Source organism: Hyperolius riggenbachi, chromosome 12 (genome assembly GCF_040937935.1).
Source record: "Hyperolius riggenbachi isolate aHypRig1 chromosome 12, aHypRig1.pri, whole genome shotgun sequence".
NCBI lineage: Eukaryota > Metazoa > Chordata > Amphibia > Anura > Hyperoliidae > Hyperolius > Hyperolius riggenbachi.
In genome coordinates, this window is record NC_090657.1 from 206921328 (window position 1) to 207044326 (window position 122999).

General features: G+C 44.2%; 1 protein-coding gene across 1 annotated transcript; it reads right to left on the reverse strand.

Moving 5' to 3' along the window:
* Nucleotides 1–24738: 24738 nt before the first annotated feature.
* LOC137541037 (myosin-3) lies at nucleotides 24739–121544 on the reverse strand (the record flags this gene model as incomplete). Its single annotated transcript, XM_068262180.1, has 37 exons — nucleotides 24739–27434; nucleotides 30066–30203; nucleotides 33871–33966; nucleotides 34044–34148; nucleotides 34897–35067; nucleotides 35395–35520; nucleotides 35652–35855; nucleotides 36582–36890; nucleotides 37948–38072; nucleotides 38360–38525; nucleotides 39699–39882; nucleotides 44134–44330; nucleotides 44411–44529; nucleotides 46331–46457; nucleotides 48391–48780; nucleotides 50063–50153; nucleotides 53241–53386; nucleotides 56502–56678; nucleotides 60978–61220; nucleotides 63795–64050; nucleotides 71088–71224; nucleotides 74070–74193; nucleotides 76345–76462; nucleotides 76550–76637; nucleotides 78243–78313; nucleotides 81267–81576; nucleotides 82617–82787; nucleotides 83556–83705; nucleotides 83791–83909; nucleotides 84173–84311; nucleotides 84904–85007; nucleotides 87253–87351; nucleotides 90177–90240; nucleotides 99762–99854; nucleotides 113356–113470; nucleotides 116953–116980; nucleotides 121382–121544. Coding segments are annotated over 37 exons (5487 nt in total), but the record flags the coding sequence as incomplete, so codon positions are not given.
* Nucleotides 121545–122999: the final 1455 nt, after the last annotated feature.

Here is a 122999-nt window from a genome sequence, read left to right on the forward strand (position 1 = left end):
TGAAAGTCTATGGGGGATTTTACCAATTTTGGACCCCTGTAACTCTGGTTTGCAGAGATGTAGGGACCCCATCTTTGGAATCCAAGTCTAACAATATGTCTTCTACCTGCATGAGACATTTCGTGAAATTCAGACGTTGCTAACGGCCATGGCTGAGATTTATGTACGTCACCATCACTACCATTAAAATAGCCCAAATAAACAGGTTTTTGTGACCCTAGGCTATGACCTCTTTGGCTTAGGGGCCCGAAACTCACCAGTCATGTTCCTCCTAAGGGTCCCTACAATGCTAGAAAATTTGGTACTGCTGAGCCATTGCCCTTTGAAAAGATGTGAGATTTTGGAAAGTGAAATAGGGAGGCAATGAAAGCCTATGGGGGATTTTACCAATTTTGGACCCCTGTAACTCTGGTTTGCAGAGATGTAGGGACCCCATCTTTGGAAACCAAGTCTAACAATATGTCTTCTACCTGCATGAGACATTTCGTGAAATTCAGACGTTGCTAACGGCCATGGCTGAGATTTATGTACGTCACCATCACTACCATTGAAATAACCCAAATAAACAGGTTTTTGTGACCCTAGGCTATGACCTCTTCGGCCTAGGGGCCCGAAACTCACCAGTCATGTTCCCCCTAAGGGTCCCTACAATGCTAGAAAATTTGCCACTGCTGATCAATTGCCCTTTGAAAAGATGTGAGATTTTGGAACTGTAAATAGGAGGCCCAATGAAAGCCTATGGGGGATTTTACCAATTTTGGACCCCTGTAACTCTGGTTTGCAGAGATGTAGGGACCCCATCTTTGGAATCCAAGTCTAACAATATGTCTTCTACCTGCATGAGACATTTCGTGAAATTCAGACGTTGCTAACGGCCATGGCTGAGATTTATGTACGTCACCATCACTACCATTGAAATAGCCCAAATAAACAGGTTTTTGTGACCCTAGGCTATGACCTCTTCGGCCTAGGACTGCATTGAACGCGACCCACGCTTTGTGCGCATTCTGGACAACACCAATTACTGGGTTTATACCCTTCTGGATCCACGGTACAAACACAATGTTCCAAAACTGCTTGAAGAAAGAGTCCGACAGGTCAAAATGGAAGAATACCAGCAGGCCCTTGTGGAGACTTTAAAGAGGAGATTGACATCCTCCCCCTCCTCTAGCCAGTTGTTCGCCGACAGACTGACTTCCGCAAACCCAGGACGACCAGGAGGGCAGCAAACAACACAAGCCGCAGCTAGTGCCCAAAAGGGAATGGTATCGGCAGTGTCCTTGGAGTGGGAAAATTTTCTGACACCCATGCAGCAGCACACAGAACAGCAAGCGTGCAGATCCACCTCCAACACCGATCGCCTGGAGAAGATGGTCAAGGACTACATGTCAGATGGCATAGCTGTGTTGAACAATCCATCTGCACCCTTTAACTATTGGGTATCGAAGCTAGACACCTGGCACAAACTGGCAATGTACGCAATAGAGGTGCTGGCTTGCCCGGCAGCCAGCGTTATGTCGGAACGCTGTTTCAGTGCTGCCGGAGGCATTGTCACAGATCGGCGTATCCGCCTCTCCACAGAAAATGCAGACCGTCTGACTCAAATTAAAATGAATCAATCCTGGATTGGAAACGACTACGCAACACTCCCGGACCCCAACCAAGTAACATGAACAATGAACATCTGTGATGGGTTAGCGTTTCCGGTCCCTGTTTATTGAACCTCTCATCTGTATTACATTTATGACTGCATGGCGACAAAACGCAAATTGCTATCCGTACACTTCTTGTCCTCATGCAAGGCCTGGGTTGTTGTGTCTCAAAGCGTGGCCTTCTCCTCCTGCGCCACCCTCCTCCTGTTCCATCACGTGTGCTGCTGCTGGGTTAGCGTTACCGGTCCCTTTTCCTGGAACCTCTTATATGTATTACATTTATGACTGCATGCCAACAAAAAGCATGTTACCTGTGCAAAGAAAACAGACATTTCCCGCATTTAAAAGACAGTTTTCCCTTTGAAACTTTAAAATCGATTTTCTCAAAAACTATAAGCTCTTTTTGCTAAAATTTTTTCCCTCTTGTACCCACTCCCAAGGTGCATATACCCTGTAAATTTGGGGTATGTAGCATATAAGGAGGCTTTACAAAGCACGAAAGTTCGGGTCCCCATTGACTTCCATTATGTTCGGAGTTCGGCTCGAACACCCGAACATCGCGGCCATGTTCGGCCCGAACCCGAACATCTAGATGTTCGCCCAACACTACACGTGACCCGTTCGGCCAATCACAGCGCTAGCCGAACGTTCGGGTAACGTTCGGCCATGCGCTCTTAGTTCGGCCATATGGCCGAACAGTTTGGCCGAACACCATCAGGTGTTCGGCCGAACTCGAACATCACCCGAACAGGGTGATGTTCTGCAGAACCCGAACAGTGGCGAACACTGTTCGCCCAACACTACCTGCAACCATGTATTGATCTGACACATATCTATGTGCTTTGCATACTATGGGAGAAAAGCACTTTGCAAATGTTATTGTATTATTTTATTGTAGTGTAGTGGCCGGTGTGACAGTACTGCGCATGCGCGATTAAATTGCACGAGGTGGCCGGTGTGGTGACGACAGACAAGACGTTTCAGGAAGAAGGAGCCCGACACTCGCGCCCAGTGTCTCCGGGAGCTGCCGGGGAGCCATTTCTGGCAAGGCCCTGGGAGAAGAGCCAGATGGGCGCCGTGGGACCTCCTGACCTACACTGGGCTGCAGAAAGCCCCAGGTGAGTACCGATTTCATTTTTATTTTGAGCTCGGAGTCCCTTTAACGTCTAAACTGCCGGCACCCCTAAGTGAAGAGTGTCAATATTCTGCCCAATAAGGCATTTTCCCTCCCCGGTGTCATGTGACCCAGAAGTGTTACAAGGTCTCAGGTGTGAATGAGGAACAGGTGTGCTAAATGTATTATTATTGCTCTCACACTCTCTTATACTGGACACTGGAAGTTCAACATGCCACCTCATGGCAGAGAACTCTCTGAGGATCTTAAAGTGACACCAAAGCACAAAAAAAAACAAAAAACAAAACCTTATGGTATAAAAATTGTATGTGTAGTGCGGATAAGGAATAGACCATTACTAGCAAAGAAAAGAGTTTCATATTTTTATTTTCAGTAATATAGCTTGTTTTCTATAACATTGCATCATTCTGTCATTTTTACAATTACAAACCACACTCTGTATTTTAAACTATGAAACAGAGCAGAGCTAATGACCCTTTGAACTCCCCTGCAGCAAAACCTTATCTGAAGCTGTCTCGCTGTTTCTTTAAAGTATAAGTGCTTCCGAAAATAGGACTGTCTCTGACCCAGTGGGTTAAAGAGCTCAGAGAAGCTCTTTTGCATAGATAACTGAAGTTTCTTAACTCTTCCTGTACTGGAAACAATAGGCGACTCCTACCTTTGCTACTAATCTGCTATTTCTTAGCTGTACTACACATACAATTCATTATATCATAAGTTTATTCTCACTTCAGATCCCCTTTAAAGCAATTATTGTTGCTCTATATAAAATGGCCTATAGGCTATAAGGCAATTGCCAGCCCCCTGAAACTGAGCTGCAGCAATGGTGGCCAAGGGATTTAACAGGACAGGTGCCATTCAGATCAGGCCTCACCACGATCGACCACAGAAGCTGAGCGCACGTGCTTTGCGTCATATCCAGAGGTTGTCGTTTGGAAATAGATGTACGAGTGCTGCCAGCATTGCTGCAGAGGATGCTGTGCATTTTTTGACCACTTTAAAAAACTTTGCTTCAATAAATATATTGAATTTCTGCTACCACCACACACCGAGGCCTTCTGAGTAATATCTTCCCATGCCGGATCGATTGTTTCAATTGATTTTGGTCAGCTCAGTGGCATAGTGGTCAGAACTCTTGCATTGCAGCGCTGGGTCCCCGGTTCCAATTCCAGCCAGGGCACTATGTGTACAGAGTTTGTATGTTCTCCTTGTGTCTGTGTGGGTATCCTCCGGGCACTCCAGTTTCCTCCCACATCCCAAAAACATACAGATAAGTTAATTGGCTTCCCCTTAAAATAGGCCCTAGACTACGATACATACACCTTGCATACATATCATAGGGATTAGATTGTGAGCTCCTCTGAGGGACAGTTAAGTGACAAGACTATATACTCTGTACAGTGCTGCAGAAGATGTTTGCGCTAATAAAAATACCAAATAATAATTGATTTTTGCCAGAAAACGATGAAAACTATGATTAGGTGGTCTCATTGTGGCATAGATCTCTTGCAGATTTGATCATCATGCTGTCATCAATAATATTCTGTTGTTTTGCTAGCTGTGCGATTACACTATTAGACTTATTTTATGTGTCACATGTCTGATGTGTTTGCTGCTTATATTATAATTAGCACTGTAAGGCGGGGGAGGCGGTTTATGGCTCTTGTAGAGGGGACAATCTTTCAGCACACAGCGACTGTTCTGTTCCACATGTGTAAATCGTGTATAAACAAAATAATCCAGATACAAAGTGTGACATTAATGGAGACTCATTGGCCCGGGGCAGACACGAGAATCGCACCAGTGTCCCTTATTAGAATTCCCTCCAATTAACCCTGTAACACTTATTTTACTGAGCTGCAGTGCTGAAATTACATTCTCAGGAATTTGATTACATTCCGTGACCATCTGAACTGATGAGCTGAAGCAAAAGTGAAATCCCCTGATGCTGAAATGTGTGAGATATGCTGGGAATGGGTCTCACAGGGAACACACAGAAGACTTTAATAGCAGCTACAATTTCACACCTTTAAAGAGCCTATTTATAAAGAAGGTGAAGGTGCTGTTTGTCACAAAAGTGCTTTTACTTTTCCAAAGTTACAGCATTTTTATGATCCCAAGAAAATTGGTGATCGCCTTAAAGCAGATCCGAGATGAAAAACTAATTATAACAAGTTACTTGTCTATATAACTTATCTAAAGTTTAGTTTACACAGCAAATCTAGTTGCAAACAGCTTCAACAAAATATGATTATTTATTCCTGTGATACAATGAGAGCGGCCATGTTCTGTTTGTCCCATTACACACAGGCAAGCTGATAGCATCTCCAGCCCTCAGCCTGTGAAAACTTCACTCCCCACTCCTCCTCCCCTCTGCCTCTGAAATCTCTGGCTAGTAACACCTCCTCCTCCTCCTGCCCAGACTGAGCTCCCATAAGCCCTTGCTACTAAGGCTCAGAGTACCAAGGCTCTCTGGAGAATCTGTGGGCGAGGCTTATTAAGTTTATAGGGAATTTGAGTATTAAAACAAAAAAAAAAGTATTTGGCCTGAGGAATGCCCAATAGACTATATGAAAGGAACACACTTATGCAATGAGTAAAAGTTTATCTCGGATCTTAAACCAAGGATTGAACTTCACCCCATTCAGTAGCTGATACCCCTTTTCCTATGAGAAATCTTTACCTTTTCTCAAAGAGATCATTAAAGGAGTCTGTGTAGCCAATATTGCGGTGAAACCCCTCCCACAGTGTGATGTCATGATCATGGTCCTGACAGTTTATGTCTGTGAACCTCGCTGCATTGTGGGAAATAACAGCTTTTTCCAATTGCCAAGCAACCAGTATCTCCTGTACTGATCTGTAGAATTCTCAGTACAGATCCCAGGCAGAACCAAAGATGTCACCACCTATGTTAAATTCCAAAGTGTAAATCGGAGAGGAAAGATTTTACAATGGGAAAGCGCTGACTAAATCATTTATAAATGAATATTGTAAAAAAAAAAAAGCAATTTTATTCATTGGTATTTTCACCACAGTTCCTCAGAGCTTATTTTTTAATAAATTATTTTAGTCAGTGTTTGCCGGTTGTAATATCTTTCCTTTCCCTGATTTATTTTCTAAAATGTATCACAGGCAGCCACATCTTTAGTACTGGCTGGTGATTTCTGTGGAATGTTTGTTTCTGAGAATTGTGAATCCAGTGCAACATACCATATACATGGTCTTCCAGAATGCTCTAGGATGAGAATTCTGCATAACTAATCAGCCTAGGCTAAGTTTCACTGGAAGGGCGGAGTTACATACCAATATACCGCAGTATGTAGATATAGGAAGTGTTTCTGATGCTCAAACCGGAATAATTATCGTAAAAGTGGGTATCATGAATAAAGTACTGCATTCTATTATATGTCACTACAGTGCCTCTTTATTATTATTTAGTATTTATGTATTACCGACATCTTCCCCAGCACTGTATAGAGTACATAGTTTTGTCACTTAACTGTCCCTCAGAGGGGCTCTCAATGTAAGGCCCCGTTCAGACTGCAGAACGCAGACCGCAACGCATGCGGACCGCAACGCGTACGAACGCACGCCATCCGCGTTCGTATGCGTTGCGTGGCTGATCCCATCACTGAAAAGTGAATGGGACAGCCATGCGTTTTTACAAAAAATGCGTGCAGCATGCGTTCCCGGACCGCACAGGTCCGGAACGCATGCAGTGTGAACATCAGACATTGCACTCTATGCAATGTCTGATGTCGTGCGTGTCGGCCACCTGCACGCGTTTCCAAAACGCGGCTGGAAACGCGTGCAGTGTGAACGGGGCCTAATAGGCTAACTACACACATTGCATTCAAAACAGGTGCAATTCAAATGCATTAATGACCTTATTTCTAATTTAACCGAAAATGAATATGCAAGCTTGAATACAGGTTGGGAGCAAGGTGTGTATTTAGCCTGTTAGAGGTGTGGATTTGGCCTTAGAGGTGCTGCAGATATGAGCTGATAGTCATTCAGATGTGACCTGTTGTAGAATGCACTGGCTTTTCTCCTTGCTGTCTACAAAAATGTAAGTTACACATTTATGCCCAGCTGCTCCCTGGTTCATACATATGTTTCCAGGGAATTTTAAATAGGAGTTAGGGTCTCTTCCAAGAAAATGGCCTCACCATGGTGGAAGAGTCCAGTACTGAATATTTTGCATGCAAACTGTTTATGGAAGCTAACATCCTCCACAGGATGAGGCATGTCCGTTTTCGGGACGGGCAGTCTTCCCTTCCTTTTTGTTTCTGCTATATACAATGTAAGTACAAGGCTAGCTGCTCCCAGTCTGTATTCAAGCTTGCACAGGACAGAAGGAAAACATAGAGAAATGCACCCTGTATGTACTTAGAGATTAGCCTGCCTAATTCCTCCTTATTTGTGACTAATCACAAGTTGTAATTTGATCCCTCAGCTGTGTCAGCTGACTGCAACGGCGGAGAGCTCATTTGTAAACACAGGATGTTAACAATATGTCTGCTTCCATTAAAGCAGGAAGTAGACAAACTGCTGATTTATTGCAGGATTTGTATCAGCTGCGACAAAGAAATGTTTTTCTTTAAAGGTTATTATGCTGTTTCTTATCTTTTAGAGCAGAGAGGAAGTTCTAAGTTCAGGTCCACTTTAATGCCTATGAATTGCGCCTGTTTGAAATGCAATGTATTTTCCGTCTTTCCCCGAATATAAGACACTGTCTTATATTCTTTTGGGGGAAGAAATATGCGCTAGGGCTTATTTTCAGGGGGGGAGGGGCTGACTCTCCGGAGAGGGGTAGATGCTTTGTGTATGGGGCTAGGTCTTATTTTCAGGGGGGGAGGGGCTGACTCTCCGGAGAGGGGTAGATGCTTTGTGTATGGGGCTAGGTCTTATTTTCAGGGGGGGAGGGGCTGACTCTCCGGAGAGGGGTAGATGCTTTGTGTATGGGGCTAGGGCTTATTTTCAGGGGGGGAGGGGCTGACTCTCCGGAGAGGGGTAGATGCTTTGTGTATGGGGCTAGAGCTTATTTTCAGGGGGGGAGGGGCTGACTCTCCGGAGAGGGGTAGATGCTTTGTGTATGGGGCTAGGGCTTATTTTCAGGGGGGAGGGGCTGACTCTCCGGAGAGGGGTAGATGCTTTGTGTATGGGGCTAGGGCTTATTTTCAGGGGGGGAGGGGCTGACTCTCCGGAGAGGGGTAGATGCTTTGTGTATGGGGCTAGGTCTTATTTTCGGGGGGGGAGGGGCTGACTCTCCGGAGAGGGGTAGATGCTTTGTGTATGGGGCTAGGGCTTATTTTCGGGGTAGGTCTTATTATAGGGAAAACTCGGTAGTTTGCCTATTAGAGGTGCTGCAGATATGAGCTGATAGTCATTCAGATGTGACCTGCTATAGGATGCGTTGGCTTCTCTCCTAGTTATATTAGCTATACTCCATTGCATATATTCAGCAGTGGTGCATTGTGGGAGACATCTCAAGCTCACTCCAACCTGAATTATCGCAAATTCTTTCCGTTTTAAGAAAGCAAACTTTTGTTTTCCTTAGTATTTTAGTGAGGGGGCTTTTAGGACCATTGTAGCCCCTCACACACTCCAATGAGTTCTGGTTCACCATGAGCTTGCTGGTTAGTCTGTACTCTATTCTGTCACAATTCAAAAACTAAATTGCAGGAAGCTGGCGCAGATAATATGCCATGTTTCATACCATGGGAGTGATGAGAAGGGAGTTATCAACAAAGCATCTTCCCCATAACAATGGCTCTACAGGAAATATGTAAACTGACTGAGCCGCTGACAGCCCACCAACCAGCTTAATTGCCTCCCAAGAGAGCTCTTGACCCAGCTGACAACAAAGGCCGGAAGCTGCTCTATTCCAGCAATGTGGAAAGTGCAAATTGCTCCATAATGATGTGTCTGATGTGAATGACCCCGACCTCTCCCGTTATTACTATCATCTTAGTTTACATCCAGACCAGACTGACCCCAGTCCCCATAATTGGACCACTGAGGCCTCTTTATAAAGGTCAGATCCATATTCCACCACTATTTCAGAGACCAAGACATCAATTCCACCAGTCCAGCCTTGTTTTCTTCTGATGATTGAAGGAAATAAGTGGTTCTGAAAACATAACATTTGATTGAATACGGCATTATTTTAATTGATTGCGCATAAAAAAAGTTGTGTAAAACAAACAAGCAAAAAATCATGGAGTTTTTGGAAATAAACCGTGGAAGGGATTTATGGCAATTCTCATCAGGAACCTCTCACTTTCTGCTCACTCGCCGATTCACTGGGATTGATAAAATGTTGATTACCAGAAATGTGCATTTCTCACCGGGGTCATAACAGACTACAGGGAGGTTTGCTTATCGTTCATATTGTACTGGCCATATTACAAAAAGTCAGCACAGAACCTGCACACGGGACTACAAATACAGTAACAGCTCCCTGTTAGGAGGGGCATAAGGATAGAGGGGGTGGCACCAGCAACCGCAGTGTTTCCCAGAACTGCGGGGGACCCCATTTTCTTACCCTCCCTCCAATAGATGGGTTATATCCTCCAAATCAGGAGTTGTTGTGGTTTCAGTTGTTCTATGACCACTGGCAGATAGACCCCTGGCTGTCAGATCACCAACAGATCACAGGAAAAGGGATGGGAACAATAGGGTTGGGGGGAGGGGGGCATGATTTTTAGTGATACCCCTGCCTGTTAGCAGTGCTCACTATCTTATATACTAATCAAAGGTTGGAGGTATGCATGGGACCTGTGGGCAGCGGCTTAGTGTGGGCGGCGGCTCATTTTGGGCAGCAGATTAGTGGGGGCGGTTGTGTGTGTGCAAGTGGAGATGCAGGTGCATACTTAAAGAGGAACTATCGCGAAAATCTTAAAATTTAAAACACATACAAATAAGAAGTACATTTATTCCAGAGTAAAATGAGCCATAAATTACTTTTCTCCTTATTTGTATGTGTTTTAAAATTAAAGATTTTCACGACAGTTCCTCTTTAAGTATGCACAAACACACCTGTGGGCAGCAGCTATGTGTGGGAGGTGGCATAGTGTGGGTGGCGGCTTGGACTTTTACCACTAGGCGCAATTCAATTTGAAAATTGGATCATGGCCATTTTGTCGCTCGCAACAGCACACACTGATTTACATGTTAATCACGGTGCTGTTGCGATCGGCAAAACAAATGTTTTCCCCCAAATCGCAATCACCAGTCTGCACGATGTTTGGTGCATTTGCGCTCATACCTGACAAGTTTGCGGCGCAATCGCAAACAAATCACAGTAATGGATATAGAAAGAAGCAGGAATGCGTTGTAGCACGGTTTTGCATGAGATCGCATTACCTAGTGGAAAAAAACGTATTGTGTCGGGTGTGGTGTGCATGCACAGCTGGAGGGGTGACCATGCATACTTACGCATGCTTGGATGCATTTGTGCGCAGCAGCTTAGTGTGATGCGCAATTCTTTTGGGAATCTGGAGTTTCCAGGGCCAGGCGTAATGCTTCACTCGGACCTCCAGCCTAGTGAAGCACCGAGGTCTCCTCCCTGGATACAGTATTATTAAATATTCTACAGCGCTGTACAGAGTATATTGTATTGTCACTTAACTGTCCCTACCTGAGTCATATATCTATGTATGTATCATGTACTAGTCTAGGGCAAAGTTTTTTTTTTCTAAGGGGAAAGCCACTTATCTGTATGTTTTTGGGATGCGAGAGGAAACCAGAATGCCTGGAGGAAACCCACATAGAAACAGGGAGAACATACAAACTCTGTACAGATGCCCTGGCTGGGTTTTGAACTGGCGACCCAGCGCTGCAACACGAGAGAGCTACCTACTACACCACTGTGCTGACTGTCTTCTTTGCATAATGCACCTTGATTAATTACTTATTTTACACTAGCTGAGGACCCGGCGTTGCTGGGGTATGTATTTGGTTGTTTTTTACCTTGACACAGTCAGCCAATGACCAAATTTGTGAGCTTTGGGGTCCTTGGAATGAATAATGTGAGAATGGAAGCAGTTTATCAAGCAAACAAATCTGATTGGCTGTTTGTGGCCCCGCCCCCTTTCTGAATGTGAACCCCAGTCACCCAATGACTGACTGTAGCAGGTTTGCACCTCTGCCATTAACAGTGTAAGAATTGCAGAAATTTAAATATTCCCCTTCAAAATTAATAGGTGAATTTTGATTGGCTGTTGTAGGTTCCACCCACTTTCCTGCATAGTAATGCCAGTCACCCAGTGACCAACTGTGCAAAGTTTGAGAACCCTGCCATTAACAGTCTACGGATGGCTGCAGTTTACATTTTCCCAATTAAAATGAATAACTGAAATCTGATTGGCTGTTTTATGCTCTGCCCACTTTCCCTGAATTTATAACCTCAGTCACCAAGTATGCATCTGTGCCAAGTTTGGTGACTCTGGCTTTATTACTGTGAGAATAGCAGCCTTTTAAATGTTCTCATTGATGTGAATGAGTGAAATCTGATTGGCTGTTTGTGGTTCGACCCAGGTGTGTGGGGGGAGGGAGGGATGGGGGCATGAGACCTACAGAACATCTCTACCCAGGTAGTAAAGGATCTGTATACCAAATTTAGTTGAAATCGGTCAAGGCGTTTTCGAGTGATGCCTGCACATACACACACATCCGAAGATATACAGTATATTCAGTAACAGGAGGAGGTAAATTATTTTAAGGTTGACAGAAACACCCATAAAAATCAAGCGGGGTGGCCACTGACCCCAGCAAAACAAGCATACTTCCATACATACTGTACATACATGTACACAGAGACATAGATGAAGGATGAGGTGTTGATAGAAACGTTAACACAGCGCTGCGTTCTGTGACAGGCTGTGGACAGCTGCGCAGGTCGGATGTCGGGGCCAATAGGAAGGTTAACTGAGGGAATGTACAGAGACCCAAGACGCTAGTGACAGATTAGTCTATAGCTGTTTTAGTCCAGAATGTTTCTATGTCAGGAGGAGAAAATAGTGTTTGTTTGCTTCAAGTGAGTGTTTTTTGTATGCATTCACTAGAAGCTCTTAAAATGAAACTTAATTGAAAATAAACTGATGGGACATACAATTGTATACATCCTCCTATCCCTAAAGATATCCCAAAGTGTTATGCTTTAAAACTTTTTTAAAAATTGATTTATTGTTTTGTCTCAGATCAATGACAGAGTATGTCCTGTGTCTCAGAGAGCTAAAATACAGAATATGAACTATTGACCTTTTCTTGTCTATCCCCTGCTCCTAGAAACCCAGTTCTCTGCCAGGAAACTGTTTTATGGCTGTAATTCCTTATCAGTGAGGGATGCTACAGTATAGTCTGACTGGGTCCCACTGGAGAGAAACTGTCAGTTGCGTAGCTGAATATTAACTCTTTCAGGCAGACTTAGAAGAAAAGGACCACAGCATAGGTATTTGTTTGCATGCCACTATACATACAGAGGTCTGTCTCATCAGGTCACTTTAAAGGATCATTCCACCGAAAAGTGATATGACCGGAGAGAGGTGTCACGACCAAAATCTTCCCCTGACACCTTATATCTCTTGAGGTATCTATCCCGCAGTGAGGTCTCTTTGAAATATATGCTTTTCTGTTCCCACCCATCTTGGAGTTTTAAATGTTTTCGCCTACCTTGATTCACTCCCTCTCTCACCTTTCTTACAATATAAAATCAATGATAAATCTAACAGTAGAAGGAGAGTGCCCACTAATGCATAAGAATGGTCAATGGATCTGGAAACACAAGAATACAGAGCTTTCAGCTAAAAGGCAGTGTAAGGTACCACTCCAGCCCCCACCAATCACTGAAACATCAGTGCTATGTGGATTAAACAATTAAAGCTCAAACAAATAGTATATTGCCACGTTTCAATCAGGGGCGTAACTAGAAGTCCCCGGGCCCTACTGCAAGAATTTGAGCGGGCCCCACCCTTGGGCCCGCTCATGGTCGTTTTGGGGGGGCAGGAGGGGTCGCAGCATGAGGGGAGAGCTTGGTAGCACGTAGGTGGGGAGGGGGGACGGTCCCCCCCTCCCTCACCTCGGGCTCTCCCCTCTGCGCTCCCCTCCTGCCTCTATGTAAGCAGCAGCTATAATTACCTCCATTCACCACCGGAGGTCACCGATCTGCAAGGGCTTCACATTACTTCCTGGTGCAGATCGGCAACCTCTGTGGTGGATGGAGGTAATTATAGCTGCTGCTGCTGACGCTTACATAGAGGCAGGAGGGGAGCGCAGAGGGGAGAGCCCGAGGTGAGGGAGGGGGGGACCGTCCCCCCCTCCCCACCGACGTGCTGCCAAGCTCTCCCCTAATGCTGCTACACCCCCTGCCCCCCCAAAACGACCATGAGCAAGCCCAAAGCTTCCCCTATTGTTACGCCAGTGGTTTCAATGGATGCAAACGAATGTGTCAGAGATGCAGGCATAAAAATGTGTTTATAAGTGTAAATGTAGCCTTAGAGGGTACCCGAGATGAACAAATAGGGTTTTTTTTTTTAATACTTGCCTGAGGCTTCCTTCTGCCCCATGAGGTGTGTGGGCTCCCTCACTGTCTTCCAATCAGCCCCGGTAATCTGGCCAATCACGGGTTTCTGTGCATGCGCCAGAGCTAATTAGAAGATAATATAGCGGTTGAACAGGGCGGCTAGGGAGCCCACACACTTCATGGGATGGAGGAAGGCCCAGGTAAGTATAAATACAATGATATTTGAGGTCTCAGGTTCACTTTAAGGTGGCCATTAACAATAAAATTTGGCAAACGATTGTTTACTAACGATTACCTGTATGAACGATCAGAAGTGAACGTTTAGGACCACTAATGGATGAAAATCTCCTAACCAATCCGTGCAGATTAATGAAATCTATCCGATTTTCGGATTGATCCTGTAAAATTGATGGGATTGGTTAGGAGATTTTTATCCGTTAGTGGTCCTTAACGATCCTCTCTGATCATTCATACGAATAATTGCTCACAAGCGATCGTTCGTCAAATTGTATTGTTAGTGGCCACCTTTAGGCTTCTGTTGAAGAAGATTTATGCTAGGTTCACTGGAAGGAAAAATAGTAATAGGAATTGGAGAAGGATTTGTTGGGTTTAGATGAAAAGAAATAGTGTTTGACTCTAGCAGAGGTGGGGTGGGTGATGTTTGTACACTTTTACCACTTCTATGTAAGCAGTAAAGCCCCGCCCTCAAAATATTGCGGCCAAAAGTACCACAACTGCGGCCTACAATCTAAACACTTGCACACCAAGGCCCACCAAGGTGGGCTGTGGCTTAGTGTGGATGGTTGGTGGCTTAGTGCAGGCTTGTGGGGGGGCTTCTGTGTATTTATGGGCAGCGGATTTGTGAGGGCGGAGGTCCAGTGCGGGCTTCTGCATACCTCCCAACTTTTTGAGATGAGAAAGAGGGACACTTAAGCCACACCCCTGCCACACCCATGATCACACACCCCCGTGACACCCCCAGTCACACATTCCATAAAGATTACATAAGAAAAATATGTTGTTTTAGAATTCAAACAACACTGGTCCTCTCTATCCTGGTATTTTAAAATTAGTAATATATCAATTTAAGGGATGGGAATAAAGTTTAGAGTCAAACACACACATTTTTCAGTAGCTAAATATATATATTTACATAGAAAGTAGGACAAAGTCCTGAAAGAGGGACAAATGAGGATGAAAGAGGGACAGTTGGGAGCTATGCTTCTGGGCGTTGGTTTAGTGCAGATGGGCTGTTAACTGCAGGCTTGTGGGGGCTTCTGGGCCTGATTCACAAAGCGGTGATAACTCAGTTATCACGCCTAAAAGACTTTAGGCGTGATAACCTTTGCACTAGCAAAGTTATCACCGCTTTGTGCTCTAACTCGCGCGAAGCTCCCGCGCGCAAAGTCCCATAGGGCTTAATGGGCACTTCGCGCGAAGCACGGTGCGCTACGTGCGCAAAACTTTGCGCACGGGAGTTCGCGCGAATTCCTTCAGATCACACCTAAACTAAGTTTAGGCGTGATAAAGGGCTTTTCACTGGCGTGCAAACACTTTGCACCGCTTTGTGAATCAGGCCCTCTGTGTGTAATTGTGGGAGGTAGTTTAGTGTAGTGATGGGTGGTGCCTTAGTGCAGGCTTGTGCGGGGCGGCTGCTTCCATGCATAATTCTAACCAAAGCTGGCACAGCACAGGCTTGTGGGTGGCCGTTCGTGGGGATAACGTTTCTTGTGGGCAGGTACTTGGCTAGAGCATCCTTGCACACTTACAATAACAACAATAATATTTATATAGCGCTTTTCTCCCTGGGGACTCAAAGCGCTGTGACCCTGCATTATACTTACAGCCTTCGGTTAGTATATAGGATATGAGAAACTACCTAATGTATGCATTCAAAGTATACTCACTGAGTTTCCCCTTCCACTATAGATTTGGTTAGATTGTACAACCAAGCGTGTATCCTTAGTGGGCACTCTAAGGTGGGAGGATATTAGTGGCTGGATAGTGTACTGGTTAAGGGCTCTGCCTCTGACACAGGAGACCAGGGTTCGATTCTCGGCTCTGCCTGTTCAGTAAGCCAGCACCTATTCAGTAGGAGACCTTAGGCAAGTCTCCCTAACACTGCTACTGCCTATGCAGTGTGTCCTAGTGGCTGCAGCTCTGGCGCTTTGAGTCCGCCAGGAGAAAAGCGCAATATAAGTGTTTGTCTTTTAGCGGCAGGAACCAAAAAGGGTTAGGTTTGGTTTGGAGAAAGAATAATACTAAGTTCTAGTGGAGTAGGATTAGAAGATGCTTGGTTCTGCGGTTGGTGGGAGAGAGCAGTAATAATAGCAGCCAGAGAGGTTATGCTATGATTAGACAATTATTGGTACCAGGCACCAAGTAGGATTCATTTTATGTCTAATGGCCCGTACTCACGGGCTGCAGAAGTGGCCTGTCGCCAGCACACGTGAGCGTGCTAGCGACAGGCCGGCGAAAGCTTCTCGCCAGGTCCCTCCGCGTACACACGCGGAAGAGGGACCAGCGGCGAGACGGAAGCTGTCGCCGACGTTCCTCCTCCCCCCGCCGGAAGCTTCATTCACCTCTATGGAGGTTGCTGTCGCTAGTCCGCGTACTCACGCGGACTAGCGACAGTTGCGGGGGAGGTGCGGCGGCGACTGTTGCCATGCGATTGAAACTTTCAATCGCATGGCGACATGAGCGGCGGGCGACAGTTCGGGGTGCGCGCGCGTGCGGCGGCCCATACTCACGAGCGACCTGTCGCCGCAACATGCGCGCGCCGTGTGTTGAGGCGACAAAAGTCCCTCGTGAGTATGGGCCATAAGGGAAATAAAACAAGTCGATCATCTGCCTTTGCAGACAATTTAGCTGTAGGCAGCTAGGCTGACACTTCCGGACTGAAAATACAAAGCCAGAAAGATCAGGGCTCAAATTACATGGTTATCAGACTGCCAGCTCTTTGAATGGGAGGTTATACGTTTGGGATGAAAAGTGCATTTTACAGCCCAGAGGTCCACATGCCTCCCTGTTGTCAGTAAAGGAGGGAGGCCGAGGCAGATTCCTTTTCGGCTGCATACCCCTTAAATCTCAGCTCTTATTTTTAGACTTGGCTTTCCTGCGCAGTTGTTGGGACTTAAGTTACATGCCAAGGCTGGGACAAGAACCCTGGCATGATTCTTAAGAGATGATCCCTGATATATTTTTAATAAAGCGTCTTATATTTCCTCCTTGTGAGTCATGGCATTCCGAGAGAGACAGAAGGGGGGGACGCTAAATGCAGCCGCATGGCTATATATGAAGGGGACCCAGAATAGATCCACTTTATAATGACGCCCCTTCTGGATGGATAAACAGGGTGAGGACCAGACAGTGCAGTGTATGGTGGTCTCATTTACTTAGAATACACTCAGATGCAGGACGGAGCCATTACTCAAGTCTCTCCCTCCTCCTCGCTTGGGACAGAAAAAGCTACTTTAAAATTAAACTTGAGGTATTCAGATCGGACAATTTCTGGTAAAACGGTCTTTAAATACGTAACGTTCCAGGATGTAGATACTTCGCCCCCCCAGAAAAATACCCTTGTAGGTTCTTGAACGTAAAATCTACAACTTGCATTGAAACCCCCCACCAGTAAGATAATAACAAAAAAAAGTTGTACCCACCATACGCACCCCCACAATCACATGACTCATTCAGAAGTTAGGGAAAAAAAGTTTTAAAAAGTTATAAAAAATGGCAAATAGTTTCTCAGTTTTTGGGTTTTTTTGCAGTCAAGTGTTAAAGGTAACCAGAAACGAAGGATGTAAGATAAGTGAGAGCTTCCTCCAGCCCAATGACCTCCATTGCCTCCCTCGCTGTCCTCCTGGGAGGCTCCGTTCGCCCACTATCAACCCCAGTAATCTTCTTTCAGTCGTGTCAGTCAGGTTCTTCTGTGCATGCGCGGCCCAGAAACACAAGTGCCCAACACGTGTGTGTCGCCGCGAGCGTCCAGCATACTACTAACTGAGCAGGTGCAGGGTGCTCCCAGCGACGTGAACGCAACAGGAGCAAGAGCCCGACTGACGCAAATGAAAGAAGATTAGCGAACTGAGCCACCCGGGAGGACTGCGAAGGAGGCAACAGTGGGCATGGGGCTGGAGGAAGCCCCAGGTAATTATCAATTATTTTACATCCTTCGTCTCAGTTTCTCTTTAACCCCTACCTCGCCTATTAACACCTTGTGTCACCTGTTCTTGGCCTTAAAGAGTATCTGTTAAAAAAAAAAAAACAGTCCAGAGGCTTCCCCATCCTCCTTGACCCCACCGATCCAACACTGGCAATCTCTGAACATATTCGGCAAGAAATTCTAGAATATGTTCCTGTGGTCATTCTCTGGGCCATTTACGTGCATGGCTGCACTGCACAAGCGCCCAGCTCTTTCCTTTGTGCACAAGCGGCTCTGTGTTACTGTGCAGGCCTTCCTTGCATCTGCGCAGTGCGGCCATGCCCGTACATGGACGGAGTACGGCCGCATGAACATGGTCAACAAGCTATTGTCGAATATGTTCAGAGATTCCTAGCGCTGATCGGTTAGTCCCAGGAAAGAACAGTAGCCGTGAAGAAGAAGAGGATCCCTGCAAGCAGTAGTGAAGTGAAAGATGCTGGGGAAGCATCCAGATCATGCAGAGGCTGTCCACTACTGAGGTATCTATCTCTTGTAATTTTCTTTCTCACAGATTTGCTTTAAGATGTTTATACACCTTCAATGACTGCTGCCTGTACCGATCCCTAGAGTGACAGTTTGGGGCCCCAATGTGGTGCAGATGTATCACTTTGCTGTTGCATCTGCACCTCAACAGAAGATTACTAAGAAGTGTTGTCAGAAGTGAACAGACACATGTAGGGATCATACTGACAACAGCAAATCAGAGTCAGAGATGTCAGCAGCTAACAGAGACATGTAGGGATCATACTGACAGCAGCCAATCAAAGTCAGAGATGTCAGCAGCTAAAAGAGACATGTAGGGATCATACTGGCAACAGCCAATCAGAGTCAGAGATGTCAGCAGCTAACAGAGACATGTAGGGATCATACTGACAACAGCCAATCGGAGTCAGAGATGTCAGCAGCTAAAAGAGACATGTAGGGATCATACTGACAACAGCCAATCAGAGTCAGAGATGTCAGCAGCTAACAGAGACATGTAGGGATCATACTGACAGCAGCCAATCAGAGTCAGAGATGTCAGCAGCTAAAAGAGACATGTAGGGATCATACTGACAACAGCCAATCAGAGTCAGAGATGTCAGCAGCTAACAGAGACATGTAGGGATCATACTGACAGCAGCCAATCAGAGACAGAGATGTCAGCAGCTTACAGAGACATGTAGGGATCATACTGACAACAGCCAATCAGAGTGAGAGACGTCAGCAGCTAAAAGAGACATGTAGGGATCATACTGACAACAGCCAATCAGAGTGAGAGATGTCAGCAGCTAACAGAGACATGTAGGGATCATACTGACAGCAGCCAGAGTCAGAGATGTCAGCAGCTAACAGAGACATGTAGGGATCATACTGACAGCAGCCAGAGTCAGAGATGTCAGCAACTAAAAGAGACATGTAAGGATCATCAACAGCCAATCGGAGTCAGAGATGTCAGCAGCTAACAGAGACATGTAGGGATCATACTGACAACAGCCAATCAGAGACAGAGATGTCAGCAGCTTACAGAGACATGTAGGGATCATACTGACAACAGCCAATCAGAGCGAGAGATGTCAGCAGCTTACAGAGACATGTAGGGATCATACTGACAGCAGCCAATCAGAGTGAGAGATGTCAGCAGCTAACAGAGACATGTAGGGATCATACTGACAGCAGCCAATCGGAGTCAGAGATGTCAGCAGCTAACAGAGACATGTAGGGATCATACTGACAGCAGCCAATCAGAGTGAGAGATGTCAGCAGTTAACAGAGACATGTAGGGATCATACTGACAACAGCCAATCAGAGTCAGAGATGTCAGCAGCTAAAAGAGACATGTAGGGATCATACTGACAACAGCCAATCGGAGTCAGAGATGTCAGCAGCTAACAAAAACATGTAGTGATCATGAAAAGTGTAGTTCTGTGTCCAACAGGCAGCTTCAGAGGAAGGCTAGAAATGTGTATAGGGGACTTTAGGTGCCCCCGGGTAACCCTTTAGTTCTGCCTTATATAGCACAGGGTTTAAAGGCCCATCTTACTCAGCTTGCTTATCTGTGAGTATGTAAAGCACTTTTACTCCTCAGCGTTCTTCAGCCTGTCATATAGAAATGTCTAAGTCTGCTAACAAATAAATAATAAGGGCCACTGGTAATGGGGGGGGGGGGGGGGGGGGGCTGGTAATAGGAGGTTTAGGTGTTTAGAGCTGGGACCTCAGAAGCACAGATATCTCACTGCCAGAGTTCCTGCTACATAGGGGGAAAAAACAGCAGTTGTAGGTACTGGTATGGTGGGTGTGTAGAGCTGGGGATTTAGGAATGCAGAGATCATACCACCCGAAACCTCAATCCTCAATGGGTGACTGTAAAGGGTTAAATTACCCTTCTGCCACCCTGACTGAACTAGCCACACAATAGGATGTCACGCCATACCAGACAAGTACAGTTCTACCGCTTAGGTGAGACTACAGATCTCAGCAATGCAAGGGAGGATCTTGTTATTCCCTCTGAAAAGCGTGGGGGTCGTCTATAATAACACCTCTGCCAGTACAGATCACTGGCGATGACACAACACAGTGCTGGATAATGAATCTCCATATACTCCTCATGTGCACTGCTTGTAAGATGAGAAATCCACACACGGCTCTGTTACTCCCTCCTGTGGCTAGAACTGAGCACTGCAATCCAAGTCTCATCCCAGAGAAAGGATAACAGAGGTACTGAATGTGGACAGTAATATGGAGGCTGCCGTTACAGACACCCTTCAGAAAATACACCAGGGATAACTAAGTGGAATGTTGATCCTTTGGGTGTAATATTTTCTAAAAATCAGGAAAACACAAGAAAAGTTTGGATCAGCACCCATCAAAAATAGGGAGAAACGTGTGCCCAAGCTTATAGCATTCCACACCACTGGAGCCGTTAATTCAGTAAATCCACACGGAGCAGGCACCAGCGATGAAAGTAATTGTCTCTTTATTGATCACATCAGTTTTAAAAGCGGCAGTATAACAACGACAGTGACAGACCGCTGTTTCGAGCCACCATGCTCTTTATCAAGTTACCAAGACTGCAGTCTTGGCAACTTGATAAAGAGCATGGTGGCTCGAAACAGCGGTCTGTCGTCGTTATACTGCTGCTTTTAAAACTGATGTGATCAATAAAGAGACGATTACTTTCATCGCTGGTGCCTGCTCCGTGTGGATTTACTAAAAATAAGGAAGAAACATGCAGTTGAGAAGAAAGTCTAAGGTTCCTTTTCCATTTGCACAGTGATGCGAGCGTGGCTACCTAGCCGCATTGCATCACTTCCGCTCTCATTCCTGTCACTTATGCATCTCCTGATGCAGAAGTGAATGGAGGAGACGGGACATGGATTTGGGCAGATGCGCCTGTGCCAGAATCTGCAGCATGCTGCACATTCTAATGGTGGCCACTAATGATCCAATCTTTTTCATCCAATCTTACCAAATCTATGTAGTATAAGGGTAAATTGAGTGAATATACTAAATGGATACTTCAGGCAGTTACCTTATATTACATAGAAATGGTAAGATTGGATGAAAAAGATTGGATCATTAGTGGCCACCTTAAAGCTGGCCACTAACGGTCCAATTTCTAGCGAAAAATCGTTCGAGCGATCAGAAATTCTGATCGGATTGGTTGTAAATAATCTCCATTGGTGGACACAATCGATTACGAACGAGTGAAAAAAATGTCGCCCGAATGAATTTTCGTCGAACGAAAATTTGGATTTTCTTGGTGGTCGTGATAGATAGGAAGCAAAGATTGGTTAGTTGATGGTGTAGTGAACGATTTTTCGTCCGATCAGAATTTCTGATCGCTCGAACGATTTTTCGCTAGAAATTGGGACCGTTAGTGGCCAGCTTCAGATCGCTCCACATAACCAGCACATAACGGAAATACTTCCATTGCCGCGCATTGGTTTCATTTTGGCCGCGGTGCGATGCGGCTATATAGCGGCAGTGTGCAGTGGAAACGGTCCCATGCCCCAGTTCTGCATGCTGCTTCCAGAGAAAAAAAGTATTAATACCAGCGAATAAGCACATTTCCATGGCAACCAGAATTTCCTAAACCATCAGCAAAAGCAATATTGCACTTATGGGTAGTGTATTAAAGCAAACCAGTATAGGAAGCTTCTCTGAGTTATTCAACCCAGTGGGTCGAACGCAGTCCTGTTTTCTGTAGCACTTAAATGGCCAAGAAAAATGAGAGACAGTTTGAGATAAAGTTTTACTGAAGGAAAGTTCAAAGGGTCGTTATTTCTGCTTTGTTTTATAGCTGTAAAAAGAGTGTGATTTCTAAAACTGTAAATGTGACAGAATGATGCAATGTTATAAAAAAAAACAAGCTTTATAAATTGAAAATACAAATAAGAGACTCTTTTTTTTGCTGCTAATGTTCTATTTGTTATCCATACTACACATACAATTCATTATATCGTACATGTTTTTTCGCTTCAGGTATGTTTTAAGGGGCTTGAACTTTGTTATGGTTTGTAGTATTGTCTTATGGTAAAAATGACCTCCCTTATTATTTTGAGAGGAATTGTGTGAATTTCCAATAGGAGCAGAGACAGAAGAAAACAGCAACACATCTCCACTAGCAAAGCACAGTAGGAAAGAGTTGGTACCCCCATATAGTTGTAATTGCTGGTCCTTATTTCCTGTTTGGTTTATATTAACAAGATAAAGGTTAACAAGATAAAGGTTTATAGGGGTTCCTTAAACAGGAAATAAGCAAAAATAGATCATTCGAGACACAGACAGCAACAAAATCAATGTTTTAAAATGTTAGTGTGTGAAATCCAACTAAACATGTCTCAAAATGTCACCCTGATGAAAAATACAAGGTGCCTGCTTTATTAGTTTTGGCCACATTTCATGCTGCAGGCACCTTGCTTAGCAGTGTGTGTAGTAAAGGCTCTGGATCTATAGTGATAGTAAACTAGCGGCAGTATTTTCTGAACCTATTGAACGCTCCGTTTCTAACGTGTTACCCAGGCTCCTCCATGTTTGTGAATGCCACACAGAGCAGTATAAGCTGTAATAGGGAGAAGGGGCTGCATTGTGAGACCTGCAGCAGCAACAATTATAGGACTGGCTGAAAGCACTACTCATACCTTATGAGGGGATATAAAACCACCAATCCTAAACCATATCGAATAGAACAAAAGCAAGTACATGAGAAATACTAGTTCTTATATCTGATGGGAAAATCGCTAGGGTATTATTAAAGGGATACTGTAGGGGGGTCAGGGGAAAATTAGTTGAACTTACCCGAGGCTTCTAATGGTCCCCCGCAGACATCCTGTGCCAGCGCAGCCACTCACTGATGCTCCGGCCCTGCCTCTGGTTCACTTCTGGAATTTCAGACTTTAAAGTCTGAAAACCACTGCGCCTGCGTTGCCGTGTCATCACTCCCGCTGATGGCATCAGGAGCGTACTGCGCAGGCCCAGTATAGTCTGTGCCTGCGCCGTGCGCTCCTGGTGACATCAGGGGAAGCGAGGACACGGCAACGCAGGCGCAGTGGTTTTCAGACTTTAAAGAGAATCTGTATTGTTAAAATCGCTCAAAAGTAAACATACCAGTGCGTTAGGGGATATCTCCTATTACCCTCTGTCACAATTTCGCCGCTCCTCGCCGCATTAAAAGTGGTTAAAAACAGTTTTAAAAAGTTTGTTTGTAAACAAACAAAATGGCCACCAAAACAGGAAGTAGGTTGATGTACAGCATGTCCACACATAGAAAATACATCCATACACAAGCAGGCTGTATAAAGCCTTCCTTTTGAATCTCAAGAGATCATTTGTGTGTTTCTTTCCCCCATGCACTGAATTTTCAGGCTGCTCGTTTCTTCCTGCAAACAGCTTTGCCCTTGTCTGTAATTCTTCAGTATGTGAAAGCCCAGCCAGCTCAGAGGACGATTTATCCAGCTTGTAAAAGATAAGAGAGAAGAGAGAAGCTGCTCTAATCTAAATAACACACAGGCAGTGTGCATAGAGGGGCCTGGAAGGGGGAGTTCATAGCAAAACCACAACACTGAAGAACTTGGCAGCCTTCCAGACACAGGCTGACAAGTCTGACAGGGGAAAGATACATTGATTTATTACAGAGACAGTGATAGTATAAAGTGCTGCAGTAAGCCAGAACACATTAGAATAGCTTTTGGAGCTTGTAGGATGATAAAAAACAGGATGCAATTTTTGTTACGGAGTCTCTTTAAAGTCTGAAATTCCAGAAGTGAACCGGAGGCGGGGCCGGAGCATCGGTGAGTGGCTGCGCGAGCACAGGATGTCTGCGGGGGACCATTAGAAGCCTCAGGTAACTTCAACTCATTTTCTCCCGACCCCCCTACAGTATCCCTTTAAGCAATGGGAAGAAAGCAGAAAATGAAGACCTCACCAACCCAGACACTCGCACACACAGCACACACACACAGCAGAACACACGCACACAGCAGAACACATACACACGCACGCACACACACACACACACACACACACACACACACACACACACACACACACACACACAGCAGAACACACGCACACACACACAGCAGAACACATGCACACACACACAGCAGAACACACACACACACAGCAGAACACACGCACACACACACAGCAGGACACACACACACAGCAGAACACACACACACAGCAGAACATACACACACACAGCAGAACACACACACAGCAGAACACGCACACACAAACACACACACACAGCAGAACACACACACACAGCAGAACACACGCACACACACACAGCAGAACATACACACACAGCAGAACACACACACACACACAGCAGAACACACACACACACAGCAGAACTCACGCGCGCACACACACACACACACACACACACACACACACACACACACACACACACACACACACACAGCAGAACACACAGCAGAACACACACACGCACACGCACACACACACACACGCACGCACGCACCACACACACACACACACACACACACACACACACACACACACACAGCAGAACACACGCACACACACACACACACACACACACAGCAGAACACACGCACACAGCAGAACACACGCACACACACACAGCAGAACACACGCACACACACACACAGCAGAACACACGCACACACACACACACAGCAGAACACACGCACACACACACATAGCAGAACACACACACAGCAGAGACAGAAGAGGCAAGAGAAGAATGATAGGTGTGCATTTCACATTTATTTCCATTAGGAAATAGTATATATTTTTTACAGGCAAACACGGCTTGAAGGTGACGTCCAAGATGGAATCAAACAAATAAAAGGCGGAGATTATGGTTTTCCTAAAGACTGAAAAAGTGGTGTGTCTTCATCTTCAGCCCTGTCTCCAGACTGGAGCATGGCTGTCTCTTCTGTGTGCCCTGGTACAGCCTGTGGCGTAGGTAAGGAGTTATGGGCCCCAGTGCAAGATTGGGCAGTACATTCGGCACCCCCTAAAGTAATCTATATATAACAATTGATACGGAGCACCAAAACCTGCCGAGGACAATGGCAGGGACACAGAGAGGCAAAAGAGGGGGAAAGCTTGTTAATGATTACCACTATTCACAGCAGACATAGAGGGTATCAGTACCAGCATAGCACTAATGAAAAGCTAATACAGCAGCCAAAGGAGGGCTTCTATTGGGCCCCTCAGGTCTAGGGCCCCAGCTTAGCTGCAACCTCTGCATCCCCTATTCCTACGCCGCTGAGAGGGGACAGCTTAGCTCCAGTGAAGGGGAAGGGACATTGCTTCACCAGCAATGCTACAGCTGTATGACACTGAATCCCTCCGCCCCCTTCTTCAGTTTTAAAATGTTCATACAGTAAATGTAAGGCACTTCCCCACTAGAGCAATTATCTCCTGAGTATTTCATAAAAGGGCTCAAATAATTTCATTAACTTGCAAAAACAATCCTGGAAAATCACTTGCTAGACTCTAAAAATCATGTAATTTCTCTGTATTTAAAGTGTACCTGAGATAAATGAAGTATAAGGATTTATATGTATCTGGGGCTTCCTCCAGCCCCCTGCATTCTGTCTGCTCAATTGCCGTCCTCCCGATCCCCTCCGTCCTCCCGTAGTGGAGCCAGTAATCCAGCCTAGTCACACTTCACTGCGCATGCATGGTCCCAACCATGCGCAATCCCCGATCTCGGGATCCTGGCCGGGAGCATTCTGCACAAGTGCAGATACATTCTTACCGAGCTGTGCATGTGCAGTGCGCTACCGGCCATGGGAGTGCAATCAGGGAGTGTGTGCGGCCAGGACTGTGCATGGGCAGTGGAGCATGACTGGGCCTGTTGGGGAATTTACTAGGCCACACTGCGGGAAAACAGAAGGGAGCTGGAGGAGGACGACAGAGCAAATGGATTACAAGGTGCTTTAAAGCCAATGGGAACCGCTTAAAAAAAAAAAGGCAGATACTTACCTAAGGTGAGAGAAGGCTCTGGGTCCTGTAGCGCCTTCCCGCTCATCTCCTGGTGCTCTGGTTCAGGCAGCAGCTCCTCCGTTCAAATCCCCTGCTGCGGGGGACTTCGGAAGTCTTCGGGAGTCCGAGTCCTCCTGCAGATAGGCGGCTCCATACTGCGCAGAGGGTGCTCGCGCTTGCGCAGTATGGAGCTGCCCGTCTTCAGGAGGACTTGGGCTCCCGAAGACATTCAAAGTCTTCCTCTCAGTGGCAGAGATAGCAACATTTGGCCAAATTGGTCGAATGCTGCTAAGGGAGAGCCAGCGCTGGAACGGGCAATGGGAGAGGAGAGAGAAGCCTTATTAGGACCCCGAACATTCCCTCTCCTTAGGTAAGTATCTGCCTTTTGTTTTTTTCAAGTGGTTCCCATTGACTTTAACTGCACTCAAGTTTCATCTATGATCTAAAGCATTAAACACAGAATAAAATTAACTGCTACAACCATTTGAGTGATTTCCAAGATACGGAAAGGGTTAACACTCAAACTTTCCAGGGCAGAAGCCCTTTGTCTTCTTTATTTGCTCTCTAATTACTTCTATCTGATCATTTGTCCTGCAGCAGGAAATTATATCAGTTAGTTATGATATCACTTAGTAAGTGTAGTAAGGGAGGTATAAATATTCATTCAAATGACATCAGCGGAGTCTTATGCCTGGTACACACCACGCTACTTCCCGTCCGATAGATGAGTCAAAACCATTATTTTTTATAAAAGTGATCAGAAAATCAATCAATCAGAAATCAGATCGGAATAGTCAGAAACAATCGATTTAACCTGCCTATCTGACAAGAAATTGCGTTGTGTGTACCAGGCATTATACTGTTCAATATTCGTTGGTTTTTTTACTGTGTTTAATGTTTTAAAACTTTACTGTAATTTTGAGAATAATCCCTCTTTAAAAATATGTCTCAACCCTTTTAGCCCGGCATTTAGAGGATAGTTACCAGCACCAGTCAATGAGCAGCAGACATAGCTGTTTGTTGAGGACTATGATTGGGCACAATATATAGAACTGGTCTACTCAGCATTTACATCTTATAGATACACCTATGCTTTAAACCTCACAAAATAATCAAAAGTAGCTACTATTTCCTCAATATTACTTCAGTAATAAGCTAATAAATCCCCCTTTATCCATTAGTTCTCTCTACGATGGTCCCCTGTAGCCATTGCATATCCCTTGAGAAGCCTCATTTACCAATCTCGGCATGCAATGTGGGCTGGAACAGAAGTTACAGCTACAGCTAAGCATGCTGGGAGTAGCAGGATGTAGACCTCGCCCACTAAGCCTGTACTATATGCTGGTCCAGAGGAGGACGACACCTTACAAGGAGAATACACATTATGTGTATCTCATTACCGTGTTCTGTACAGCGGCTGGACTATTCCTGGCTGGTCAAAGTGACCTGAAAGACAAAACAAAAAGCATTATCAGTGTCATACAATTATTTTATTTATTTATTGTATATATAAAGCGCCAACATATTACGCGGCGCTGGACATTAGTTTAGGTTGCAGACCATATTTAGGGGTGACATACAGCAATATGACAATACAGGAATACAAGAAAAACCAGATCACACAGCACAGTATGAGTACAAGGTAATGCTTAGTCACTGGATGGGAGCATGGAGATTAGACAAGTCGAGCTCACTCAAGAGTTCACACAGATCCATAGGATGGGTGTACGGTAATGGAGGTGCTCAAACAGGTAAGAGACACAAGGAGAAGGACCCTCCCTGAAGGCTTACAATCTAGAGGGAGAGGTAGGGACATGAAAGGTAGGGGACCAGAGTTCAGCTGCGGGTTCAGAGCACTAGTGAAAGGGGGGGGGGGGGGGGAGGGTAGGCCAGAGTGAAAAGGTGCATTTTGAGGGCCTTCTTGAAGATGATGGAGGGGGAAACCCTGATGGGGGGAGGTAGGGAGTTCCATAGTGTTGGAGCAGCTCTTGCATAACAGTAAGAGATCACTTATAAGTGTAAATAGATTATCAATGAATCTGTGATATAATTCAGTCTTAATCAAACCTCAATCAGTAATGGATGACTTCCACAATTGCCCTTTCTTTGATTATCACTTGAAATTTGTGGTGGAAGTAAAGGTGGCTACATGTGCTCCGGCAACCACGTGGGGGCACATGTATATGGCTGGAGCCCCCTTACATTAGGAGGGACAGTGCCAGGGGTTTCATCGTGTTCTTCCCAATATAGTTCGCCTTTACCACCACACACCCGATCGACCACAACGGCCCAACATCTTGCAGCATTTTTGATGGATACATGCGTCCAATTCAGCTCAAAACTGGCAACATCTTCAAATAGGCATGCTCTTGGCGGCAGCGATTTTCATTCAATCCGATAATTATTACCAAATTGTATCGTCAAGTCGATTGATGTATGGCCACAATTAGTTATTTCTTTAGGAATAGGCAAGCTAGTGCCCAGGGCATAACGTGTTGGAGAGAGCTACAGTGAAACATACCAAGCACACTGCTCTTCATGGAAATACTATAAAAAGCTTCTGGTTACACAACGGAAGGGATGGGATGAAACAGGTACGAGCAGGTATAGAGCGATAAGGTTTACAGGGTTTGCTAGAACACGCCTGAGATTTATCAACTAAATGGGCACCCTAAATCAGCATAACTATTAATGTACTAATTAAGGATGGCCCATTGGGGTGCTGTCCGCAGATTCCATGTGTGACCACCTGTGTGGTATTGGCGACACATATATGTTGCAGACTAATCTGTAGCCTATTCCTCAAATCAGTTCTTCAATTCTACCAAACCGTTTTATGTTACTCTGTCCCCTCTGTGATATCCAACATATAATCAAGCCTCGTCTTCCTGACAATAACCGCTTCAACTCACACAAACTGACAGGATTCAAATGGCCACAGTCCCTCTAGTGCCTGGAAGGTGTCACTACAAGGGGATACTATCCTCCCACAGATATAGCTGGTGAACACTAGATAGACCCTGATACTTCAGCCCACATACAGTAATGATCTGATGCTTTCAGCAACACTAAAGGTGCCTATACATCTAGAGAACTCCCTCTCACTGAATAAGACCAGAAATAGTCATACACCACAGACCGATTCCCAATAGAATCCAGCATGACATTGCCTCCTCCCCCACCCAATTCTTAAATCCCTCAACCCCCCCAACCCCCCATTGTCACCTACATGTCTGCTGTTACCCCAGTGTTATACCACAAGGCGCACATACCACGTGGTTCGTCTGTGACATGCGGCTGTGCCATGTAGGGTAATGGCTGACACAGGGGAGACAGCAGAGGAGTGGCCAGGAGTCGTGCCAGTGGACAGCTGAGAATTTTCAAAGCACATTCGGGATGGGGGGCTACATTTAACACTTGGGTGGGGACAACGGCCAGAGGTATGTCGCGTGCGCTGGTTGTTGTGATATTGCATTCAGAACTGAGATTTTTTTCCAGCAATGAATTTGACTGATTTCGGCCAGAAATCTGTTGAACCGTCGATTGATACATTTATAGAATTAGATGGTCAATTGGGCAGCAAAATCACTTTAGTCCTGACTTTAAGAGGTTGGTTAATCCTCCCTGCTTAGGCAGGGATGGTTTTAGATAAAATGGGGCCCTGGGCAAAAATGAATGTGGGGCCCCAATACATTTTCATAATCTACTGACGGTAAACTTATGGCCACTACGGTTCCTGACTTGTGGAGCTCTTAATTATCTTGGGGCACAGAACAAGAGCCCGGTTTGACCCTATGGAAGCATTGGTCCTGGGCTTGGAGCTTGCTGGGTTATCCCACTGAATTCATGGGAATCAGTGCAAACCTCACAGCGTTTCAGGCACAACAAGACCTTTTATCAGCACAACCAATTCAGTTTCCCATTAGCTATACAGGTTACTTCTACCTCACTTCATTTTGGTGACTGATACACAATGTTGATTCATTGTAGTCTCAGTCATTTCATCCAAAACTATCATTTAACATTGCATGATCACATTTAAAGGCAGCAGAAGTGTTTTCCCCAAAGGAGACTTACTTTAGAGGTGATGGTGTCCCGAGTCTTCAGCCGCAGCTTGTTAACCTGAGACTCGGCGATGTCCGCACGCTCTTCCGCTTCCTCCAGCTCATGCTGCACCCGGCGGCACTTGGACATGTGGGTGTTAGAATGCTCTTCCTGCACAAGGGGTAAAGATGATATTCAGTATAAGGAATGCTCCAATAGTGATAGATCAAAAGATACTTCACGGTTGGACATTGCTGAAAGGCTTGAGGTTAGGTTTAGTTCAAATACCAAATGAGGTTAGACATCTATGCAGGAAAGGTTGAAGTAAACCTGAAGGTGGCCACACACCATACAATTTTTTAAATATCTGTTCAATTTAAGAATTGCAATCAATTTTTCTGACTGATTGTAACATTTCAAAAATATGACCAATGTACCCCACACCTATGTTCAATTTTTCCCCCAATTATGATAAAAATGATTGGAAACTCTAACAAAATTGCTAGGGTGTGTATATTAATAAATTGACAACCCAACACACACCATACAATCTTTAGAAAGATTGCAGAAAAATATCTGGCAGTCCGGATCGATTAAAATCGAAGAAAATGGGAAATCCGGTCGGATTTTTCAGTCGAATGAAAAAAAAGCTTTCGATTTTTTCGGGCGATACGATCGTTTTTATCGAATTACTGTAAAATCGGATCATTTTATTGTATCGTGTGTGGCCACCTTAAGACATAGAAAGCAAGAGGATTTATAGTTTTCAGGGCTTCCAACAGCCCCCTGTAGTCCGTTAGCTGGCTCTGTGTTCGTCCAGACCGCTATGTTCTGCCACTGTGGAGTCTGCGGTTCTGGCTGTGCACACCCCCGATCGTGCTCCCATAGCAAGGAGCATTATGCACAAATGCAGTTACTGTGCATGTTAGAGAACTGCTTAGAGAACTGCGCATGTGCAGAGCACTCCCGATCACTGGAGCGTGATTAGGGGGTGCGAGCAGCCCTGATCATGCATGTACAGTAGTCCTTGACCTTCTCAGGGGACCGACAGCGGCGCAACAAAGGGGACCAAAATACAGTGAGGCAGCAGACAAGCTACGGGGGGCTGCAGGAAGCCCCAGGTAAGGTCCTTTTGCTTTCAATTTTCCAGGTACAGTCGCTAGGTTGTGTGTATAGGCTAAGTTAAAAAGTTAAACCTAGGTTATTTAGTGGATTTTGAGGGAGTTCACAGGATGCTTTAAAACAGGTATTAAAAGTAGTTTACACCATCAGTACCTGGCACTTGGTTACAATAATAGTAATAATGTTTATTATAATTAGGAATAGCTATTCTGTGCATATTATTAGTGATTTACAAGTGCACATTAGTCCACTTAGACTGCTGCTTGAAACCTGAACTTTCATGGGATCAGTAGACTATAGGATCTTAAAAGCACTGGCCATATGCCAATATCTTTCTTTGGAATGGGCAGCAGGTTGGCAAAGTGTCTCACATTCTCACCCAGCAGCGCTAGAGTCCAAAATCCCCAAACCATGCCGATAAGGTAAGTGGAACCTACTCATAAAATAGCCTTAGAGGATGGTAGGAACATCATATTATGACTATGGTAGGAATTAGATTGTGGGGGACAGTTAGTGATATTAGTCGGAAAAGCTTGATAAGAGAGGGAAGGGCGAGCACAATTTACTGAGTCTCCCACCATAAACAGTTAAACGCGGGTTCACTTCAAAGCTGGCCATACACCAAACATTTGTGTCCAATCTTTCCACGTCCATGCAGTATGAGAGATAGCCCAATACTACATGTATGTGGTAACATCCTAGAAGATTGTGTGCTATATGGCCACTATAAAGCCTAACTCTAGGATTACATAACATAAGACAAGGTTACGCCTCACCTCAATTCCCTTAAAGTGAACCTGAACTAGAGTGATATGGAGGTTGCCATATTTATTTCCTTTTAAACAATACCAGTTGCCTGACAGTCTTGCTGATCTCTTTTGGCTGCAGTAGTGTTTGAATAACACACCTGAAACAGGCATGCGGCTAATCCAGTCAGACTTCAGTCAGAGCACCTGATCTGCATGCTTGTTAAGAGTCTTTGGATTTACCAGTTCAGGGCCACAGGCGTGCACCACCCTAGTGACCATACTATTTTTTACGATTCAGCACATGCCATACAACTTAGCAGCCAAATGACTCCCCCCCCCCTTTTTCTGCCCACCAACAGAGCTTTCTGTTGGTGGGCTCTGATCGCTGCTGTAGGCTGTATTTTTTTTTTTAAATAAAATTGTCAATTTTTTTTATTTCCAACCTCCCTCCCCCCCCCCCAAAGAGCCAATCAGCATGATCGTCATCAGCATCAGCCTATAAGAGACAATCGTTTGTGAGCCTCTCCTGGGGACAGCTCAGTGACAGTGCTGTCCCCATACAGGGCTGCACTAGATCGCAGCACTGTACAACCATTTTTATGTTCTAACAGCCTGCTAGCCGCAATTGCAGGCTTGCAGGCTGATGTCGGAGCTCTGCTCTGTCATTCAGCGGTGATGCGCGTGCAATCCCTGCTAATCTCCACCCACTGCTCTTATCTACGATCGGCGGTCCTGGGGATGCCACCTTCCCGATGCCTATTGGCGTTAGGCATTCGGGAAGGGTTAAAAATTAGTGGCAGATGATCAGCAGGACATCCAAGCAATTTACATTGTTTAAAAGGAAGCAGCTGCTCTGACTTAAATCTGACATGCATGCTTGACATGCTTGTTTCAGGTGTGTGATTCAGATACTACTGCAGCCAGAGATCAGCAGGACTGCCTGTTAACTGGTAACATTAAGCCACTTGAGGACCACAGTGGTAAACCCCTCTAAAGACCAGGCTGTATTCTTCATAATTGGCCACTGCAGCTTTATGGCCAAGCTGCAGGGCCGCACAACACAGCACACGAGTGATCCCCCCCCCCTTTCTCCCCACCAACAAAGCTCTCTGTTGGTGGGGTATGATCGCCCCCCTTGTGTTTATTTATTTTTTAATAAATATTTTTGTTCATATTTTCGTGTTTTTTTGTTGGTTTTTTTTACACATTTTTTTCTTTTTTTTTCTTTTTAGAAATTCCCTCTTTCCCTCCCCCCAGCCGGCCAATCACACGATCGCCTGTCATAGGCTTCTGCCTATGAGAGCCGATCGCTCTCTTGTCCCCCAGGGGGACAGCCGTGTCACACGGCTGTCCCCAGTGCAGCGCTGCTGCTGATCGCAGTACTGCACTATGTAAACAGACGGCGATCAAGCCATCTTACAGTCTCCCGAGCGGTACTAGCCGCTCGGAGACTGAAGAGGGGGCGGAGCTCCGCCCCCCGAGAAGGAGATGCGCACACACCCTGCGCGCGATCTCCTTCAGTAGCCGTCTCCAGGACCTGACGCCAATTGGCGTTAGGCGGTCCTGGGGCTGTCGGCGTGGAGCGGTCATCAGGTAGTTAAAAGGAAATAAAAATATGGCAGGCTATATACTTTTCTCACTTCAGGAGGCATTACTCATCTTTAAAGTATACCTGACCCAAGGCAGAGGTACCTAAGGTAAATACTGAGGCATGTCCATGGTGGATCCACATACTTCTATGTGTTGTCAGCTCCTCTCCCTGTTCAATCGGTCTCTGTAATCAGTCCTTAAACAAAAGTACTTTCAGATAAAGTGACATTTTCAGACAGGAAGAGGCGGGCTTGCTGTGATGTTTCCTCCTATCACCCTCCCGTTCCCTCCTCTTCCCCAAGAAGTGAAAATGATGCGATTCTCATATCAATGCTCCAAAATACAATTTCCACTTTGGCCCCTTCCTATTGACTTACAGCCTCCTCGGTCTGCCTCTTATAGGACTTCACTTTCAGCTGTAGTTTGTCCACCAGATCTTGGAGTCTCATATTGTTCTTCCTCTCTTCTTCAGTCTGTGGGGAATGATGGAAAGGTTAACAGGTGCAGTCACAAGGAAAGGTGGTCTAATGTGTGCATTACAGCTCCATACCTGAAACGTGAGTTCCTTCACGCGCCTCTCATACTTCCGGATACCTTTGATAACGTCAGCATTCCTCTTCTGCTCCAAATCCAGCTCTGTCTCCAGTTCCCTTACCTGAGGCCAGCCAGAAGAAGGGAATCATTATGATACCAACACTCCTCTTATTCTGTTACACTTGAAACATTTTCAACAATATGTTCATAGATAAAACTCCAAACAAACGTTACATTGCAAACTGAAGTGCAAATTACAGCTACTTTGCAAAACCTGTGTGCAGGGGCATAATTACCATGCATAGGATCCCCTGTAAAAAAAAAAAAAAGATTGCATGGGACCCCCTAGGTCCATAGAAACCCCACCTCTCCTAAGGGACCAGGCAGGCAGCAAACACAGCAATCAATGTGCAGTGAATTTAGCACCTCTGTCAATGGTGCTAAATTTACTGCACATTGATTGCTGTGTTTGTTGTCCCCGTTTTATTGCCTGAAGAAGTGGGTCTGTTCCCACGAAACGCGTTGCAGATTTTGGGGTACTATTGAATAAATGCATTCGTTTGATTTGATGACAGACCTTGGTGTCTAATTATTGAGGGGAAGTCCACCACTTTCCCTCTCGGCAATTTTTAACAATTTTATATCAATTTTATTCTGCTGGCGCCTCTGATCACCTACCAGTATAAATGAATTGATGGGTCTGAATCAGGAAAGGTGTGGTCCATCAGGTAGAACACATTCCTCTCTTACTCAGTCCATCCTAAACACTGGCATGGATCTGGCCCTCCAGGCCTGGAGTTCCACACCTGAGCTGTAGGTCAACACAGCACGAAACTGGCGTAGACTGGCGATATAAGTGAAATACTTACCCTGGCCTCCAGTTTCTGGAGCTGTTTCCTTCCTCCTTTCAGAGCCAGCTGCTCAGCTTCTTCCAGACGAAGCTGAAGGTCCTTCACAGTCTGGTCCAAATTTTTCTTCATCCTCTCCAGGTGAGCACTAGTATCTTGTTCCTTTTTCAGTTCCTCGGCCATCATGGCAGCCTGGAAATCAGATGGCCCCAACATCATAATTAAATTGAACACAGTTCTTTTTTTAACCATTTTTTTTTGCATGCCTGTTAATTTTACAGAACTAATGGTAACATAATTTAGCTTTCTAAAGCCTGCAGTAGTTGTATAGTTGTATTAAAGAAATAGGAAGTCTCCTGGAAAGATCTTATCAATGGCAGGAGGAGTAAAAATTTGAGTTTCGAGTGGACCCATCCTTTAAGTCTAGTGTAATAAAACAATTACTCTGTTTTTCAAGATACTTTTTTTGATGTTGAGCCTTAAAAGCATTTATTGGACAGGATAAACCAAAAGACTTACATCAGTGATGGCCTTCTTGGCTTTCTCCTCTGCGTTACGTGCTTCTTTGGTGGTGTCCTCGATTTCTCCTTGAAGCTGAACCAAGTCACTCTCCAGCTTCTTCTTGGTATTAATAAGACTTGTGTTCTGTGGATGGAAAAATAGGTGAACTGAAACCATTCATCCACCAGTTAAACCAGCATTTACCATTTAAATGATTCTCTTAGATACTAAGCAGTTACAATTACGGTAATATACAACAGGTTCTTAGCTCCTACCTGTGAGTGCAGCAACTGGACACGCTCTGTAGCATCTATAAGTTCTTGCTCTGCCACCTTTCTGGATCGTTCGGTTTGCTCTAGGGAAGCCCTCAGCTCCTCAATCTCTGAAAGCATCAAGTTGTTTCTCCGTTCAACTATAGCAAGCTGCTCCTTCAAGTCTTCTTGTCCTCGGAGTGCATCGTCAAGGTGAATCTGAGTGTCCTACAGAGGTAAAGCTAACCCAGTTATGCTTATTTGCGTTGTAGGCCCCAAACTGTGTTTCATTTGGGTATATGAGCACATGGTAGGCTGGAAACTCTAGCTGCCATAGTGACTTTTACAAAATGTATTAACTTGCATGGGTCTAATGTCCTGGAATGTGTCACTACAGGGAACTGATTATATTGTCCTCAGTCAAGAATAAGATAAAGCCTTCAGTATCAAACCACCATTTTCCACAGCATGCTTGATCCAAACTAGTGGCCAGGGAGGAACCAAGTATTTCAAAAACAAAATACCAGTACAAGAGGCCCAAGATGAAAACACCTAAACTTCTGTTAGTGATCTGCTCTGATATGAACTATGGTAATAAACTGAAACTAGTTTTCAAATCAGTTTGTCAGTACGAATCAGATTTGAGTACAATCTGTCATTTTGACTGAATCTGCCCAGAATTTGTGTTCTTTTCTGCAGAAAAAAATTGAAAAAATCTGCTCAAAATTGGGGGCACATCAGTTAACACTCAGCAGCTGAGCTTCTACTGAGAAGTTTGATTGTTGCTTTAATAAGGCTAATGTCATTTCTGAAAACAGCAAGCTTGATTAAAGAAAGAATGAACCAATCACCTTCACACTGAAGTTAGTGGACACAAAAGAGCATCAGTGTTGCTCTACTTGTTAAGTGTGGCCATATTTATCCAAAACATGTTAGTATGGAAGAATCCCATACCTTTAGCTGCCCTTGGACATTTCGCAAGTATTTCTGGGCTTCTGCAGCAATGCGGTTGGAGTGGCTGAGTTGTATCTCCATTTCATTCAGGTCACCTTCCATCTTCTTCTTGATTCTGATGGCCTCGTTCCTGCTCCTTATTTCGGCATCCAGGGCAGTCTGAAGCGTTTCCATAGACCTTTGGTAGTTCCTCTTCATTTGGTCAATCTCTTCATCTTTCTCCGCTATCTTTCTGTCGATGTCAGCTTTCACTTGGGTGAGCTCCAGCTGGATACGGAGGATTTTCGCTTCCTCGTGCTCCAGAGTGGCCTGCACAAAGTTATAATGTCAGACATCTTTCCTACTGTGAGAACCAATATAATGTCAAAGATCATGGTCTGGAAAAACCTCACAAGGTCAATTAAAGAGGCATTGGAAGAAGTTGACAGTTAAACATAGAAGGCTTTTTGAACAAGATATGGCTACAATGTTTAAAATATGCCTATATACAGTACATACACTTCTGGTGTGAATGATTCCTTAGAGTTGTGGAGGTTCAAATTTCCAAATATGCAGGCAACTAATTAATTGACAGAACCACTGTGGATTTGTTTTTAAAACTGGACCTTCAAGGCCATGTCACATGGATGACTCAGTCACCATGACCAGTAACTGCAAGTCAACTTAAATGTTTTTCAAAGAAGTCCCCAGAAATAGCAACTAGTTCCTACATTCTGTTGTTTGTAATAAATGTGATACAAATGCAGAAAGTATTGCACCATACTCCACTGCCTGGACATAACACTCAATATAAATTCAGTTTTTATACTGCATTAACCACCTGAAAACCAGCCACTTAAAGCAGATCCGAGATGAAAAACTAACTATAACAAGTAACTTGTCTATATATCTTATCTAAAGTTTAGATAGTTTAAACAGCAAATCTAGCTGAAAACAGCTTTAATAGAAAATGATTATTTCTTCCTGTGATACAATGACAGCAGCCATGTTGTTTGTAAACATTACACAGAGGCAGGCTTATCTGTATCTTGAGCACTCAGCCTGTGAAAAAAACTTTATCCCCCCTCCTCCCTCCTCCCCTCTGCCTCTGAAATCAATGGCTAGTAACACATCCTCCTCCTCCTGCCCTGACTGAGCTCCCATGAGCCCTTGCTACTGCCAATGCTCTCTGAAAATCTGTGGGCGTGGTTTATTTAGTTTATAGGGAATTAGAGTATTAAAACAAAAACAAAAAAGTATTTGGCTTGAGGAATGCTCTATAAACAATAGGAAAGGAACACAATTATGCAATGAGTAAAAGTTCACCTCGGATCCACTTTAAAGTTTTTTTTTTGAATTTAGGTCTGCCTTAATTAGGAAACAATACCTCAGCTTCTTCAAGAGAGGCCTGCATCTCACTCTTCTCCATCTCAACTTGCTTCTTGGCTTTCTCCAGCTCATGGATGGTTTTACCACTTACAGCCACCTGTTCCGTCAAGTCAGTGATCTCCTCTGCAATAAAACATACAATTGTTAAATATGGCAAAAAGAGGGTAGATAAAGACTATACAAGTAGGATAAAGAGCATTGGCAAAGTGCAGAAGCTCACAGTCCAGACATTAGTTTGCTGCAGTCAGTCAGTCACTTTATATGACTACCTTTTGGTGCTACCTGAAAATATTTTGCTTTAAGAGTAATGAGTGGAGGAGTTATGGCTCAGGTACAGAATTGGTCAGGATAGTCTGCTACTTCATGTAGCTCTTTACAGTTCAGCTCCTCCATTCCCAGCCACCACTCACGTTGTAGGTTCTTGTTCTCCCTCTTAATGGTTTCGAGTTGGTCTAAGGTCTCCTCATAGGAATTCTTCATCTTGAAGAGCTCGGTGCTCAGAGACCTCGATTCCTTCAGTGCAGATTCAAGCTCAGCCTGAGACTCTTCATACTTCTGCCGCCACTCCGCCAAAATCTAGAAGAGGTTGAAACACAATACAGGCGTTTTCAGATCTGATCATTTATGTGTCAGCTACTTTTTCCTCAATTTTCCACAAGACACCTTCTAGTCATATTTTGGGACCGTTTATGCTCCTACTTCATGTTCTTCATTTATCACCAAACAACTTTTAGGTATCTATCTATGAAGATTTTCATATTTATAAAAGTGGCAATCAAACTAATTATAAGAACTTGCCACCTTAATATGAATATTTGTGGGAACAGTCAGCCTAATCTCCAACTTGTAGCTTATAAAATGGCATTAGCCTTAATGAAAGTTGAGAACATCAAAGGCTACAATGAACAGCAGTGGTGTTTGCCTCCAACTCACTGTGTGCCAGTTTGCAGGAAACAGCCATGCTAAAAAGTAGATTTATTAACACTCCGGTTCACCATACTTTGTCCCTACTTTTCAAAACTTTAGAGCCAGTACTGCCTGACCAGAAACAAAAGTTTCTACAGCTCTGGGAAACTTCTAATCGTGCATCTGATCGACTTTGAGAATATTTCCCCCTTGACTCATAAGTGCTTGGTTTATATCTCAATCCGGGTGACAGGATACAAGATTGTCACCAGCTGGTACAGAACACCTGAAAAGCTACATAAGCTTTTTCCTTCTTGGTCTGATCTTTGTTGCAAATGCCACCATTATATTGGATCTTTTGATCACTGGTGGACATGCCCCCCAAAAAAGAACTTTTCTGGAAAACCATTTATTATTGTTTGGGAAAGATCTCATGGTTATCTGTTAACTTTTGGAAGGAAAAGTCCCCCTTCCATCACAAATATGTATCTATAAAATCATATAAAAACTTGCTGTTGATACATCTTATAAATGCTGCAATATCCCTGGTGCTGAGATACTTGAAAGCTTAGTCCCCTCCTAAAATTGGATATTGGATTACATGCATAAACTCTGTTTCCTGTAATAGGAATATTGTAAAGAAACCAGTACTGGAAACCATGAAGGACCAGCAGTTTCTACAGAATAGTGATGAAACATCATTTTAGCAGCTCTGTACAAAGACTTTGCATGACCAGTTCATAACTTCACCAGTGAAGGAGACCTCTCTCAGAAGTGAACAGTGGCATCCTTCATGCATTAGAACTGCTGGAGCAGTTTATTCTAAGGTTATTAGGTAGTTACCTTGTCAAAGTTCTTCTGTTTCTTGTCTAGGGCTGCTGCCACAGAGTTGGCTCTCTCCACATCAATCATCAGGTCCTCCACCTCTGCCTGCAGTCTCCCTTTGGTCTTCTCCAGAGATGAGCACTTTGAATTGACTGCCTCAATGTGCTCCTCAGCCTCTTGGAGGCGCTGGGCCAGCTTTTTCCTATAGCACAATGAATGTCAGTCATAATTGCTGCTGTTTAGAGTAATGTATCATGTTAGCCATCAGTAAAAGCAAGAAGATTTTAATCAGGATGATACCATTTATCGACTAAATTACAGATAATTAAGAGTAAGCTTTCAGCTTTTGAGACTTCATCAGACTGAATCCTGTATGCTTACAAGACAGCTGTATACATGCAACATCAAAGGGAATACATGGATTTTTTTAGGAAACATAAATACAAGTCATTATAATACATTAATTGAAACATAACATCCAAACAGGGTATTGAGAGGAAGTTGGGTGATAAATCTGATCATGGTATGGTTAGGTAGAATATCTGATCATGTGTGCAAAATGCCCCAAAGGAACTTACTGTACATGTAAGAAACTGGACAAACTCTGCGTAAACGTAAGAACGGACACAGGTACATTATTAACGAATCTAAACTCCGAGTCCCCACACACTTTCATTTCCATAGACACAGCTTAAATGATCTTTGGGTTACTGCCCTAGAGTGTGGATTTATATCACAAAATGAGAGACTGATAGCAGAGATAAAATGTATATGTTGGTAAATCTGTAGATGAAATACTGAACGAGGATACCAGTTTCTTAGATTGGTATGAGGTCGATAATGATATTTAACCTCCTGAGCGTTACGCCGCTCAGGAGGTTTTGTTACTTTTTGCCCGATTTTTAAATAAAAGTGCTAAATGGCTAAAAACCCTCTAGCTAGCACTAGGCTAGCTAGAAGAAGTCTCCGGCACCCTCCGATCCCCCATTTATACATTACCCAGCCTGGATCCAGCGATTGGCGCAGCCTCCCCGAACCGCTCCGGTCTTCACTATGGGGAGGATCGCAGATGATGCCATGACGTTGCCGACATCATGCGCAAACCCAATCCTCCCCATAGAGAGACCAGAGCTGTGCCAGGAGGCTGCGCAATCGCTGGATCCAGGGGGGAAGTAATGTGTAAATGGGGGGATCGCGGGGGATCCAGGGGTGCCGGACATTTTTATTAGCTAGACTAGTGCTAGCTGGAGGATTTACAGCCATTTGGCACAATTATTTATTTATGGGGGACTCCTGGGGCCACAGAGCGATATGACCAACACAGTGTCGGGCATACCGCTAGGGAGGTTAATGTCATCATTCTTTTTCCGCCCAGACTAACTGCATCCATTTTGATTCCAGCTAACTCTTGAACTAAGGAGTAAAGTGAAGCAGGCACTCCATCAAGTGCTGGGTGCTTGATGAAATGACATAGGCAATGTCAAACCACTTGCAATACGCGAACAATGTCCATCAGCACACCAAATTGGATGTAACACACTTTATTGTGCAGTATCCCTCATCACAAAAACCGACAATTGTTTATGGGTCTCGCAGGGTCCCCCTTTATGAAGATGTGTGGTGCCACATGTCTTCATAAAGGGGGACCCTGCGAGGCCCCAAAACAATTGTCGGTTTATCTGATGTAGGATACTGCACAATAAAGTGCGTTACATCTCATCTGGCGTGCTGATGGACATTGTTTGTGTATAACTCTTGAACTAGGCATTTAGTCTCAGTTGTGTGAGCGCTGAGTAAACAAGGAGTCTTATCTGTTTGTAAGATATCACCTAACAACCTCTCGAAAGCCTGTTTGGATGTTTTGTGTTTTGTTTCAATTAACATATCATAATGCCATATATTTATGTTTCCTAAAACATCCATGTATCCCCTTTGATGTTGCATGCATATAGCTGTTGTGTAAGCATACAGGATTCAGTTTGACAAAGGCTCAAAAGCCGAAAGCTTACTCTTATTTATCTCTTGCTGTTTAGAGATTAGACATACTGTACATCACAGCTTCTTCCTCAACTATTATGTTTAGAGCATCGTATCAGCCAAGTTTCAGGTAGATGCTGATGAGTGTCACACCGGCTTCTAGCAGTGAAAGTGTCTGCACCACAGTGATCTAGGGACTAAAGCTTGGGTGACAAACTTCTCCCAAACTATGTATTTAGTTTACTCCCGTTACCCCTAAATCTTTTTGAACTCTCTTACCATGTCTGTTAACTTATCCTTTGACCCATCACTAACCTCCTGTACAGGGAGTGCAGAATTATTAGGCAAATTAGTATTTTGACCACATCATCCTCTTTATGCATGTTGTCTTACTCCAAGCTGTATAGGCTCGAAAGCCTACTACCAATTAAGCATATTAGGTGATGTGCATCTCTGTAATGAGAAGGGGTGTGGTCTAATGACATCAACACCCTATATCAGGTGTGCATAATTATTAGGCAACTTCCTTTCCTTTGGCAAAATGGGTCAAAAGAAGGACTTGACAGGCCCAAAAAAGTCAAAAATAGTGAGATATCTTGCAGAGGGATGCAGCACTCTTAAAATTGCAAAGCTTCTGAAGCGTGATCATCGAACAATCAAGCGTTTCATTAAAAATAGTCAACAGGGTCGCAAGAAGCGTGTGGAAAAACCAAGGCGCAAAATAACTGCCCATGAACTGAGAAAAGTCAAGCGTGCAGCTGCCAAGATGCCACTTGCCACCAGTTTGGCTATATTTCAGAGCTGCAACATCACAGGAGTGCCCAAAAGCACAAGGTGTGCAATACATGCAAGACATGGCCAAGTAAGAAAGGCTGAAAGATGACCACCAATGAACAAGACACACAAGCTGAAATGTCAAGACTGGGCCAAGAAATATCTCAAGACTGATTTTTCTAAGGTTTTATGGACTGATGAAATGAGAGTGAGTCTTGATGGGCCAGATGGATGGATTGGTAAAGGGCAGAGAGCTCCAGTCCGACTCAGACGCCAGCAAGGTGGAGGTGGAGTACTGGTTTGGGCTGGTATCATCAAAGATGAGCTTGTGGGGCCTTTTTTCGGGTTGAGGATGGAGTCAAGCTCAACTCCCAGTCCTACTGCCAGTTTCTGGAAGACACCTTCTTCAAGCAGTGGTACAGGAAGAAGTCTGCATCCTTCAAGAAAAACATGATTTTCATGCAGGACAATGCTCCATCACACGCATCCAAGTACTCCACAGCGTGGCTGGCAAGAAAGGGTATAAAAGAAGAAAAACTAATGACATGGCCTCCTTGTTCACCAGATTTGAACCCCATTGAGAACTTGTGGTCCATCATAAAATGTGAGATTTACAAGGAGGGAAAACAGTACACCTCTCTGAACAGTGTCTGGGAGGCTGTGGTTGCTGCTGCACGCAATGTTGATGGTGAACAGATCAAAACACTGAAAGAATCCCTGGATGGCAGGCTTTTGAGTGTCCTTGCAAAGAAAGGTGGCTATATTGGTCACTGATTTGTTTTTGTTTTGTTTTTGAATGTCAGAAATGTATATTTGTGAATGTTGAGATGTTATATTGGTTTCACTGGTAAAAATAAATAATTGAAATGGGTATATATTTGTTTTTTGTTAAGTTGCCTAATAATTATGCACAGTAATAGTCACCTACAAACACAAATATCCCCCTAAAATAGCTAAAACTAAAAACAAACTAAAAACTACTTTCAAAAATATTCAGCTTTGATATTAATGAGTTTTTGGGGTTCATTGAGAACATGGTTGTTGTTCAATAATAAAATTATTCCTCAAAAATACAACTTGCCTAATAATTCTGCACTCCCTGTATAAGCCTAATCATAACTTCACCAATGCCTGTGAAAGACACTGAACCTTACCCATGCCTATGTCTTACCTCACTTTTTTTACTCATCCCCTTCCCCAGAGGTACTCCAACCTTAATCCTTTGAATATTACTACCTACATATGGCTAACCTTAAAGTGAAACTCCAGAGTCTCTGTGTCTGCCGACTTCTGGTGCAAAGCCCCACCCCTCACTGAAAAACACCATCTTTTTTCTCTATCTGACATATAGTTCCACTTTAAAGGGACTCCAAGCAGTGCAGAAACTATGGAAAGATGCATACCATTTTGAAGCTCTCTTTCTCCTCTTTCCAACGATATATAAACCGCTGCCCTACGCCTTTTAGTTTTCGCTATTTTCGCGATCGAATTTGCGGCCGCCACGATTTCGATCGCGAAAATATCGAAAATTAAAAGGCGCAGGGCGGCAGTTTATATATTGTTGGAAAGAGGAGAAAGAGAGCTTCAAAATGGTATGCATCTTTCTATAGTTTCTGCACTGCTCAGAGTCCCTTTAATCCTTTCATCTTATTTTAACCTTTTCAATGCTAAATAACTAACTTTAATGTGAAACACTACTTACTTGGCGTCCTCCAGCTCTTCTGTGCGCTGGATGGCGTCTGTCTCGTACTTCGTCCTCCATTGAGCTACTTCAGCATTAGCCTTGGACAAAGCTCTTTGTAGCTCTGACTTGGCCTCCTGCTCCTCCTCGTATTGCTCCCTGAGGAGGTCACAGTCATGGCGGGAGGACTGCAGGCCGTGGGCCAGAGCGTTCTTAGCCTGAGAGAGAGAGAAGACCCCATCAAAGGACCAGTCAATAGCTCCAGTAAGAGGAAAGTGGATATCTGGCCATATCTTACCTTCACCTCCTCTTCCATCAGCCTCTTCAGCTCCTCGATCTGCTGGGTGAAGGCCTGCTTGGACCTGGAAAGCTGCGACACCAGAGCTTCTCTCTCCTCCAGCTGACGGGCATATTCCCCTGTATTAAGAATTACACTCCTCAATATTAATACTTTACAAAATTGCCACAGAGATCAGTTTAGCAAAATTCTTTTTGTGATTTAAAGGGAACCTGTAGTGAAAAAAACTGAAATAAATTACATCCATAATTCTGGTGGATAACTATTGTGAAAAATAATAAAATTGTAAATGCATGCATGTACGTTTCTCCCAGTGTAAAATGCTCAATAGAACTATTTTCCTATGTCGCTGTCACTTACAGCAGTAGGAAAAAGCTGACATATCTGATTTTGGATTAGTCCATCCCCTTATTGGGGATTCTCAGTATACCTTTATTTTTTACAAAAATGGAAAGGATCTCGATAAACATGCAGGCCAGCTTCCCTTTGCATTTGCACACTATTTTGGAAGTTTAAGGAGCAACTGCTCTTCAAAAAGTGCTTTTGTAAATAAAGAAATGGCTGAGAATCCCCCATGAGGAGATGAACTGGTCCAAAACCTGTAAGATTTTCACTACCTACTTGTAAGTGATGGTGATATAAGAAAATAAGTAATTTATAGTGCATTTTAATCTGACAGAACTTTACATTTTATATGTATGCACCGGTATTTCAAATTTTACAATTATTCATGACAGTTGTCCTTAAATTCTCGGGTTCTATGCTTACTGGGGGCTTCCTTACGCCCCCTTGAGGCCGCTCAGTCCTTCACCGTTCCCCCCTGGTAGCTCCTGTCCCCCATAGTATGGCCTGGTAGCCTGGCCGAGTCATTTTGTTGCACATGCGCGGCCTGGACGCATGCACTCCCCAGTTCTGCGCCGCCTGCGCAGTAGTACTGCACAAGCACAGAACGCTCCCAGCCACAGCACGATGGGGGAACGCGTGCAAAGCGCGACTATTGCAGGGAACAGAAGCCACTCGGGGAGACGGCTAAGGACTGAGCGACCTCAAGGGGGCGTAAGGAAGCCCCAGGTAAGTATGTTACTGGAAATGTCTTTCATATCAGTTACACTCTAAAGCCTCATGCACACTGTAGATGGTTCTCGGCCATTCGGGTCCACCTCTGCCGAGAATCTAGTGTGTGTACAGTGGCTTCTGATGCATCGGTAAGATCGGATCCGGATTGCTGAATCATCTTGTTTAAGCCCTAGCCAATTCCTTACCCATCAAGCTTGGTGTCATCCCTCCTCTTTCTCCCCATAGCAACAGAACGTGGTGCTAGCCTGGAGGCTAGAAACATGTCTGTACAGCATCAGGCCCTGAGGAATTGAATCCTGATCCCTGCGGGTAACGGTAATTGAAGATGTGTGCCCAGCTTTCATCAGAAAGTGCTGCATTGTTTTTAGCAGCAGTCTGGCCCTTGTGCAGCTTTCCCAGCAGCTCAGTATTGAATCTCATTTGAACCTGGCACATCCATAGTAGGTCATCCTGAGGCTGAACACCTTTTATTCAGCGCAGGAGATTTGGGCACAGCTGCTGCCATATTAGACGGTAATAGGAATTACGGCTATATCGGCGCACAGTGAGTAAATTTGGTGCTGTCAGAAGACGGAGCTGAAGTTACTTTTAAAACACTGTAATTCGGCCGCAACCAATAGCTGGAAGCCGAATTACATAATACCTCACCATCCATGTGGACATGGAGTCGGAATAGTAATTAACGCCGCCGGGGCTTGTGCAGCAGCAGGATAAGCCATATATAGGCTGTATCCTGCGCCCAAGTCATACGTACTCCATCCTGAGGCCAGCCATCCAGAGGCTAGCTAGGAATGTATCTAATTAAATGCACTCCAGGCCAGCAGGGGTCAGCACTGAGCATACCAGATTCAGTCTGTAGTCGTGCCCTCTGCATGGTCAATTCAGCCACATGTCTCTGATTCTCCTCCGCCTTGGACTTGAACTCGCTGAGCTGGTCTTCCAGAGTGCGAGAGATCTTCTCCAGGTTGGCCTGTAAATTTCAATAAAAATGCTTTATAATCAGACACTTAAAGAGACACTGAAGCGAAAAAAAATATATGATATAATGAATTGGTTGTGTAGTATGAATAATTACTAGAAGATTAGTAGCAAAGAAAATATTCTAAAAATTTTCATTTTCAGTTGTATAGTTTTTCTTCTAACATTGCATCATTCTCTAATATGTGCATTTTACACAGCACTCAGGATTCTAAATGTTTTTTTACAGAGCAGGCTGTGAACTATTGACCTGTCCTTTGGCAGAGAAAAAGAAAATCCTTGACTTACAGATCAGATAACAACCTTCAGAACTCAGAGCACTCAGAGCTCTCTGTAACTTTTAAAGTGGTAGAGCTCAATGGCTTTTTTGCATAGATAACTGGAGTCTCTTAAAGGGACTCCAAGCTCTAACTAAAATCAAAATCTGAACTTACCTTGGGCTTTCTCCAGCCCACCATAGGTCGGGAGGTCCCTCGGCGTCCATCTGGCTTTTCTCCCAGGCCTTGGTCAAAAAATGGCTCCCGGCGACACTGAGCCTGAGTGTCGGGCTCCTTCTACCTGAAAGCTGACGTCAGTCGTCATCACGGCGGCCGGCGTGACAGTACTGCGCATGCGCGTTTTAATCGTGCATGTGCAGTACTGTCACGCGAGGCGGCCGGCGTGGTGACGACTGACGTCAGCTTTCAGGAAGAAGGAGCCAGACACTCAGGCCCAGTGTCGCCGGGAGCCGCCGGGGAGCCATTTCTAAACAGGGCCTGGGAGAATAGCCAGATGGACGCCGAGGGACCTGCCGAGACTGTACCAGAGGATTCAGGAGGCGGATGGCGAGGGAACGATCAGGCCAACCTGCGGTGTCCCCAGACAAACCCCATACAGGCAAGGAATATAAATTACCTGCCCCCACTCGGGTGTACCCGGATCCTTTCATTCCAGAAATGAGTATTTGTGACATAAAACTAACACTGATTATGTTAAATTTTAGACTCAGTGGATGGAGCACAGGCAGGAAAAAAAGAAAATCGGCTTAAAATTGGACAGTGAGGGATACCCGACAATACAGTGACCATGGAACGCTAATAGTTCATACAAAGCTGCCAGGGAGAAGCAGGTAGCTGTCATCTCCAGTAAGCTCTCAATGTACGTCCTGTGCAAATATTATATCACCTGTGGATAAGCCGCCACCCCCACCCCAACTTGTATCCCAAAAACCTGCTCACCATTTTCATTTTTTGTGATAGTGGTCCTTTCGGCCCCTTTTACACTTGCATTGCAAATGCACATTGTGTTACCATCTTTTATCGCAGGGTGACACAATGGCAATGTAAGTGAATGGGGTCATTCACACTTACGGCGTTGCGTCGCAATGCGCCGGAAGTTTCCAATCTACCTTAATCCCAAAGCACATCCTTCCTGCATGCACTGTGGTTATGGGCGACGCAAATGTTGTAGACGATGGAGCGCAGTGAATCACAGTGCGTATGCGCAGACCAATGGGATTCCCAGTGACGTACTTCCTGCCCAGCAGGGTCTTACTTCCTGTGCACTCTGGCCCAGGCTCATATGATTGTAGTTTTTTGCATGGCGGTGGCATGCGGCAGGTGAATCGAACTGCACTGCATCGCAAAAACAAGTGTATACCCAGACTTAATCTACCACAAGGCACTTGGAAGTGAGTGGGTAAAGCGATGCACTTGCAAATGGCAACAGTCCCTCTTTCAGAGATTTTGATAATTAAACTCTATTCTCTAGTATAGGCCAACAGCAACTGCCTGTCCACCAATTACACGCTCAGCATCCAACAGAGCAACTGTTAGGACTACTGTTATCAGGCATGTGCCATGAAAGCCTCCAGCGTGGAATGGAAGCCTCTGCTACACAACAGTTTTGCTGAAGCATGGACTTCAGACTTGAGGTAATTCACTAACCTTGGACTTGGTTATGTTCTCCAGGTTGCTGTTGATATCGTCAATCTCCATCCTCATCTCGCTCTTCTCCTTCTCAAGCTTCTGCTTCACTCTCTGTAGATTGTCTATCTGCTCTCCGTATTCAGCAGAGCTGTCTGCATGCTTCTTACGCAGGGTGGCCACTGTGGCTTCATGCTGAAGAGATATCTCCTCCAAGTCGCGGCGCATCTTCTGGAACTCCGCCTCCCTCTTCTTGTTGAGCTCCACCTGAGTGGAGGTGGCACCTCCGGCCTCCTCCAGCCTCTCGCTGATCTCCTCCAGTTCTCTGGCCAGCTCACCCCTCTGTTTCTCTGCTTTGGCGCGTGTGGCCCTTTCTGATTCTATCTCCTCTTCCAGTTCCTCAATGCGAGCCTGTCAATTTAACTCCCAGTTAGTACTAGATGTAGGACTTGTACATAACATAGATGTAAGCTGATGTAACAAAGGATGTAAGCTGATGTAACAAAGTTCCTTAAAATGAATTTCCCTTGCTGTTTTGTGCTGGCTCCAAGACTTCTCTAGATATGCTCCTCCTCTTTGGTACTCCCTCCTTCATATTATTTTGCTTACACCTACATTACCTCTATCTTTTGCAACCTATAGCCCTCTTTTTATACTGTAATTTCTATTACTGCCAGTTGTATCCTACATCCTTCATCTTATGCTGCAAATTCCATTATCTCTGCCTGCTGTATCTTAAACCCCCCCCCCCCCCCTTTATACTGTAAGTCGTATTACTGCCAGTTATAACCTAATGTATATCCTACCTCTTATACTGTAATTCTCATTACCTCTGCCTGCTATATCTTATATCCACCCTCTTATACTGTAAGTCCTGTTGCTGTATCCTATAGCCCACCCCACCCCTTTACACTGTAACTCCCATGGCTGCCAGTTGTATCCGATATCCCCCCCCATACTGTTAGTCCCATTAATGCCAGATGTATCCAATATCCCCCCTCTTATACTGTAAGTCCTATTACTGTATCCTATAGCCCCCACCCCTTACACTGTAACTCCCATGGCTGCCAGTTGTACCCTATATCTCCCCCGGCCCCCCGGACTGTTAGTCCTATTAGTGCCAGATGTATCATATATCCCCCCTCTTATACGGTAAGCCCTATTACTGTATGCTGTATCCTATAGCCCCCCCCCTTACATTGTAACTTCCATGGCTGCCAGTTGTATCCTATATCACCCCCTGCCCCCTTATACTGTTAGTCCCATTGGTGCCAGTTGTATCCTATAATCCCCCTCCTATTCTGTAAGTCCTATTACTGCATATTGTATCCCTTATTCTCCCTATTCTACTATACTGTAAGTCCTATTACTGCCATTTGTATCCTATATCTCCCCTCTTATACTGTAAGTCCCAATACTGCCAGTTGTATCCAATACCCCCCTCTCTTACACTGTCCCTTTACCTCTGCCAGTTTTATCCTACATCCCACTTTTTATACCATAACCTTTATTTCCTCTACCTACTGTATCCTATATCTCCCTCCTCTTACACTGCAAGTCCCATTTCCTGCTTAGCCCTTTGTCACTGCAAGCTGCATGGAAATGTTATGTTTTTCACCCTGCTTACTTCTTCTTCAGTAAGTTCATTTACTGCCTTTTCATTTTGAAAAGTTCAACAGGCGTCTTCAATTACCTGAAGCTCCTTGGTCTTCTTCTGCGATTGGTTGCCCTGAACTTGCTCATCTTCTATTCTGCTCAGCAGCTGACTGATCTCAAAGTCCTTCCTGAAATCATAAGAATATCATCAGTGTAAGATTTATACTTCGTAAAGGGTAATTGAGGCGTAAATAACTACAAAAATCACATTCTTAGCCAAGGAGAGGGTAGCCTATGGATCCTAATAAGGCTTCCCTCACTGTCCTGCGGTCCCCCGTTGCCATTTGTGGACCCCCTAGGGAATACAGACAAGGGCTTGTCAGTAATCTAATCGGGGCCACACTGTCTCCAGACACGAGCGTGGCCATGCTGGGTCTGCGCAAGTGCATAAGCGGCTCTGTGCTACTGCGTAGTTGCTGCCATGCCATGTCAGAAGAGGAGTGCAACCACAATCAGCTGGAAGGTCGTGAGCAGCAACAGGGGACCAGAGGAAAGTGAGGGTAGCCTCATTACAACCCAGACGCTTCCCTCTCCTCAGATAAGTACTTGATTTTTGTAGTTATTTATGCCTTGGGTTTTCTTAAAAGGTTTTCAGAGTCCAGTTAAACTCTGGCAGCACAACTGCTATCAGGATTTGTCTCCTTTTAGCATCTAAGCCTGACCTGCTAGAAGACCATTGGTTTGCACTTGTGGTGGGGAAGCTTCTGGTCCAAAAATTAGGATCACTCCAGTAAAAGTTATTTCTATCTCAATTTGTGGAGGCCTAATGGTCCGGGATCAGGTGCCACTGTACACACGCTGGCTTTCCTGGCTGGCCACCTAGGCCAAGAACCATCTAGTGTGACTACAAGGGTTATGTCCCAATTCTCTATTTTCAGGTAAGTACACAGGCTGAAGAGGAAACTAGGAATCAGCCTGAAACATTTAGATTTTTTTTTTCTCGCTGTGAGAATATAACTTCACTAGAGGAAAAATCTTCTCAAAATTTCAATTAATTTTTCTAAACAACAAACTTTCATGAAATTTTAATTTCTACAAACCAAAAATTTCTTACTATGAAAAAGAACATTTTTGCATTCCTCAATGGCAGGTGAGCGGCCATCATGCCACTGATTCTTTGCCTTTCTGCTCCAGCATGGGTGTAACAATAGTGGGGGCCTAGGGGACGGCTAGTTCTGTAAACATTATAACCTGCTCCCGGCTACAGGACAGGACCTTTTCACTCCATCTCATCACCAGCCAGCCAATCATCTTGTGGATTCAGTCTCTGCATGTCATGTGACATGCATTGAGAGCCACATGGTAGACAGCTGCACGCTGTGGAGATAAGCTGGAGTTAAGTGGACCTGTCTTACCGCCAGGTGCAGGTAATGCCGCTCTGTACTAATTACGTACAGGACCGGGTCACCGTGGTGGGGGTTAGCTAAATACTGTGTAGGGTAGACCCGGCCAACAGATCTCTGGGAAGGGGCAGCACTCTGTAGTTATGCCCCTAACCTCCATAGTTGTGTTTCTTAACTAACCTGGAGTTTCGGAGACGTCAACCTATTTTAAGTGGTTTCTCTTTCTCTTGCAGTCTTCAAAATGTAAAATAAACCAATAAAAAAAAAAAAACAGCTGGAGAAAAGTGGCACCTCATAATGTGCAAACCTGTGACCTCAAGTTAAGATTTCACAACCAGAGCTCTCCGAGATATAGATGATGATTTATCTCCTTACCCTACATTAAAAATTGCAGTAACAGAACTTGTTTAGCCACTTCCTTCAAAATAGACGTTTATAAAAATCCTATTTCTGCACCTTTAGTCCAAATAGGATCTTTATAAAAAATCCTGCTATTCTGCCAAAGCGCATCTGTAGTAAGACAACTTAGTGATGAACCATACCAGATACACTTTAAAGAGAACCCGAGGTGGGTTTGACGAATATTATCTGCATACAGAGGCTGGATCTGCCTATACAGCCCAGCCTCTGTTGCTATCCCAAACCCCCCTAAGGTCCCCCTGCACTCTGCAATCCCTGCATAAATCACAGCCACGCTGCTGACAAACAGCTTGTCAGAGCTGGCTGTGTTTATGTCTATAGTGTCAGTCTGCTGCTCTCCCCGCCTCCTGCAGAACTCCGGTCCCCGCCTGTGTCCCTTCCCTCCCTGCTGATTAGAGGGAAGGGACGGGGGCAGGGACCAGAGCTATGCAGGAGGCGGAGGAGCAGCTGAGACTGACACTACAGATGTAAACACAGCCTCACGGCACGGCTGTGATTTATGAGGGATTGCAGAGTGCAGGGGGACCTTAGTGGGGTTTGGGATAGCAACAGAGGATGGGCTGTATAGGCAGATCCAGCCTCTGTATGCAGATAACATTCTTTAAACACACCTCGGGTTCTCTTTAAAGAGACCAAAAAGCCCTCTATTAACATTGGCCAATTAAGTTTATGAATTTGACTTAGCAATTACTTAGTGAATGTTTAACAGTTTGTACAGCTTTAATTTAACAAGTTTCTGGGATGTTCTGCACTGTATTCCAGCAGTTGCAGTATAACTGTTATACTGCAACTGCTGGAATACAGTGCAGAACTTCCAGGTGGTTCTGGGTAACCATGAGCTGTCTGGGAATTCCCTATTACTTGGCCAATAAAATCTAATTTTGTTATGAGAAGAACTGGTAGGTAAGTCTGACTGTAAAGTCAAGTGGCGGGTTGAGAGAGTGAAGCAAATACTCTTAAAGTGAATGGGAAGCCATATTAAAAAAAAAAGTCAGATACTCACCTAAGGAGAGGGAGGCTCTGGGTCCCATAGAGCATTCCCTCTCCTCTCTCGGTCCCCACTGTTGTCCTGGCTCCCCCGTAGCGGTATCCGACCGTTTCGGTCGAATACCGCTGTCTCCCGGCTGAAGGGAGGCTTCGGAAATGCTTTGGGAGCCCGAGTGCTTCCGAAGACGGGCCGCTCTACACTGCGCAAGGGCGAGCGCCCTCTATGATGCACTCGCGCATACGCAGTGCGGAGCCGTCTGTCTTCGGGAGGACTCGGCTCCCGAAGACTTCCGAAGTCCCCTCGGCAGGGGATGTGAACGGAGGAGCCAGTGCAACACCGGGAGAGGAGAGGGAAGGCTCATTAGGACCGAGCCTTCCCTCTCCTTAGGTGAGTATCTGAATTTTTTTTATTTAAATAAGGGTTCCCATTAGCTTTAAGGTGTGGTTGCTGTATAATAGCCGTACTTTTTAAGTTTCTCGTCCATCTGTACTTTGTCATTTTCCAAATCCATGATGGAGTCAAGTGCAAGCTTCAGATCCCCCTCCAGTTTCCTCTTGGCTCGCTCGTAATCCAAGCGGATTTTCTTCTCTTGTTCCAGAGAGCCTTGTAGCTAGGTATAGATAATATACTTCTGATTAATGACAAGGTATGACATCGATACCGTGATATCTTAAAGTTTTCCATGAGAGGATAAAATATAAACAGTTTTAATTACCTGGGGCTTCCTCTAGCCCCCTGTAGGCCGCGGGATAATTTACTGTCTTCCTGGGCCACTCTGTTCTCCTGCAATCTTCTCCGCTAAATTCTCCAGTTGCACACAGTCACACTCCACTGCACATACACAGTCCTGCAGGCGCACGCTCCCCGATCATTCTGCACATGCGCAGTTTGCTAAGAATGTAAGCGCACAGGCACAGAACGCTCCTGGCCAAGGGAGCATGAACAAGGACGTGTGCAGGGAGCACCGCACATGCACGGTAGTCAGCATGTACCAGGCCACACTGCAGGAGAGCAGAGCAGCCCAGGAGGACAGCGAGGAAGCCCACAGCCTACAGTGGCCTGAAGGATACCCCAGGTGCAGTGCCAGTCCTGGACTTTCTGCTGCCTGAGGCAAAGATTGTGAAGGCGCCCCCCCTATTCTCCTGTGCATCTCTCCCTTTCTCCTGTACCCCTCTGATGCCACCTATCTCTTGTGCCCCCTTTTCAGTGCTTTTCTCATTTGCCCCCTTTCTCCTGTGCCCCTCTCTCCTGCCTCCCTTCTGTTCCCTTTCTCCCCCCCTCTCCTGTGCCTCCCTTATGTGACCCCTCTCCTGTGCCTCCTTTTTGTGCTGCCTCTCATGTGCCTCCTTCCTGTGACCCCTCTCCTGTGCATCCTGTCCTTCCCTTCTATGTCCATTCCCTCATGTGCCTCCCTTCTGTGGCCTCTCTTGTGCCACCTTCTTTGCCCCTCTCTCTTGTGCCTCCTTCAGAAGGAGTCCGTCTTTGCCACTCTCTCCTGTGCCTTTCTTCTGTGCCCCTCTCCTGTGCATCCTGTCCTTCCCTTCTGTGTCTTTTCCCCATGTGCCTCCCTTCTGTGGGCTCTCTTGTGCCTCCTTCTTTGCCCCTCTCTCTTGTGCCTCCTTTGCAACTCTCTCCTGTGTCTCCCTTCTGTGTTCTCTCCCCTGTGCCTCCTTATTTGCCACTCTCTCCTGAGTCTCTCTGTCTTATGCCCCTCCTTGCAGTCACTGCCCTCCTTCCTCTCCATGTTTTGATCCCCACTCCCATGTCACCATCTTCCTGCTCCCACTTAGCCCCTTTCTTGTGCTCCCCCCCCCCTTTATCTTCCTTTCGACTTTGTCATCCAATTCATTGATTCCTGTTCCCCTTGCCAAGCCCCTTCCCCCCGCCCCCCCAATATGTCTTCAATACTGATTACATCCCCACAGTACGCCCACCATTACTAACTCCCTACTGTCTGTACGTCCATTACTGGTGCCCTGTATACCCCCATTTGCTGTACATCCCCCACACGGCCGACCAACCGACCGTGAAAGAAAGCCTGAGGCAGCAAAGTGACTGACTCACCGGGAATGGGGTCTGGGTCTGGTGGCGGCGAAGGGCGGGCGTCGGGCATTCAGCATGATCCACATCCTGTTCTGGCAGGCAGGGGAGAGACGGCTGCGATGGCGGGCATGCTCCATCTCGCGCTGGTGGACAAGGCCGGTGAACAGCAGCGGCAGGCTCATCATCATCGTCACAGTTACGGCGGCGCTGTGTGACCGTGACTAACACAATCAGGGGCAGCAGGGCAGGCGGCAGCCGCCGCCATTATCTTCTAGCAGGCTTACTCAGCGTGCAGCCTTGGAGGGGCTGCAGAGCTCGGAGCCATCGGACTCGGAGGCCGGCGGCATCATGTGGGTGGCACAGGGCAGCAGAACTGGCGGGCGGTGCACACCCTAATGGGGGCCGGGTCCCAGCCAGAACACAGTCGAGGCGGACTCGGCGGATGGTCACTCACGGTGTGTGGAGGCACCACAGGAGCAGGACTTCACTGCAGAGTCTGCTCTCCAGTCAGGTTTGAAGGTGGCAAGAACCAGGCGCAGTCACTTCCTCTTTATGCCTGGTGCTGCCCCTCCACTTCCTGCCGCCTGAGGAACCCGCCTCACCCCGCCACATGGGCGGGCCGGCCCTGCCCAGGTGAGTATACATGCTTGTGCTTCAGTCATCTCAGGATTATTTTAAAGTAGGATAAAGCTCTCATATAACATTCAATAAAAGTGTGTTTTCCTACGTTTATTACCCATACACTTATGATTTGCTTTTGTGCACAAGTAATATTGTTTGTTTACAAATCACAAGTTCTCAAAGTACAGTTTATATGCCCTGCCTAGTGATAATTTCTTGCTGCTTTCTTCTTCTGCCATGTGCACAGCTGGGTTTCAGCACTGCTATGAATGCTTACTAATTGTGGCTGATAAGAAAATGTAAACAAAGGACAATGTAAAGCTCCATGCATAGGCTCAACAGTGGTCTTTTATGCTTTCACAACTTTTGTTGTGAAACAAGTTGAAACACCTAAAACAAGTCTTTTGCTATTGTTCAAAGAGCTGTTGGATTGACTTCTTATCAGTCTTATCAGCTCTTTGAACAATGGCAAAATACTTTTTTTTAGGTGTTTCAACAAAAGTTGTGAAAGCATAAAAGACCGCTGTCTTTTAAATGCTCAATTATCAAACAACTTGAAGAACTTGGACAACTTTTGTCAAGTAAAGTTGGACAACTTTTGTCAAGACGACAAAGCGTTATCACTGATAGGAGGCGACCAACAACTGATAAGACACAGCGCAAGTCAGTCCAACAGTTGGATTGACTTGAGCTGCGTTTTATCAGTCATTGGTCGCCTCTTATCAGTGATAACGCCTTGTCGTCTTGACAACAGTTGTTCAACTTCTTCAAGTTGTTTGATAATTGTGCATTTAAAAGACTTTTGTAGAGCGTGTGAATGTGGCTTACCTGTCTAAATGCTGTTCTGCTACCATTTTTTTACTGGTAGTATGTGTTATGCTGTAAATAATCTTTTAGAACAAAGAAGAAATACTGAGTTTGATACCACTTTAACCCTGTCTAATAATGAGTGATAGTAAATTGCCATAAAACCACTGACTGTTCTGCATCAAATGTGGACTGTATTTCATCAATAAATTCACAAGCATAACAACTGAAATAGAAAGTATAAATGTATTCACATCATCAAGTTGTTGCTCTAACTTGACCTTGAGTTTGGTGAGTGAATTGACTTTGTCTTCCTCAGCCTGAAGATCATCCAAGGCCTGCTGGTGGGCCTCTTGGAGAGCCTTCTTCTCTTTGGTCAGTTTGACGATAATTTCATCCAGGCCAGCCATTTCTTCTGTGAGGTTTTTTACCTATCCATAAAATTAAGACAAATTAAAGTTTTTAATAAATACGCAGAGAAACATAACAATCCCTAAATTATTAATTTTTCCTCAGCCAGAAAGTCTACTGGTTGTCCCAAAACTCAGCATACACGGTTGATTTTTTTTTTCTCACAAGACCCTTGATGTGGCTAAATCAAGATGTTGTCACAGTGAAGTAATGGAATTTAAGTAACGGTAAAACATCACCCACAACACGTTTCCCAAACTTACTAAGAAATTCGAGAGATGTTGGAAGCCAATCAGCAGCTGGACACCGACACATCAGTACTGATGGAGGTACAACCAGCTTGGTGCTGGAAGTGTTTGTAATAAGATGCCAAGAAACCGGAATATGGCTGGTGGCAGAAACTGGTATCAGCAGGTTAAAAAGACTCTGAAGCCTACAAAATTACCTCTGTTTTTAGGCAGTCCTCTTTAGCATTAATGGCATAGCTGAAACGCCGCTAACCTGTGGCAAAACGAGGCCTTAATCACCCCCAAAAACCAGTACAAATATCCACGACTTTCAAAGTCGTGGATTTTGCTGCCCGGGGAGGCAGAGCCTAGCTCTGCCTCCATTCACGTCAATCTCCGCGAATCTCTGCTTCTCCCTGCCCCTCTCAGTGAAAGAAGACTGAGGGGGGCGGAGGGAGGCGGCAATCAGCGGGGACCGATGTGAGTAGAGGCAGAGCTACTGCTCATAGCTCTGCCTCTAACAGGAAGGAGCCCCGCAATTTGTCCCAGGGATTTCAGGGAGATTAAGGCCATCGGTTTGCCACGGGATAGCGGTGTTTCAGCGATGCCATGAATGCTTAAGAGGACTGCCTAAAAAAAAAAAAGAGAAGTAATTTTGTAGGCTTCAGACTCTCTTGAAGTACTCAGTGCATAAACCAAAGACATAACAACAAAAGTTGTTTAGGTAATACCTTAAAGAGACTCAGAGAGGACATACACTACAGCTCTGATACTTACCCGGGCCTCCTCCCGCCCCATAAACACGTTTAAGTCCCACACCGTCCTCCCGCGGTCTGCCGTTCAGCCTCAGCCGCGGTGAGCTCCATTACGAGCCTCAGTCAATGCAAATCAGGGTCTACTGCGCATGCGCAGACATCCCGCGCATGCGCAGTAGACCCGGAATTACGTCACTGAGCCTTATAATGTAGCTCACCGAGGCTGAATGGTAGACCGCGGGAGGACGGTGTGGGACTTAAACGTGTTTATGGGGAGGGAGGAAGCTCTGGTAAGTATCAGAGCTGTAGTGTATGTCGTCTCTGAGTCTCTTTAAAGAATACCAGAACCGAAAGGTTCTGGTAAAAATGATAGATGCAGTGTGTGGGTGTAAAAAGCACATACCGGCCGCTCCTCCTGGCCTCCTCCGTCTGCTGCAGTTATTGTAATATCCAAGCCGGTGTCCGGTGACTTTGGTGACATGGACATACTGCGCCCTGTGTGTGCAGTACGTCATTCCATCTTCGCCTCTGGCCGGCGCACAGTTAGTGGCTTAGAAGCACGCTGACACCTCCGTCTTCTGTGTGCATCATGTGACACTTGGTTTAGTGGAGCGCACATGCAGCACACAGAAGACGGAGGTGTTAGCGTGCTTCTAAGCCACTAACTGTGCGCCAGCCAGAAGCTAAGAGGGAAGGATATACTGCGCACACAGGGCGCAGTATGTCCAGGTCAAAGGTCACCAAAGTCGCCGGACACCGGCTTGGATATTACAATAATGGCGGCAGATGGAGGGGGCCAGGAGGAGCTGCCGGTATGTGCTTTTTACCCCCTACACGCTGCATCTATCATTTTTACCAGAACCTTTCGGTTCTGGTATCCTTTAACAGTACATCATTTCAAAGCATTTATGCTGACACTGTTATCACTGGTACCAGCCCTAAGAAATAAACAGTACCTTTTTTCCTCTTTTTGTTCTTCAATATAGATACAACATACAGTGGTTTGCAAAAGTATTCGGCCCCCTTGAAGTTTTCCACATTTTGTCACATTACTGCCACAAACAATCAATTTTATTGGAATTCCATGTAAAAGACCAATACCAAAGTGGTGTACATGTGAGAAGTGCAACAAAAATCATACATGATTGCAAACATTTTTTACATATCAATAACTGCAAAATCGGGTGTGCGTAATTATTCAGCCCTCTTTGGTCTCAGTGCATTCAGTTGCCCATAGGTATTGCATGATGAGTGCTAATGACTATATAGAGTGCACCTGTGTGTAATCTAATGTCAGTACAAATACAGCTGCTCTGTGAGGGCCTCAGAGGTTGTCTAAGAGAATATTGGGAGCAACAACACCATAAAGTCCAAAGAACACACCAGACAGGTCAGGGATAAAGTTATTGAGAAATTTAAAGCAGGCTTAGGCTACAAAAAGATTTCCAAAGCCTTGAACATCCCACGGAGCACTGTTCAATCGCTCATTCAGAAATGGAAGGAGTATGGCACAACTGTAAACCTACCAAGACAAGGCCATCCACCTAAACTCACAGGCCGAAGAAGGAGAGCGCTGATCAGAAATGCAGTCAAGAGGCCCATGGTGACTCTGGACGAGCTGCAGAGATCTACAGCTCAGGTGGGGGAATCTGTCCATAGAACAACTAGTCGTGCACTGCACAAAGTTGGCCTTTATGGAAGAGTGGCAAGAAGAAAGCCATTGTTAACAGAAAAGCATAAAAAGTCCCGTTTGCAGTTTGCCACAAGCCATGTGGGGGACACAGCAACCATGTGGAAGAAGGTGCTCTGGTCAGATGAAACCAAAATGGAACTTTTTGGCCAAAATGCAAAACGCTTTGTGTGGTGGAAAACTAACACTGCACATCACTCTGAACACACCATCCTCACTGTCAAATATGGTGGTGGCAGCATCATGCTCGGGGGGTGTATCTCTTCAGCAGGGACAGGGAAGCTGGTCAGAGTTGATGGGTAGATGGATGGAGACAAATACAGGGCAATCTTGGAAGAAAACCTCTTGGAGACTGCAAAAGACTTGAGACTGGGGCGGAGGTTCACCTTCCAGCAGGACAATGACCCTAAACATAAAGCCGGGGCAACAATGCATTGCTTTAAAACAAAACATATCCATGTACTGCCTCATTCTAGTTTATGGCCCAGTCAAAGTCCAGATCTAATCTGACTGAGCTGGAGCTGTTTTGCAAAGAAGAATGGGCAAGGATTTCAGTCTCTAGATGTGCAAAGCTGGTAGAGACATACCCTAAAAGACTGGCAGCTGTAATTGCAGCAAAAGGTGGTTCTACAAAGTATTGACTCAGGGGGCTGAATAATTACGCACACCCCACTTTGCACTTATTGATTTGTAAAAAATGTTTGGAACCATGTATGATTTTTGTTCCATTTCTCACATGTACACCACTTTGTATTAGTCTTTCACATGGAATTCCAATAAAATTGATTCATGTTTGTGGCAGTAATGTGACAAAATGTGAAAAACTTCAAGGGGGCCGAATACTTTTGCAAACCACTGTATATATTTCATCAGTGGTGACTCTTCAGGGAAGCCCCTAATGAGTCATCACTGGTGAAGCCTGTTGGGCGGAGCTTAGGCATAGCGGTAGAAGACGCTGGCTGCATGAAGATGTCCATAGGATTTTACATATGCATGACTTTTTACTGAAATGTGAGTGCATGTCTGATGTTTTTAACCTTTCGATTAAACGGTATTACGCTATATGAGGCCTTTCTGAGTTTAAATTAATTTGCATGACGGTGAAGGCACTAAGGTGTTGTGTGAAGCACTGGAGCACGTGTGCATATGTGATCTTGCATCTGAAGACTGATGGAGTTATGCTATATTTGTTTTTCATTCCCTACACTTCCCTGAGTACACAGCAGATGAAGGAGGGATCAACTTTGCTACACTTTGAGATGATCTTGCTGGTCCATCAGCCTGGAACGTCAGTGAGCGCATTCTATGATCTGAGCTTGCATGGTAAGAGTGATCACCCTATTTATATGCTGATGGAAAATTCAAGAGACCCATCTGTATGTATTCAGGAGGAAATAACCATATGGACAAAATATTTTTGTAAATAATAATACAATCTACTTAGCAGTGTTCCATTTCCTTATGTCTGGAGATCTCTGAGACACAAAAAGTCATTGACCACAAATCACTAAGATCGTGCTGGTGATAATAAGGCAAGTGAAAACTTTCCACCACACATCAATCGGTATTTTCAGTGTTAATTTACCAAAGAAGCTTTCTATATTAACCTTTTAAGAGCCTAATAAAGTAAAATAATATATGGCATACCTTGTTTTCTGTGGCATGCTTCTCCTTCTCCACCTTGGCCAAAGTTAGCTCCAAGTCATCAATGTCTTTCTTTAACTCGGAGCACTCGTCCTCCAGTTTCCTCTTCTTAGCGGTCAGCTCGGCATTTGACTCCTCCTCATCCTCAAGCCTCTCATTAAGCTCCTTGATCTTGGCCTCCAACTGAATTTTGGACTTGATCAGCTGATCACATCTTTCCTCAGCATCTGTCAAGTTCTCTGTTTCCTGTTAATGTGAAAATGAACATTATCATTGAGAAGGTGGAGTGATCTTTGCAGGATACATGGTGCCACAGGATAAATGTAGGTGCGGGATGAAAATAAAAACCATGGCAGGCATAACAGCACAGGGACACTGACAGGAGCAAAGCTGAAAGAAGTGGTATGAAGAAGGTGGCAGCACCCTGACAGATGTAGGGTGGAAGGAGGAGGCATCTCAGCACAAGGACACTGATCGGTGCAGGCTACAAGGAAGGAGGCCGCATAGCAGCACAGGGACAATGAAAGGCACAGACTGACATAGCAGAATAGAGATAGTGATAATTGAAGGTTGGTAGACCGTGTGGTAGCCCAGGGGAAGAGATAGGTGTAAACTAGAATGAGGCAGTACAGGGATAATAATAAGTACAGGCTGTAAGGAGGCAGCATAGCAGGACAAGACCCCTGATATCGGTAGGCTGGAAGAAGGCCGCATAGCAACACATGGATAATGAAACGTCTACACTGGAAAGAAGCAGCATGGAACCACAGGGGCACTGATAGGTGCAGGCTGGAAGGAGGAGGCATGGCAGCATGAGGTCTCTGATAGATGCAGGTTGGAAGGAGGAGGCATGACAGCACAAGGTCTCTGATAGGTGCAGGTTGGAAGGAGGAGGCATAGCAGCACAAGGTCTGATAGATGCAGGCTGGAGGGAGGAGGCATGGCAGCACATGGTCTCTGATAGGAGCAGGCAGTAGAGAAATGGGGTGGCATCACAGGGGCTCTGAGAGGGGCAGGCTAGAAGGAGGAGGCATGGCAGCACAGTGACACTGATAGGTGCAGGCTGGAGAGAAGCAGTGCGACATCACTGGGGGACTGATAGGTGCAGGCTGGAAGGAGGCATGGCAGCACATGGTCTCTGAAAGGTGCAGGCAGGAAAGAAGCGTGGTGGCATTACAGGGGCACTGATAGGTGCAGGCTAGAAGGAGGAGGCATGGCAGCACATGGTCTCTGATAGGTGCAGGCTGGTAAGAGGTGGGGTGGCATCACAGAGGCACTTATAGGTGCAGGCTGAGAGGAGGAGGCATGGCAGCACATGGTCTCTGAAAGGTGCAGGCTGGAAGGAGGAGACATGACAGCACAGGACACTGATAGGTGCAGGCTGGAAGGAGGAGACATGACAGCACAGGACACTGACAGGTGCAGGCTAGAAGGAGGAGGCATGGCAGCACAGGACACTGACAGGTGCAGGCTGGAAGGAGGAGACATGGCAGCACAGGACACTGATAGGTGCAGGCTAGAAGGAGGAGGCATGGCAGCACAGGACACTGACAGGTGCAGGCTAGAAGGAGGAGACATGGCAGCACAGGACACTGATAGGTGCAGGCTAGAAGGAGGAGGCATGGCAGCACAGGACACTGACAGGTGCAGGCTGGAAGGAGGAGACATGGCAGCACAGGACACTGATAGGTGCAGGCTAGAAGGAGGAGGCATGGCAGCACAGGACACTGATAGGTGCAGGCTGGAAGGAGGAGACATGACAGCACAGGACACTGACAGGTGCAGGCTGGAAGGAGGAGGCATGACAGCACAGGACACTGATAGGTGCAGGCTGGAAGGAGGAGGCATGACAGCACAGGACACTGATAGGTGCAGGCTAGAAGGAGGCGGCATGGCAGCACATGGTCTCTGAAAGGTGCAGGCTGGAAGGAGGAGGCATGACAGCACAGGACACTGATAGGTGCAGGATGGAAAGAGGAGGCATGACAGCACAGGACACTGATAGGTGCAGGCTGGAGGGAGGAGGCATGGCAGCACAGGACACTGATAGGTGCAGGCTGGAAGGAGGAGGCATGACAGCACAGGACACTGATAGGTGCAGGCTGGAAGGAGGAGGCATGACAGCACAGGACACTGATAGGTGCAGGCTGGAAGGAGAAGACATGGCAGCACAGGACACTGATAGGTGCAGGCTGGAAGGAGGAGGCATGACAGCACAGGACACTGATAGGTGCAGGCTGGAAGGAGAAGACATGGCAACACAGGACACTGATAGGTGCAGACTGGAAGGAGGAGACATGGCAGCACAGGACACTGACAGGTGCAGGCTAGAAGGAGGAGACATGGCAGCACAGGACACTGATAGGTGCAGGCTAGAAGGAGGAGGCATGGCAGCACAGGACACTGACAGGTGCAGGCTGGAAGGAGGAGACATGGCAGCACAGGACACTGATAGGTGCAGGCTAGAAGGAGGAGACATGGCAGCACAGGACACTGACAGGTGCAGGCTGGAAGGAGGAGACATGGCAACACAGGACACTGATAGGTGCAGGCTGGAGAGATGTAGCGTGGCATCTCAGGGGCACTGATAGGTGCAGGCTACAAGGAGGAGGCATGGCAGCACATGGCCTCTAATAGGCGCGGGTAGGAGAGAGGCAGCGTGGCTTTACGGGGCACTGATAGGTTCAGGCTGAGGTAGTGTGACAACACAAGGACACTGGGCTGGAGGAATATAAGAGATAACAAAAGAAGGGAACATTTGCCGCTAGCTGAAGACCATGCCTCCACCAAAAAGCACATTGAAAGTCTGTCATGACTTACAGACTGAACTTGCAGTTGCAGGTCATTCTTCTCCTGCAGAAGTTTAACCATCCTTTCTTCCAACTCCTTCCTCTTTGCTTCTGACTTGGCCAGATTCTCTTTGGTCTTGGCAAACTCTTCCTTCATGGCCGCCATTTCCTTTTCTGTCTCAGCACTTCGGAGCAGCGGCTTGATCTTGAAGTAGAGCTTCATCCAGGGCCAGTGTTTAACATTCATGAAGGCTCGAATGTTGTACTGAATCATGAAAATGGCTTCCCTGAGGGAAACATGTTATTTATTGTTAGTAAATACGTTACAGTACACTCTGCATGAGAAACTTGGTTCTAGCTGAATAACCTGCAAAACTCAATTGGATTTGTAGACAAACTAACATCTACAAAATATACAGTCAGAATTTTGTTGAAGAAATCTGGTTACATTTACTTAAAGGGCTGCATGATACCCACTTCCAAAGCTATCACATAAAGTTAATAAGCTTACAGCTATTATCCTAAAAGAGAATCTGTATTGTTAAAATCGCACAAAAGTAAACATACCAGTGCGTTAGGGGACATCTCCTATTCCCCTCTGTCACAATTTTGCTGCTCCCCGCCGCATTAAAAGTAGTCATAAACAGTTTTAACCACCCTGGCGTTCTGATTAAATCGCCAGGGTGGCTGCGGGAGGGTTTTTTTTAAATTAAAAAAAAACTATTTCATGCAGCCAACTGAAAGTTGGCTGCATGAAAGCCCACTAGAGGGCGCTCCGGAGGCGTTCTTCCGATCGCCTCCGGCGCCCAGAATAAACAAGGAAGGCCGCAATGAGCGGCCTTCCTTGTTTTGCTTACATCGTCGCCATAGCGACGAGCGGAGTGACGTCATGGACGTCAGCCGACGTCCTGACGTCAGCCGCCTCCGATCCAGCCCTTAGCGCTGGCTGGAACTTTTTGTTCCGGCTACGCTGGGCTCAGGCGGCTGGGGGGACCCTCTTTCGCCGCTGCTCGCGGCGGATCGCCGCAGAGCGGCGGCCATCAGGCAGCACACGCGGCTGGCAAAGTGCCGGCTGCGTGTGCTGCTTTTTATTTGACGAAAATCGGCCCAGCAGGGCCTGAGCAGCAGCCTCTGGCGGTGTTGGACGAGCTGAGCTCGTCCAGACCGCTCAGCAGGTTAAAAAGTTTGTTTATAAACAGACAAAATGGCCACCAAAACCGGAAGTAGGTTGATGTACAGTATGTCCACACATAGAAAATACATCCATACACAAGCAGGCTGTATAAAGCTTTCCTTTTGAATCTCAAGAGATCATTTGTGTGTTTACCTTCCCCCTGCAGCTTTCATCCACTGAAGAGTGACAGGCTGATTGTTTTTTCCTGCAGACAGCTCTGCAGTGTCTGCAATTCCTCAGTGACAGCCCAGCCAGCTCGGAGGACGATTTATCCAGCTTGTAAAAGGCAGGCAGCTCTCTTCTCTCACTGACAAGAGAGAAGAGAGGCTGCCTTATCTAAATAACACACACGGGAGTGTGCATAGAGGGGGCCTGGAGGGGGGCGTGCATAACAGATTAACAACACTGAAGAGTTGGCAGCCTTCCAGACACAGGGCGACAAATCCGACAGGAGTGAGATAAGTTGATTTATTACAGAGATGGTGATAGTAGAAAGTGGTGCAGTAAGCCAGATCACATTAGAATAGGTTTAGGAACTTGTAGGACAGTAGAAAAAAGGATGAACTTTTTGTTACAGAGTCTCTTTAATGCTGCTAAGTGATCTATTGCAGCTTTATGCTTTTTCCAGTCTCCACCGACAAGAGATATGCTAATTGAAAAAGTTTTAGATGTGAAACTGATGGGACAGTTGATGGCTAGTCTGAATAATGCAGTTGATAGGTTTGATGACATTAATTATTCCCGGGTGCGATGGAAAACTGTGGAGGAGTATGGGCCCCTTACATAACATTACGTAAATTCTGTAGATACTCAGTCAGATCTCTTCACAGTCATTGGTTTTTACTCCTTGGTTATACTTAACCACTTCCCAACTGAGGGGTTTTACCCCCTGACCACCAGAGCAATTTTCACCTTTCAGCGCTCCTTCCATTCATTCGTCTATAATTTTATCATTACTTATCGCAATGAAATGAACTATATCTTGTTTTTTTCGCCACCAATTAGGCTTTCTTTAGGTGGGACATTATGCCAAGAATAATTTTATTCTAAATGTGTTTTAATGGGAAAATAGGAAAAAATGTGGGAAAAAAATTATTATTTTTCAGTTTTCAGCCTTTATAGTTTTTAAATAATGCATGCTACTGTAATTAAAACCCATTAAATGTATATGCCTATTTATCCCGGTTATAAAACCGTTTAAATTATGTCCCTATCACAATGTTTGCCGCCAATATTTTAGTTGGAAATAAAGGTGCATTTTTTTCAGTTTTGCGTCCATCCCTAATTACAAGCCCATAGTTTATAAAGTAACAGTGTTATACCCTCTTGACATAAATATTTAAAAAGTTCAGTCCCTAAGGTAACTATTTATGTATTTTTTTTAAATTGTAAATTTTTTTTTTTTTTTTTAATTACAAAAAAAAAATAATTGGGGAGTGTGGGAGGTAAGGAGTTAATTTTTTGTGTAAAACAAGTTTATTTGTGTGTAAAAAATGGTTAGGGTGTAGTTTTACTATTTGGCCACAAGATGGCAACATTACCAATTTGTTTCATGCGACCTGCAAGCGTCCTTCCGGACGCTTGCAGGAAGTAGAAAGAGGCTGGGACTTTGTTATTCCTCACAATGATCGCGCTGCTCAGCCGAGCGGCAGCAGATCATTGCGGGGCTTAGATCAACGAACGGGAATGGATTTTCCCGTTCGTTGATCTCTGGGCGAGCGGGCGGCGGCGTGTTTACTAGCGGCGGGCGGCGTGTTTACAAGCGGGAGCGCGGACAGCGGCGGGAGTGCGCAGAGTACGGATTTCTCCGTCCCTGGGGGTGAAAGGATGGAAAAAGGGGCGGAGAAATCCGTACGCGCGGGGGTAAAGTGGTTAATATACGTTCCTGATAATACTTGGACATGATGGGTTGACCTGTTTTCGTATCGTTATCACATTATTGTTGGCTATTTGTTATTTACCTAATCCATACTATTATATACTGAGATTTAGGCATATGTGAATTTCATGTTATTGGTTATTTTCTGTGCATTATCTTATATCACGCTTTCTCCTCATTCACTGGGCTTGATTCACTAAACCATGATAAGTCATAGCACGGCCGTTTTCGCGCGCATTTTCGTGTTAGCGCATGATCGCGAATTTGCACGTGCAATCTCGAATTATCTCGCCCAAACACACATTTTCACGCAAAACGATATTGATTTCGTGCAAAAATTTGTGTTTGCGCACAATAATTTATGCAAATGCAGAAATGTGCGCGAAAACGGCCGTGACATGACTTATCACGGTTTAGTGAATCAAGCCTATTATGGTTATACTTGTAATTGTAATAAAAAATAATATAAAAAAAAAGAACAGCATGGATTTTGGCAGTCGGAGAGAGAGCTCCATCGTGCAGCCTGGACTGCAGTTCCTTTGTTCTAGAATGAAGACAGCCTCTCACTCAGGGCCAGTTTCCACATAGCCTGCGTGAATCTTACAGGATGCAGGCCGGCACTTCTAGTGATGCAAGTACGTATGCGGATATGATATGCGGTACTGCACAGCATGCCTCGCGTAATTCTAGTGGATTCTGTCGCAACACAGCTAATGCGCCAATGTGAACATAGCATTACAATACAATTGCATCGCCAATGCTATCTAATTGTATTATCTGGCGCAATGCCCCCCAACACCCCCGTGTGACCGTAGCCTTACAGGTTATTATTATTATTTAGTACTTATATAGTGCTGATTTCTTCCGCAGCGCTGTACAGAGTATATTGTCTCGTTACTTAACTTTCCCTCAAAGGGGCTCACAATCTAGTCCCTACCATAGTCATATATCTATGTATGTATCATGCAGTGTATGTATCGTAGTCTAGGGCCATTTTAGGGGGCAGCCAATCAAATTATCAGTGTTTTTGGGATGTGGGGGGAAAGCGGAGGAAACCCACGCAGACACGGGGAGAACATACAAACTCCTTGCAGATAGTGCTCTGGCTGGGATTCGAACCGGGGACCCAGCGCTGCAAGGCGAGAGCGCTAACCACTACACCACCATGCTGATTATAAAAGTCCATTTATAAAAAGCTCAAACAGCAATCCCTGCATGTTTAATTCACTAGAATACAAAATCTGATAGCTTTTAACCACTTAAAGGGACTCCGAGCAGTGCAGAAACTATGGAAAGATGCATATCATTTTAAAGCTCTCTTTCTCCTCTTTCCAATGATATATAAATCGCCGCCCTACGCTTTTTAGTTTTTGCTATTTTTGCGATTGGAATTGCCGCGTCTGCGAAAATAGAGAAAACTAAAAGGCGTAGGGCGACGATTTAGGGGTCGTCAGAAAGAGGAGAAAGAGAGCTTTAAAATGATATCCATCTTTCCTTAGTTACATTCAGTGGCGGCTCCAGGAATTTTTTTTAGGGGGTGCTGGACCCATTTCCGGGATAGCTGACAAAAAATGTGTGTGGCTTCGCGCGCCGCGGGGGGGGGGGGGGGGGGGGGGGGGGGGGGGGTGGGGAGGGGGGGGGGAATGGGCGTGGTCATGACCGGATGAGGGCTGGGCTAACTGTAATTTAAAGTGAACCCAGGGTGAGAGTGATATGGAGGCTGCCATATTTATTTCCTTTTAAGCAATTCTAGTTGCCTGGCAGCCCTGCTGATCTATTTGGCTGCAGTAGTGAACTGAATTACACCAGAAACAAGCATGCAGCTAATCTTGTCAGTTCTGACAATATTGTCAGAAACCCCTGACCTGCTGCATGCTTGTTCAGGGTCTATGGTTGAAAGAATTAGAGGCAGAGGACCAACACGGCAGCCAGGCAGCTGGTATTGCTTAAAAGGAGATAAATATGGCAGCCTCAATATTATTCTCACCTCGAGTTCCCTTTAAAAGTGCAACGCAAAAACAGAGGGCCCAAGTTTTGGTGACCCTTTCCCCAGAAAATTCACATAATTGTGCAAGTTTTCTCAAGAAAATACACGTGTGAGCAGATTTGAACAAAAAACACGTTCAATAACCCCAATATGCACAATTCTTATCAGATCTGACCCCAATATGCACAATGCTCAGCAGTTCTGACCCCAATCAGCAGGACCACCTGAAAAAGAAAAGAAAAACCCATTTACTCACCTACAGTCAGAAGACCTCCTGTCCCGACCTCCTCCTGTCCTGACCTCCTTGTGGCATGCAGCTCCCACGATCCTCTTCCTTCACGTGACTTCCTGCCTGCAGCCTGCATTACCCGGCGAGCAGGGCTACAGGAAAATGGCCGCCCGAAGCCCTGCACTGCAGACTCCAAGTCTGCAGAGCAGGGCTTCCTGCGGCCATCTTACCGTAGCCCTGCTCTGCTGCTTTGGGCTGCCTCTGTTAACTGACTCGGCGTCTCTTAGACGCCTGAAGTCAGTTCACGCCGGGGGTGCTTGGACAAATTTAGGGGGTGCTTGAGCACCCCCAAGCACCCCCCTGGCGCTGCCACTGGTTACATTGTATTACACAGGGCGACTTTTTCCTAAAGTCAGCAGCTCCATTCAAAGTCGACCTGTGTAATACAATGTAACTATGGAAAGATGGATATCATTTTAAAGCTCTCTTTCTGACGACCCCTAAATCGTCTCCCTACGCCTTTTAGTTTTCTCTATTTTCGCGATCGAAATCGCGGCCGCGGCAATTTCAATCGTGAAAATAGCTAAAACTAAAAGGCGTAGGGCGGTGGTTTATATATCATTAGAAAGAGGAGAAAGAGAGCTTTAAAATGATATGTATCTTTCCATAGTTTCTGCACTGCTCGGTGTCCCTTTTAAGCCCACAGGGTTGAGATTTTTTTTGCATCTGAGCAACTTTCACCTACCATTCATTTGGCAATAACTTTATCACTACTCATATCTTGTTTTTTCCGCCACCAATTAGGTTTTCTGTGGGTGGTACATTTTGTTGAGAATTAATTTATTCTAAATCCATTTTAACAGGAATATTAAGAAAGAAATGGAAAAAAATCATTATTGCTCAGTTTTTGGCTATTATAGTTTGAAATTAATACATGCTACCATAATTAAAACCCATGTACTTTATTTGCCCATATGTCCCGGGTATTACACCATTTAAATTATGTCCCTATCACAATTTATGGCGCCGATATTTTATTTGGAAATAAAGGTGCATTTTTTCAATTTGCGTCCATCACTATTTAAAACCCCATAATTTAATAAATTTAATAAATTATATTGATATACTCCTTTGACATGTATATATTAAAAAGTTAAGACCCTTAGGTAACTATTTATGTGTTTTTTTTATTATTATTATTGCAATTTTTTATTTTTATCTTTTATTAAAAATTTGATTTGGGTATTTTTTGATGTGGGAGGTAAACAGGGGATTTTAAATGTTTAAAAATGTATTTATTGTAAACTGGTTTTGTGTGTAGTTTTACTATTTGGCCACAAGATGGCCACAGTCAAAAAGTCCTGGGAGCAATCGATCTCGCTCCCAGGAAGAAGAAAGAAGACCTGGAACTCTTTCAACTCTGAGGAGACGCTGTCAGCTTTTCTCCGGGGGGCGGGGGGGGTCCGATCAATGAAAGGGATGTGCACGCGGACTAACTGGACGAGAATTTTCGTCCAGTTAGGCTTAAGTGGTTAAAGTAATATCATGAGGAAATCAAATATCCACAACAAAAATGTCACATGGTGAATATGCAAAGTATTTTTTTTTTTTTTTTAAATAGAAGGTATTTGTAAGTACTCAACATCACATGAGCAACAAATTAGCCACATAATGCATGACTCATTGGATTATATATATACCTTTGTAAGGTTAAAAAGCTAATGATGTGCTATGATCCAGTTCAGAACAGTGAGTGAATATGTAAGTCTTCCCTTTATACTCTTGTAAATCAGGTCTACATCCACAAGTAATGCATTGTCGGTATTACTTCTTGCTTACATGAAGACGAGTTCCTACAAAGAAGTCAAATTTGTACCTGACATAGGTTTTTTAGTGATTGGGGGAGAGGCGGTGGGGATGGACTTTTGGTCCTCTACAAAGTCTCCTGGAGTTTCTGGTTCTCCATGACTTAGCCAGGTCCCTGTAGCATTGGGGAATATCCTGGTCTACTTTGCTATCATAAAAAAACATCCTGCAGCTCAGCCTGATCCCTACCTCCTATCCAGTATCTTCTTGTACTCCAGCCTCATCAGGAAGCCCCGGCACAAGGCCTGTGTGCGAGTGATGAGGAGGGCCAGGCGGTCATCGCGCATCTCTTCCAGAGTACCCAGGAGACCGGCTTTGAAAAACACCTAAAAAAAAAACAGAATAAAAACAAAGTATGGAAATGCCCCAAACCAACAGGCATTGTCAGTGATATGCTGGTCTTTAGAGAATGCTACAGTTGTCAATGAGTTTGGGAATGGGCACAGAAATTGACATCTATCATATTGGTGTCCATAAAACTAGTGAAAAAGGTTTTAAACTGTCAACCTGAACAGGCAACGTCTTCCCATAAAGCCCAACTTCAGAACACAAGATGATAAAATAAATGTCTGAGGGAGGGTTCCCACTCATCATGGGATTCATGACTCCTTATGCAACATGATTTACTTGGATTCATGATCTCCAGAAACCTGCTAGATTTCATGTTTGCTTGCATGAGCTCATGGGCTCCAGCCTGCTGATCACCTGACATCTAACTGCTAAACAGTAACCAGCACAACTGCCATCTTTGTGTTTACTATTTACATGCATCAGTGTTTTACTACAGCTAACATCTGGAAATATGCCTGAAGACGGGGACTAGATCCCAGAAAGCTTGCACTATTTAACTTTATCAGTTAGCCATTAAAAGGTATTACTTTTACAAGACTTTGTTTTTTTCTACCTACATAATTTGTTTGGCTAACACGGTACAGAAACATTTTTACTACTATCACTCATCATGGAAAACTGAACTTTTTTTGCATTAAAATGTGTTTCTTTCAGAACGGTTAATGGAAGTCAATGTGAATTCATATGCGATGTGCATACCTATGGTGCGAGAAGTTTTCTACATGCATGCTATTGAGGATGGCACTCCGATGGCTCTAGCCACACACTACATTTTTAGTGTGTTGCCCTAATTCTCCAACAGAAGCTTATTGCTAGAGCCATTGGTGTGACATCTCCTTTTTTGCAAACTTATTGTTATGCTGCAAGGTCAACTTCCAGCTGAGTTTGAATGTTATTGAGATAATCCAAGAAGTGGTGAACTTTGTGGATGATAGGCACTAGCTGACTGGATCTGTGACCACTGTGACCAAAAGATGAGAAACTTCCTATATTTCTCAGCATAACAATAACCCTAATGATTCTTTAAAGAGGAGCTGTTAGGTATAGGAGTCTCAGAGAAAAAAAAACCACATATATCAGTAGCTAAATATTGGCTGTACTTACATTACATATGCATTTCACTGTCCACGTTTGGATTTCACAGAATTTTTATATAGTATTTGCAGAGAATGATGGTCCTAACAGCTCATGGCAGGTTCCATGTTTGGCTGTCTACTATGAAGCCAATTGTGATGTAATATCCTCCCTCCTTCATGATGATTCGATCAGGATCAAAGATCCTAATGGTTCATGATCCGGACAACACTACTGTGCAGTGAATATTAATTAGCCATGTGGCTAGGAACAATAGCGACTCATTCAGTATACTCTAACGGAACATGTGCCCTGTGCTTTGTCAATGCTGCTGTGATGTTACAAGCTGCTGTAACATGGAGCCTGTAACTTCCCACTGTGAAAGCAGCCTTAGGGCGTGATAGGGAAATGAAGGGGGAGGACCCAAGGTAGTGCAGAGTGGGGAGAAGAAGCAGCCCCAGAATGCTTTGCAGTATGTTATGCGGCCTGGCGGCCTCCTTAGTAGCTTGGGAATAACCAGCCTTGCTGTTCAGCAAGCGTCAAAGTAAGAGAGATTTTTAACTTCAGTATTGCCTTTTTGGCTTCCTTCTAAACTGTTTAACACAGGAGAATAGAGGTTTAAATTAGCTTTTGCAGCCTGACAGTTACTCTTTAAACCCACTGAGAAATTGCTAAAAAAAATTAAAAAGGAAGGATTTCAGAGCACAGATCAGAGCACAGATCTAAATTCCATAGAGATACTGTGGTGTAACTGGGAGCATCTTACATCTGAATAAACTCTGCATAGAGACATGGAAATACTATACATTTTTCGCAGTTGATGTCAGAGCCATCTTGAAGTTGCTCCTACCAGAGGGGGCAACACCAGATGTTACAGGCAAACATGTAAACACAGTACTTACAATTTTTACTGAATTAAATGAAAGATCCATTATTTTTCATTCAAAGCATAGCAATGGAATAACATCAACAGCCTGGAGGCTAGAGACATGTCTTTAAAGAGAACCAGAGACGAACGACCTGGAAAATGAAAAAAGATTTTATACATACCTGGGGCTTCCTCCAGCCCCATCTGCATGGATCCCTCCCACGCCGTCGTCCTACGCTGCCTCTAACGCCGGTACCGGGTCCCGTCACTTTCGCGGGACGTTTTGCCATAGACTCTAAACAAGCATGCAGATCAGGTGTTTGACTCAAGTCTGACTGGTTTAGCCACATGCTTGTTTCAGGGTTGTGACTCAGACACTACTGATGATCAACAGGACTGCCAGACAACTGGTATTGTTTAAAAAGAAATAAAAATGGCAGCCTCCATATCACCCTCACCGCGGGTTCGCTTTCACCAGGAGCATGCACTACATAGTTTTAGCCAGCAGATTGCATAAGAGCACGTCTAGGAAAGTTGTATGGAAGGAGCAGGAATCGAAAGCTAGGATCACAGTGGGGAATAACATTTCCCAGACCTAGACGAAAGTCCAGCAGCTTTCATCATTCCAACCAATAAACTGAACATCTGGCATCAATGTAAGACACCAGTAAAGGTTCTGAACAACTAGCAGGTGCCTCTATTGCGTAATTGAGGGAGGGCCCCTAGCGTAACCCTTTGGCCCGAGGGGCCCTAATGTAGTCGTAACCTCTGCATCTCCTATTGCTACGCCATTGGGTACAGCCCTGTTCCGCGCATTCAAAGTAATTGCTAAAACTTCACTGCATCCACAATAACTGCTACAAATCCAGAGGCATTACCTTAGTGTGTCCAAATTTATACTGGTTGTGATCGATATCGATGGAGCCTAAGAGCTTCTCACAGGCCTTCTTGCTGTCTATGAACTGTCCCTCAGGGATAGCGCTGGCATTCAATATACGGTACCTGTTAAATCATAGAAAAGTGATGAAAATGAAGGATAATTTGAACTGATTTCCAGATCAGGTCAGATTTAACAACTATTTAAATGAGACAATGCTCCTGTTTAAAGCCATTGTTACCGATCTAAAAAAACAAAAGTCAGATACTCACCTAAGGAGAGAGAAGGCTCTGGTCCTAATGAGCCCTCCCTCTCCTCTCCCGGTGCCCTCCGTGCTGCGCTGGCTCCCCCGTTCCAATCCCCCGCCGTGGGGGACTTCGTAAGTCTTCGGGAGCACTAAGACTCCCGAAGACAGACGGCTCCATACTGTGCACGCGCGAGTGCGTCATAGAGGGCGCTCGCGCATGCGCAGTATGGAGCGGCCCGTCTTCGGGAGCCCGAGCGCTCCCGAAGACTTCTGAAACCTCCCTTCGGCGGCGGAAGTGGCAGTATTTGACCGAACTGGTTGAATACTGCTACGGGGGATTCTGAGCGGGACCGGGCACCGGGAGAGGAGAGGGAAGTCTCATTAGGACTCAGAGCCTTCCCTCTCCTTAGGTGAGTATCTGACTTTTGTTTTTTTAGATCGGGTAACATTGACTTTAAAGTGTTTCTCAGATGGACAACACCTAAGGATTTAGACTTACCCGAGTCTTCCTCAAACCCCCTGTAGTCCATCTAGCCCAGTGTTTCTGAAACCTGTCCTCATGAATCCCCAACAGTGCATGCTTTCAAAGCAGCCTCACCTATGTACAGGTTGATTTAATATGTGTCTCAGCTACATGGAATCCACCTGGCTGAGACACTAATAACCCCACCTTTGCATAGGTGAGGTTGTCTGCAATACAAGCAGCGTTGGGGAGTCACGAGGACAGGTTTGAGAAACACTGATCTAGCCATTCTCCATTTCTTGAGAAATTCCCTGACTGGCTTTTAGTCACTGGCTGTGCGCTCCCCCTGATTGTGCGCCCGTAGGCAGGAGCATTCTGCGCATGCACTACTCATGGAGCAACTGTGGGGGCCGGATAGAATCCGAGGGACCATATGCAGTACAGGGGGCTGGTGGAAGCACCGATAAATAAAAACCCTCACGTGTTATTCACCTCAGGTTTCCTTTAAAAATGTGTTTCCCCACCTAAATTTTAACCACTTCGCATCCAGACCTTTTTTTTCCCACTTATGGACCAGAGCAGTTTTGACAGTTTAGCTATGTCCTTATTTAATCAGAAATAACTTTATCCCTACTTAGGACACAGAAATGAAATATATATTGTTTTGTTCAAAACTAGGCTTTCATTGGATGCCATTTTTTCCCCCTCGAACAATTTTGTTTTCTGTGAATTTTAATGGGAAAACAAAGAAAAAAATAGAAAAACGTTTATTTCTCAGTTTTACCAATTCCAGTTTTAAAATAAAAAGTGCTACTGTAGATAAAAACACAAATTTTGTTTGGATATTCTTACCGCTTATCACAAAACTTAGATTATGTTCCGGTCACAATTTATGGTGAAGATATTTGATTCTGAAATAATGCTACAGAGTGTATTGTTCACTATGAAATGAGAAAATAAAAGTATTTTTAATAGTAAAAATCAATCTCATTAGCTCGGGAAACATATATTCCCGTTCACCAATTAGTGCTGCATCAGATAGTGCCAGAAATGTGCACAGGAGCAAGCCCAATCCTGCACAGCACTGCTTCTGCTACAAGACTTATATCTACTGATTTGTGGCTTAGATGAAGTCACAGAGGACGTAGATCTACTGACTTGTGGCTTAGATGAAGTCACAGAGGACGTAAGATCTACTGACTTGTGGCTTAGATGAAGTCACAGAGGACGTAGATCTACTGACTTGTGGCTTAGATGAAGTCACAGAGGACGTAGATCTACTGACTTGTGGATAAAGTGGTTAAAGTAGATTTTCTCCAAAAATGCAAGAGCTTTTTTGAAAGTTTTTTTGACATGTTCTCACTATTGATATACGTAGCAAATTTGGTGATGATAGCAATTTACACTGTCAATGTGAAATTCACAAATGAATTGTGAATGCACAGTAGGTTCACAAAACCAAAATGGGCAAATCTGATTTGTAAAGATTTGCTCATCCCAAGTGACTGCTACATTTTAGTCAGGATAAATGTAGAGATATCAGGCTTCACAGAACATCAGGCTTACCTTTGCTTGAAGTCCCCATAGAGGATTCGGTTGGGAAATCCCTTCCTGCAAATTCGGATCCCCTCTAGCACTCCGTTACACCTCAGCTGGTGCAGGACAAGGTGGTGGTCCATTTCACCTGGAAGCAGAAAGCCACTGTCATCCCTATGGACACATGGAATTCTGGGTAATCATCCTACCTCTCTAGCACGCCTAAAAACATTACCTGGAGTTTTGGTCTCATTGGGGATAAGGCACCGCACAAAATGAGGGTGTGTGGTCCTCAGATTAGACATCAGTTTGTTGAGGTTCTCCTGTAGGGAGCAATATTGATATTGATCACAATTGTGAGTTAAAGTGTACCCGAGGGGACATGTGACATGATGAGATAAAAAGTGTATGTAGAGGGCAAAACATATTAATAACCAGGCGGTTTTACTTGTTTTATTTTGCTGACTGAAAGAGTTAATTTTCGGGCATGGAAGTGACAGCTTCTGTCTAGTAGGTACCTTGTCGGGAATATAGTAAACATCACTGAGCAAATTACAGCCATAAAAGTTTTCCTGGTAGAATTCAACTTCTGAGTACAGGCGAGAGATAGAAAAAATTTCAATAGTCCATGTATTTTCACTCCGGGCCACTTAATAGGCTGTTTAATAGGCCACTGAGCAGAGACAACAAAACATTAAATCTACTTTGTAAATGTTTGACCCTTTGCGTACCAATAGTCTCTAGCTCCTTAAGCACCACAGATTGTTGGTAACACAAAACGGCGTTCCTGACAAATCGCCACGCACACCCGCTGTTGCCGCCGATCTCACCACTCTCTCCCTGAGGCAGGCCCCTCTCTCTGCTGTCGCTGACAGCAGAGCTCTGTGTGCCGGTCAGGATCTGCCTTCATTGGCTCCTGACTCTGTACATCAATGTGAGCCAATGTGATTGGCTCTCAGTGATCAGCGGTCAGGAGCCAATGAAAGCGGCTCCTGCCCGGCTCACAGAGCTCTGCCGTCATATAGACAGCAGGGCAAGTGAACTGCGTCAGGGAGAGAACAGCAAGATCATCAATAGCGGCAGTAGCGTGCGGCGGTGTAGTTGAAATCTACGTCCTGTCAGAGCCGCGAAGCCACCTACAGGATGTAGATTTCAATTAATGCTGTCCGGAACCAGTTAAAATAAAACCATGGGATATTCAGAAAAAAAGGTCATTTTTAGGAGTAGGAGGATAAATACAATTGTTTATCTCATCAGTTTATTTTCAACTCGGGTTCATTTTAAAGCAGATTTCCAGCCTAAGAAAGTAAATTGCAGGTAAGGCAAAGTTATAATTACCTCCGGTGTCTTGTCCCCCAAATCTGCCTGCATCTGGTGCTTAGCCCTGCCCCCTGTTCTAAAAATCTGCCATATGCATTTTTCCAGGGGGTGGGGCTACGCACTGGAAGAAGGCTGATTCAGGGGCTTCGGGACGACTTCAGAGGACAAGACACCTGAGGTACTTATAATTTTGCATTACAGGATAAGACCTGCATTTTATTTTCTTAGTCTAAATATCCACTTTAAGATGCATTTTGCCTTTAACCCTTCTCCTCCTTCATTTACAGCTCCCTATACATATCATCCAAAAAATAAGGGGGGGGGGGGGCTTAGGCAGGGAACTAATGCTACTCTGTTAAGGTGTGTTAACTTTGATAAGGTGTGATAGCTTTGATAAGGTGTGATAACTTTGATAAGGTGTGATTTCTTTGATAAGGTGTAATAACTTTGATAAGGTGTAATATTTGAGTTATCACGGTTTAGTGATAAGCCCCTGGTGTGCAGAAAACGCATGCAGAGAACTGAAAGACAAGTGTGTCCCTTGTCTTAGGAAGAGACATTTGTGAGAGGAAGTTAAATGCTTTAGTAATAATAAGGATCAGGTTTACCCTGAAAAGCGCAGACACTGTCTGGAAAGATGAACCCTTCTTCTTTGCAGCTTTTTTGGTAGTTCCGCCTTCTGCCATGTTTGAAGAAAAAATAAAATATAGATTAAAAAAAAAATATATATATATACATGTTTTGTTGTTTTTAAGTAAATTAAAACAGTTTCTGGACACGTCACCCTTGTAGTTAAATAGTATTAAAATCATCTGACCACTTCAGCATCATTTGTTTTTTAGAAACTCCTGTAATTGGTTCAATGATTTTCCAACATGTCTGCAAAGAGCATGTGTGAGGTGTTTTGAGATGCTATGTAAAAGGTACCGCATGCGCCTTACTACAACCATATGAATAATGCAAACAGGCAGTACCACTGCTGTACAGGATCCTGGAACAAACATAGAGAATGGGCTACCATTGGTCTGGCCTGCATCACTCGGTTATGACCCCTGTCGTAACTCCTGTGCCAGGCACACACATTTGCCTTCTTAAAGAAAACCTGAGATGAAACAAGTACCAGCATTTATACTTACCTGGGGCTTCTTCCAGCCCCCTGTGGGCTTCGTAGCCATCCTCCCGGGCCACTCCGTTCTCCCACAGTAAGCTACATGCACGGCCCTGGCAAGTCCATGTACAGTGGAGAGCAACTGGGCCAGTGAAGAAATTTACCAGGCCACACTGTGGGAGAACGAAGCAGCCCGGAAGGTCAGTGAGGGAGCCCACGGCCCACAGGGGGCTGGAGGAGGCCCCAGGCAAGTATAAATGCTTGTACCTGTTTCATCTCAGGTACACTTTAAAGAGCATCTGAAGTAACTTAAAAAAAAAAATAGATTAGTGGGAAGGCTCTGGATGGGCCAGAGGCTTACTAGATCCTCCTACAGCCCACTGTTCCAGCACAGGGACCCTATATACCGATTTTACTCAGTGAGTTACATAAGTGTCTTTTGGCAGTGAGGACGGCTGTGGACAAACACATCTGTACTGAGCATGTGTGAGTAAAGCCCAAGCATGCCTAGTAGACTATCCACTTGTGCACAGAGGAAAAAAGCTGTGCATGAATGGCTTTGTTCTATGCACACAGACCTTACTTGTACATGTCCAATCCGGATGCCCTTGTCCATGTCCGGGAGCATGGCCAGAACATGAAGAGAGACTGTGCGATGGAAAGCTCCAGAAAGAAAGCTTATGAACCATCCAGAGGCTTCCAACTACTGAGGTAAGTATATAAATGTTTCTCTCCTCCTCACTCCAGGTTTTGCTTGAAGCTTTTTTTTTTCGGCCATTAGACATGCATATTTACCAAGATAAGCACATATAACTGGACATCTCCAGATGTCTTGGAGATGTCTTAAAGAAACACTGAAGCAAAAAAAAAAATATATGATATAGTGAATTGGTTGTGTACTATGAATAATTACTAGAAGATTAGCAGCAAAGAAAATATTCTCATACTTTTATTTTCAGGTATATAGTGTTTTTTCTAACATTGCATCATTCTATAATATGTGCAGATTACACAACACTCAGCATTCAAAATGATTCTTTCAGAGCAGTCTGTGAACTAATGACCTCTCCTCTGGCAGAGGAAAAGTAAATAGTCCAGGAACAGTTGAGATAATAAAAGTCAGATAACAGCCCTCTCCATGACTAACTTAGTCGGAGAGCCTAATGGCTTGTTTGCATAGAGATAGCAACTGGAGTTTCTCAACTCTTCCTGTACTGGAAACAATTACACTGATGTATCTGATCTTAATGTTTTACTTCTTAGCTGTGCTACACATACAAATCATAATATCATCATTTTTTTTTCGCTTCAGTGTCTCTTTAAAGGGAGACTTAAAGGGAACCTGTACTGAGTAAAATTATTTAAAATAAACACATGACATAGCTGCAAATGAATATTAAATAATAACCTCACCGTCACTTCCTCTCAGAAGCTCACCATTTTCTTCTTACAGCGATCACTTCCAATTCTGACAATATTTTGGCAGAACTGAAATATACCGGTTTCTGTCAGTTATATATCAGCAGCTATCAGTTACAACTAAATGTGCAAGGTAATGTCCATGTTTCCCTATGGCTCAAGTGGGTGATATTACAGTTTAACAGTGTGCTGCCCAGGAAGGAAGTTGTTATGGGGTAATGGCCACAAGGGAAGACAGAGAATTCCATTGATCACAGTGGACAAATGGGACGCAGGAGAGGAGAAAGATTGATGAGTAGACTACACGGGAGGTAAGTATGACCTGTGTATGGTTATTTTGACTTTTTATTTTAAGTTCAGATTCTCTTTAGGTTAAAAGATAAAATGAGTTGAATTTACCTGGGGCTCCTTGCAGCCCCTTGGAGTCCTCCTGTGCCCATGAGGCTGGTCCAAGTCCCTCCGGGCAGCAGCAGCGACCCCCGCAAAGCTGGCTAGTCGCTGCCAGTCAGCAGCTACTGCTCATGCGCGGCCCCAAGCACTCTGATTGCGCTCCTGCGGCCAGGAGCGCTCTGCGCATGCAGCGAGTTTCACGTACTGCACTTGCACAAAATATTCCCAGCCCGCGGAAGCGTGATGAGGAAGCTTAGTGGGGGTTGCCACTGCTGGCCAGAGGGACACAGACCGGCGTCGTGGGCAGAGGAGGATTCCAGGGGTTTGCAAGAAGCCACAGGTAAGGTTAAAATCATTTTTTTTAATCCAACTTAAGATTTCCTTAAAGGGTCTGATGCTGAATCAAAGCTACGCCCAAGCAGAAGATGCCGACCCATTGGGGGTCACCATTAGCACTAGCAGGACCCTGGAGAGGATCAGAGCTGCATTGAGGGACCCAAATGACTTCTAAGGGCAGGAAGAAGCCCCAGTTAAGTAAAACTACATTTATTTCGTGGCCTCAAAAGTTCTTTAATGTAAATCATGAGAAACTCACTCTACTAAAAAAATCTAATCCAAAAGGTGAGATTAGTCTGAAAAGAATCTTATGTCATCAACCACACTGACATGCACAAGCACTCCCAGTTACAGCAGACATTACCATATGCTCAATTACCTCCATCTGCTGCAGAGTAGGTGGCATACAAATTGCCCAAGAGTTTCATGGATGACTTCTGGTAGAGTCCCACCACTGTTTCATTCAGTGGGTCCTTGTTCTTCTCCAGCCAGCCCTTGATGTTGTAGTCCACAGTCCCAGCATAATGGACAAGAGAGAAGTGAGCCTCAGCTTTGCCTTTGGCTACTTTTGGCTTCTGAAAGTTGCTGGACTTGCCTAAATGTTGGTCGTACAGCTTGTTCTTGAAGGATGTGTCTGTTGCCTTGGGGAACATACACTCCTCTTCCAGGATGGAAAAGATGCCCATTGGCTGTTGACGGAAATGATTGGTTTTAGATATAATTTACTAAAGGACAAACAAACTCACAGGGATTGTCACTTCTGAAGAATGCCTATAAGGATTATTGTACTTCTGCACATAAGCAGAGTTACCTGTTCGCAACCCGAAGTCAATCAAAATCCTAAACTGCATCTTCTATAGAGATCTGCCCACAGCAGTATCATGCTACTACCGTGTTTATCCGAAAATAAGATACACTGGGAACTTTTGCACAGGACAGAAGGAAAACAGAGAGAAATGCACCCTGTATGTATTTAGAGAGTTTAGCCTGTCTAATGCCCCCTCATTTGTGACTAATCACAAGTGGTAATTTGATCTCTAATCTTTTGCAAAGGAGAAGAGTGGTGTTTTGCTATATACTATCAGTGCAATAGGAGTCATGCAACTGTAATCATGTGCAGCATGTACAGAGCAAAATATTATCCTAGACTTATTACAAAAAGTTCTCATTGCAGGAGCGTGTAATCTACTGCAAGACAAAAAAAGTAGAAAAAACGAGGCCAAGCCATAAATGTTTGGATAAGCAGGTGCTCCACCTTATTTTGCCTGAGGAAGCAGGTACACCCGCAAAACGTGTCGCAAGTAGAGCCACTAATGTTGCTGCTGTTTCTTTTTAAAAATAAAGAACCACTTTAGAAAATAGACAGCCTGTGTCCGACTACTCAGGGTAAGTCCACCACTATCTAATTTTTACCATTTTTACGTTTTTTGTTCTAACTGGCGCCTCTGTATCCACGATCTCAGGTGTTGTAAGCTACTGCAGTTACACATCTGCCAACTCTCTAACCATTTAGCTATCTCCATTGTCATCTGACATGACCCGGGAGAGAGCTGTAAATGTTACCACCAAATAACAGTTTTCATAAATCTAGATCAGGTTTGTTGTATCACAAAGGGCCTCCAGCTTTTGTACATTAGGGCGAGAGTAACCAACAAAAATCCAGCTTTGGACTCAGCTGAGTTGTCAGGTGTACTACAAACCCCAAATAATTCTGGAATCTCGCACATACCTTCTCAATAAGCTCAATGCAGGCAGCCAAGTCCATGCCGAAGTCAATGAATTCCCACTCAATTCCTTCCTTCTTGTACTCCTCTTGTTCCAGCACGAACATGTGGTGGTTGAAGAACTGCTGCAGCTTCTCATTAGTGAAGTTGATGCACAGTTGCTCCAAGCTGTTGAACTACATGAAATGCAGATTATTAGCGAGGATCCGAAAATATGCCTAAAATACAAGTTTGGGTTCAACAGGAATTTAACTCATTAGCAGCTTCAATAAAGTTCTCTTGTTTGAGAGAAGTGCAGTGCTTTTGACCTCAGTCAGCAGAACTCGTCGTACGAACACTATATGGACTTGCGTGAGTCACGTGAAGCTCAATGTGAAGCGCAATTAAGTGGACTCCCCCTGACCCTGTCAACGTGTCTGGGTGCTGACATGTGGTGACGGGTTAATTCTGGTTTCTAAATGTCAATAATCCGAATTCGAACATCCACCCTACTTCTGAGTTCTCCTTTTAGCTCGTTCTAAATAATTGTTTGGTATGGATGTCTCTGAAGGTTTTAAGGGTTGTAGAAGGAGAGTTGCGGTACAGAAGAATTTCACAAATAGTCATGAATGTGACAAGGTGGCCTATGTGAGGAATGAGAGATTTTAACAGAATACAGGTCATGTGGGTGGTGTTTTTAGGAAATTATTGTGCACATGTATGAAGGGGATGAGGTGTAGAAAACCTTCTAATAGTGCATTACAGTAGACAGTCTGAATAACTGACTGCAAATGGTAGGACTAGCACAGAAGGGCAGAAACTGAAGAATGAGAAGATATCCAAACCTTGCAGGTAAGTTAATGTTAGGAGTATAAGTCATAACTGAAGCTGACAGGCAGAAATAATATTCTAAAGTAGGGGGTCTCCTGTCCAACCTTCTAGGATTTGTTGCCACATTTTCTTACCTCAAAAATCTCAAATCCAGCAATATCCAGCACCCCAATGAAATGTTGCCTGGGCAGTTTAGTGTCCAGTTGTTGGTTGATGCGGGTCACCATCCACAAGAAGAGCTTTTCATACACCGACTTGGCCAGTGCATTCACATTGTGGTGCACCTGGAAGGCAGGAATGAGTTAATGTTGGTAGCAGATAAGAAAGGGACAGATGAACAGAGGGTTGGCTCTGAGTGCTGTCACTTACCTGCTCTGGAGTCTGTCCCTTTGTCACATACTCGTTACCCACTTTCACACGGGGGTAGCATAACGCTTTCAGCAAATCAGCAGAATTAAGGCCCATGAGGTACGCCGTCTTATCAGCCACTGGGAAAAAGAGAATTTTACTGTAACTGTATGCCAAAGCTGAATTTTGATTGGTTGCCTTGGGATATTCTAATGTACAAGGCATTCATTGTGTGTACTTCCTTACTGGATAGCCACAAAAATATTAAAAGGGACCAGTGTGCATTATACAGAGAAGCCTTCTGTTCTTCTCACATAAAAATCTCTTCCGAAAACCATAGGATAGATAGATAGATAGATAGATAGATAGATAGATAGATAGATAGATAGATAGATAGACTCACCCTCAGTACCATCAGGCTCAGCCTGCTCTTCTCGTGGCCTCTGCTTGAATTTCATCACACCGTAATGCAGGACTGCACCCGTTAGCTTGTAGATTCCGACTTTCTCCTCAGGAGTAAAGCCCAGGATATCAATAGCGTTCTGCAATTTCAGAGTGTACATAATGTGACGTGTTTCCACGAATATAATCTCTGTCACAGCAGCATCTATGAAGATAGACTAAGGGGGATAACCAAGAAAACTGTGATGGAGCAACCACAAACATGTAAACACCTTCGCCTATGGTGATCTTCATGGCCAGGAGAACAATCTGTTGGGAATCAAATAACAAGTGTGGCCACCATGACCTACCCACTTTGAGCCTTTATGACCTTCCCCTGTATCAAGTGTGACCACCAACGCCTCCCCTCTATGTGATCACTGTGACCCCCCCCCCCAACATGTGTGGCCACCATGGCTTTCCCCCTTAGCAGGTATGGCCATTATGACTCCCCCCTGTTTGGCCACTATGACCTCCAACCCATAACAAGTGTGGCCACAATGACCTCGTCCTCAGACAAGTGTAGCCACCATGACCCCCCCCCCCCCATTACAAGTGTGGCCACAACAACATTTGCTCTGTTGTGGTGGGCCATGTATTGGAAGGTGGGAAGATTAGAAGTTGTGTCCCCCTCCCTCAGCCCCCCTGTGGCTGCAGGGACTTCTTCCCCTATAGTTACACCTATACTCTTACGTCTGTGGCCATCAGTTCCTCGGTGTCATCGATGCTTGCCACAGAGATTTCACCCTGGCTGATGAACGGGAAATCGTACGGGTTTGTGGTGATTAGAAGCATGTCTGTAATAAACAATAAGAGAAGTAAGAGAATATTACCACCTCTGTAGGAACACATTCTTTACAGTATTGACATTTAAAGCGTAACTGTAAGCTCATAAAAAATTCCCCCGTACACATTCCTGACCCTACTCATGATGAGGGTCACTAAAAAGATTGCAGATACTTTAGATAGATTTTAATATACTGACGACCATTATTCCAGCACCATTACACTGTACTAGCAGTAAAGCTTTTGGGATGTGTTCCTGTTAGACATAATACTATACTTTCCATGATCCCTAGGAGTCACTGTGGCTGGTATCTGTAGTTCTGTTGGCCATTCTGTAGAACCAGAAGCAGAGATGGATTCACAGCCAAATCACATATCAACTTCTCCCTAATCAGAGAAACTAGTCATTGAACCTAGTGTTGTATTAATGGCTAGTTGCAGCTGCTACTTGCTATCCATGGCAACTATGGTAAATGCTGTGCTGTGGCTAGTGTTGTAATAATGTCTAGGTGCAGCTACTACTCGCTTATCATGGCAACTACAGTAGTTGTTGTGACTAGTATTGTGGTGGTAATAATATACGGTAATAATAATAACATGTTTATAGCGCTTTTCTCCCTGAGGACTCCCTGGGGATGTTTAATTGCAGCTACTAGGCAATATGCTAGCTATCTGAGCTTCTTGGTACGAAAAGGACAGAAGGGGATCAGCTAGACCTCAGGAAACGCACTAGACCCTAAAAATTTACCTAGGTCACCTAGGGAGTACATTTACACTAACTACTTACTACTGTCAGGCCTAAAGAGGAATTGTAGCCATGGTTATTTTTTTTAGCAACTTATGGAGGAAAATGCAAGAGATAATAGACAATGGCCTCAATTCACTAAGATTATCTCCTGTCTTTAATAACTCTTCTAGAGTTGTTACCATGGTGATGGGGCATGTAGTACTCAGGAAACATTTTACCTCAGGCAAACCTAAAGTTAACTCTTCTGTCTTTAAGTTAACTCTTCAATCCTTAAAATAACTCCAGAGTTAAAGGGATACTGTAAGGGGGTCGGGGGAAAATGAGCTGAACTTACCCTGGGGTTCTAATGGTCCCCTGCAGACAACCTGTGCCCACGCAGCCGCTCACCGATGCTCCGGCCCCGCCTCCGGTTCACTTCTGGAATTTCTGACTTTAAAGTCAGAAAACCACTGCGCCTGCGTTGCCGTGTCCTCGATCCCGCTGATGTCATCAAGAGCGCACAGTGCAGGCCCAGTATGGTCTGTGTCTGCGTAGTACACTCCTGGTGACATCAGCGGGAGCGAGGACACGGCAACGCAGGCGCAGTGGTTTTCTGACTTTAAAGTCAGAAATTCCAGAAGTGAACCGGAGGTGGGGCCAGAGCATTGGGGAGTGGCTGCGCCAACATAGGATGTCTGCGGGGGACCATTAGAAGCCCCGGGTAAGTTCAGCTCATTTTCCCCTGACCCCCCCTACAGTATCCCTTTAAAGACAGGCTGTTAATTAACTGCATGTGAAAATAACTACAGAGGAGGTAAATTAACTACAGAGGAGGTAAATTAACTACAGAGGAGGTAAATTAACTACAGAGGAGGTAAATTAACTACAGAGGAGGTAACTTAAGGAACTCTCTTGCCTTATTATCTCCAGCATGATCTTAGTGAATTGAGGCCTATATTAGCCTTTATTCAACTGACTTTTTCTCCTGAGTTTTCTCCTAGGAGAACATTTTCATCTTCTTTTTATTGTACCTTTTCAGCACTTTGCAATTGAAAAAGTTCTGAAAAGTATTTGAAAAAGTACTGTCAAGATTATTTTGATAATGGTTTGAAAGCAAGGTGGGATCTTAACGTTTTGTGTTAAAGTGACATAACATTGTTTTTATGCATCTACATTTGACTCCAGTCAATTGTTTTGTATAGACCCTAAGGTGTTGGCAAGACCTATTACCTTCCAGGTGTTTGGGCGGAGTCTTTTGTATATATGCAATTTCCTGTTTGTATATGGCAAGCTATGACTAAGAACCTGTGTGTTTGAAAGGTGTAAGCTGCCTTTTCTGTCTCTTGGATGTGCTGCAATAAAGTTCCTTGGATTTCACTACATCACTGTGTGCTGCGGGCTTCTGTGCTGAACATTTTATAAGGTGCAAAAGTAACACCTAGGAGAAAACCCAGGAGAAGTCATATCCTCTCCCGCCCACCCAACACCACTGGGGATGGGATGCTTGTTTAGCCCCGCCGCCCTTTTACCGATGAGCTCCGGCTTCTTGTTGGACATGATCTGGTAGAAGATATGGTAGCTCCTCTCTGCTGGTAGCTGGAAGGTGACCCTGGACTTCTCCAGCAGATCTGGAGGGACAGAAAAAGATAAACACAGCTGAAATAAAGGCTACAACAACCCCAAATATCAGTCAAATACAGAGGACCATCTACCAATGTTTACATATTTGTATAGCCTGGCTTTAAGCTCATATCACACTCTCACTTGTCTCTTTGATTGCATTTATGCAGTTGTTTTTTTTTAAGTATTGAGCAGCGGCGTTTTTAGGCATAGGCATTCTAGGCCACTGCCTGGAGCAAACAATGCAGGTTAATGTGCAGTAGTGTGTGCTATGCACACCTTGCATAGCAGCGCTCGCTGCCATGTAAGGAGCATGCCTTCCTTAGCAACGTGCGTAACAACATAGCGCATAGTAGCTGCGGCCGGTCCTGCTCCGGTGAAGTATCGCTACCACGATACTTCACTCATGGCCACTACTGTGTTACATTTTTACAACAATGTAAATTAACACAGTAACGGCCTCAAGTGAAGCATCGCGGTAGCGATACTTCACAGGAGCAGGACTGGCCGCAGTTAATGTTACGCTCGTTGCTAAGGAAGCAATGCGCGTAACTAAGAAAGGCACACACATTACAGGGCAACGTGCGCTGCTATGTAAGGCGTGCATAGCATGCTCTACTGCACATTAAGCTGCACTGCTTTAGCAGCACAGCTTGATGAATCATACATACATACATCTCAATTCCAAACTGTATACAAATTTCAATAGGAATCCATTTAAAGAAATTACGATCTTTAGACCCCTTTTACACTTGCCATGCAAGTGTGCGTTGCATTATCCTGTTTTGCTAATGCAACAACAACATTGCAAGGCAATCGGGCTGGCACACGTATCGTGTCACGACGGAAGTTCCCGATCGGCCGCTGACCTGCTGCAAAGACAACAGCCTGTAACTGTGGCGACAGAGTGGACTGCATTTAAAGCGGTCCCAAAGCAAAACATTTTTTAATTCAAAATATTTAGTTGCACCACTCTGACACATACAAAGATAAATAAACACTCCCTCAAGCCTATGATCATTTCAGTGCATGCTTTTCACCCTTCTCTTTTTATAACTAGGGTTATACAGGTGGCAGCCATTACTTCTGAGCTTAGTGGAGGTTTTAGATCATGGGTGTGTTTTTCATCAGCTACCCTCCCTGACAGGGGTGTCATCTATGTGAAATCTCACACACCCTGAGATCACCTCCCCTGTGACATCATCAGTAGCAGCCTGTTTTTAGTTTCATCTCCTCCACCAGTCTGCCAGATTCTGTCCGGCAATATGAAAGCAAGGGAGGGGTTCCACCAATAAATGTAAGATATTTTATATTTGTATTTTATATTTGTCATCATGTAGCTGAAAAAAGGCTGCTATTTATTATTATAAGTTAGAAAATAGATTTTATTTCTGAAAACTTGTATTTTTAATTTGAGTCCACTTCAAAGGGACTCCGAGCTCAATCGCGCATGCGCAGTACTTTCACGCCGGCAGTGTTGCGACACGCATGTGCAGAACTACACAAATACGCCGGGGAACCTGGGAATCCCAGTGATGTACTTCCTCTCCAACAGGGAGTATGTTACTCGGGGAGGGGTGGCGATGGGTGTGCATAGAGGCAGCGCCATGCATATGACGTTGTTGGCGCACTCTGCCTCAGGGTCATATGAATGAAGTTTGTTGTGGTGCAATGGGGCTGGAGCATAGCACCGCAATGCATTGGCCAGGTGTAAGACTGGTCTTAAAACCAAGTAAGTAAAACAAATTAATGACTTGATCAGAATGATCACAATTTAATTTGTTATCGGTTGCAGGCAAGCAAGCAAAACAACAACTTTTTCTCCTCCCAAGTAAAAGAGAATTCACTATCTGTGAACAGGAGACTAGCATTCCACTCCACAAAAGATTCATATTAACAAATAGATCATTCTGTCGAATGACTAAATTGAATTCTGTAGGGCGAACTTAAAAAGAATAAGTCAATGGAAATTGTGTTGTTAGCCCACTTTTATACCTTGTACACACCATACAATTTTCCCGTCAGATTGATGGGACACTTCACATTGATTGATAATTTCTTACGTGTTCGATCTGCTTCCGATCAATAAAGCGATAGATCTTGTGCAGTACTGATCTCATAATCTATTACTTTATCGATTGGAAGCAGACATGTTGGAGATTATCGATCGACAAGAACACATTTAGCATCCCACAGAAACAGTAAAGAAGGAAACCAGCAGAAATACCCTTTTCTTTTTTTCATATCACATTTCTCCTAAATCCAACAGTGAACACTAACCCCCCCCCCCCCCCCCTTTAAAGTCAATGGGAATCGATTTAAAAAAAAAAAAAAAAGCAAGGTACTTACCTAAGGAGAGGGAAGGCTCTGCGTCCTATAGAGTATAGAGCCTTTCCACTCCTCTCCTGTTCTACAATGTTAAGCGCTGGCTCTTCCGTTTAAATCCCCCGCCGCGGGGAACTTTGGAAGTTTTGGGGAGCCGAGTCCTCCCGAAGACAGGCGGCTCCATACTGCACACACACGAGTGCACGAGAGAGGGCGCTCACCATGCGCAGAATGGAGAGGCCTGTCTTCGGAGCACTCAGGCTCCCGAAGACTTCCGAAGCCTCCTTCGCGGCAGAGAGAGACGTATTTGACCAAATTGGTGGAATACTGCTACCGGGGAGCCAGCGCTGGAACGAGGGGACCGGGAGAGGAGCAGGAAGACTCTATTGGACCCAGAGCCTTCCCTCTCCATGGGTAAGTATCTGGTTTATTTTTTAAAATATTGCTCCCTATTCACTTTAAGCCTTATCCATGTTGTAGTGTATATGGTATGTGAACAAATACTCACATGTTTCGATATCTGCCGAGGCCAGTTTTCCGGTAGTCCCGAAGTGAATCCGGATAAATTTACCCTGTAAGTTGCAGCAACAATTTTGTCATGAGAGCCATATACATATCCATGCATGGCATAAACAGTATACATATCAGAAAACTCATTCACCAGCACTGCAATACCCTTGGCACTGAGTTCTGATATTGTTAGGGGATATTGGCCTCGATTCATCAAGACTTATCGAATCAATTACCGACAGGCTCGGTAAAATACCGAACTCGATAACTTGATTTCAGGATTCATCAGTTATCTACAGCTGCTAGCGAGCATTTGGTAATCATTCGGTAATCATTCGGTAATGATGCGATAAAACAGAAGAAAGTACAATTCATGAAAATGAAAGTGGGTGTGGTTTAGCGTTAAATTTAGGATAAGCTATCTCCTTCACTGCTCTGTCGTTATTCCTGTCAGATCATTGCTGACAGAGAAGATGGAGCCATTTGAAGTGGTTATTTATCCGCTGAGAGTGATTCAAGGGTGCAGAAGGACAAGAATAAGGTCTAGAACCATAGCAATTTGCAAGAGAATGGATTTATTTGCTATACCAGGACATCCGCATTTCTCTTGAATCCCCTTGTAAGAGAACACAGGCAGTGCCAGGGTTAACTAAATTGCTAGCTGCACTACATTTTTTTCAGAAAAGGCTCCTATCAAGCTGCAGCTGGTGAAATTGTGGGATTGTCCCAAACCACTAACAGAATCCTGGTCCAGGTGTTAAGCCCTATTCGGAATGTTGCTATGTGGTGTTCAAAGGACTGCCTTTTTACCCACAATTCCATGGGAATCTTATGGCCTTGTGTTACATTACCGCTGTAAAATGGAAATATCGACACGTTACCGAATGGTTACCGCATTGTTACCTATATTTTATCGAATTCACACCGAATGCGGAAAAACCTTGATGAATACGACTAGAAATTGATAAACTTTGAATTTGGTAATTTAACGAACTGGAAAAAGTTATCACAAAGACAATCATAAATCGAGGCCATTGGTTGTTGCATTTCCTATTCTTGTATTGGATGTAATTTGCCGTCCGCAAGGGCCAATGTGATTAACATGGTAACTGTGGTGCTATGTGATTTTTTTTTTCTTTGCAATTGCCCAATTTAAAAGTACCACTAACGCGGAAAATTGTAAAAGGTAAAATACATGTAAACCCGTACAAATAAGAAGTATGTTTCTTCCAGAGTAAAATGAGCTATAACTTACTTTTCAGTCACTTACAGTAGTTAGTAGAAAAGAACTCCCTGGAAGGGATCTATACAACGATGCAGGCTGTCAAACCCTCCACCTGTTTGTGCACTATTATGGCAGTTGGACTTAGCAAATGCTTGTTTACTAAGTGCTTTCGGAAATAAAGGAATAAAGGTCCAATACCTGTCGGTTCTGTCAGATTTCTATTACCTGCTACTGTAAGTGACAGCAACATAGGAGAAAAGTAATTTATAGCAAATTTTACTCTGGGGGAAATGTACTTTTTACTAATGTGTTATTTTGTATTTTAAATTTTCGCAAAAAGTGATCCTTTAAGGACACACGAGATGAAAATAAACGAATGAAATAAACAACTGTATCTATTACCCTTCTCCTAAAATGACTCTATAAGGTATTCCACAGTTCTATTTTATATTTAAATCTACTTTGTATGTTTTTACTGTTACTGATCAATGACACATTCATTGAAGTATGCCAGAGCTAAAATCTATGAACTATTGACCCTTTTATCTCTTTCCTGTTCTCAGAAGTCATTTTCTGCTAGAAAAGTGTTTTATAGTTGTAATTTCTTCTCAGTGATGGTCAAACTGTCCTGACAGGAACTGCCACTTGCATACCTGGTGTTTAACTCTTTCAGGCAGATAAAAAAACACAGCATAGTTATTTGTGTGCTTGGCACTGTACATACACATGTCTATGTCATCATGTCACATGCCACCTCGGGTATACTTTAAAATTCTTTTCCTGCTTCATTATTTTCTATTTGAAGTCATGATCACAATTGTGCAGTCACGAGAAAATCTTCATTGCTTCACAGTGTATATGTGATCGCAATTTTCAGTGCGTTAGGGCCCTTGTTCATTTTTTTAGTAACAAACCACAGTAAAGGCAAATAAGGACAGTAACGGACTGCTGTATCTCATCTCAGATCCCTGATCTCAGCGAGATTGTCAGGCTGTTCATTATATACTTTTCTCTAAGTATCTCAGCATGTATAACTAACTTTCTTTCATGACTTTTACATTTCACAAGCCTCTGCCCGTAAGATGCACCTAGGAGAAAAAGTATACCGAACCTGGTTCATCCATGGTACAGGGCCAACTTGTGAAGCTTCTTCCCCAATTATTATGTTCCCCTTGTACCTCTTGTTTCCCCCTTGTACTGCATGTGTCACTTTTTTACTGCATGTGTCCCCCTTGTACTGCATGTGTCCTCCTTGTACTGCATGAGTTTCCCTTGTACTGATGTGTCCTCCTTGTACTGCATGAGTTTCCCTTGTATTGCATGTGTCCACCTTGTACTCTGTTTCCTCCTTGTACTGAGTGTGTCCCCTTTTGTACTGCGTGACCCTTCCTTGTACTGCATGAGTCCCCCTTGTATTGTGTGTATTCCATGTGTCTTCCTTGTACTGCATGAGCCCCCCTTGTATTCTGTGTGTCTTCCTTGTACTGCATGTGTCCCCCTTGTATTGTGTGTGTCCCCCTTGTATTCCGTGTGTCTTCCTTGTACTGCATGTGTCCCCCTTGTATTGTGTGTGTCCCCCTTGTATTCCGTGTGTCTTCCTTGTACTGCATGAGTCCCCCTTGCATTGTGTGTCCCCCTTGTATTCTGTGTGTCTTCCTTGTACTGCATGTGTCCCCCTTGTATTGTGTGTGTCCCCCTTGTATTCTGTGTGTCTTCCTTGTACTGCATGTGTCCCCCTTGTATTGTGTGTGTCCCCCTTGTATTCTGTGTGTCTTCCTTGTACTGCATGTGTCCCCTTGTATTGTGTGTGTCCCCCCTGTATTCCGTGTGTCTTCCTTGTACTGCATGAGTCCCCCTTGTATTGTGTGTGTCCGTGTGTCTTCCTTGTACTGAATGAGTCCCCCTTGCATTGTGTGTGCCCCCCTTGTATTCCATGTGTCTTCCTTGTACTGCATGAGTCCCCCTTGTATTGTGTGTGTCCGTGTGTCTTCCTTGTATTATGTGTTTCCCCCTTGTATTGTGTGTGTCTTCCTTGTACTGCATGAGTCCCCCTTGTATTGTGTGTGTCCCCCTTGTATTATGTGTGTCCCCCTTGTATTGTGTGTGTCCCCCTTGTATTCCGTGTGTCTTCCTTGTACTGCATGTGTCCCCTTGTATTGTGTGTGTCCCCCTTGTAGTGTGTGTGTCCGTGTGTCTTCCTTGTATTGTGTGTGTCCCCCTTGTATTCCGTGTGTCTTCCTTGTACTGCATGTGTCCCCTTGTATTGTGTGTGTCCCCCTTGTATTCCTAGGGCTCGATTCACAAAGCGGTGCTAACCCAGTTAGAGACTTTAGGCGTGATAACCATTTTTATCATGCCTAAACTCAGTTTAGGCATGATAAGTTTAGGCATGATAAGTTTAGGCATGCTAAGTTTAGATAAGTTTAGATCGCATGCAAAGTCCCGCACGCAAAGCAGCGCCATTAAACTCTATGCAAAGTGCACCAGACTTTGCTAGCGCAAAACTTTTGATCAGCTGTGCACTGCGGTGCTAACCCAGTTGGTGCTTAAACTTATCACGCCTAAAAACTTATCACACCTAAACTTATCACACCTAAACTTATCATGCCTAAACAGAGTTTAGGCGTGATAAAGGGCTTTTCACCAGGGTGCTAACTGTTAGCACCGCTTTGTGAATCAGGCCCCATGTGTCTTCCTTATACTGCATGAGTCACCCTTTCATTGTGTGTGTCCCCCTTGTATTGTGTGTGTCCCCCTTGTATTGTGTGTGTCCCCCTTCTACTCCGGGTGTCTTCCTTGTACTGCATGTGTCCCCTTGTATTGTGTGTGTCCCCCTTGTATTCTGTGTGTCTTCCTTGTACTGCATGTGTCCCCTTGTATTCTGTGTGTCCCCCTTGTATTCCATGTGTCTTCCTTATACTGCATGAGTCACCCTTTCATTGTGTGTGTCCCCCTTGTATTGTGTGTGTCCCCCTTGTATTGTGTGTGTCCCCCTTGTACTGCATGAGTCCCCCTTGCATTGTGTGTGTCTCCCTTGTATTCCGTGTGTCTTCCTTGTACTGCATGTGTCCCCCTTGTATTGTGTGTGTCTGTGTGTCTTCCTTGTACTGCATGAGTCCCCCTTGTATTGTGTGTGTCCGTGTGTCTTCCTTGTATTATGTGTGTCCCCCTTGTATTGTGTGTGTCCCTGTTGTATTGTGTGTGTCCGTGTGTCTTCCTTGTACTGCATGAGTCCCCCTTGTATTGTGTGTGTCCCCCTTGTATTATGTGTGTCCCCCTTGTATTGTGTGTGTCCCCCTTGTATTCCGTGTGTCTTCCTTGTACTGCATGTGTCCCCTTGTATTGTGTGTGTCCCCCTTGTAGTGTGTGTGTCCGTGTGTCTTCCTTGTATTGTGTGTGTCCCCCTTGTATTCCGTGTGTCTTCCTTGTACTGCATGTGTCCCCTTGTATTGTGTTTGTCCCCCTTGTATTCCATGTGTCTTCCTTATACTGCATGAGTCACCCTTTCATTGTGTGTGTCCCCCTTGTATTGTGTGTGTCCCCCTTGTATTGTGTGTGTCCCCCTTGTACTCCGTGTGTCTTCCTTGTACTGCATGTGTCCCCTTGTATTGTGTGTGTCCCCCTTGTATTCTGTGTGTCTTCCTTGTACTGCATGTGTCCCCTTGTATTGTGTGTGTCCCCCTTGTATTCCATGTGTCTTCCTTATACTGCATGAGTCACCCTTTCATTGTGTGTGTACCCCTTGTATTGTGTGTGTCCCCCTTGTATTGTGTGTGTGTCCCTTGTACTCCGTGTGTCTTCCTTGTACTGCATGAGTCCCCTTTGCATTGTGTGTGTCTCCCTTGTATTCCGTGTGTCTTCCTTGTACTGCATGTGTCCCCCTTGTATTGTGTGTGTCTGTGTGTCTTCCTTGTACTGCATGAGTCCCCCTTGCATTGTGTGTGTCTCCCTTGTATTCCATGTGTCTTACTTGTACTGCATGAGTCCCCCTTGTATTGTGTGTGTCCCCCCTGTATTCTGTGTGTCTTCCTTGTACTGCATGCGTCCCCCTTGCATTGTGTGTGTCCCCCTTGTATTCCATGTGTCTTCCTTGTACTGCATGAGTCCCCCTTGCATTGTGTGTGTCCCCCCTGTATTCTGTGTGTCTTCCTTGTACTGCATGCGTCCCCCTTGCATTGTGTGTGTCCCCCTTGTATTCCATGTGTCTTCCTTGTACTGCATGAGTCCCCCTTGCATTGTGTGTGTCCCCCTTGTATTCCGTGTGTCTTCCTTGTACTGCATGATTCCCCCTTGCATTGTGTGTGTCCCCCTTGTATTCCATGTGTCTTCCTTGTACTGCATGAGTCCCCCTTGCATTGTGTGTGTCCGTGTGTCTTCCTTGTATTATGTGTGTCCCCCTTGTATTGTGTGTGTCTTCCTTGTACTGCATGAATCCCCCTTGTATTGTGTGTGTCCGTGTGTCTTCCTTGTATTATGTGTGTCCCCCTTGTATTGTCTGTGTCCCTGTTGTATTGTGTGTGTCCGTGTGTCTTCCTTGTACTGCATGAGTCCCCCTTGTATTGTGTGTGTCCGTGTGTCTTCCTTGTATTATGTGTGTCCCCCTTGTATTGTCTGTGTCCCTGTTGTATTGTGTGTGTCCGTGTGTCTTCCTTGTACTGCATGAGTCCCCCTTGTATTGTGTGTGTCCCCCTTGCATTGTGTGTGTCCCCCTTGTATTCCGTGTGTCTTCCTTGTACTGCATGCATCCCCCTTGCATTGTGTGTGTCCCCCTTGTATTCCATGTGTCTTCCTTGTACTGCATGAGTCCCCCTTGCATTGTGTGTGTCCCCCTTGTATTCCGTGTGTCTTCCTTGTACTGCATGAGTCCCCCTTGTATTGTGTGTGTCCGTGTGTCTTCCTTGTATTATGTGTGTCCTCCTTGTATTGTGTGTGTCCGTGTGTCTTCCTTGTACTGCATGAGTCCCCCTTGTATTATGTGTGTCCCCCTTGTATTGTGTGTGTCTTCCTTGTACTGCATGAGTCCCCCTTGTATTATGTGTGTCCCCCTTGTATTGTGTGTGTCTTCCTTGTACTGCATGTGCCCCCCTTGTATTGTGTGTGTCCGTGTGTCCCCCTTGTATTGTGTGTGTGTCCCTTGTATTGTGTGTGTCCGTGTGTCTTCCTTGTACTGCATGAGTCCCCCTTGCATTGTGTGTGTCCCCCTTGTATTCCGTGTGTCTTCCTTGTACTGCATGTGTCCCCTTGTATTGTGTGTGTCCCCCTTGTAGTGTGTGTGTCCGTGTGTCTTCCTTGTATTGTGTGTGTCCCCCTTGTATTCCGTGTGTCTTCCTTGTACTGCATGTGTCCCCTTGTATTGTGTGTGTCCCCCTTGTATTGTGTGTGTCCGTGTGTCTTCCTTGTATTGTGTGTGTCCCCCTTGTATTCCGTGTGTCTTCCTTGTACTGCATGTGTCCCCTTGTATTGTGTGTGTCCCCCTTGTATTCTGTGTGTCTTCCTTGTACTGCATGTGTCCCCTTGTATTGTGTGTGTCCCCCTTGTATTGTGTGTGTCCCCCTTGTATTCCGTGTGTCTTCCTTGTACTGCATGAGTCCCCCTTGCATTGTGTGTGTCCCCCTTGTATTCTGTGTGTCTTCCTTGTACTGCATGTGTCCCCTTGTATTGTGTGTGTCCCCCTTGTATTGTGTGTGTCCCCCTTGTATTCCGTGTGTCTTCCTTGTACTGCATGCGTCCCCCTTGCATTGTGTGTGTACCCCTTGTATTCTGTGTGTCTTCCTTGTACTGCATGAGTCCCCCTTGTATTGTGTGTCCCCCTTGTATTCCGTGTGTCTTCCTTGTACTGCATGAGTCCCCTTTGTATTGTGTGTGTCTGTGTGTCTTCCTTGTATTGTGTGTGTCCCCCTTGTATTCCGTGTGTCTTCCTTGTACTGCATGTGTCCCCCTTGTATTGTGTGTGTCTGTGTGTCTTCCTTGTACTGCATGAGTCCCCCTTGTATTGTGTGTGTCCCCCTTGTATTATGTGTGTCTTCCTTGTACTGCATGAGTCCCCCTTGTATTCCGTGTGTCTTCCTTGTATTGTGTGTGTCCCCCTTGTATTCCGTGTGTCTTCCTTGTACTGCATGAGTCCCCCTTGTATTCCGTGTGTCTTCCTTGTATTGTGTGTGTCCCCCTTGTATTCCGTGTGTCTTCCTTGTACTGCATGTGTCCCCCTTGCATTGTGTGTGTCTCCCTTGTATTCCGTGTGTCTTCCTTGTACTGCATGTGTCCCCCTTGTATTGTGTGTGTCCGTGTGTCTTCCTTGTATTGTGTGTGTCCCCCTTGTATTCCGTGTGTCTTCCTTGTACTGCATGAGTCCCCCTTGTATTGTGTGTGTCCGTGTGTCTTCCTTGTATTGTGTGTGTCCCCCTTGTATTCCGTGTGTCTTCCTTGTACTGCATGAGTCCCCTTTGCATTGTGTGTGTTCGTGTGTCCCCCTTGTATTCCGTGTGTCCCCCTTGTATTGTGTGTGTGTCCCTTGTATTGTGTGTGTCCGTGTGTCTTCCTTGTACTGCATGAGTCCCCCTTGCATTGTGTGTGTCCCCCTTGTATTCCGTGTGTCTTCCTTGTACTGCATGTGTCCCCTTGTATTGTGTGTGTCCCCCTTGTAGTGTGTGTGTCCGTGTGTCTTCCTTGTATTGTGTGTGTCCCCCTTGTATTCCGTGTGTCTTCCTTGTACTGCATGTGTCCCCTTGTATTGTGTGTGTCCCCCTTGTATTGTGTGTGTCCGTGTGTCTTCCTTGTATTGTGTGTGTCCCCCTTGTATTCAGTGTGTCTTCCTTGTACTGCATGTGTCCCCTTGTATTGTGTGTGTCCCCCTTGTATTCTGTGTGTCTTCCTTGTACTGCATGTGTCCCCTTGTATTGTGTGTGTCCCCCTTGTATTGTGTGTGTCCCCCTTGTATTCCGTGTGTCTTCCTTGTACTGCATGGGTCCCCCTTGCATTGTGTGTGTCCCCCTTGTATTCTGTGTGTCTTCCTTGTACTGCATGTGTCCCCTTGTATTGTGTGTGTCCCCCTTGTATTGTGTGTGTCCCCCTTGTATTCCGTGTGTCTTCCTTGTACTGCATGCGTCCCCCTTGCATTGTGTGTGTACCCCTTGTATTCTGTGTGTTTTCCTTTTACTGCATGAGTCCCCCTTGTATTGTGTGTCCCCCTTGTATTCCGTGTGTCTTCCTTGTACTGCATGAGTCCCCTTTGTATTGTGTGTGTCTGTGTGTCTTCCTTGTATTGTGTGTGTCCCCCTTGTATTCCGTGTGTCTTCCTTGTACTGCATGTGTCCCCCTTGTATTGTGTGTGTCTGTGTGTCTTCCTTGTACTGCATGAGTCCCCCTTGTATTGTGTGTGTCCCCCTTGTATTATGTGTGTCTTCCTTGTACTGCATGAGTCCCCCTTGTATTCCGTGTGTCTTCCTTGTATTGTGTGTGTCCCCCTTGTATTCCGTGTGTCTTCCTTGTACTGCATGAGTCCCCCTTGTATTCCGAGTGTCTTCCATGTATTGTGTGTGTCCCCCTTGTATTCCGTGTGTCTTCCTTGTACTGCATGTGTCCCCCTTGCATTGTGTGTGTCTCCCTTGTATTCCGTGTGTCTTCCTTGTACTGCATGTGTCCCCCTTGTATTGTGTGTGTCCGTGTGTCTTCCTTGTATTGTGTGTGTCCCCCTTGTATTCCGTGTGTCTTCCTTGTACTGCATGAGTCCCCCTTGTATTGTGTGTGTCCATGTGTCTTCCTTGTATTGTGTGTGTCCCCCTTGTATTCCGTGTGTCTTCCTTGTACTGCATGAGTCCCCTTTGCATTGTGTGTGTTCGTGTGTCCCCCTTGTATTCTGTGTGTCCCCCTTGTATTATGTGTGTCTTCCTTGTACTGCATGAGTCCCCCTTGCATTGTGTGTGTTCGTGTGTCCACCTTGTATTGTGTGTGTCCCCCTTGTGTTCCGTGTGTCTTCCTTGTACTGCATGAGTCCCCCTTGTACCTCTCGTGTCTCCCTTCCATTCTGTGCTGCCCCAGCCCTGTGCAGTGTGCAGGGAAGTACAGGGAAGCAGCAGCGCGTCACACTTGCTCCAGCCACCTCCACACCCGGAGCAGGAGACATACACACTGCGCATTACTCTGCACACTGCATGGGGCTGGGGGAGCAGTGAGTCTCTGACAATGTAATCACGATGGGTTGGCAGCCGTTCGTATTGGCGGTTCTTTGTAAGTCAGGGACTCCCAGTATACGGTCCATACTTTTGGGGGAGAAAAAAAGCGTTTTATGGTCCAAAACATATGTTAATTCTGTGCTTTCACCCAGATCACTCCAATAAAAACAAACTAATGAAGACTTACAAAACGGGATGAATTATCATTCCTGACGGTTTTGGCATTACCAAAGGCTTCAAGCAGAGGGTTGGCCTGGATGATTTGATCCTCCAGGGTTCCCTGCACAAAAGGAGAAGGAAATAATTACATTCAAAGAAACAAACTCTGGTTCTATCCTTATATCCTAAGAATACAAAGTGCAGTTACACTAAAGACCAGCAGGTGGCAGGACTAAACCACTCAAATTCTGATTGCATGCACACTATCATTATTATTATTATTATTTAGTATTTATATAGCGCCCCCATCTTCCGCAGCGCTGTACAGAGTATATTATCTTGTCACTTAACTGTCCCTCAGAGGGGCTCACAGTCTAATCCCTACCATATCAAAATAACTCTTGCGCCTATGCAAATTAATTCTGCAAGAATACATTTCTCTTTATTAAAATGTCTAAGATCAAATAAAATATATATAGTGCAATACTCATCTGTATTCAATACAATATTTTTCTTCACAGTGTCACCATACTGTCTCAGATTGTATCCAGATAACCCACCAACGGTATAACTGATCAACTGCCTATATAAATATATTGCTAAAATACTCTTCTTGAAATCTCTATTTAAATAGACTCCTCTTCGTAGCTACAAGCACTTTGCCAGATTTTCAAGCAAACTTCCAGCCTAGGGATATCGTCCAAATGCCACAATCAGACGCCACTTCACTGGCCAGTATAGTCCACTTTGTCAATTAAGTTCCACAATTGCATGCAATAACTGATCAGTTATGTATAATTCATCCCGAATTTTCTATCAAAAGAACTCCGTGGCTAAATAGCCATATACAGTTCATTATTTGGCTCTCGCTGTATCACAAAAACGTTCTGTCGCGTAAAGAGTCTGAATGGATCTATACATTAAATAGTTTCATCCCGCAAGGCTTAAGGATCAGTTATTGCATGCAATTGTGGAACTTAATTGACAAAGTGGACTATACTGGCCAGTGAAGTGGCGTCTGATTGTGGCATTTGGACGATATCCCTAGGCTGGAAGTTTGCTTGAAAATCTGGCAAAGTGCTTGTAGCTACGAAGAGGAGTTTGTTTAAATAGAGATTTCAAGAAGAGTATTTTAGCAATATTTTTATATAGGCAGTTGATCAGTTATACCGTTGGTGGGTTATCTGGATACAATCTGAGACAGTATGGTGACACTGTGAAGAAAAATATTGTATTGAATACAGATGAGTATTGCACTATATATATTTTATTTGATCTTAGACATTTTAATAAAGAGAAATTTATTCTTGCAGAATTAATTTGCATAGGCGCAAGAGTTATTTTGATATTGTTCTAAAAGTGTAAGGTGGTGGTTTTCCTTATTAAACTCTGTGCTGCCAACCGATATTGCATAAATAAGCGCCACAACAATATTTTTACATTTTTTAATAACCTAAAGATCCACATTTTTTGTTGCTTAGGCTGCTTGTTGGGGGGTGAAAAATCCATCATAATGGAGGAGAATGGTAAAAGATTTGAAATAAGTGCTGATTTGTGGCAGTATCGTGAGGACAGATTGAATCGAATTGAAACATTTTTTCAACAAAATGAAATTAAAAACCAAAAATGGATTTTAGAGAAGAGGAATTTATTAAATATAACAGTCGGAGATTGGAAACGTTACTAATTCAAGAGACGAAAAACATGTGGGAAATATTCTCATTAGAGAAGTATAGGGAGCAGGGGAAGTGTCCACCGGGGCTAATTGTGTCCAAGGTCTTGGCTTTCGATCTGCAGTCTGACCAAGTTCAGGCGGACTGGGAGAGAATGTTCAGATCTTTTTCCATGCAAGTGTTAGAATTTATAACTGAAGTAAGAAAAATGCAGATTATGGATAGAAGTAAAGAGGTAAGGAATTTATACACCAAACTTGAACCCCATGCAGAGACAGAGTTGTTTAAAGATATGGAACGAAGTATACAGGGAAGACTGGTGAGGTTAGAGGAGGACATTATGTATAGAAAATTGAAGAAATTTACTAGAGATGCGGTGGACTGTGATGACTTGAGAATAATAGGGGAAGATAGGAAAGAGGAGGGGAATATAGTGGAAGAGACTGAAGAAATGACTTTAACGACTGTAGATGAGTATTGTACGGAGGGGGAGGGAGAATCAGGAATATTGGAACTTGGTGAACCTGTTCAATCTAAAGACTTGGAGAATGGGGAAGATGGGGGTGTATTAGGGGCAATGGGACCCATTGTAGAAAAGGAGATGGGAGGAGGTGGTATAGGGGTTCACCAGAAAGACTATGAAAAGGTGGGGGACAGAGAGGAGTTTATACAGGAAGTGGAAGTAGAGGGGCAGGATCATCTAGAATGTGAAGATAATATTACCCCTGACACAGGAAAGCCAAGAGTACCAATAGAGGCTGATGTGATTATTCAGGTCCCTGTAAAGAATAGATTTATTCCATTGACCAGGATCCCAGATGTGTCTAGAGGTCCTCGTAAATTTATAGATTATAGGACTGTTTTAGATCAGAAATTGGAGAATAAATCAAAGAAAAATCAGGACAATAAAGATAGGGATAAAAAAGTGAGGGATAAGAAAGAGAGGGAGAAAACGGAGAGAATGAGACTTAGATCGGATCAAAAGAGACAAAAGAACAAAATAACGAATCATTTTTTACAGACAGGAAAAAGAGAAAGAGTAGATATAGAGGAAGTAGGGGGAGGGGTCAAAAGAAAAAAATGAAGATAAGTATGCCCATTGAACCCAAAGAAATTAGGGGAGGGATCTTCAATTTGAGTGATAGAAAATTAGATGCAAACGAAGTTGGAGTTCTTGAAAAGGGACTGAAGTTTGCACCTACGAATAAATTTAATAAATTTGACGCTTTTATAGGCATCAAGAAATATATGAGACAATTATGCCTAAAAAAATACTTTCTGAAAAAACCACCCAAAGCAGAAAATATGAATGGGGATCCATTTAAACATACTAAATTACAAAATAGATCCAAATTTAATCCCACCCACGAAGTGAGTGACTCAATGGCTACTTTTGAGACTATGGTATTAAAAGAGATTAGGAATATAAAGCAAAGCAATTATTCCAATATTACTGCACAGGAGAGAGGGGCTATTAAACACCTCCGGGATGACCCTAATATTGTCATTAGACCAGCAGACAAGGGGGGAGGGGTGGTAATTCAAAATACAAAGGATTATAATAAAGAGGCAGAACGACAGCTACAGGATACAAAAACGTATCTATTGCTAAAAAAAGATCCCTGCATTGAGTATAAAAAAGAATTGGAACGATTGATTAAATTAGGTGAAGAGGAAGGTATTCTTAACGAAAAAGAGGCACAATACATATTGCAGAAGTATCAGAGGCTTCCAATGTATTATCATTTGCCGAAGATACATAAGCAGGTCAGGGACCCACTTGGGAGACCAATTATCTCCGGGATTGGGTCCCTGACTGCAAATCTGTCAGAGTATGTAGATGGATTCCTACAGCAGGCAGTAGTTCAAACAAATTCCTATTTAAAGGACACTGGACACATCTTAAGGATCCTGGAGGACTTTGAGTGGTAAGATGGAGATATTATGTGTGTGGCTGATATTAGCTCACTATACACTATAATAGACCATGTAAAGGGGGTGGAGGCAGTCAAATATTTTCTAACTGAACTCACGAACATCCCAAAAGAACAAATTGATTTTATTGAAGGTGCTATTTTTTATATCCTCACTCATAACTACTTCTCATATGATTCAGAATTTTATCTGCAGAGGGTGGGGACAGCCATGGGGACGAGGTTCGCTCCGGGGTTCGCTAATTTATATATGGCCTACTGGGAGAAATTTATTCTAGGGGGCCCGGGGGGCCCCGGAGCGGACCTCGTCCTGTGGAGGAGATTTATTGATGATACGTTTTTTATATGGAGGGGGGGTGAAGAGAGACTACAAACCTTTCTGAAGTGGCTAAATATTGAAAATGATTACAATTTGAAATTCATAAGTGAATTCAGTAGAACTGAGATACATTTTTTGGACTTGACTATTTTTATACAAGATGGGGGGATTAAAACGAAGACGTTTTTTTAAAAAGGTAGACACAAATAGTTATATATATTTGGATAGTTGCCATATGTTGAAATGGCTGACAAATATTCCGAAACATCAATTTGTACGGTTAAGACGTAATTGCACGGAGATATCTGATTATAATGAGCAAGCAATGCTGTTGAAAGAAAGGTTTGTAGAAAAGAAGTATGACAAAGGGATTCTAGAACAAACCATAGCTGAGGTGGGGAGGGAAAAGCGAGAACATTTGATGAAATTGAGGAATAGAGATGAGGTGGTCTTGCCCCCTAGTATAAAAATGCAATACAGCCATCAGACAAAGGATGTACGAAAAATTGTGGAGAAATACTGGGAGATTCTGCAAAGGGACAAAACTCTAAATGGCATATTGCCAGAAAGACCAAAATTTATTTTCAGCAGGGCTAATAATTTGAGAAATATGATTGCCCCCACTGTGAATGAGCAGAGAGGATTAAAGAATAAAAAGAGACAGTGTTCCTTTAAAAGGTGCGGTTTCTGTGTCCCCTGCAGGAACACCAAACACTGTGCACCAGTAACTTGTTTTAGATCTATGGTGACTGAGGAACAATTTGATATATATGGGGAATTGAATTGCAATAGTACAGGTGTCATCTATATTATTGAATGTGGATGCAAAAAACAGTATGTGGGGAGGACAAAAAGAAAACTGTTGTCTCGGATAGGGGAGCATGTAAATAATATAAAAAATGGGAACGAAAAAATGCCACTAAGCAAACATTTTATGGAGTTTCATAATAAGAGCCTACAGACTTTTAAATTCTACGCTATCCAGGTTGTGGAGAAGGATTGGAGAGGAGGTGACTTTATAGGCAAGATGTCGCGTAAAGAGACTGAATGGATCTATACATTAAATAGTTTCATCCCGCAAGGCTTAAATTCTGATGTGGAGATCTTCGCTTTTCAATGAAAGCGTTATATGTAACTATGGCAACCGAACAAACTCACGGAGACTGGAAGGTGGAGCAACAGAATATAAATGCGGATCTCAGCCAATGAGGTTATGCCCTGATGAAGGTAGGCGGTACCTACCGAAACGCGTAGGCAATTGGCTGATACGTGGTGACGTCACCTCCGGACTTCCTCTTGCTTGAACTAGGAAGTAACATCCCACTCTCTGGAAACCAGCGGCAACTAAGATCTGAGGGTCACCGGCCGGGTCCCGAGCTGTTTGCGGACTATCCTAGCTTGGAAAGTTCAAGAGTGGGGGTATCTACATCACCTTCTAAGACACGTGAGTGTGTCGGTAATACGACAGAACGTTTTTGTTATACAGCGAGAGCCAAATAATGAACTGTATATGGCTATTTAGCCACGGAGTTCTTTTGATAGAAAATTCGGGATGAATTATACATAACTGATCAGTTATTGCATGCAATTGTGGAACCTAATTGACAAAGTGGACTATACTGGCCAGTGAAGTGGCGTCTGATTGTGGCATTTGGACGATATCCCTAGGCTGGAAGTTTGCTTGAAAATCTGGCAAAGTGCTTGTAGCTACGAAGAGGAGTTTGTTTAAATAGAGATTTCAAGAAGAGTATTTTAGCAATATTTTTATATAGGCAGTTGATCAGTTATACCGTTGGTGGGTTATCTGGATACAATCTGAGACAGTATGGTGACACTGTGAAGAAAAATATTGTATTGAATACAGATGAGTATTGCACTATATATATTTTATTTGATCTTAGACATTTTAATAAAGAGAAATTTATTCTTGCAGAATTAATTTGCATAGGCGCAAGAGTTATTTTGATATTGTTCTAAAAGTGTAAGGTGGTGGTTTTCCTTATTAAACTCTGTGCTGCCAACCGATATTGCATAAATAAGCGCCACAACAATATTTTTACATTTTTTAATAACCTAAAGATCCACATTTTTTGTTGCTTAGGCTGCTTGTTGGGGGGTGAAAAATCCATCATAATGGAGGAGAATGGTAAAAGATTTGAAATAAGTGCTGATTTGTGGCAGTATCGTGAGGACAGATTGAATCGAATTGAAACATTTTTTCAACAAAATGAAATTAAAAACCAAAAATGGATTTTAGAGAAGAGGAATTTATTAAATATAACAGTCGGAGATTGGAAACGTTACTAATTCAAGAGACGAAAAACATGTGGGAAATATTCTCATTAGAGAAGTATAGGGAGCAGGGGAAGTGTCCACCGGGGCTAATTGTGTCCAAGGTCTTGGCTTTCGATCTGCAGTCTGACCAAGTTCAGGCGGACTGGGAGAGAATGTTCAGATCTTTTTCCATGCAAGTGTTAGAATTTATAACTGAAGTAAGAAAAATGCAGATTATGGATAGAAGTAAAGAGGTAAGGAATTTATACACCAAACTTGAACCCCATGCAGAGACAGAGTTGTTTAAAGATATGGAACGAAGTATACAGGGAAGACTGGTGAGGTTAGAGGAGGACATTATGTATAGAAAATTGAAGAAATTTACTAGAGATGCGGTGGACTGTGATGACTTGAGAATAATAGGGGAAGATAGGAAAGAGGAGGGGAATATAGTGGAAGAGACTGAAGAAATGACTTTAACGACTGTAGATGAGTATTGTACGGAGGGGGAGGGAGAATCAGGAATATTGGAACTTGGTGAACCTGTTCAATCTAAAGACTTGGAGAATGGGGAAGATGGGGGTGTATTAGGGGCAATGGGACCCATTGTAGAAAAGGAGATGGGAGGAGGTGGTATAGGGGTTCACCAGAAAGACTATGAAAAGGTGGGGGACAGAGAGGAGTTTATACAGGAAGTGGAAGTAGAGGGGCAGGATCATCTAGAATGTGAAGATAATATTACCCCTGACACAGGAAAGCCAAGAGTACCAATAGAGGCTGATGTGATTATTCAGGTCCCTGTAAAGAATAGATTTATTCCATTGACCAGGATCCCAGATGTGTCTAGAGGTCCTCGTAAATTTATAGATTATAGGACTGTTTTAGATCAGAAATTGGAGAATAAATCAAAGAAAAATCAGGACAATAAAGATAGGGATAAAAAAGTGAGGGATAAGAAAGAGAGGGAGAAAACGGAGAGAATGAGACTTAGATCGGATCAAAAGAGACAAAAGAACAAAATAACGAATCATTTTTTACAGACAGGAAAAAGAGAAAGAGTAGATATAGAGGAAGTAGGGGGAGGGGTCAAAAGAAAAAAATGAAGATAAGTATGCCCATTGAACCCAAAGAAATTAGGGGAGGGATCTTCAATTTGAGTGATAGAAAATTAGATGCAAACGAAGTTGGAGTTCTTGAAAAGGGACTGAAGTTTGCACCTACGAATAAATTTAATAAATTTGACGCTTTTATAGGCATCAAGAAATATATGAGACAATTATGCCTAAAAAAATACTTTCTGAAAAAACCACCCAAAGCAGAAAATATGAATGGGGATCCATTTAAACATACTAAATTACAAAATAGATCCAAATTTAATCCCACCCACGAAGTGAGTGACTCAATGGCTACTTTTGAGACTATGGTATTAAAAGAGATTAGGAATATAAAGCAAAGCAATTATTCCAATATTACTGCACAGGAGAGAGGGGCTATTAAACACCTCCGGGATGACCCTAATATTGTCATTAGACCAGCAGACAAGGGGGGAGGGGTGGTAATTCAAAATACAAAGGATTATAATAAAGAGGCAGAACGACAGCTACAGGATACAAAAACGTATCTATTGCTAAAAAAAGATCCCTGCATTGAGTATAAAAAAGAATTGGAACGATTGATTAAATTAGGTGAAGAGGAAGGTATTCTTAACGAAAAAGAGGCACAATACATATTGCAGAAGTATCAGAGGCTTCCAATGTATTATCATTTGCCGAAGATACATAAGCAGGTCAGGGACCCACTTGGGAGACCAATTATCTCCGGGATTGGGTCCCTGACTGCAAATCTGTCAGAGTATGTAGATGGATTCCTACAGCAGGCAGTAGTTCAAACAAATTCCTATTTAAAGGACACTGGACACATCTTAAGGATCCTGGAGGACTTTGAGTGGTAAGATGGAGATATTATGTGTGTGGCTGATATTAGCTCACTATACACTATAATAGACCATGTAAAGGGGGTGGAGGCAGTCAAATATTTTCTAACTGAACTCACGAACATCCCAAAAGAACAAATTGATTTTATTGAAGGTGCTATTTTTTATATCCTCACTCATAACTACTTCTCATATGATTCAGAATTTTATCTGCAGAGGGTGGGGACAGCCATGGGGACGAGGTTCGCTCCGGGGTTCGCTAATTTATATATGGCCTACTGGGAGAAATTTATTCTAGGGGGCCCGGGGGGCCCCGGAGCGGACCTCGTCCTGTGGAGGAGATTTATTGATGATACGTTTTTTATATGGAGGGGGGGTGAAGAGAGACTACAAACCTTTCTGAAGTGGCTAAATATTGAAAATGATTACAATTTGAAATTCATAAGTGAATTCAGTAGAACTGAGATACATTTTTTGGACTTGACTATTTTTATACAAGATGGGGGGATTAAAACGAAGACGTTTTTTTAAAAAGGTAGACACAAATAGTTATATATATTTGGATAGTTGCCATATGTTGAAATGGCTGACAAATATTCCGAAACATCAATTTGTACGGTTAAGACGTAATTGCACGGAGATATCTGATTATAATGAGCAAGCAATGCTGTTGAAAGAAAGGTTTGTAGAAAAGAAGTATGACAAAGGGATTCTAGAACAAACCATAGCTGAGGTGGGGAGGGAAAAGCGAGAACATTTGATGAAATTGAGGAATAGAGATGAGGTGGTCTTGCCCCCTAGTATAAAAATGCAATACAGCCATCAGACAAAGGATGTACGAAAAATTGTGGAGAAATACTGGGAGATTCTGCAAAGGGACAAAACTCTAAATGGCATATTGCCAGAAAGACCAAAATTTATTTTCAGCAGGGCTAATAATTTGAGAAATATGATTGCCCCCACTGTGAATGAGCAGAGAGGATTAAAGAATAAAAAGAGACAGTGTTCCTTTAAAAGGTGCGGTTTCTGTGTCCCCTGCAGGAACACCAAACACTGTGCACCAGTAACTTGTTTTAGATCTATGGTGACTGAGGAACAATTTGATATATATGGGGAATTGAATTGCAATAGTACAGGTGTCATCTATATTATTGAATGTGGATGCAAAAAACAGTATGTGGGGAGGACAAAAAGAAAACTGTTGTCTCGGATAGGGGAGCATGTAAATAATATAAAAAATGGGAACGAAAAAATGCCACTAAGCAAACATTTTATGGAGTTTCATAATAAGAGCCTACAGACTTTTAAATTCTACGCTATCCAGGTTGTGGAGAAGGATTGGAGAGGAGGTGACTTTATAGGCAAGATGTCGCGTAAAGAGACTGAATGGATCTATACATTAAATAGTTTCATCCCGCAAGGCTTAAATTCTGATGTGGAGATCTTCGCTTTTCAATGAAAGCGTTATATGTAACTATGGCAACCGAACAAACTCACGGAGACTGGAAGGTGGAGCAACAGAATATAAATGCGGATCTCAGCCAATGAGGTTATGCCCTGATGAAGGTAGGCGGTACCTACCGAAACGCGTAGGCAATTGGCTGATACGTGGTGACGTCACCTCCGGACTTCCTCTTGCTTGAACTAGGAAGTAACATCCCACTCTCTGGAAACCAGCGGCAACTAAGATCTGAGGGTCACCGGCCGGGTCCCGAGCTGTTTGCGGACTATCCTAGCTTGGAAAGTTCAAGAGTGGGGGTATCTACATCACCTTCTAAGACACGTGAGTGTGTCGGTAATACGACAGAACGTTTTTGTTATACAGCGAGAGCCAAATAATGAACTGTATATGGCTATTTAGCCACGGAGTTCTTTTGATAGAAAATTCGGGATGAATTATACATAACTGATCAGTTATTGCATGCAATTGTGGAACCTAATTGACAAAGTGGACTATACTGGCCAGTGAAGTGGCGTCTGATTGTGGCATTTGGACGATATCCCTAGGCTGGAAGTTTGCTTGAAAATCTGGCAAAGTGCTTGTAGCTACGAAGAGGAGTTTGTTTAAATAGAGATTTCAAGAAGAGTATTTTAGCAATATTTTTATATAGGCAGTTGATCAGTTATACCGTTGGTGGGTTATCTGGATACAATCTGAGACAGTATGGTGACACTGTGAAGAAAAATATTGTATTGAATACAGATGAGTATTGCACTATATATATTTTATTTGATCTTAGACATTTTAATAAAGAGAAATTTATTCTTGCAGAATTAATTTGCATAGGCGCAAGAGTTATTTTGATATTGTTCTAAAAGTGTAAGGTGGTGGTTTTCCTTATTAAATTCTGTGCTGCCAACCGATATTGCATAAATAAGCGCCACAACAATATTTTTACATTTTTTAATCCCTACCATAGTCATATGTCTATGTTTGTATTATATGGTGTTAGGGGGAAGTTAATTAACCATTTCAGCCCATGGGTATTTTTCACCTTAAGGACGAGAGGAATTTTCCCATTTCAGCGCGCCTCCTTTTCATTCCCCAATAACTTTATCACTACTTATCACAAAGAAATTATCTATACCTTGTTTTTTCCACCACCAATTAGGCTTTCTTTGGGTGGTACACTATGTTAAGAATTATTTTATTCTATTCTATTTTATTCTAAATGCATTTTAACAGGAATAATTAAGAAAAAAAATGGGAAAAAAAATCATTATTTCTCAGTTTTCGGCCATTATAGTTTTAAAATACCACATGCTACTGTAAAATCCACACATTTTATTTGACAATTTGCCCAGGTTATTGCAACGTTAAAATGATATGTATATAATGTATGGTGACAATATTTTATTTGGAAATAAAGGTACATTTTTTTCAGTTTTACATTCATCGCAAATTTTTGGCCCATACATTTATAATAATATGCCCTCTTCACATTAATTTGTTTTTTTTTTATTCCCTAAAGTCAGTAGGTGTAATTTTACTACTTGGCCACAAGATGTCCCCGCTGAGCAAAATCATATGTAGCCTACAAGTACGCTACATAGAAAATAATGTGTTGCTACACTGTAACTGGAGCTCCTGATGAGCCACAAGGGAGTGACGAAACTAGTCGGGCGGAGATTGGACGTACCAGGTAGTTGCTGACGGTGGTACACGCGGATCAAGACAGAACTCAGAATAGCCCGGCCTGGCTAACGGGGGAGAGCCCGTGGATAAAACTCTATGTTTGCTGACATCTGATAATATGTGAGTGGAATATTTTAATAAAGTCTAAGTGTTTTTAACGGATTTACGCTATGGGAGGCTTTTAATTTGAGGTGCATGGACAACTGGAATATATACAGTGGCAGTGAAACCAGGACCTGAAGTGCTGAGGCATCCTGGGATAGAGCGCTATTTGACCAGTCTCACAGTGGTCATACTGTATCCGGTGAGTGCGTTTCCTGTTGGGTGTTTTTGGTGGTGGAATGCTGAAAACGTCACTGGAGGACTTGCATACTGTGGAACGTACTTGTGTATTAATCTGGACTGTACTTGTGTAATAACAGATTGACAAGTGAATAGCTTTAGGATGTGCGCTGGAATTTAGATATATAGTTATGTAAAGTATTTGCTATCCTTAGTTGAGAGCGCACTCCACTCATTATTGTATATGGTTAGAAACACCTGAGCGCTTTGAACCATTATTTGGTATAAGGAGATATAAATGACCTGCTTGCGAAACTTATAGATACTTCCATCCCACCTTCCGGGGGTCCGTTTTTTGTCTCAATATCAAACGCCGTTACCGCCGTGTACCCGATCGAGCCCTCACAATAAACATTTTCCAGCATTTTTGGCTGAAATTCGATCTGAAGATCGACCGGGCAGCCATGTTACGACACAGATTCTCTTTTAATTTGATAAAATTATCGAATCATATGGTCGATAGGCCCACAATATAGTGTAATCTGGATATACAGTGAAATGCATCTTTGTCTGGCTGTCTCATATTATTGTAATAGCAGCAAATTGAGTTTTCCAATCACACATAGGTCTCGACACATTCCTTCTTTATTTTATACTTTTTACCGCTCCTGCTTTGATATCTATCTATCTATCTATCTATCTATCTATCTATCTATCTATCTATCTATCTATCTATCTATCTATCTATCTATCTATATTTTTTCAATGTTGACATCATGTCTATCAATTACATTGATTTCTGCCATCACACCTGGACCAGAAGCAAGCGGTATGCCTTGCCTTTGGTACTGTACTATTTTAGAGAAATTGCAAAACGCATAAAAAAAAAAGCAATAGAATTCATTCATTTTTTTTTTTTCAAACTGAAGACACTTTTTTTTGTTTTATAGTTTTGCCAATTTTTTTTTTAATCTCTTTACAACAAATGTTATTATACTGTATAATTGAATATATAGCCTAGCAAGTCCCATATGATCTATAAAAAACAATTCATACTGTAGATTTACTACGCCGACTCCGTTTATAATGTGTTCAATGCCCCCAAAAGCCTGAAAAGTGCAGTCTAGTCATACAGAGATGTAATGGTGCTCACCAATCATACCAATTCTATACAGTGAATATCAGTGTTGTTTGCAAATTTTCAACAAGGTTGCTTTTTGCATCAAAAATACAATTTTTGCGAAAATATTCATGAAAATACATATTTTCCCAATATGGTCAAATACACACACACACACACACACACACACACACACACCACACCACACCACATGCGCACACACACACACACACACACACACCACACCACATGCGCACACACACACACACACACACACACACACACACACACACACACACTACACACACGCGCACACACACTACACACCACACGCGCACACACACACACACACACACACACCACACCACACCACATGCGCACACACACACACACACACACACACACACCACACCACATGCGCACACACACACACACACACACACACACACACACACACACACACACACTACACACACGCGCACACACACTACACACCACACGCGCACACACACACACACACACACACACACACACACACACACACACACACACACACACACACACACACACACACACACACACACACACACACACACACTACACTACACACACACTACACTACACACACACTACACTACACACACACACACACACCACACCACACCACATGCGCACACACACACACACACACACACACGCGCACACACACTACACACCACACGCGCACACACACACACACACACACACACACACACTACACTACACACACACACACACACACCACACGCGCACACCAGACACACACACGCGCACACCAGACACACACACACACACACAGCACACCACACGCGCACACCAAACACACACACACACACACACACACACACACACGTCTAAGTGCTACACATGCATGGATAATGTAGACATCCACATATACAATGGATTCCATACCTTATTCTTACTAGCTGCACTCTCTTTCTTCTTAGGGTCAGCCACAGATGCAATTGTTGCAAAGTACTGGATGACACGTTTGGTGTTCACAGTCTTCCCGGCACCAGATTCTCCGCTGTGGATAGGAGAGTTGTGTCACAGCATAGATAAGCATTTTGCCTTTACACCAAAGAACATGACCAGCAAAGCTATCATGCCAGAGTGCAGTGACCAGGGACTGGAGAGAGACTGCTTAAAGTATACCTGACCCGAGGCAAAGCTACCCAAATCATGCGGGATTTACCTACCTCTGTGTGTTGTCTGTTCCTCTCCTCATTCCTCCCTCCCCCTCCCCCCCGGCCCACCCCGTCTCAGTGATCACTCCTTGAAAAATGTCACTTCCGGCTTAAATCAAATTTTCAGACAGGAAGAGGCAGGCTTGCTGTGATGTTCCCTCCTATCACCCTCCACTCCTTCCTCTTCCCTGCCCTCACCCTCCCATTACCTCCTTTTCTGCACCACTCCATTCACTCCCCTTAAAGGGAATCTGAAGTGAGAAGGATAGGGAGGCTGACATATTTATTTCCTTTTAAGCAATACCAGTTGCCTGGCTGTCCTGCTGATCCTCTGTCTCGAATACGTTTAGCCATAGACCCAGAACAAGCATACAGCAGATCAGGTGTTTCTGACATTAGTGTTAGATCTGACAAGATTAGCTGCATGCTTGTTTCTGCTGTGATTCAGACACTACTGCAGCCAAATAGATCAACAGGGCTGCCAGGCAACTGGTGAAATAAATATGGCAGCCTCCATATACTTCTTATTTCAGGTTTCCTTTAACTACTTGAAGACCGCCTCACGCCAATGGGTGTGACAGCGGCGGCAGCCCCAGGACCGCCTAACACCAATTGGCGTCAAGTCCTGGGGCTGCAGTTTCCCAGAGAGCGGCTGTGCGCATGCGCGATCGTTCCCTGCCATTGCGGCTAGCAGGCTGCTTGTAAACGTAAGGGGAAAGAATTTCCCTTTGTTTACATGCGTACGGGGGCCGCAGCGCTGTACGAGATTGGCGATCCCCGGCCTCTGATTGGCCGGGGAGCCCTGTCCTCTCATAGGCTGATGCCTATGAGAGGCAGGAAAAACATTCAAGGCGTCCTCACTGCCTACCAAGCACTGCCCGGCCACTAACCCTGCCTGAAGCCTACGGAGGAGCCTGGCGCCGGCTGACCTACCCGGGAGGCAACATACAAGAAGGGCCATGTGGCTGATTACACCTAGGGCTGGCTGAACACGTGTGCACACGTTTCCCCACAGACACCAGAGGGACTCTGACCACTTTCTTGGGCATATGAACTGATTGCAGTAAGGGATGCCATCCATCTATGCAATACTCTTTCCTATGGCAGCTGGACAAACGACAGCGATGAATTGGTCTACTGAGTGGTGAGAGCCTCAGTGAGGCAGCCTGTTTATACTAACTGCATGTGCCTATGCACTAAACACTGCGGACCTTTGTTGAAGCTTCTCTTCTGCTGTGATTTTTATGTGCTATCGGGGAGAGCTAGCTTTGGGACTTTACTTGCGCGTATATATCGCTTTCTCTAGCAACCAGTGCCTATTGCTAAGCAGATGTGTGGTGGGATCCCAGGTGTGCTTGGTGAGAGAAGTCTGCTGTAAGTGTGAGCCCAGCCGGCTGCGCTATTAACATCTGCAGTGAGTGATTTTATGGTTTTAAAGTGGCACTTAGTGTCTATACAGTGTTGTCTACATTTTTGAATAAAGTCTTTCTATTTTTGAATTTGAAGCAGGGTCTGTCTCCCAATGTTTTTCTAGTATTCACTTCTTACAGTCCCATGCTCCCACTCTGTGGTTTTGCATAATGACTACACCTGTTGAGTTCCAGGAACTAACTTTCTTTCTATTTGCCTATGAGAGGCAGAGAACATAACGGATCGCCGTCCTGCTCAATTGTACAGGAAGAGGGGAGGAGGGAAGGAGAGGGACAGCGGCAATGAGAGCCTCTATGAGGCTGAAGAAAAAAAAAAAAAAACAGTGACAGCGGCGATCGGACGCGTCCGGCAGCATGTCCCCTTAGGGACAAAAATAGGAGGCGAGTCCGATCGCCATATTCCTTACCTGGGCTGTGCAGGAGGCTGAAAAGCTCGCACAGCCCAGTAGTGAAAAAACATGCCTGGTCTTTAGGGGGGTTTAAAACTACAGTCATCAAGTGGTTAAAGGATTCCCGAAGTGACATGTGACATGGTGAGATAGACATGGGTATGTACAGTGCCTAGCACACAAATAACTATGCTGTGTTCCTTTTTTTATTTCTTTTCCTGAAAGAGTTAAATATCAGGTATGTAAGTGGCTGACTCAGTCCTGACTCAGACAAGAGGTGACTACAGTGTGATCCTCACTGATAAGAAATCCCCCCTTTAATCTCTTTCTTGATCTCAGAAGCCATTTTCTGCTAGGAAAGTGTATTATAGTTGGAGTTTCTTATCAGTGAGGGTCACACTGTAGTCCCTTCCTGTCTGAGTCAGGACTTAGTCAGCCACTTTCATACCTGATATTGAACTCTTTCAGCCATAGAAAGTAAAAAAGGAACACAGCATAGTTATTTGTGAGCTAGGCACTGTACATACACATGTCTATCTCATCATGTCACATCGGGTATCCTTTAAGGGGACATCACGGCAAGCCCGCCTCTTTCTATGTGATAATTTGACATTTGGCTAAAGTCGCATTTTTTAAGGTGTATTATGGGGACCGGGTGGGAGGGACAAGGAGAGGATGAGACAATGCAGAGGTATGTGGATCCAGCAGGAACTTACCTCTGAGCTTAGCTTGGTTAGCCTTGTCTCAAGTCAGGGATCCTTCAATGCTTTGAGCTCCCAGGGCAACTTTCTTGTGCTGGTTTCCCAAGCGATAGTTCACCCCCAATAGCCGTATCTTTCCCTTGCACAAAAAGCAGCCTTCTGTTCCATGTGCAGCAGCCTCCTGGTCACGTACACCCACAATGCACATCATCACACATAACTCATAAGGGGTCAGCGTGGCATGATAGGCTGTCCCAGTACTTTCACCTCTGCACCTTATCAGTAAAATACCTTCACAGCGTTCAGCAAGTAAAGAAGCACTCAAAATACATTTGCCAAATGTTCTATTCTTAAATATTTTTTATCATACCTCCCAACTTTTTGAGATAACAAAGAAGGACACTTAAGCCACACCCCTGATCACGCCCCCGACACACCCTTAGCGACGCATACCATAAATATTTCATAAGACAAATATGTTGTTTTATCATTCAAATCACACTGGTCCTCTCTATCATTTGTTTTCCTTCATTTTAACATTTAAAAATAAAAAATGTATCAATTTAAATTATGGGAATAAAGTTTAGAGTCAATTAAACAAATTTTTTTCAGAGAAAAATGCATACATTTACACAGATCTATACATCAGTCCTGAAAGAGGGACAAATGAGGAAGACAGAGGAATTGGGCTCCCAAAGAGGGACTGTCCTTCCAAAAGAAGGACAGTTGGGAGTTATGTTTTATCTACTCCATAGCAAAAAGCAATCAAATTAACAATGGAATTATTCAAAAATAGACATACGTGATGAGGATAGACTGGTTCTCCCGATCTAGAAGAGAAGAAAATATCACAACCTTATTATTATACTTCTCAATTTATAGTGGAACTTTGGTTTGCGAGCATTATTCAATCCGAAAATATGATTGTAATCCAAAGCACTCATATATCAAAGCAAAATGTCCCCATAAGAATTACTGTAAAGTCAAGTGTTTCATTCCACAATTCAAAAACAGTTATAGAACAATATTTAATACAAAGGACTGTACTGTATAAAATAAAGATGTAAACAAGGCTTTCACTATAAATGACAGAATCATTGCTATCTGTTGGCTCACACCAACCTTGTTTTGTGTGGCTTTAAACAGAAACCGTAACCAAGAATTGAACTTCATCCCAACCAGTAGCTGATACCTCCTTTCCCATGAGAAATCCGTTCCTTTTCTCAAACGGATCATCAGGGGGCGCTGTATGGCTGATATTATGCTGAAACCCCTCCCACAGTGTGATGTCAGCGCCTCACAGCACTGAGGTACTGATATCACACTGTGGGAGCCTTGTTGCATTGTGGGAAATAGCTGTTTACAACTGCCAAAAAAGCAAGCAGCATCTCCTTCCAGTGACATCACCTGCCAGTGGTAAAAATGTCACCATATAATAAATGTCAGAATATATAGAAGGGAGAGGAAAGATTTTACAATGAGCAAACACTGACTAAATAATTTATACATAATTATTGTAAAAAATAAGGACTTTTTTATTACATTATTTTCACTGGAGTTCCTCTTTAACAAGGAACTTATCCAATGACAGTTGCTTTTGCCTGCTTTTGAGGATTTCATGGAAATGTCAATTTATACAGTCCCTACACTCAGATTAAATACAATCCTGCAGTATCAAAGGGGGAAGAACCATTGACTCAGTTGGAATGATGTGACACGTGGAAATGTTTTTTGCTTGTATATCAAGATGTTGCTTATATATTAAGTCAAAATTTCACAACATTTTTTTCTTGTATTTCAAAGCGCTCTCAAACCAAGTTACTCTCAGTCCAAGGTTTTACTGTATTCATAAAGAGCCATAACATGAGATCACACAGAGCTATATAATGAATAGCAGAGGGTGCAACATGCAAACATACACATGTATTCAGGGCCGGTTTAAGCAACAATGGGGCCCCAGGGCAAAATAAACCTGCCCCCCCCAACAGATACCCCGGAACAAAAATCGGCATTAGGGGACCTTTTTTGCAGCTGGTATAATCAGGGTGTCAAGCCCCAATCGGTCGAAGCTCCACATTCTGGCTACCCCAGCCTGCATGGGGGACAAGGGCTTAAAAAGTTTCAGGAGGGGGGACGCCACATAATTAAAAAAAAAAAAAAATCCCACACTCTTAACATTAAAAAAAATTGGGAAAATAGGAAAAAATGCCAGAGATCTTCATACAGCCATATTGCGGCTGTATCGTGATCCCTGGCCAAAGCGATGCGGCTGTGTATGGACCCCCTGGAAACCCCGTCAGGAAATGTATTGCTCTTTCTTTTGATGCATGTAAAATTACACTACCGTTAGGTTTGCTACTAAAAGTGACATTTACCGCATTTAAAAGTATACTTTTTTCCTTTAAATATTTAAAATCGATTTTCTCAAAAACTATAAGGTCTTTTTCCTCTTATTCCCAATGATCTCCTTAAGACATCCTTCAAATTTAGGGTTTCTATCATTTAAGGTGGATTTGCTATTAACCGTTAAAGTCGGCGGGTTTTTTAATGTGTATTTTTTTTCCTTTGAAACCTTAAAATCGATTTCTCAAAAACTATAAGGTCTTTTTTGAAAAAAAAAATGTTTCCTCTTGTAGCCACTGGGGGCCCCTACAAGCTCTATAGCTACGTTTAGCCTTAGACCTTGTTTAATTCAGACACTACTAGATGCATGAAAGATCAGCAGATCACATGACTTCCATGTTTGCCATAGAAATTCAGATATGTGAAGGCTTTTTTAGAACTGGCTATGGTGGCTGCTGCTAGTCAACTGGCAAGGGAATGTGGGCATCTGCTTAAAGGACACCTAAAGTGAGAGGGATATGGAGGCTGACATATTTATTTCCTTTTCATCAAAAGTTGTCTGGCCCCCTGCTGACCTTCCATGCATCAGTAATGTCTCAATCACACCTGATTTAACCACGTGTCAAATCCAGTCAAACTCCTCTCAAATATCTGATCTGCATGCTTGTTCAGGGTCTATGGCTAAAAGTATTAGAGGCAGAGGATCAGCAGAAAATAAATATGGCAGCCTCCACATCCTTCAGTAACAATGTGCATAAGCAGCACGCTCCCAGCTATGGGAGCACGATCACGAGAGGCACCCACTCATGTGCAGGAGCTGCTGACCCGGCGGGTTGGCTATCATTATGGAGGGGCCAGCTGTGCAATGGAGGAGAGTGGAAGTGCAGGGAGATCACACGGACTTCCAGGGGTAGGAAGAAGCCCCAGGTAAGAAAAGCATTATAATATGTAACTGTCACTTCAAATGTCCTTTAATAACAATTTTGGCTGAAGGGAATTGCCTGGCCTCAGATACGATCCATGTTGGTTCATGCTGCTGTAATGATGTAGCGTAATGATGTCGTTACATAGCTCCTCCCCCCAGACTCCAATGTAAGGGTTTTAATGTATTAGCATACTGTATATACAGCAAATAAACTACACTATATACTTGAGTATAAGCAGAGTTTTGGGGAGCAAAACAGTGGCCCAAAAGTGAGGGTCTCTGCTTACTTGAGTCATACTTCTATGTCTGGGTTCACCGGCATGTGCCCCCCCCCCCCCCCCCAACCACCATCTCCGCCGGAGCAGTATTGGCATATGATGATGGTTTCATCCCAGTGTCCACTAGCATCTGCCCCCCCCCCCCCCTCACAGCTGGAGCAGTATTTGCAATTACACCGCCCCGAGTGTCTCCCCCCAGAATCTGTAGAGTCCTGCACAGTGGAGCATTTACTCAATACTTCCTGCTGCCAGGATTAATCTTCAGCTTATCTACCGCAGTGATGCCCTGCAGTGGCGCGCATAATGCGAGACGCCACTAGTGGGCATCATAGAAATGAGATTGCTATAGAGAAGCTGAAGATGCATCCTGGCGGCGGGAACCAGAGCCCCGGGATAGTGATCAGAAAGATCTAGGAGGTCCTCAGTAGGTGATGCATCTCCTACCCTCGGCTCGGGACAAATATTTTCCTGTTTGGGGGGGGGGTAGGTAAAAGTTGGGGGCCTATACGCGAGTTGGCTTAATATATATATTTTTAATTTTTTTTACCATAACTTCACATTCTGATTTAACATCGGTACATTTAAATTAATATTTTTTTTCATACTAATATTCATTGTCTGGGGCTTTACCCGTCCATATAAATGATAATTTATGTATTTTAAGATCACAACCTCACAATGATTTCAGGTAAAACATCTAACATTTTGGTTACTATCCTAAAGGTGCCCATGCACTTGGCAACCATCAGATAGATCCCTCTCAGATCAAATCTGATCGGAGAGGGATCAAATCCTTCCATACACTAGGCATAGATTGTGTTAATTATGAAATCTATTGAAAATCTTTCGAACCACAGGGACGTCGATCTGCCACCGTTCCCCACCGATTGATAACTTTTGCCGGTGCGAACGACCTATTAGATTGATTTTCAGCTGAAATAGATCAATCAAACCAGCAGGTTGAAGCATCAATTTCTAGCAGATAAGATGAGAGTGATTGAATCTGTCAGGAATAGACCAAAAAAATTGATGTGTGTGGCCACCTTAAAGAGAACCGAGGTGGGTTCTAAGAACGCTATCAGCACACAGAGGCTGGATCTGCATATCCTGCCCAGCCTCTGTTGCTATACAGTTCCCCCCCAGGCTCCTTCTGCGCTCTGCTTGCCCCCCATAAATCATCAGCTGAGCTAGCGACACTCAGCGTGTCGCAGCCGGCTGTTTAACTTTGTAAGTGTTAGTCTCGCCGCTCCCCCGCCTCCTCCATAGCTCCGGTCCCCGCCCGCGTCCCTTCCCTGCCTGCTGATTGGAGGGAAGGGACATGGGCGGGGACCGAAGACTGACACAAAGGTAAACAACCGGCTACTTGTCGCTAGCTCGGCTGATGATTTAGCAGAGCGCAGGGGGAGCCTAGGGGGGAACTGTATAGCAACAGAGGCAGGGCAGGATATGCAGACCTAGCCTCTGTGTGCTGATAGCGTTCTTAGAACCACCTCGGGTTCTCTTTAAGAGAAAGGGAATAAACGTATATTCATAACAATGAACTTGGATGGAGATTCCGGGTTCTATACAACTCTGAGAAACTCACCATTTCACACAATTCTAGTTTCTCGTATTAGGAAAAAATGATGTGAGACAAAGCTTTCTCCGCCCTCCCAAAAGCTTTCTCCGCCCTCCTCACTACTTACCAGTCAGCATGAACTGATAGGCATTGTCAGAGATGGAAAAGATGTGGGGTGGAGCCTCCTGACGCTTCTTGCCACGGTAGGCATTTACCACCTCTGGGTTGTACACTGGCAGCCACTTGTAGGGGTTCACAGTGACACAGAACAAGCCAGAGTAGGTCTGCAATAAAATAGATTAGATACATTTAGACATTTGCTAAAAACATTTTTCTCTGGAAATCATAAATGGACTGCAAAGCTGATTAAACATGTTCAGCTTCTCTGATAGACAGTCAAAAAGTGTATAATTATTCAAAAAGTGCCAAAACTGTTGCTCCAAAACCTAAGAAGGACCCATTAACAATTAAAGTGCACCAACACTTTTGCACAGCACACAATGAAAAGTCTTTATTCAACCTATGTTTGTTGAATAAATTTGCTGCTCTGCATTCTGTGTTTGTTTAGCCAAATCAAAGTGTTTAGTTCTTATCAGCAGTTGTGAATAGACTGTGGGAGCAAGGCAGCTCTATACACATAGTAAACACTGAGGCTTAACCCTTTCAGTGTTCTCTGCAAAGTTAAACCAATTTAAAACTTCCAATTTTTTTAAAGATTTCCATAAATTGCAATTAAGAATGTTTTTCTCCATAAGGCTGCTTGAACACTTGGTGCGATGCGATCTGTCACAGTAAAATAACAATCGCAACACAGCGCACTGTGCCATTACTGACACTTTAACACATGCTGCAGATTGTGTTAAAGAAACTCTGAAGCAAATAAAAAATGCTATTTTTACCTGGTACTTCACTTCAGGAGTCTCAGTAGAGGTAAACCGCCACATCCCCGAGGCAAAACTAGGGGTTTATACCCCCAAATCCCGGGGCAAACATCCACGACTTTCAAAGTCGTGGATTTTGCTGCCCGGGGAGGCTGAGCTTTGAGCTGTAGCTCTGCCTCTACTGACGTCAATCGCCATGTGGATCTCTGCCTATCCCCGCCCCTCTCTGTGACGGAAGATTGAGAGGGGCGGGGAGAGGTGGAGATCAGCAGCGATTGACTTCAGTAGAGGCAGAGCTACAGCATAAAGCTCTGCCTCTTTCAGGAAGCTCCCCCCCCCCCCGCATTTTCCCGGGGATTTCGGGTATATAAACCCCTCATTTTGCAGCAAGGATGCGGCAGTTTACCTCTACTGAGACTCCTGAAGCAAACAACGAGGTAAAAATAGCAATATTTACTCGCTTCAGTCTCTCTTTAACTGGGAAATTGACAGCAACCTGCCTTCAAAAAGTCACACCCTTCAGTCACGTTTATACTGCTAGACATGAAGCGTGTCATCTGAAAATCTGCTTCTGCACATGCGCACACTACAAATGTGCCACAAATACCAAATGTGCACGTTATCATTGACTTTAATTGCTTCCGGTGCTGCGCGCAATGAGCGATAACACACCACAGCGTCTCACTGGGCTGAGGGGAACTTCCATTACATCACAGGATGTGTGTAATGTCCTATTAATTGTCATGGCTACTGTGGTGAAGTGCATTATTTGGAGGCAGTGCAACTTGGTGAGTGTAAAATGGGCCCAAAGGTTATCATGAAGCAGGTGGTTTTAGACAAATGGCACTAAGCGCCGCAGCTGGG